Source organism: Paralichthys olivaceus, chromosome 4 (genome assembly GCF_024713975.1).
Source record: "Paralichthys olivaceus isolate ysfri-2021 chromosome 4, ASM2471397v2, whole genome shotgun sequence".
NCBI lineage: Eukaryota > Metazoa > Chordata > Actinopteri > Pleuronectiformes > Paralichthyidae > Paralichthys > Paralichthys olivaceus.
In genome coordinates, this window is record NC_091096.1 from 4,997,307 (window position 1) to 5,111,074 (window position 113,768).

The following is a 113,768-nucleotide window of genomic DNA, read 5'->3' on the forward strand; positions in this document are numbered from 1 at the left end:
ACGACTGCTTTTATTCTTAAAGCTGCCAAAATCAGTGTTAGTAAAATTAGTCAAATAAATTAAAAATGAGAAACCCAACACTCAAAGACATGAATTCATCATTTTGACACAAGAGACGTTTCTCATCAGTCAGAGCTGGTTATGTTTTCCATGTTGGTGCTGATGACCACACTCAACCGGCTCATTAAAAGGTCAGAGGTCAGAGGTCGATGTCTGACCGCCCCTGACCGGTGCAGGGTGTGTGTGTTCAGATTCACAATGGGAACACAATAGTCCTGGCTCGCTCCCAGAACTCACACATCCACTCTTCATGCAGCACTTCCTGGATGTCTGCTGTTACGAGAAGATGGGATTCCACAGTTTGTTTCTTTCCCAAAAAGTTTCCAACCGCAACAAACTGTGGAAATAAATCAGCGACGACAAACACGCAGCGTCAGAGCCGACATTCCTCCGCCTGAGTTATTATCGGTGGTGGCTGGAAACAGAGGAGGAGAATGAAGAGTGTGAATACTTAACATTAATCTGAGTCCAGGTTTAACTGGGCAAAAACTAAATTTAGGCCCATTCAACTTGATTGTTTGGAATTTATGATTTTACTTCTGCTCTGAGAAAAGAAATTCTTTCAGAGAATAAAGAAAATCCTCTAATTTTAATCTTAATTTTTGGGGGCCGATGCCAACATGAGTGAGTCAAATATTTGTGATATAAGAACGTTAGGGATCCAGATGTCATTATTAAACCCTTATTACAAATAAATGTTCCTGAGGTTTAATATTTTATAGTTTAACCATAAAGTTTATGATAAATAACTATAAATAAAAAGAAAACACAAAAATAACTTAAAGAGGATACAGAAAACATTCATAATTATTTTCACATGAAATATAAAATGCACATTTCTTTTCTGATTTCGAATGTTCAGGTAAGTGTGTGTTCTGTGTTTCACCTGAATGACAAACGTCCTCCTGCCTGAGAACACAAGGAAGCTGAAATTGAAAAATTTGATTCAGTGGCAGTTGTTTGCAGGAATCATCTTAAATGAAATTTAAAAAAACAATGGAGGATTATTCTACAAAGGTTTCCTGACTTTGGAAACTCTCTATAAGCATCTTTTCTCTGAGGAATGAAAAAGCTACGGTCCTTGTTGAACCTCAGTTAAAGATTAAATGGATTACATTTCTCAGCAGATCATAAAAACAAGCTTCATCTCAGCCAGAGTCTTACATTTCTAAACATGTTACAGAGGGAGTCACCTTCATGAAGGTGTTCTTCTGTTTGGACGGGGTCGGTCACGGCCGGCTGCAGTCGTTCACTCAGCTCTGAGCTGCCGTGCCTCAGGTCTGTAACGTGTGCCTGCTGTCTGTTGGCTGGAGATGCTATCATTGTGTGATTAGTGTTCAGCACATCTGTCGACACATGCTCCCTCTCTCTCTGTCTAACAGCAGTTACAGCTGTGAGTCGCCCCGAGGAGAAAACTCCTGCACCTGCCTCTCCGTCTCCGCCCGATGCAAACAGGTAAAGGAAATAATCTGCGTGTGCGAGCAGGAGGGAAATGTGGGATGTAAATGAAGGCATCTGCACGGGTGAGATCAAGTTGTCGGGACATGTTGAGGCCTCGATACCTGAGGAGAAACACTGAGTCAGTGGGGTCACGGGGATGGAGCCCAGAGGATGAGTCATGTGAGACGAGGCAGGAGAGCGGTGGGATCACATCCAGCATGTTGGAGCAGAACATGAGTGAAGACATGCTGATGTTTATCACACACTTCCAACAGAACGTGGCTCCAGCCATCACACACGATTTTACATATCAGTCACAACACGGTATTTACATACATCCAAATCTTTACCCTGGAGCAAGCAGGGTAATATGTGTGTGTGTGTGTGAACAAAATATGATGCCAAAAACAGTTTTTAGTTTAATAGATGATCTAAAGTTTATACTGATCAGAAAATGATTCCTTATCGCTAGATGTCGTAAGATGATTGTCGTCATGGATATAGTTAACTAATGCAGACATACCCTGAAACATTTTGTCCAGGTATGTCTGCATTAGTGGAAGACAATAGACACAAGCTTATGGCATGGTGGTATAGTGGTTAGCCTCACAACAATAAAGTTCCTGGATTATATCCAGGCTTTATAGCAATATAAAACAGACTGTGCTGAACTATCTGTCAAAACCTGTATATTTTGAGATATTCACCAACAGAGCCACACAAACGTGGGAAAAACCAGGCCTCGCTCGTTTATTTCAGATTCACCAAACTTCTTTTTATAGAACTGCAAAAGAACTCGTATCTATTTTCCAACTTCGAAAATGAATTTCCCATCTTCACAACAAGAGAATGCCATCGGTGCATCAGTGGAGAAATCGTTTAGATTTTTTTCTGTGATTTTCCGAGTCTCCACAGGTTGAGATCAGGGAGGGAGAAAATGGAAACCTGCCAAACGAATGCGAGCTGTGATTTTGGAGAATCCCGCCTCGGGTTAAAAGACGATGACCCGAAGCAGACTTTGATCTGTGTTCATATCCAGGCTGAATAATCTCGGCTCCTTTGACCGCAGCTAATGATGTCTGTGGTGTGTAAGCACAGACTGCAGAGGGGGATTTGTAGCCACACAGGCACCTTTAATGAGTTTTATTTGTTGTGTTTTATCCTCCTCCACCTCCTGCTCACCTCAGTGCAGAGTAACGAAGAATCAGGCGTCTGTACACCTTCGTGGGGCTAATTATCCGACCCTCGTGAGGATCATCTCTCAGCTTCACCTAAAGGAAAAGAGATTCCTCCTCCTCTCTCGCCACATAATTCTGTAATAACCTCCTTTGTTAGTCGACATTAGAGAGTGTCTGTCTGCTGCTGTTTCTGATTTACTCACGAATAATGAGGAACACGAAGAGGACATTTCACACACTCTGTGAAACCAGTCCCCCAAATATGCTCGTTTTTATTTTTTTATTTTATCAAGGTCTCTGTGCTATTTCTTTAGAATTGTATTATCTATTAACGTTTAACATTTTATCTATGGGGACTTGTTGAAAGCCACCAAACATGTTAAATTCAAATCATTTAAATCCGACCTACTGAGGATGTAACTTTGACCACTGGGCTGTTGTGGAGAACATTTCTTTATCAGTTCATTATGTTTTCTAAATGAAACAATTAATTAAATCTAATCAATCAACTATTGCTAATTAATAACAATCGAATAAAGTATCGCACTCACAGCGTTTAATACTTTTTACGTCTGAAACTTTGTGTGTATTTTTGTGATACAGGCTCTTACTGAAGTAAAGGAACTGAATAATTCTTCACTTACTGGTGATGCCAACGTTATATATTATGTTGAAAAGGAAGAGAAGCAGGTTCATAACAACGAGTTTACATTGTGGCTCATCAAGGATATACTGTACGTAACCACGAATACTTTTTAACTTGAGTAAAACTTCACCAACTTTTGTGTTAATGCTGCACTAAACCGAACCGCGGCCTCAGAGCGTCTCCAGGGGTCAGTGTTAAACTTTAATCCATGTGTCCCACTTCAGAGTAATTTTCTCTCTCTCAGAAGTCATAATCACTGACGCGGACATTTGCCTGGAAAGCGTGTCCTTTAGCGGTATCGGTCACGGCACTTCCTCTTTCACAATGCACTCCCTATCTCTCCGTCGGACGGCAACTCCCAGGTCCCAGTCCATCTCCTCCTCATTAAGCATATGTCTCACTTTCCATTTCAGACCGGAGATAGCGAAGAAGCTGCACACAAAAGCACTATTTTCAGGCCTTTCTGCTCATCTCGTCTGAAAGTCTAATGAGGGCAGATCAAATATAACTGACACCGAGGGGAGACAAAGGGAGACGTAGCCCTCGGTGAGAGATGAGGCGAGGCAGAACAATGGGCCTGGATGTGCCGTCACTGCGGCGGTACGGAGCAGGACCAGTGAATGTAGATGATTCTGTAATGAGGGATTAAGTGGTGGATTATGGGTCTTTATTAAGATGTTTCTGATCCTCATTAGGCTGAATCTCATATCAGGGCATCGATTCCCCTCTCGCTCGCTGGATTGGCTGCTCTCTGGAGGAAGAGGAGAGAGGAAAGAGTGAGAGAGAGAGAAAGAGGGAAAGAAAGAAAGAAAGAAAGAAAGAGGCATGTGCCTTTAATGTGCTCCTCCGAGACATTTAACAAAAACTGTATGTATAGGGATTTATCTTGTTGGAGTATATAAGTGAAAGATACACTGTGTTAGCAGTTTATTAGGTACAGCTAAAATCATATATAAAGATGGACGACATGACAGATCCACCAAAGTGAAGCCGAAAGCGTGTAGATCGCCATCTGGTGGCTGACTGAAGTATTGCTCATAAACTCTGCCCCCTCCATGTTAATGGCTGGGAGAAGCATGATAATATTATTGAATCTGACTCGTGGTGCGAGTCATCTACCTGTGACAACACTGTCAAACACACAGTGGAGCAGAAACAAACTCAGACGCTCTGAACAAATGATTCACATCTCGTTCTCCGTCAGCGGCCAAACTGCAGCAGCGTTAATAGAACCAGTGCATCACAACTATTCCAGTATTTATACGACACCGTCCAAGTTTGCTATGTGAGGCTGTAGACACAATGGTTTAGAGTTCACTCAGATTCAGACTAAACTTCCTCCGGCTCAGTGCAACAGTTTCAGTATTTATAAGAAGCAGTTTGAGTCTGTGTGTATCACACATGGAAATCTACCGACTTCTGACACTTGCTCTGCATGTAAACTTCTGTTTTTATTTGAATGTCTGCTCTTCCCATAAACAACCAGCTGGTGTTTCAAACCAAAGTGTTTGTGTGTAATTGTTATATTCAAACAGTTATATTTAAGTTAGCCTGGAGCTTTTCACCCAAGTTAAAACACTATGGAACAATGTGTTTTTTTTTGTTATTGCAGTATTTTGCTTTCCTAATCCCCCCCCCCCCCCCCCCCAAAATAGCTTGTATTCATCGATGATATTTTCACGAAAGCCATACACACCTGGAAGATTCAGTGCGTAGGATTTAGTGGCATCTAGTGGTGAAGTCGTATCATAACCAACTGAATGCCCATGGCTTTGCCCTGGTGTAACGCCCCGCCCTCTACTCTCATGAAAACACAGTCAGCTCTGTTTCTGTGTAAAGAGGCCACCAACCTCACTGACCTGGACCAGCAGAAGACAAAATGCTAAACTTAATATTTAAACTTAACACACACATTACACTGCTAATGCTTTAGATTGTGCAGGTTTTTGGATTAAAAATATGTATGATATATATATTATATAGGATGGAGAGAATCAGACATGCTCTTGAAAAGATGGTTAATGTTGGATTGAGGTTATTATATCATTACAACCGTCTTTTAAATACCGTCTTTTATTGCTATATACATTTTCTCTTTTCTTACGTGATTTGTTTAATAAGAAGACAGACACTCGTCTGTTCTTCTATCTGGTAAGTTAGGTTTTCTATTTTGCATGTTATACTTGTTTTTTTTCATTTTTTGTATCAATGAATTATTTATTTTATTGGTCCTTGTGCATATTGTACTTTGATTTGTCTGTTTGATTTATGTTCAGACAAACAACTCGAGTGACTGAAAATGATCTGGCTCATCTGCCAGGAGATTGTAGACGCAGATCTGAGATGGTTGATTACTGAGAAAGTGTGGGAGGGAAATGAAGAAGTAAACTGTGTGAACGTGTGGAAGCACCAGGGCAACTCAGAGTAAACAGCAAGAAGCAGTAGTTTAGGTGTTGACAGTTTTATTCAGTGCAAAGAGTTTAATAGCAGGAGTCAGTGATGCGCTTCATGCTCATGAGCCTCATTCCGCTCATGCCGATGCTCATGAAGTTCCTGTACTCTCCGGGCTTCATGTACATCATCCTGCCTCTGTAGTTGGGCTGCTCGTACATCAGCCAGTGGCCCTCCATCACGTTGCAGGACATGCAGTTGGACATGCGGAACCTTTCCATGATGTTCTCACAGTCGTCCATCAGCTCGTGCATCTGGCCGCCGAAGTTCTCCCTCTCGTAGATCTTCATCCTGTAGGAACCTCTGTGCTGTGGTGCAGAAGAGGAGCTTTATCTTCAAGCTTTTGTACGACTTATTATCAATTGGATTTCAAGCGAATTAGAGATATTAGCTACAGGGAATCGAGCCAGGTGTGACATCTTACCATGGGGATCATGCGGCAGGACTTAATGCAGTCGCCACTGGTGCCCATCATGCTCATGTAGTCGGAGTAGTCGCCCCTCCTCAGGAAGTGCTGGTTGCCCATGTAGTTGGTGCGGTCGTACACCATGAAACAGCCTCTCTCCACCCTGCAGGACTGACACCTGCTCAGGAAGGAGGACATGTCAGGGCAGTCGCTCATGCACTCGTAGGTGCGACCCTGGAAGTTCCTGTCCTCGTAGAAGATGATCTGAAGGGATAGAGGGAAAGGATTTGGTTTGGAGAAAATAAATCTTAAAAGATCTTTACCTGAACCGATAGATCCAATAACTGACATGTTAGCAAACCTGTTAGCAAACCTGTTAGCAAACAGTTGCCTATTTAAAAACCCAGTAAATATGGAGTGACATGAGTTGTGCTTCAGGCCCCATAAGTCAATCCTTCACTTTGCTTTTTGCCCCGTTTTGTTCTCCACCACCAACTTTTAAATTAAATGTCTTTTTCTTTTTTTTTTTTGCATTAAATGCTCCCATGTGTTTGTTGGCTAAATTATAACTTTGTCAACTGTTTGTAGCTCGGCAGTTGAAATACACTCTAAAACTGAAAGTAACAGCACAGAACATTACAAGTCAAAAGACTGTGTTAGTGAATATTAAAAAAAACAAACGTACCCTGCTCATCATGTTCATTCCGGTGGAGGTCATTTTGCTGGTCAGTGGGCTTCTGCTGTGGCTGGAGCTGCTGCTGTTCTTGCTCTTGCACTGAACTGTACCCTGCCTGGTTTAACCCTTTTCTTTTATACCTCCCGCCGTAGACTGGCCCTTTGTGTAAACCCCCTGAGCCAGCAACGACGCCATAGAAATGCACAGAATATGGAGGGATTGTCCCCCATTCCCAGGGGGCATTTCTCGTACAACACATGGGGGGGTCACAGAATGGGATGAAGGGTTAACAATCGGAGGTCTCACCTTGACATTGCTCTGTCATTGTCACATAAAGAGTTTTGTCAGCAGCAACATTTTTTCCAGCTGTATGTTTTTTTTTTCCCCTGTTGATTCATTTGTGATGATACATTTCTGAATGTTAAACATCCTAAAAGGAGTTTTATATAATAAACAGCAAAAAACCTCCGTTGAGGTATATAGTTATTAGTGCACAGAGAAATATTGGGTGTGTGATTATAGGGTGGATCTTATTAAACACAAAACACAATGATACAACATAAACTGAATTCAGTAACAAGGTGATATTCACATAAGCGAAAATAAATATGTTCACCATGAAGGGCAGATGTTAGTAACATGAAATAAAGTTTTATTATGCTGCTTATATCCCTTCATATAACTTATCTTTAGAAATAATTGTATTTATTAATTGCAGAATTATCATCTTATGATACCACATATGGATTTTTTAAACACTTGAATCAATTTGGTTGTCTTTTATTTTGAAATACATTTAAATTAAATACAGTAATCCCCTTATCAGTGCATTGAGGTCAGAGTTAGAAGATTTCCCAGCCAGGTTTTTATATCTGAGCCAAACATCTCTACAACAGCTGAACACGTCAGGTTTTCACTTCTATCATCCAAGATCAGAAATCCGAGTCTGCAGTGGACACAGGCTCAACGACCCTGGACAAATACAGCCTGGTCTGAGGAATCATGATTTCTGCCGAGGCTGCAGATGGTAAGATTAGACTTTAGCATCATAACCTAACGTGTCTGTGTCACCTCTTCAAGCTGCTGCTGCTGCTGCTGTAACATGTGGAGGATGTTTTCTTGCACATTTTGGGCCCCAGTCATCTTTTTTTAAATGCCACAGGATAGTTCACAGAAAAATGAAAACTCATGATCTCCTGCCCACTACGCCGATGGAGGGGTGTGTGACGTGTTTGAGTTTAAGTTAAAAACATGGTGTAAATGATGAATTTGAATGTCGGGGCTTGGATGACACCACAGGAGCAGAGTGGAGGCTTGTTAACAATAATAATTAATAGTCGTTACACCGTTGTTTACATTTTAACTAGTAAGATCTGATACCTGATGGCGCTCAAGTGTTCCCTGTCTTTCTCGCCCCTCTCTCCCCACTATCCCTCTCTCTTCTCTCCCCTCTTTTCCACCCATCTCTCCTCTTCTCCCCCCGTTTTCTTTGCTCACCCCAACCGGTCGAGGCACATGACCGTCCACACTGAACCGGGTTCTCCTGGAGGTTTCTCTCAGTTAATGAGGGAGTTTTTCCTCCACAGTCGCCAAAGTGTTGGTCCTTGTGGGAACTGTTGGGTTTCTCTATATTTAATACGATTTTAAGGTCTTGACCTTCTGTGTAAAGTGCCTTGAGATGATGTATATTATGATTTGGCGCTATACAAATAAAATTGAATTGAACTGAATTGTTATTTCTTTCTGTTTTTTCTTATGTATGAAGAAGTTGTCACCATTTACTTCAATTATATTTGATTTGGCTACAACGCTGTTTAAACCTGAAACTCCAGAAGTTCACCCTCCCTTCCATCGGCATATTGGTGAGCAGATAATGCATGAATTTTAATGTTTTGGTGAACTATCCCTTTAAAGGTACAGCTTGTAGAAATTAGTGATATCTAGGACCTTTAACCCTCCTGTGGTCCCCCTGGGTCAAACTGATTCTGTTTTGACTGGTCCTTTCCTCCTTTTCTTCTCTCCCTCCATCCACCCTCCTTTCCTTCCTTTCGTTCTCCCTTCTTCCCCTCCTTTCCTTTCTTTGACCCTCTATTTCTCCATCCTTCATTCCTTTCTCCCTCCGTTCTTACAACCATCCTTTTCACTTCCTCCACCTTTCTTTCCCTCGATCCTTCCTTCTTCCTTCCCCGCACCAATCTGTTCTCCTTATCCAATCTTCTTTCCCTCCGTCCTGTCTCCCCCTCTTCTTTCCACCATCCCTTTTCCGATCCTTTCTTTCTTTATTTCTTCCCCCATCATTCCTTCTTCTTTCCCTTGACCCAGAAGAAGAAGAAGAGCAGTTGCCTGCAGTTTCCTTTTCACCGCACACGGTGGCGCTGTGACACCGGACGCAGCCTCGGCTGTGTGACCGTCTCCTCTTGGTTACTGAATCTTTGTTGTCAAACGTTGCTAAGGAAGTCAGCGCCGCTTCTGCTAAACTCGCCTCGTCGACACCAGACAGCGGGAACACGAGGCAGCTTCTCTTCGGTGCGTGAACAACAACACGACCCGGAGACCGCGACGTCGACCGTGGATCAACACAACCGTACAAACCTCCGTTAGCTCAGCTAGCTAGCTAGCTAGCTGCTGCACCGCTGCTGCTCTGCTAACGCTTCTTATAGCTTTGCCAAGTGGTCGCGTTGCGGCTCGCCGAATCAAAGCGGATTAAATGAAGCTGGTGTCTGAATGTGACTCGTTGGATGAACGACGGCGAGTTCAGCACGAATCACTGCGTCTCTGTGTAGTTGGACGAGGGTTAGCGTTAGCTAGCTGCCACTGCTATCGATCAATCACTGCTAACTAACTAATGCTAGTGGTTGGAGGTCAGTGCAGTGTCTCTATAATGCTCCATGCTGATGAATAAAATGAAGAATAGCGTCAAGAATGAACTTCAGATTTGTTGCATCTGAATTCAGGGGAACTTGACTAAAGAATCTTTTATTTGAAACTGGGGTTTTAAAAGCTTGTAACATTTCCCCTCTTCATTTATTTATTTATTCTGCTTCTGTGGATGTCTCAAAATCTGATTCTTATTTTATTGTGTTTTAAACAGTGTTAAGCTTCTCTGAGTGAATTTAGTCCACATTAGACACGTGGAGGTGTGGTGTCCTGGATGAGGGACAACAAAGCAGTGACATTGAATTTTGGTTCTTTCTTTTCTTTTTGTTTGTTTTTAATAGATTTCCCACAAATCTGAAGCCGTGATTTTAACTGTCTGTACGTTCTCCCTGTTAATCTAGTCCAGATCTGAAGTCTCACTACAGTGGTTGTGCTTCAATCTGCACTGAAACTTGCATAATGTAAATTACTGTACAACTAATGAATCACTTGCTAGTCTTTGATTTGACACATTTTTATTTTAAGTTAAGATTCTCCTGAGCTGTGTGTGAAATGAAAATGTCTTCTACTGTGTTTAAATTCAGCTAACATCAAACCAGCTGATGAATATTTGGCTTAATACGTTTATTACAACATTTTTCTGAATCCCTTTCTGCTTTATATCTGCAGGTGTGTGTCACTCAAGCAATGAGAGAGGTTTCACCATCTGACCACAGCGGGTCTGCGACATGACGAGAGGATGACTGAGAATGGCGAGGACGGCGGCGTCCATCAGCAAAGTGAAGCTCCCGACAAAAAGGATTCAGTTGTCAATGACAGCAGGCCACTCAAAGGCCCCTTAGTGGATGTCAAGCAACAAAATGATGCCCTTAAACTCACTGCTAGAAACAAAGAGGGAGAGCTCATTCCATACCAGCCTCGGCCGCCCTTACTACCCAAGCAGACAAAGTCAAAGAGGAGCGGCTCCGTCGAGGAGACAGTGAGAAACAGGAGGCTGAGAAACAGCCAGGAGAGCCTGAGTGACCCGGCTGAGACTGGCTCCTCCACAGACTCCCTTAAAGAGGACCAAGCAGGACCAAATCCAGGTGGGTTCATCGTCAGTAACGCTGCAGCCGTCAGGAACCAGGACTCCAGTGCGAGACCCCTGTCTGCCACTTCTACAGGATCCCCAGTCTTCCGAGAGCGAGGGAGTAGTCTCTCAGATTATGAGAGGAGGCCTCACAGCCAGCAGAGCGACCCCACGGACCAGCAGGCGCGGTCCACCAAGGTGCGCCTGTCCCCGGTGCAACCCACGGGGCGGCTGCCCGCTCTGGAGAAGAGCTTTGTGTCAGCCACTTTAAGGGCCGCTAATAGGATTGACAGGGATTGTTTGGATTATGCCGTGCTGGCCAGAGAGAAGCTTGGGGAGAGACTCCACAGGAACCTGAGCGACAGCCGGCTTCTGGAGAACATGGGGTCGGATAGTGCCTCTGTCAACTCCATGAGGTCCACGTACAGCGTGCTCAGCCCCATCAGACCTCAGGATGTCAGGAACAGGTACAGTAGCAGAACGCAGAGAGGATTTTGTTGGAGTCCTCTTCAGGCCGGATGTGCCAGGTTTTTTTTTACAGCTTATTCTTTCTGATGTCAGAGCATTTTTAGAAACCGGTTTCTGCCGAGGTTCCTAAGCTTCTAATTTAGACGTAGGGTAGTGACGCCATGAGCTTTGTATAATCAATGCAGATTTGCACACTTCAGTTAACTTTGTCTGTCTCAGTTTGTCAGTGAGCTCTGACTTTAATATCATTCTCATCAAAGGAGAGTTACGATGCACATATACTTGTTTACAATTAAGACACAGTCTCTTATATCCGCTGGGAGATTTTATAGATTCAGGAGTCCCCTCTGCTTGGACGGTTTGACTAAGCACAGCGCATCTTTCCTGATGGTGAGCTCTAGGACCGGGTGCTGTAGCGACACCAACAGACTGTTAATTTCTTTCCGCGTGTGTGCAGTGCTCACATCTTTTAGAGAAAAGGGGAACGTGAACGTGAGGAGGGAGATTAACACGGGATCAGAAGAGATGCTTGTTCAGCACAGTTTTTGACAGGAGGAGGAGTCTTGGTTCATTGTCTTGCTACACATTCAGAGCCCAGAGGGGAAAAGTTTGTTTTTATACCATTGATATAAAATCAGAAACCACAGTCTTCACTTCTCTTATCTTGTATATTAAGAGTTACTTGTTATCAGTTAAACCCAAACGTGCTGCAGTTTTGCTTCTCATAAAAGTGCTAACTGTCCTTTCCAACTTGTATTTTCTAGAAGTTTCCTGGAGGGCAGCGTGCTGGGAAGCGGTGCATTGCTCGGGGCTGAGGAGCTGGACCGCTACTTCCCTGAAAGGAGAGTGGGCGTTTACGTCGCCACGTGGAACATGCAGGGAGAGAGGGTGCGAGGAGACCGTGGCTCTGCAGCGTCTCACAGACCAAGAAACATGCAAAGTGTTCGCGCTTCCTGCACCAACTGAGATGTAACTGAGTTTCTGTCACTTCCAGGGGCTTCCAGTCAACTTAGATGATCTCCTCCTTCCAACAGACTCTGAATTTGCACAAGACTTTTATATTATCGGGGTTCAGGAGGGCTGTCCCGACAGGTATGATACGCTTTGTTGGTGCATTATGTCATGATTGATTATTCTATCAGGGATGTAAACATAGCTCAACACTTGGTGTGTGTGTGTGTGACTGTGTGTGCAGGAGGGAGTGGGAGACTCGACTTCAGGAGACCCTGGGACCTTACTACGTCATGCTGTATGCAGCGTCACATGGCGTTTTGTATCTCACTGTATTCGTCAGAAGAGACCTCATCTGGTTCTGCTCTGGTCAGTGCTCCTTCACGTAAAACAGGAAATAAACGTCAGCTTCGGGTGATTCATCTCAGCTAGAGCTGAAACAGTTTATCAATAAGTTGATCTACAGAAATATTTGGCAACTATTATGGTAGTAATTAATTTAAAAGAATATTTATTTTGGGTATTCGCTGATTTTGTTTCATATGTGATTGTAAACAGAATATTTTAAGATTTGTCAGGACATAACGAGACATTTGAGAACATCACATCCATGGGAAATGGTAAAGAAAGTCTGATTAATTGAAAAATGAATTGTCTTTTTCCAAACTCCATATTGATCCATGCTTTCATAAGTTTTGCGTAGATCAGACTTTGGTAAGATGATATTATTTTTAATTTGATGGTTTCACATTAAATCCACAGATAAATTCAGATGTCAGATCATCATCATCATTGTTATTGGGTGGAAAAGGATTTTAATGTATGACATATTCCTTCTCAGGTTTTTGTGTTTGAATCCATCTGGTTTGTCACTAACCTTCATTCTGTTGACTGACGCAGAAGTGGAACACGCCACAGTCACAACCAGGATCATCTCTCAGATCAAGACAAAAGGGGCTGTGGGGATTGCCTTTACTTTTTTTGGAACTTCCTTCCTCTTCATCACATCCCATTTTACCTGTGAGTAAAAACGTTCTCAGGTCAGTGAGGCTGTAGACTGAAGCAGAGCCTAGTGTCGGCGTGACTGTAGAGGGGACATTTCTACTGAAGTGGAGGAGGGGTGTGGCGGTTCCAGAGTGTTTCCAATGAATCCTTCTGTTCCTCTTTCAGCTGGAGACGCCAAAGTTTACGAGAGAATCCTCGATTACAACAAGATCATCGAGGCTCTAGCTCTTCCAAAAGGCCTTCCAGACACAAACCCTTACCGCTCCACGCCGTGTAAGACTCATTTAAGTTCCCCCCGTCATGAAGGATGTGAAGAATCAAAGTGTAACATGATGACTTCTACAGCTGCTGTAGTAAACTTAAACAATATTATAAGACTACGATTGGTTGTAACTGTTGAACATATTGAGATGCAGTATTTTTGCAGTGTTCAGGAGAACTCACCTTCTGTAATGGGTGTCATTTTTAATTGTAGCTGACGTCACCACAAGATTCGACCAGGTCTTCTGGTTTGGAGACTTTAACTTCCGGCTGTGTAAGGACCGTGGTGAAGTGGAGACCATCATGAACCGCACCACAGGAGGCGACATGGGCCCCCTGCTGGAGCACGATCAGCTCTCTAAGGAGATGAAGGAGGGTATGCATGAATCATGGAGGGTTGAATTTCTGTGAAAAGTTTTGTCCTAAATAGTTTTAGTTGTATTTGATCCTCACCCTGAGAGTATGATTCTGTTTCTCCAGGTTCTATCTTTAAAGGCTTTCAAGAGGCACAAATACACTTTCCCCCAACGTACAAATTTGACGTCGGCTGCGACGTCTACGACACAACTTCTAAACAGAGAACGCCTTCATTCACAGTAAGAATAAAAAAGAAAATCTCTCTGCTCCTTTGATTTAGTCACAAAATCTCCAGAATGAGTCAAACCGTCACTGGAGAGTAATTTTTATCACTCAGTGTTCAGCAGCTGAATCTGGAATCTAAGCAGGGTTTAAGTTTTCTGTTGTTTGTGTTCACAGGACAGGATCCTGTTCAGGAACAGACAGGCCGACGACATTAAGGTGGTCAAGTACAGCAACTGCTCCAGCATCAAGACCTCAGACCATCGACCCGTCATCGGTGTCTTCCAGGTCAAACTAAGACCAGGCAGAGACAAGTGAGTCACAAACTGTGTTAGTGGCTTCACTGCCTTCGCCTTTTTTACAGGATCACCTTCTGCCCCTCAAACCTGGTTCATGAAAACATTGTATTTCCTTCATTCTGACCTCATAATATCTGCTTACCTCTATTTACCTCTGTTTGTCAGTATTCCCCTGGGAGCGGGACAGTTCGACCGAGGCTTGTACTTGGAGGGCATTCGGAGGAGGATCAACAGAGAGCTGAAGAGGAGGGAAGCCATGAAGAACCAAGGTAGCAGCACCATCTGCGCCATCTCTTAGACCTTTAAAGTGGATTCTCTGGACCAGACCAGATCCAACTGTTCCATAAACAGGTGGTAAAGGACCAAAAAGAAACCAGAGTTGTCTTGAAGTCCTGCTCCGGTGAAAATCATGTTTTCATGTCCCCTTTGTGCCTTTTTATTGGACAGAAGACAAATGAACCTCTGTAACACCACAGTGAACAAATGCAAGTCTGAAAACAACGGATCATCAAATCAAAACATATTTTAATTGTATAGCCCAAATTCACAAAACACATCTTGCCTCAGAGGGCCGTACATCTGTACAGGCAGTGACACCCTCATGGAGGTTTTGACACGTCACAAACCTAAGAAACCCTTCCTGTCAACTTGTAGCTGGAGAGGACTCAACTACAGGTGAGCTGAGGAGGTGAGGAGACGGGGAGCAGGAGGCCACGTTATCGTCACCTTCACAGATCCTACTCACGAAACAAGAGAGGAAGGTGTAGAGTTGTATTCGACTCATTTTAAGGCATTTCTCACATTAAACCTTTTGAATATTTCATTTTGGGGAACAGAGTTGATTTGATTTGGGAGGGAATAAGCTCCCGGAGTGGGACTTTAACTACATAGAACCAAGTGGCGGTTGTGGTAACTGAGCAGACTGCGCCCTCTGTTGGGCATTCAGGAGAACTTCTTGTGAGTGAGTGTGTGCTGCTGGTCTAAGGGAATGTCTGGCTGTCCTTGAGGGCAGGGACCGTGAGGTCAGTCAGGCAGGCAGATGTTTGCGGACACAGCAGCAGTCTGGCTTTTATTTATCCGTCGCTTTACTCTTCAGTCTTCAGTCACACGCTGCAGTGTGAGCTGACGTAACTGCATTTCATTTTCTAATTATTTTTATATGTATTTAAAAAGCATCATGAAACGCAGTGTTAACGTTTTTGTCTGAATTTGACATTGTTGTTGAAATGCCTCGCGACTTAGGGAATCACACAAAAGTACAGTGAACATTTAGGTGCACCTCGAATCACACCGGTGGACTTTCTCTTTTAAAGTTGAGATACAGTCTGATTGAAGAAGGGAGCTGTTCCATTATTTCCCTCATCAAGTCAAATGGCACAAAATCAGCGAGCACTCAAGTGATGACGTCGTTACATGGTACTGTTGAATTTCAGGACGATAAAGTGTATTTGATGTTTTATTTTTAAGGAACTCACTTCCTGTCAAATAGACGGAGGATTTTATTTAATTAACGTTATTGCCGGGAACACATTTTTCTCTTATCAGGCCAAGTGATCCTTTACAGCAGATTCTAACTCATTGCCTTAACCTCTCATCAGCCTGCTGTGTAACCTCATATCTACTGTAACCTCTCCATGTACTGTATGTTACATTAATGAACTTGTTTCCATCATTCAGAGCAGTCTGCTCCACGAAAAGTGCCTGTAGGTCTTGTTTTCATTTCCTCAGGACCTCTGTCTTTTTCTATGTTCACCTGTGATGTCACAGCGTTAATAAACATTTTAAAACAGATTTGTTTGTCGGCTTAATCGTCGTAAATCACACTGCAACGCTGGAGCTTAGAAAATATATTATTTTTCATAGAGAAAATAATATATTTGGTTTACAGAGGTCACATCTAACATATCAGCTTTGGTGAGAAGCCACTGAAATAAAAGTGACATACATGTCGGTGTATTCGGATACAAACCAAAACAATAAAACATTTTAAATGTTGAAGCAGTGGAGACGTCTCAGAAAGTAAACCACCCACTCCTGTCCAAAATAATTTACCGTCAAACGATGCCTTTGTTTTATGCCCGTTAAGTTTATTGAAATCTACACGGACACTAACAAACAAGAAACATAAAAAACAGAAGGTTTCACTGTAGATTTCAGTCTCTCTACAGAGCGTCTGAGACAAACGTGACAGAAACCATGACCTCAGTCCACAGATGTACAGTTGGCCAGCAATGTCTTTATCACAAGTATCTTGATTAACCATTGCATTGCGTCTCCTGAGCCTGTAAAGAGAGATTGTGAAGTGCTTTTGTATAAATAGTGAGTTTTTTCAGTTTCTTTAATACCTGCTCGAAAAATAAAAAGGTCTGAAAAGAATTTTAAGAGCAGAACGTCCGAAAACTGAAAAATCCAATGGCTCAATAAAAAGTAACAGCATAGACAGTTTTGCGGATGTTACCCACCCTCCTTTCTCTCGTCTCGCTGCTGATTTCTCTGTAAAAACTAAACATCTATACTGAGGGGTTTTTTTTAAACAGGAAATGAATACTCAACTTTGCCCGTGGGGGGCGGGGCATTGTCCCTTTAAAACCCAACTCCTGCAAACCCTCAGTAAATATTGACGCGTGGCTTCATGCCCACCAAACAATAAATACATACACTCCAACCGTATGTAGACTACATCTGAGTAAAATGTACCTTCTCTTTAAAATCCAGTCAAAGGTTCACTTGAGAGCCCCGAGGATTAGCCCCCCCCTCCCTGGGTGAGCTGTGCAGAGCTCTGTGTTAGGAGGGAACACTTGCTTGATCTTCCAGTTCAGTTTATTTACAGGGATGTTTGCCAGTTCACACGGGCTGCGTGGTGGTGGTGGTGGTGGTGGGAGGTGAGTCTATCGGAAGAGACGATACATGCGGGGCAGACGTCCGTCTTTGCTGGACAGGGCGGCCTGGATGTGTTCATACGAGGGCAGCTCCGTCAGGTCTCCCAGAGCTGCTACTGCGGGTTTACTACGCAGCATCTTAGTGGTCACTCTCTTAATGTCGCTGGCTGTCACGTTGCCTGGAAATTAATAAGACAAATGAAATAAGAATGAATGAGAATAATTCAGAGCCACTTTCCCAGTCAATAGACTTTTCTCAGGACTCACTTATTAGGTCACACAGTTCATGTGGCAGTTTTCTCTTTCCCGTGGAAAGAACCTGGCGTCCAACGTCCTCAAAAATAACCGGCCGTGACTCCAGGTTCATCATCAACATGGACTTGAGCTGAGTCTTGGCTCTTCCTAGCTCCATCTGGACAGACAAAATGTTTAATTACTTTTTGATCAAGTGACCAAAGTTATATCACAAACTCTGTACTTGAGTTTCCCTGTGATGAAAGTTACCTCTCCTGCGTTTCCAGCCATTTGAATGAACTCTCTGGTTATTATTTCCACCATTTCCCGCACCTGACAAACAAATTAACATATGAGCCACATTTCCACTAATCCAACACATTCAATACCAGTATTAATGTGTATGTGTATGTGTGTGTGTGTGTGTGTGTGTACATTATATGCTAGGCTAGTAGCATTAAGGACTGGAAGACACTCTGCTGGTGTCTGGGGTCAGTACCAACCTGTCTGGGGTCTGAACTAGCATGGATACACAGCAGGCCGCTGTCCTCATAGCTGTGATGGTAGGATGTGGCGTTGTACATCCAATGATGCCTTCAACAGATAAGTCAAATGAGTGACAACGAATAAAACCTGTTGTCTGGAGTTGTTTTTGTGAAGCAAAGGCTGAGACACAAATGCACAGAGATGTTCACCTGTTGAGCACGTTCAGGTAGAGGCGGGTGAACATGCCTTTACCGGGTCCTCCTGCAGAAAAGGAGCCTCCTCCTCCCATCATCATGTTGAGCACTGCGAACGGGATGAAGTCTTCCTCCTGTGAAGGGAAAAACAAGAAGCGTTTTTTGAGAACTTGTAGCTAACAGACATCACACAACTGACTGAAGGCAAGCAACACAAACACCCACCAGGAAGGAGCAGCTCTCCAGGCCGATCATGATGTGGGTGAGTTCTGGGATCGGGGTGGGGCCGAGGCTCACGTCTGACATATCCTTCTCCATCTAACAGGTTAGAAAGAGATGTGATTCAACTGTATCACTAAATACAGTTAAATCTAATTCCATCCATCGTCTTTTCAGATTTAAAGCCTTAGAACCAGGATTTTTCTTATGGCTGTTGTTCTTCTGTTATTGTGAATCTGTAACAGATGTTTTTTTTTGCCTTTTCCACTTTTTAAAAGATGCAAACTTTTCACCTGAAGAGACGTTTGGGCCCAAATCTGGTACAAACGTGTTAATAATAAAACCGATGAATCACCTTGACGATGCCCCCCGTGTACTGTGCTACGGACAGGTCTACGTTGGACACGCTGCTCGTTCCCCACACTGGCCTCACATCCAGCAGGTACTTCCTGGCACATTCAACCAGCTGCTCGTGCTCGATGCCGACTCCAGCCAACACCATCCGCTCGGGGCAGTAGTAGTTACTCAGGTAACTGTGAAGCATTTTCCTGTCGATCTTCTCCACGTTATCTGCAGGACAGAAGCGTGGCAGTCCGACCGTGTTGCCTCGATATGCGGCCTGGAAACAAACGGCAAAGAGTCAGGTCAAGTGACAAGTTTGGGGTTTTACTTTTTAACTATTTTTACTATTTTAACAGAGAGGTAGTGTCGTAGGGTCAGAACTAGTCATGTGTGACTCACAGCGTGGATCATCTCGGTGAGTAAAGGTTCAGGGTCCGGCCTCATGTTTAGGTCTTCTAACTCAAAGCGTACCACCATTCTGGTCATCTCAATCTCATCGTCTGCATGGAACCAACACATTTCACTTTCAACAAAACACTGGTTTAGACACGTCGCACATTCTCGATGGCCAGTCTCTCAAGAAGAGCATTGGAGGGGTGATGCAGACCCTGCACAGCCTGTATAAACCCCAATCAGGCAACGCTGACTTTTTTAAACTGTAATTAGGGATGTCATGATACTGAAAATGTAGTAGTTGATACTGATACCATGAAAACTTTCACTTCTCAATACAAAATTTAATACAATATTTTTCTTTCTTTTTCTTGTCAACCTCGATGTTGACCTTTGACCTATCAGCTCCAATAGAATAACATTTGGAGATACTATCCCAAGTAATAATTCCACCAAGTTTGGTATAAATCCATCCATGTGTTGTTGAGTTATTTAGCTTGCACTTCTTCAATCACACACACACACACACGGGAGTTACTTGACTTACCCAGTAGGCGAGGCTGTAGTACAGCATCAGAGAGAAGACTAACCACTGTATCCAGACCCTTCACTTCAGCAGACACTGCATACATGGTTGTATCTCTGCACAGGAAAATGAAAGGAAGAGCTGCGTTACTAATAACGGAGGAAATAACAAGCTTCTACTAAATAAATATACAAATGTTAGATTTTACAACACTGATGTAAGATTTCATACCTTGATGTTTGGCAGTCACATATCCCTCCGTGCTTTTCCAGCGTCAGCAGGATTTCATCTTTGCTCCCATACTGAGCTGTAGACTTTAAGGATAAAACAAACCGTGGATGATGTAAGATGAACACCTTTTATTTTCTTTGCCAAAGGAAAAAAATATTTTGAGTGAGGCTGGGCCATGTGACTTCAAATCAATATCCCAATTATTATTTCAAACTTTTACCTCGATTATGATTATCAACGATTATTTTATGCCACCCCCAACCAATCTTTAACTTTAACTTTGACAATCAGCATAAAAATTTAATGGAATTAACATTTGATAAAAAACAAGCTGAATCGAAAAAGTGGAAATACTTACAGAAAAGGCTAGTTTCTCTAAGAAATGTGCTATTCCACTTGGGTATTTTGCTTCATACCTGGATCCCGAGTTTACTAAAACTAAGAGAGAAAAATAATCCACAATTAATTCACTTCAGCCAGATCCTGAACAAACAATTAAAATTATCATATGAATCCTGCAACTTACTTCCAACTGTGCAAAATTGACCAAACTTGTTTTGTGAAGCAACTTTGAGGCCATTTTCTAGAGTAGTGATCTTGGTCTCGTATTTCTCCTGACCATCCACGGACGCAAACACCGGCTTGGGGATCCCAGGCAGCGGCGTGGAGAGGGAAATATTCGAGTATCTGCCGCCACTGCTGTACTCTCTGTAAGCCGCGATCCCAAACCTTCAAGTACAACAAAGAAATCATCTTCAAATCCTCTCTACAACCTCAGGATGTAGTGGAAACAGTACAAAGCTATAACGATTAATTGATAAATGTTAAAATAATTAACAGCTGCTCTATAGATAATCAATAAACTGAATTGAATGGGGTGGACAATTTGGAGAAAAACATAGCAAAAAAAAAAAAGGTTCCTAAAAAAGTTAATTATCACAATGAATGTCACGTCGTGAATTTCTATGGAATTTAAAGACTGATGTTTGCTCTTGAGTAAAGGTTGTGTTTGTTTTAGAATGACTCACAATCCTCTGCACATCTGTTTTCCTGCCTGTTTTGGAAAAAAACGTGAAACAACTGATATACATACGGAGCAATAACTATAAACACACACTCCATACAGTTAAAGTCGTTACTTCATTTGCAACTAAAGTCACACTTCACCCCTGAAAGAGTTTTAGTTTTGTATTTGACTTTATTTATAGTAAGCTCTAATTGAACTATTGCACTGCTGAGCTGAGTGGTTTCTTCTTTTCCAACACTTTCCAGCCCTGAGTTTATTTTAAAGAAAAGAGGTACAAAAAATTCTAGATTCTGCTTCTCAAATATGAATACTTTATTTTTTGTCGACTTCTCTGATATTTTCCACATTACTTTCGACCAAAGGATGAGTTGATTAATTGAGAAGAATAAAAGTAGTGCGTTCCAACAGTGTCAGCCATAAAACAGTATTTAACTTCTGCCATAGTTCACACAGGAAATGACTCCTGATCTCACAGATATATTACCTGCTGGTAAATTTGAGTCAAACCAGTTTGTCCTGTCTAGCTTTTTTAAAATCAAATGAATGGAACATTTAAAAAGAAGAAACTGTACAGCAGCTACACACAGTTGTCAGTTTATCAACACACCAAGGTAATGCTCCCATCACGAAGGTTGTAAAGTTCAGTTGTTGTTTTGTGTCCACACAGGGTGCTGTTTTGATCTTCAGCTCACAATAATAGATATGAATGAGGTGAACTGATTTTAAAGCAGCTCGTATTCAAGTTAAATCAGTATCATCTCTCTCAATAAGGTTTTAAAGAGACGAACCTTTTTAACCTTCACAGCTGTTGGTGACATTTAGAAGAGTGGAGGGAAACGACACCGGGCAACTGAAGGTATTCGACTTCTTCACAAATGTGATTTCACATAAAGCAGCAATAACAGTGTTGAGTTCGATGACTTTGCTTTTAATTGGCTGTTTATAAAGTTGTTAAATCTTTTCACCGTCATCACCAGAGAGCAGCTGAACGACAGAGAACAACAATAAACGAACAACCAGATCTCGGAAACGTCCATCTGTCTTCTACACTGTCATTCAGCACAGCGACGGACGGTTTCCTCCCGTTGTCAGACTCCATCAACTCCTGATGCAACGTTAGCTCAGCCTGTTAGCATCGTGCTAACCGAGCGAGCTAAACTAAAGCGATCGGCCCGTGGAGTCGTGACACTGAACACACACACACCGTCGTTTTCACCGTGTTGAAAAGAGTCCGGTGACACTTCGCAGAGATGAGTTTAAACACGCTCTTACCTCTGGACACGACTCCAGGATCTACACCTCGACATGTGAGTCGCCATCTTCGATCTCCTGTGACCGGAAGTCAACCCGGATGATAATGTTGACGTCTGCCCGAGCACTTCCGCTTTGAACAAAAAAAAAAAAAAAAAAACGAAATAAAAAAAACTATTTTATTTAATTTATTCCATCCATTTTATCACGATTAAAATGTCACTTCAACTAAATATTATTTTAATTCATCATTTCATAATTTGTATTTATTTAAAAGGTAAGCGGTTATTAGGGTCATATTCAATTTGTACTGTGTACATTTATATTGTATACATTTTATTTTATTACTTATTATTTTTCACTGTTAATGTTCAGTTTGCACAGCTCAGTTTTGCACAATCCTCACCTTATTCACCTTATTTGCCTTGTTTTTGCCTTACTTTTAAATATGTTCATATCCTATTTGTATTTTATGTAAATATTGTATTTTAATGTAAGTTTTGGTCAGCTGGTATTCCAGAAAGGACAGCACAATAATTTAAATTCACAGGGAAACGTGTGTTCTCGTGTGTATTTGACAATAAAATCTTTGAATCTTGAATCTTGAATATTCAATTAAGTTCTATTTTATGTGTCAAATCAAAACATATAAAGGTTGAGTCCTTAAATATAACCGAGAAAATGTTATGGTAAGATTTCCTTTCTGACTGTGGAGCAAAGTAACTCCAACAATTCTCTGTGTTTCTCTTAATGTGGGCTCTGGCAATACCAAACAGAACAATTGATTCTTTAGAGTGGTCAGCGGGCTCCCATTTATCTACTGATCCCCGAATCAATTCTGACACACAAACAGAAATAGCTTCTGAATAACATTGTCCCACCTGAGTGTGAAACATTGTGGAGTTACAGAAAGATTTAACTGGACTGTGACCTGCAGCAGCAGCAGCAGCAGCAAAGGTTTTAATGAACTCTTGTGCAGGTACCACTACAATGGTCTCCAACTCGCAGGTCACTGTGGTGTTCTGGTTGATTTCTGTGTTGTCACACTGCAGCTCAGCGTTTGAGCTCCACGACACCATTCACACTCTGAAAGAAGAAAACATCCACCTGCAGCATCGACTGGACAACCTCACCCACGCTCTCAGAGATTTAAAACACCTTCTGATGGAGCACTCCAAAGGTAAGAGCAGAGTTTTTCGTTAATCGTTTCCTGCTTTCAATTTTCTTCTTCTTTGATCATTTTAATAAGTTTAATAATTTTAAATGAGCTAATTTTAAATGGGATTTGATGAATGACATTTTGTATGCAAGTTGAAATCTGAGGGGAAAAACTTTTTCATATAAAGATATTAGATGGTTCCTAAAGGTACATTTTGATCCATTCAAACATTTGAGCATTTTGTGAATCCTGGACACACTGTTGTCATGATAAATAGTGCTCACACCCATAAAGTCCTTTGGCAGAAAAAGCATCAAACTATAGCACAATAACTTGGTGGAAGGAAGTGAAAAAAAGAACCATTGGAGTTTTGGCAAGGTTGAGAACAAGATCAACAACAGATCCAGGTTCCAGTTTTTACAGATTTCCCCAAAAATAATTAATGGATCTTGATAAAGAAGAAGAATCAGGCATATTTACAACAGACTGTAAGATTGTAAAATTAGGTGCAGCCTGATTTGATTTAATTGGACTGTTGGACCTTGACGGAGGTTTGTGCTCTACTGATTGACGTTGAAGTTGCCACTGTTAAATTTCTGAATTTCATTCATAATTTCTCACAGTGTCTGAGCTGGAACACAACACAGAATACCTGCACGTCTGGAGACACTGGTCACAACACAGTAAGGTCTCAAAACAAAGCTTTGACATGATGAAACGTAAACTCTGTCTCTGTCTTCACTACAGTGTTTTGTTTTCCAGGCATCAGTGCTGAGACTCATCGAATGTTGGAGCAGACGCTGTGTTTGACTGAGCTGCACGCTGCTGCCCCCCCTGTCTCCATCAACCCGGGCTTCCTCCTCTTCCTCTCGCCTCATGTGATCCTCCCTCTCTTGTCATGACTCACCTCCGAGAGACCTTCATCTTTTTAAAAACATCACCTGGATAATAAGTCCCTGTGACTGCAGAGGTATAATACTCTATACCTCAATTCAGAAGGAGAGGCATGAACATTTTAGAAAACTGATTAAAACTCTTGACAGTTGCAAGAGCAGATAAAAAAATATATATGATAATTTCACATTTCTTAAGATGGAATGTGATTTTATGTTTAAGAAGGTTTGTGGGAGCCATCTGAATGATAGAAGAACTGTATAAGAACATGGATCAGTGATGATGAGATAATACAACATGGCCCAGAATCCACCTTTGTGACAAAATCTTTCCACAAGACTTGAGCTGAAGCCTCAGGTTCAATCTAGTATCTTCATTCAGAAAAGTGGTGAATGTGTCTTGTTGACATCAGTCTGGTTGAAGGACTCAACAATGTCCCTTTGGAGATTTGCTTTCATGATAAACAAGTGTCTGTTCAGTTCAGATTGAAGAATAATATCAACTTGGCCTGTTTTATTGCAGCAGAAGCAGAAATCTCTCTCGTATCACACACAAAAAAAAGCCCCAGATAGAATTGATTAACATGGTTGCAAATACAAAATCCTTCACAGTGGGTGTTCATTAAATATCAGACTTCTTCATTGTCTTCTTGATCCAGCTGAGTTGTTTCACTGAGAGATACGTGAACACTCCAGGCTTTTTAATCAGGCCACAAATCTTGTGTCCGAAAGAAGTGACTCCGGCTAGTACCCCGTTGCACATCAGTGGACCTCCTGAATCCCCCTACAGAGAAAATCACAATCACTTAAAGGCTGTCCAGACACTGATAGGAGGGACGGCAGTTAAATCCCTGCAAACAAACATTCACTGTTACGTACCCCACAGGTGTCAGTGTTCTTTTTCCCATCTGAACCAGCACATATCATGCCACTGGTGATCACAGGTTTGCTGTTGTAATATTCAGCAGAGTTGCACTTCTCTCTGGCGACCACCGTCACATTGGTGGACATCAAGACGTCTGACATTTTCTTAACTTTGTTGTTTGTGTAGCCCCATCCTGCCACAATACAGCTGGTGCCAGCTGGCGGGTCTTTGATGGCATTACCCAACTTAAGACACTTCACCGTCTTGGTTTCCTTCACAGATCTTTTGCCAAGCTGAAATAAAAAAAGAAGAATATGTAATAATGCTGACTATCTTCACATATATTGGCTGATTGTTCCATCTATGCTTCATCATTGATGCTGTAATGTTATCTTACCTTGAGCAACATGATGTCATTGACCTTTTCATCTGGGTCATAGCAGGGATGAGCAAAATGCTTCTCAACCTTTACGAGCTGCCTGGAATTCTTTTCACCTGCCTTGATGGAGTGCACCCCCAGCAACACCGTCTTAATACTGCAAGAGCAAAAACACAGTATTATAGTATTACAGTGTTACATAATTGCTTTGTACACGGATATTTAAGGTTTTTTAAGATACAATAAGATAATCCTTTCTTAGTCCCACAACAAGGACAGCAGCAAAGTGGACAGTCAAAAATAGACATCAGTAAAGTGATAATAAGTAAACATGTGATACTTATAAGTGCAAGGAAATACAAATAAACTAATATATACAAGGTAAACAGAATATATGTATACATTTTTAATAATATATTATATTACATATATATCCACAGTGAAAGTTGGACGATGAAATATTTCCTTTGGTTTGGTCTTTCTAAAAGAAGGAGGCTGTATCTATGCCTCATTACATTGATCGTATTACAGTGATCATGTGCGTACAGTATGATAAAGTAACTGTGATTAAGTCATTATTAGTTTATGCATTCAGAGCAAAATGTGTTCACCAATATTTTTCTTTTTTTTTCACAAAATGTCTTAGATTTTAAACAGTACATAATGTTTTTTTACACTGTCCATTGAAAACAAAGATTATTGTTTGTGCATGTTCTGAAAAGTAATAGTTATGGTAACACACCCTTTACAGTGGGCAGCAGTCAGGACCCATGATGGATCGATCAGTATCCCTCCACAGACTGGTTTGGTTGTCTGAAGCAGAGCCATGTACGGCAGCGAGTGGGGCGTCACTTCTGTCCCACCGATAATCTCAGAGCCATGACCTACAACCAAAATTCAGACGATACATTTAACAGAAAATAGAAAAAGTAGATCAACAACTCACTAGTAGCTGAAATATTTAAATCAAAATACTGTACTCACTTGAGTGGACAATGAGGAGGACCATGCAGGAGAAGAAACCAGTGAAGTCCCTCAGGCAGAACATTTCTTCTTTCTCTCTTGGATGTGATGGTAAGATGCACTGAAGCCCACCTCAGTTCTCACACTCGTCTTTATGTGTTTAAGTCAAAGGATGTGGTCTGACCATGGAAACTCATGAGTCAGAATATTGGACGCAATCGTGACATGAAAACTGATGTGCACTATCCCCGAGCAGAAGTCTGTGGTAACCGTTGTTATCATTTACCGCTCATCAGGCCCATTTTTTTACAGGCTGCTGGCTGGAGACTTTAAGTGATGCAGGTCATAATCAGGGTGCAGAGGTGTCAGTGAGGGAGCTTCACTTCACTTATGAGTGACTTTAATGACGATTCAGAGGAAAACTAGACTGCTGGAGAAAAGTGAATGTGAAACCAAGCAGGAGTTACCTCAATGAAATGTAGGAAAATGTGAGTTTTGTTTAATCAGTACAACAATGTAAGTGTAAAACAGGAACATAGCACTTTGTGAAACAACTAATAAACTGTGGGATAACAATGAAATATGAGAAACTAACCAGTGAGCATTAGACATGTTCCTATAGTCTTTATACTGGAATAGATAATTAGCGGCTGACTGCAGCTTCACATTAATTGTTCAGGTATGAGAGTGGAAGAAAATAAGCATCAAGTTCTTTAATATTCTTCAAATGAACAGAAAACATCAATCAAGTCATCAATCTGACAGCTTTAGTTTATTCTTACTGACACAGTTTTCCACCACAGACACAAACAAATACACACACAACAACAGTAGTTTACAGCTCAGTGAAGAAGTGCATCATTACTTTTAATTGAGGGTCACGGTGGGGGGGGCACACTCACAGAAGAGATGTTGCCATGGAGACTGTTCCTACATGACAGAAGATGGGCTGATTTATGTTTGAGTTTATAGTTGTTGGTTTGATTCCACCACAGTGGCGTCTCCATGGCAATGTCTCTTCTGTGATTGTGCCCCCCCCACCGTGACCCTCAATGAGGATATGGAACATTTGTAGTCATAGAAGGTGCCACTCATTAAAAGTAATGATGCACTTCTTCACTGAGCTGTAAACTACTGTTGTTGTGTCTGTGGTGGAAAACTGTGTCAGTAAGAATAAACTAAAGCTGTCAGATTGATGACTTGATTGATGTTTTCTGTTCATTTGAAGAATATTAAAGAACCTGATGCTTATTTTCTTCCACTCTCATACCTGAACAATAAATGTGAAGCTGCAGTCAGCCGCTAATTATCTATTCCAGTATAAAGACTATAGGAACATGTCTAATGCTCACTGATTAGTTTCTCATATTTGATGAGAGGGTTATATCTTTTGTGCATTTGTCCCACCTGCTTGGTTTAACATTCACTTTTCTCCAGCAGTCTAGTTTTCCTCTGAATCATTAATAAAGTCACTCATAAGTGAAGTGAAGCTCCCTCACTGACACCTCTGCACCCTGATTATGACCTGCATCACTTAAAGTCTCCACCCAGCAGCCTGTGAATAAAATGGGCCTGATGAGCGGTAAGTTATAACAACGGTTACCACAGACTTCTGCTCGGGGATAGTGCACATCAGTTTTCATGTCACGATTGCGTCCAATATTCTGACTTATGAGTTTCCATGGTCAGACCACATCCTTTGACTTAAACACATAAAGACGAGTGTGAGAACTGAGGTGGGCTTCAGTGCATCTTACCATCACATCCAAGAGAGAAAGAAGAAATGTTCTGCCTGAGGGACTTCACTGGTTTCTTCTCCTGCATGGTCCTCCTCATTGTCCACTCACCTGCAGAGGAGAAAGTGAGGGAGCTTCACTTCACTTATGAGTGACTTTAATGACGATTCAGCAGAAAACTAGACCGCTGGAGAAAAGTGAATGTGAAAGCAAGCAGGTGGGACAAATGCACAAAAGATAAAACCCTCAGAATGGTTTATTTCTGGAGAACAGGAGGCTATAATTTATTGTTACCTTAATGAAATGTAGGAACATGTGAGTTTTGTTTAATCAGTACAACAATGTAAGTGTAAAACAGGAACATAGCACTTTGTGAAACAATTAATAAACAGTGGGATAACAATCAAATATGAGAAACTAACCAGTGAGCATTAGACATGTTGAGGGTCACCGTGGGGGGGGGGGCACAGTCACAGAAGAGATGTTGACATGGAAACTTTTCCTACATGACAGAAGATGGGCTGATTTATGATTGATTTATCTTTTGAGTTTATTGTTTTTTGTTTGATTCTGCCGAAGTGGCACTCAACATGGGGCCCAACACGGGGAAAGACCGGGGACACTTGAGCGCCATTAGGTATCAGATCTGACTAGTTAAAATGTGAACAACGGTGTAGAGACTATTAATTATCAATGATAACAGGCACAATTCATATTATAATTAATTACTGAGATATTGTTATTACTCATAGCAATAATGGTAAAACTTGTTGTCCTGAGAGATATCTGAAATGAGAGAGAAAAAGAGAGAGAGAGACTTTCAGAGTACAAAGTGAAATAGTCATTGACATGTATTATAATAAATAAATGAATGAATGTGGGGGGGGCAGAGAGACAGAGAGAAGTGGAGAGGCGCTCAGTGCATGATGGGAGTTCCCCCAGCAGTCTAGACCTATAGCAGAATAACTAAGTGGTGGTTCAGGACTCACCTGATCCAGAACTAACTGTAGGCTTTATCAAAAAGGAACGTTTTAAGTTTAATATTGCACAGGTGGAAGAAAGCTGTCCTAGAGACTTGTTTTATGTGTTGGTCAAATGACATGTCCTGGTCAAACATAACTCCAAGGTTCCTCGCAGGTGAGCTGGAGGCCAAGCTGACACCATCCAAGGTGACTATCTGTTCAGACAGTGATTCTCTAAGATGTTTAGGGCCAATTACAATCACCTCAGTTCTGTCTGAATTTAGAAGTAAGAAGTTTTGGGTCATCCAGGCCTTGATGTTCTGAGACATTCCTGAAGTTGAACTAATTGATTTGATTCATCATGCTTCATAGAAATGTACAGCTGGGTGTCATCTGCGTAACAATGGTAGTGGGGAGGGGAGCATATATAGGGAGAAGAATATCAGTCCAAGGACAGAACCTTGTGGAGCTCCATGACTAACTTGAATGTGCATGGAGGGGTCATTGTTGACGTTAACAAATTGAAATCTATCTTATAAATATGATTTGAACCAGTCTAGTGCAGTTCCTCTGATCCCTATATGTTGTTCGAGTCTCTGTAACAGGATCTTATGATCTATGGTGACATAGATGAAACTAATGAAACTAATAAGGTCAGTTCAGGAAGATCAATAGAAGAAAATTGGTTCAAAAATAAATCTGGTTCTATGGTTTCAGGACCAGACAATGTATGTATGTATGTGCTATTCATTGGGAGGAGGTGGTGGATTTTATCCCAGATGGTTATAATTTTATTTGTAAAGAAGCTCATGAAATCATTGCTTCTCAGGGTTAGAGGAATAGATGTGTCAGTAGAGGTCTGACTGTCTGTCAGTCTGGCTACAGAGCTGAAGAGGACCTGGGGTTGTTCTTATTTTCTTCTATTAATAATGAATAATAAGAGGTTCTGGCATTTCTAAGTGCTTTCTTGTAATGTATCAAGCTATCCTTCCAGGCTAGGTGAAAGACATGTTTATTGGTGGAACGCCACTTCCTCCCTAGTTTCCTTGATATCTGTTTTAGAACACGTGTCTGAGATTTATACCACGGAGCTGATCTCCTCTGATTTGCCTTCTTCTTTTTTAGAGTGGCGACAGCATCAAGGATTGTTTTTAATGAAGCTGCTGTACTATTAGCTAAGTTATCAACTAGTGTGGGGGTAAAGTTTAGATAACTTTCCTGTATTGTACTGACACATGGCTGAGAGGTAAGTGTACAAGGAAGCAGTTCTTTAAATTTATTCACAGTTTTATCAGATAAACACCAACTATAATAGAATTTCTGTCCAGAATCGGTGTAATTAGTGATTGTAAATTCAAATGTAATTGAAAAATGGTCGGACAGAAGAGGGTTCTGTTGAAATATTATTACATTTTCAATGTCTACGCCATATGTCAGAACAAGATCGAGAGTGTGATTCAGACAGTGAGTGGGTTTATTCACATGTTGAATGAAACCGATTACGTCTATTATTGATTTGAAAGCTGAACTAAGGCTGACCTTGGCCACATCTACATGAAGGTTGAGTTGACTTCCTTGTTTGCCAGGATTACCACGCCACTCACTCACATTGCAAAGTCTATTTTGCCACCTACTGGGGACAACGGGTATCGCCCTACAGTCCCTTAAGGTGGAGGAGGTGAGTTTCCCCTGTTTCTAAAAGTGACACAAGGCATTTTTAAATATATTAATGAGAAAATAATGGTGGGGGGACGACGTTAATTACAACAGCTAATAAATGAAAGGTTCTGGACATAATATGACCTAATAAAATGTCCAGACCCCCCCACCCACACCCCCCCAAGTCTCCATCAACCCGGGCTTCCTCCTCTTCCTCTTGCCTCATGTGATCCTCCCTCTCTTGTCATGACTCACCTCTGAGAGACCTTCATCTTTTTAAAAACATCACCTGGATAATAAGTCCCTGTGACTGCTGAGGTATAATACTCTATACCTCAATTCAGAAGGAGAGGCATGAACATTTTAGAAAACTGATTAAAACTCTTGACAGTTGCAAGAGCAGATAAAAAAGTTTACATGATATTTTCATATTTCTTAAGATGGAATGTGCTTTTATGTTTAAGAAGGTTTGTGGGAGCCATCTGAAGAAGAGGAAGAAAGAAAACACAGCACAGAAAATGTTTTTATTTGAACACTGATCTTACGACCGTGAAACCAGAAAATACACGATGCTGGGAATGAGCTGAAATGTTACAAGAGTCAGCTGAGAGAAAGAAAAGCTGAGCTGAGACAAACAATGTTCCTTCTTTATTTCTGCCTCTGCCTTTATGACGAGAGAACATGTTGGCGTGATAGAAGAACTGTATAAGAACATGGATCAGTGATGATGAGATAATACAACATGGCCCAGAATCCACCTTTGTGACAAAATCTTTCCACAAGACTTGAGCTGAAGCCTCAGGTTCAATCTAGTATCTTCATTCAGAAAAGTGGTGAATGTGTCTTGTTGACATCAGTCTGGTTGAAGGACTCAACAATGTCCCTTTGGAGATTTGCTTTCATGATAAACAAGTGTCTGTTCAGTTCAGATTGAAGAATAATATCAACTTGGCCTGTTTTATTGCAGCAGAAGCAGAAATCTCTCTCGTATCACACACAAAAAAAAGCCCCAGATAGAATTGATTAACATGGTTGCAAATATAAAATCCTTCACAGTGGGTGTTCATTAAATATCAGACTTCTTCATTGTCTTTTTGATCCAGCTGAGTTGTTTCTCTGAGAGATACGTGAACACTGGAGGGTTTTTATTCTGGCCACAAATCTTAGGTCCGAAAGAAGTGACTCCGGCTAGTACCCCGTTGCACATCAGTGGACCTCCTGAATCCCCCTACAGAGAAAATCACAATCACTTAAAGGCTGTCCAGACACTGATAGGAGGGACGGCAGTTAAATCCCTGCAAACAAAAATTCACTGTTACTTACCGCACAGGTGGCAGTGTTCTTTTTCCCATCCGAACCAGCACATATCATGCCACTGGTGATCACAGGTTTGCTGTTGTAATATTGACGGGAGTTACACGTCCCTCTGTCGACCACCGTCACTTTGGCGGACATCAAGACGTCTGACATTTTCTGAACTGTGTTGTTTGTGTAGCCCCATCCTGCCACCATACAGCTGGTGCCAGCTGGCGGGTCTTTGATGACATTACCCAACTTAAGACACTTCACCGTCTTGGTTTCCTTCACAGATCTTTTGCCAAGCTGAAATAAAAAAAGAAAAATATGTAATAATGCTGACTATCTTCACATATATTGGCTGATTGTTCCATCTATGCTTCATCATTGATGCTGTAATGTTATCTTACCTTGAGCAACATGATGTCATTGACCATTTCATCTGGGTCATAGCAGGGATGAGCAAAATGCTTCTTAACCTTTATGAGCTGCCTGGAATTCTTTTCATCTGCCTTGATGGAGTGCACCCCCAGCAACACAGTCTTAATACTGCAAGAGCAAAAACACAGTATTATAGTATTACAGTGTTACATAATTGCTTTGCACACGGATATTTAAAGTTTTTAAAATACAATAAGATAATCCTTTCTTAGTCCCACAACAAGGACAGCAGCAAAGTGGACAGTCAAAAATAGACATCAGTAAAGTGATAATAAGTAAACATGTGATACTTATAAGTGCAAGGAAATACAAATAAAGTAATATATACAAGGTAAACAGAATATATATGTATACATATATAATAATATATTATATTACATATATATATATATATATATATATATATATATATATATATATATCCACAGTGAAAGTTGGACGATGAAATATTTCCTTTGGTTTGGTCTTTCTAAAAGAAGGAGGCTGTATCTATGCCTCATTACATTGATCGTATTACAGTGATCATGTGCGTACAGTATGATAAAGTAACTGTGATTAAGTCATTATTAGTCTATGCATTCAGAGCAAAATGTGTTCACCAATATTTTTCTTTTTTTTTCACAAAATGTCTTAGATTTTAAACAGTACATAATGTTTTTTTACACTGTCCATTGAAAATAAAGATTATTGTTTGTGCATGTTCTGAAAAGTAATAGTTATGGTAACACACCCTCCACAGTGGGCAGCAGTCAGGACCCATGATGGATCGATCAGTATCCCTCCACAGACTGGTTCGGTTGTCTGAAGCAGAGCCATATACGGCAGCGAGTGGGGCGTCACTTCTGTCCCATCGATAATCTCAGAGCCATGACCTAAAACCAAAATTCAGATGATGCAATTAACAAAAAATAGAAAAAGTAGATCAACAACTCACTAGTAGCTGAAATATTTAAATCAAAATACTGTACTCACTTGAGTGGACAATGAGGAGGACCATGCAGGAGAAGAAACCAGTGAAGTCCCTCAGGCAGAACATTTCTTCTTTCTCTCTTGGATGTGATGGTAAGATGCACTGAAGCCCACCTCAGTTCTCACACTCGTCTTTATGTGTTTAAGTCAAAGGATGTGGTCTGACCATGGAAACTCATGAGTCAGAATATTGGACGCAATCGTGACATGAAAACTGATGTGCACTATCCCCGAGCAGAAGTCTGTGGTAACCGTTGTTATAACTTACCGCTCATCAGGCCCATTTTATTCACAGGCTGCTGGGTGGAGACTTTAAGTGATGCAGGTCATAATCAGGGTGCAGAGGTGTCAGTGAGGGAGCTTCACTTCACTTATGAGTGACTTCAATAATGATTCAGAGGAAAACTAGACTGCTGGAGAAAAGTGAATGTTAAACCAAGCAGGTGGGACAAATGCACAAAAGATAAAACCCTCAGAATGGTTTATTTCTGGAGAACAGGAAGCTTAAATTTATTGTTACCTTAATGAAATGTAGGAAAATGTGAGTTTTGTTTAATCAGTACAACAATGTAAGTGTAAAACAGGAACATAGCACTTTGTGAAACAACTAATAAACTGTGGGATAACAATGAAATATGAGAAACTAATCAGTGAGCATTAGACATGTTCCTATAGTCTTTATACTGGAATAGATAATTAGCGGCTGACTGCAGCTTCACATTTATTGTTCAGGTATGAGAGTGGAAGAAAATAAGCATCAGGTTCTTTAATATTCTTCAAATGAACAGAAAACATCAATCAAGTCATCAATCTGACAGCTTTAGTTTATTCTTACTGACACAGTTTTCCACCACAGACACAACAACAGTAGTTTACAGCTCAGTGAAGAAGTGCATCATTACTTTTAATGAGTGGCACCTTCTATGACTACAAATGTTCCATATCCTCATTGAGGGTCACGGTGGGGGGGGACACAATCACAGAAGAGATGTTGCCATGGAGACTGTTCCTACATGACAGAAGATGGGCTGATTTGTGATTGATTTATGTTTGAGTTTAAAGTTGTTGGTTTGACTCCACCACAGTGGTGCCCAACATGGGGCCCAACATGGGGCCCATCACATCGCAGCAGAACCAGTCAGTGGCTGCACTGGATCAACTGTCTGAACACGTGTTTCCAGGTTGGAAAGCTTATCTCTTGATGCAGCCTGATTTGATTTAATTGGACTGTTGGACCTTGACGGAGGTTTGTGCTTTACTGATTGACGTTGAAGTTGCCACTGTTAAATTTCTGAATTTCTGTCACAATTTCTCACAGTGTCTGAGCTGGAACACGACACAGAATACCTGCACGTCTGGAGACACTGGTCCCAACACAGTAAGGTCTCAAAACAAAGCTTTGACATGATGAAACGTAGACTCTGTCTCTGTCTTCACTACAGTGTTTTGTTTTCCAGGCATCAGTGCTGAGACTCATCGAATGTTGGAGCAGACGCTGTGTTTGACTGAGCTGCACGCTGCTGCCCCGCCCCCACCAAGTCTCCATCAACCCGGGCTTCCTCCTCTTCCTCTTGCCTCATGTGATCCTCCCTCTCTTGTCATGACTCACCTCCGAGAGGCCTTCATCTTTTTAAAAACATCACCTGGATAATAAGTCCCTGTGACTGCAGAGGTATAATACTCTATACCTCAATTCAGAAGGAGAGGCATGAACATTTTAGAAAACTGATTAAAACTCTTGACAGTTGCAAGAGCAGATAAAAAAAAATATATGATAATTTCACATTTCTTAAGATGGAATGTGATTTTATGTTTAAGAAGGTTTGTGGGAGCCATCTGAAGAAGAGGAAGAAAGAAAACACAGCACAGAAAATGTTTTTATTTGAACACTGATCTTCCGACCGTGAAACCAGAGAATACACGATGCTGGGAATGAGCTGAAATGTTACAAGAGTCAGCTGAGAGAAAGAAAAGCTGAGCTGAGACAAACAATGTTCCTTCTTTATTTCTGCCTCTGCCTTTATGACGAGAGAACATGTTGGCGTGATAGAAGAACTGTATAAGAACATGGATCAGTGATGATGAGATAATACAACATGGCCCAGAATCCACCTTTGTGACAAAATCTTTCCACAAGACTTGAGCTGAAGCCTCAGGTTCAATCTAGTATCTTCATTCAGAAAAGTGGTGAATGTGTCTTGTTGACATCAGTCTGGTTGAAGGACTCAACAATGTCCCTTTGGAGATTTGCTTTCATGATAAACAAGTGTCTGTTCAGTTCAGATTGAAGAATAATATCAACTTGGCCTGTTTTATTGCAGCAGAAGCAGAAATCTCTCTCGTATCACACATAAAAAAAAGCCCCAGATAGAATTGATTAACATGGTTGCAAATATAAAATCCTTCACAGTGGGTGTTCATTAAATATCAGACTTCTTCATTGTCTCTTTGATCCAGCTGAGTTGTTTCTCTGAGAGATACGTGAACACTGGAGGGTTTTTATTCTGGCCACAAATCTTAGGTCCGAAAGAAGTGACTCCGACTAGTACCCCGTTGCACATCAGTGGACCTCCTGAATCCCCCTACAGAGAAAATCACAATCACTTAAAGGCTGTCCAGACACTGATAGGAGGGACGGAAGTTAAATCCCTGCAAACAAAAATTCACTGTTACTTACCTTACAGGTGGCAGTGTTCTTTTCACCATCCGAACCAGCACATATCATGCCACTGGTGATCACAGGGTTTCTGTTGTAATATTGAGGAGAGTTGCACTTCTCTCTGTCGACCACCGTCACATTGGCGGACATCAAGACGTCTGACATTTTCTTAACCTCGTAGTTTGTGATGCCCCATCCTGCCACCATACAGCTGGTGCCAGCTGGCGGGTCTTTGATGGCATTACCCAACTTAAGACACTTCACCGTCTTGGTTTCCTTCACAGATCTTTTGCCAAGCTGAAATAAAAAAAGAATAATATCTAATAATGCTGACTATCTTCACATATATTGGCTGATTGTTCCATCTATGCTTCATCATTGATGCTGTAATGTTATCTTACCTTGAGCAACATGATGTCATTGACATGTTTAGTTGGATCATAGTCGGGATGAGGAAAATGCTTCTCAACCTTTATGAGCTGCCTGGAATTCTTTTCATTTGCCTTGATGGAGTGCACCCCCAGCAACACAGTCTTAATACTGCAAGAGCAAAAACACAGTATTATAGTATTACAGTATTACATAATTGCTTTGCACACAGATATTTAAGGTTTTTTAAGATACAATAAGATAATCCTTTCTTAGTCCCACAACAAGGACAGCAGCAAAGTGGACAATCTAAAATAGACATCAGTAAAGTGATAATAAGTAAACATGTGATACTTATAAGTGCAAGGAAATACAAATAAAGTAATATATACAAGGTAACCAGAATATATATGTATATATAATATAATACAATATAAAATAATATTAAATAATATTTTATTATATTATATTATATTATATTATATTATATTATATTATATTATATTATATTATATTATATTATATTATATTATATTATATTATATTATATTATATTATATTATATTATATTATATTATAAGGTCAGGACCTTAAAATCATATTAATTATAGAGAAACCCAACAGTTCCCACAATGAGCAGCACTTCAGTGACTGTGGAGGAAAAACTCCCTCATTAACAGGGAGAAACCTCCAGCAGAACCAGGTTCATGTGCCTCGATCGGTTGTGGGTGAGCAAAGAAAACAGGGTAAGGAGAGGAGAGATGGGTGGAAAAGAGGGGAGAGAAGAGAGAGGGATAGTGGGGAGGGGGAAGTAGAGGAGAGGGGTGGCGAGAAAGACCGGGGACACTTGAGCGCCATAAGGTATCAGATCTGACTAGTTAAAATGTAAACAACAGTGTAAACATTATTAATTATCAATGATAACAGGCACAATTCATATGATAATTAATTACTGAGATATTGTATTTGGTAATAGTAATAATGGTAAAAGTTGTTGTCTTGAGGTTCCGGGGTCAGATTTACCTGAAATGAGAGAAAAAAGAGAGAGAGAGAGACTATGGGAGTACAAAGTGAAATAATCATTGACATGTATTAAAATGAATGAATGTGGGGGGGCAGAGAGACAGAGAGAAGTGGAAGTTATGGTAACACACCCTTTACAGTGGGCAGCAGTCAGGACCCATGATGGATCGATCAGTATCCCTCCACAGACTGGTTCGGTTGTCTGAAGCAGAGCCATGTACGGCAGCGAGTGGGGCGTCACTTCTGTCCCATCGATAATCTCAGAGCCATGACCTAAAACCAAAATTCAGATGATGCAATTAACAAAAAATAGAAAAAGTAGATCAACAACTCACTAGTAGCTGAAATATTTAAATCAAAATACTGTACTCACTTGAGTGGACAATGAGGAGGACCATGCAGGAGAAGAAACCAGTGAAATCCCTCAGGCAGAACATTTCTTCTTTCTCTCTTGGATGTGATGGTAAGATGCACTGAAGCCTGCCTCAATTCTCACACTCGTTTTTATGTGTTTAAGTCAAAGGATGTGGTCTGACTGAGGAAACTCTTGAGTCAGAATATTGGACGCAATCGTGACATGAAAACTGATGTGCACTATCCCCGAGCAGAAGTCTGTGGTAACCGTTGTTATCATTTATCGCTAATCAGGCCCATGAGTGCAGCTTCACATTAATTGTTCAGGTATGAGAGTGGAAGAAAATAAGCATCAGGTTCTTTAATATTCTTCAAATGAATAGAAAAAATCAATCAAGTCATCAATCTGACAGCTTTAGTTTATTTTTACTGACACAGTGCAAGGTAATACAAATGAACTAATATACACAAGGTAAACAGAATATATATGTATACATATATAATAATATATTATATTACATATATATATATATATATGGGATTCCCTTAGATGGGCTGAATTATAATTGATTTATGTTTGAGTTTATAGTTCATGGTTTAAATCTGGGGGGAATTAAAACTGTGGTGACTTTGCCACAGTGGTACCCAACATGGGGCCCAACATGGGGCCCAACACGGGGCCCAACACACATCCAAACCTGGAACACAAAAGACATGAGGGATGCATGTTTGACCTGCTGGTTTGTTATGAGAATTATTGGATATTCATTTTCTTACACAACAAAGGAGACTTGCCTTTTTTCCAGACACGATAAAGAATCCACAGTGGAAGAACCAGAGACACGAGCTTGAGCAGCTTCAAAAGGACAGAGATCACGTTGTGCTGCTCAGAAGAATCTACTAAGGAGAAGAGAATGTAAATATGTATGACACGGAGATACAGGAGTTTACAAGCTGTTTTTTTTATTTTATGTTTTCATTGTTGACCAGTCACTGTGACTAAACAAATCGTATTAAAGTCCACACAAAATTCATATCACATGGTTTACATTAAGCCCTTCCTACCTATTTTGACGTGTAAAGTTGTCGGATCACTTTGAAGGATCCTTTCACCACCAGTCACAGTGTCGGGCCGAACAACAAAAGCCGTGACCTTGATGAAGGTCTCTGGGGCTAAAGTCAAGCTGGAGATGTTGACGCTCATGGAGTTAGAGCCATTGGTGTAAGAGAACAGGAGTGAGTCACATGTGCTGGTACATATCGTCACGTTGTAACTGTGTGGTGTCATCTGCATGAAGGCAGAGATGTTCCAGCTAAGATTCAACTGGTCATTGACCACTGATGCTGCCTTCACTGACTGTGGAGAAACTGGACCTGTGAACGAGAATAAACAAGCCAGTCAGGTCGGTTTCACACCTGTTGTCCAGTTCACGTGAGCTTAGAAGTTTCCTTCCCCTTACGCGCCAAGATTGTTGCTGTTATACGTCACACATGTAACTAATGAGGGTTTGGGTATGGCTGTTTTAAAGTCTATGCTTGGTTCTTGGCAGGTAGGGTAGATGTATTACATCAGGAATGGCTCAGTTCCATTCAAGTATCCCTGCAATTCATGACAGTGTGACAGTAGCTGTGTCTCAATTCAGGGGACGCATCCTTTAGAGGCTGCATTTGAAGCACAACTACATCACAGCAGTGCGACTAGCCTGTACCATTTCTCAGGGGCTTTCAAACACAGTCGACAAATGGGCCCTTTCATCCCAGAGTGACAAACAGGTGGATCCTTCTCAGGCCAACCTATCCCAGCATTCATTGCACTTCAGTGATGAACTGTTTTTCAAAGAGGTAATGGCGTCTGCCAAGTGTCCAAACTGGCACAGCGTCTTCTGTAATTCCTCCTGTACCAGTGTGTGTACTTCAGCTCTTCCCCGTTCACCCAGGTCCAGTCACTGAAGCTGCTCTGACGCCGCAGACCGAGCCAGAAGCTGACTTTGCTTGTAAGGGTGCCATTGAGGAGAGTGAAGTATTGCTCCTCTGTGTTTAGCACGGCGAGGTCCACATAGTACTGCTGACAGAACTCCCGCGCTTTGGACCGGGATCTGACCCATCGCTATGGCAAGGTACATCACTGAGGGGACAAAACAGAAAAGAAGTATGGTTGAGCTTTTCACAGTGTTTCTGACCTGATTCCCTGACTTGGCATGAATGGATTACTGAATTTTAATCTTCTAACTAAATCCAGTGTTTGTTTAACTTGATGTTTTTGTTTCATAGCACAAACTAATCTTTTAGATATAGTGCTATAGTGTTTAGCATGCACCTGCAAACTTCTGAAGAAATACAAAACTGACAACGCGAAAGTAACACAGAATTACCATAAACAGATAACATCAGCTGCTAACAACCACAAAAACATGCAGAATGACTGAGAAGATGTGATGAGATACCAAGACAACGATACCAAGAATGTGGCTGCAAACATTCTCAAAATGTCTTGTTTCTCTTTCAAACTCACTAAATCATTACAACCTGAAATAAATGTTTTGTCAAAGAATGTTTGTTTACCCAGAACAGCCAGTGGCAGAAGAATCTGTGTCTCACACCCAAACATCAGATCTATTTTTTTTTTAAAATCCTTCTCCCTCCAGCAGTATTTTCCAAATCCTTTGAGTCTGACTATGGAAGAGATTGTCTTCACTGCTTAACCCATCCTCTGTCCCCTCTCGTCTAAACGTCCTGCTTCTCTGGAAGTTTTATTTTATCAACTCGTCAAATTAAAGAGGTGGAAAAGGTGGGATTGGCCGTGTTGTCTGCTCACCTGCATTCCAGAAATACTCCCGTTCTTCACCTAACAATGATTCAGAGATTCTTAGGTGTTTATTAAAGGGCCTATATACTTCCTTATCACTGTGGTGAAACAACAGACTGTGTACTTTGCAAACCAAGTTCCTGAACAGGCTGAACAGTGCAACTCAAACTGAACACTGGGAAAAATGGGTTGAGCTTTTATAGGAGCTGCTAAAAATACTGTTCTGTAGCCCCTCCTTGCACTGATTTAAGTGCTATAAAGCAGCATGGATATTATTAATTCAAGCACAGTTTATACATAACAATCAGACAGTCAGTTGCTAGAACAATCCACAGCTTGAGAAAATGCATGATATGTCCACAAAGAAGGTAGATCTACCGTCCTGGGTTTTAATGGTGACTTTATTGCAAAGACAACATGTACTGTAAGTGATATCCAAGGACGCACCCTAGTTCAGGAGTTCTCGTTTTGCCAGTTTATACTTGAACTCATGCACAGTGTTTCTGAATATATGATGAGGAGTTATTCTCTCTCTCTATTTTGAAGAATGAACAAAGCATCAGAACCAAAACATACAAATGCAGTAAATTCTACTCATCAGCTTTTTCAGCAAGTGAAGTTGTTGGATAAGCCACAAATCTTATGATGATGCTGGAGGGATTCAGCCTCTTGAGGCCCTGATGGTCATGATAAAACTTGCTGGCACAGGTCGTTGGTTTCTAAAATTAGGGGTCTGGGTCTGCGAGAGAATTTTCCAGGAATCCAAAAATGTTTTAAATACAAATACATTAATTATTTTATTATATATTTTATTTATTTATCATTTTTTATTTATTTTATGTGTTAGCCATCATTGTTACACAAGATAGACAAAAACAAACAATGCAATAAAAAAACGGAATCATCTTCATCTGGTTTTCTTTATTCTCACATCACGTGATAATGACAGATGAGCGACAGCATCAGTTGCAGACCCACAGGAGACTTTGTGACATGCGCACATACAGTATAGGTATGTTTTTTCAAATCAATGTCAGTTTTATACTTCAAACACCTAAGGGATGAGTTGGGGTCACAAGTCTCTGGCAGCGTTATTTTCATGTTTGGGGGCTGAAGGATTGAGAACCCCTGGAAGACATTAACAACGAACACCAAACATCCTGAGTGGCAGTGCAGTTGAGTCATTTGCAGCAAGAAAACTCGTTTCAGTTTCCGAATTCACAATTCTGTTTTCTGAAGGTTTGCATTGCACAGTGACTGTGTGAACATAAAATAAACATCTTGAATCTTGAATCTTGTCTGTGTGTGTATTGATGAAGAGTGGTTTGGTGCAGTCGGAGAAACAGATGTCTGAGGTGACAGAATCTAAACCTCACGTTGCTCTATGTCCTTCACACTTCAGTTTAAAGACATATCACTCAGGGTCTTCAGAGGAAGTCTTCACCACTTTGTCAACAACAGGCACAAAGTGTTCACTCAAGTCAGACATGACACGTTTCGAGTGAGACATCTTTCAACACAATGAACCACGATGCAAGGAAAGGAAGAAAACAAAAGCAGACTGGCTCACTGGATACCAGTGTCACTTTTATGGTGTTTATTCAGCATGTAAAACCCACGCCTGTGCATAAGATTCCAGTGCAAAGAACATAGGTGACTCTGAACACTCCACTCGCAGATACTGTTCTGACCATACAAAATGTATTGTACCTTTAATAAGATTGTGGTTTTCTCTGGGTTTTAACATTGTTGGAAGCATTTTGAATAATGTAAATACACAAGTCAGCATAATATAAAACACGTGTCCAGTCTTTTTTTTTGACATTTTAATGAAGAATTGTATAAATGCAACTTTCCTTTTTATGCTGTTTTAATATGTTATTGTTTCATGCTCTCTCAACAGCGTAAAGTAAATAGCTACACAAAAACTTTTTTTACAACTGAAAGAGCCACAGAACCCCTCCCGTCTTATCTTAGCTTAACAACACATTTGACTTGAAAGAAAACTGGTTCGGCAATGTGGTTATTTCAGAGCAGGGGGACAGGAAGTGTGCAGTCTCCAGACAGTGGTACTACCTAGAAATCATGTGTGTATGTGAACACAAGTTTTAAAACAGCTCTGACCTAACAACAGTCACCATCCGTGTTGAGTGATGATTGAAGGTCCCAGATGTGGAAGCACTGGTCCGCTGCAGCAGAGAAAATCTGAGTGCTGTTGGGGTTTGAGGCCAAGTGCAGGACTCGATGAGAATGACCTACAAAAAACAATAACACCAAGATTTAAGGGTTAATATTAAAATACAATTAGGTTTCCCTGTAAATAAAAAGGTATTAATGTGCCACAATTATGTCCTGTGTTCTTGAGCTTTGATTAATCTGTAATCTGCACATTTCGAGGACTGATATCTATGAGTGTGTGTGTGTGTGTGTGTGTGTGTGTGTGTGTGTGTGTGTGTGTGTGTGTGTTTGTGATTTGATGCCGCTTGATTGGATTCAAGACAACTGAGCTCTACTTTAGTTCATCATATTTCAGGTTCTCTAACCTGTGAGCCGATACACCGGGTTGAGGGAAGTGAACCCCCAGCTCCAGCAGGTGACTTGGTGATGAGGAAGGCCGTGACCTGTGACGAGACACTTCTTCTTTTCAGCCCATTGTAGAGAACAGATCTGCAACTGGACACATTAGGACTTGTCCATCCAACATGTGCACACGGTAAAATACTTCTGCAATAATTTAAGCACCTGCGAGTTGGTGTTGGCAGAATTCACGCAAGTCCCTGATTGTGTGTCCCAGATTCTCAGCTTTCCGTCTTTCCATCCTCCACCTGTGGCGATTATCTTTTCTCGCCATGGACACCATCCCATCGCCTAATCACACAAACACAGTGAAAATAAAACAGAAGACACCCAACACCCAGTGAAGAGTTGCAGGATTAAATAACAGTGTTTCACCAACCAGGTTCAAACAGGTTTACACACACAAAAGTGTTAAAACACAGCTTATAAAGTTTTATATATAGTTGTACTTTATATATATAACTATAGTTTGTTGAATTTATAAAATTATAGAACGACATTAGTTGACGAAATATTAGATAGTGATCATGGTATCAAGGTTCTGCCGATACTCAATCAGTCATGAGTCAGCCTCAGCTGTCAATCATGACGCCTCAGCCCATTTTTATAGCATCAAATAAAACCAGTAAAACCAAACTAATTGATTTAAACAAATGTTAAAAGATCTGAGTTTTTCCAGACTGGAAACACAAGTAAACAGAAAAATCACACAAGTAGTTTCTCATGTCCCAGTTTCTAGTCCACTGACCTTAACAGCACTGGGCTGTTTCATGGTCGTCACCGGCTGTTTTGTCCTTGTGAGTCCTGCAATGTCCCCGTCCCATATATGGAGGAGGCCGTCTGCGGAGCCGCTGGCCAGCCAGTCGTCTCCTGGTGACCACTGAAGGCTGCAGATCCCCTCGTCCTGCAGAGCTGCACCAACCAGAGGCACAGGAGCCCGGGGGTCAAGGTGATGGATATGTCCGAGAACTGAGCCGCTGTTAGATGGTGGACACTGTTATTTCCCTGCAGTTGATAAATAATGTTCTGCTTTGTCATGCTCAGGACATAGTCACCTACATTTATTTTGCTGAGGAATTAAACCGTTTTCTGTGTAATATGGTACACTGAACACACACACACACTGTATGGAGGACCAGAAATGACCTAAGCATAAATAAATAAATGTGGAAATAAATAAATAAATGTCTTAAATTCATTTACACATTTATTTATTTCTGTGTTCCAGTTCCACTACTTCTGCCTGTCAATGCTGACTGCTTTGCAGTAGTTGCTGTTTGCACTGCTGTGTCAGTTGACACTTTAAGAGACACACAGGTGTGTCAGTTCACACTTAGTGTCTCCTGGTGACCACTGAAAGCTGCAGAACAAGTGTGAACTGACACACTCATTTTTTATTGGGATGATTCAGTAAGAAACTAACGATCATGTGTTTAGTTATCTATCGATGGCTTCAGATCATGTCTGCGTGTCGCTCTAGTGATTTTATCACTGACTGCGAGCGTCTCCTCTCATGTTGAACTGAGCACAACATGTTGACGACTCATTTTTCATAATGTTTAAATGATAAACTCTGGAATCAAACAAACACTGAGTTACTTCATGTACTGATCAGGTCCTGATAACTAGTGATGGTGTTAGTTAAAGTGAGAGCAGAGTGGAGGAGGAAACAGAAACTCCAGCTCGATACAAACCAACTGCAGCTTCAGCTCTGATCATGAAGCAGCTGATCACTGAGCAGCTGTTACCAGAGAAACTCTGTGTTTCACTGTTTCTACTGCTCTTAAACTAAGTCTCTGATCTGCTGCTTCACGTGAACGTTCACTCAGTTTGCTAACTACACTACAGGGTTTCGATCATGTGTCAGATCATGTCTGCGTGTAGCACTTTTAAAGTGTGAACAGACACACCTGTGTGTCTTTTAAAGTGTGAACTGACACAACACTGCAAACAGCAACTATTGCACAACAGTCAGCACTGACGGGAAGAAGTAGTCAATAAATAAATGTGGAAATAAATAAATGTGGAATTAAATTTAAAGGTACAGCTTGTTTTCTGATGTCTAGTGTTGAAGTTGCATGTTGCAGCTGAACACCCCTCACCTCCCCCTCTCCTTCCAAACATGAAAGAGAACCTGTGGAAGCCTTTAATTGTCATAAAAATTCAGAAGGTGTTTAGTTTGTCCAGTCTGGACTGATGTAAAAAACATGGCGGCCTCCGTAGAGAGGGTCCCCTCCATGTTAATATAAAGTATTTTAATATAAAGGGCCTTTTCTGAGGTAAAGAAAACTACAAATCATAAAATTTAGATGAAACGAACTATTGAAAACATCATGAGGATTATTCTACATTTAATTTCTCCCAATAGTTCCCTTTCACCTAAATCTTACACACTGGACCTTTATTTATTTATACTTAAGTCAGTTCTGGTCCTCCAAACACCAGTACCTGCTCAGTAACTGCTGTTTCCAGGAAAGCGCTCTGACCACAGACAGGTGTGATGTCATACGTCTCATAATCTGCTTCGTTTCAACATCCCACAGCTGAGGAGTCAAAGAAAGACAAAGAAACCACAAACCGTCAGCCTGCTGATGCAACAGGTCCTTTGCACAGACCCCTTTAACTACACTCTGTATGAATAAGAGTTCACCCCTCTACCAGTTCATTTACTTGAAGTGCTTACCTGCACATCACCTCGTCTGGTCCCAATGCACAGAGCTCTGCCGTCTCTGCTCCAGCACAGAGACGAGACGGACTGATGGTGTCCAGTTGGTAGACTCTGCTCCAGATTTCCCACCAGAACTCGGGTTTCTGAATTCCAGAGGTAAACAGAACAGCCCAGGGCTAATGCAACCACGCCATTACAACTGCAGTCGAGAACGTTCGTGTCTGAGGGGGAAGAGATGGAGGAGAGTGTGCTTATTTGACCTTACGATGGTCAGACAAATAGGAGCTTTTCACTGGTGCTTTACAGCTTATTGGCAATAACAACGTGTACAAATTAAAATTATAATAATACTAAAGGCCAGTAAACACAAACCCCACCATGCACTGATGAAAAAAAAAAATTCAGGAATTGAACAAGGTCTCTTAAATTGTAAAAGAGAATTAAATTCCTACATTTGTTTATTCTAACTGTTCAGTTATACTTTGTGTTGTTATCTCCTGAATCCTATTTTAAAGGCTTCTCCGCAGTACTCAGTACTTTTTACAACGTCCAGATGTGTTAGGCAATTACTTACAGTTTTTTTTTTTAAATATGAAAGCATTTATTTGTGACACACAGACAGCATAGGAGGCATTAACTAACTTTTAATCTTTTCATGGGTCGTTGAGGCTCAGTGTTCTTCCTCGTGCATTTGAGAGTAAAGCAGAATTTGTGTCTTCTCTTACAATAGTCGTTCAGAAGCGACGGAGCTGCCAACTTCATCACTGGTGTTCCCTGCCGACCGTCTGGAGCTTTGTCCAGAACTGTGAAGGGCTGCAAACTACATCTTCTCACATCAGCGCCTGTCAAACAAAAAGAACATGCAAGACGTTTCACATCAGCAGTACATCTTTGGTTTACTGGTGATAGTCTCAAACACATGTATTCTCTTAGTTATTCTGTCGTCAGGTTTGAAACAAGAAACATTAAACTCTTTAAATATTGGATTAATGACCCCTGACCATATTTACACTGAGGCTTATAGACGCAATCTGTTCAACAACTGTAAAACAACTTCCGTGTGTGTGTGTGTGTGTGTGTGTGTGTGTGTCTTCAGCACATATCATGTTCGACCATCATGACTCCATTAACTTAACTCATATTTAACATTTCACACAATCATATCAGAAAAGACAAACAAAGACCTACAGCATTTCTCAAGTTCTTTCTTTTTTGTTTTAGCCTCTTGTTTCCTGGAGCGACATAAGGCAGTATCGCTCATCGTGTGTGTGTGTGTGTGTGTGTGTAGAAGAAATGTACGAGTGAAGAAAGAGTCTGCATGCTTTACCAGTCTGTTGTGTGCTGACAGGTTCTTCCACTGCTGCTCTCCACATCCATCCCTGTGAAAAAATGTTTTTATTGTCATTAGATTAGATATTTTACATGATTTTATATAAACATGTTCTTTTTCAAACGTATTTATCTATATGAATGATCTTGCAGATATAGACAACATTTTCTGTATTTTGAAAGCCAGCACGGCAGGAGGAAATCCAGCACCCTGTCAAAGATTTTCATCTCTTAACACACACACCCACACACACACACACACAGAAACCAAACTGCAGAGGCGCAGTCTCACATTTCTGAAACAGACCTGTTGTGGGACATTTTGTGTTGCAGGTCGTCCCCTGGCACAGATGGTGTGTGAAGTGTTCAGCGGTATAACAGACAAACGTCCCTCCAGTGTTGTCTCTGATGAGGACAAATGATAAGACAGAAACTAACATCAATTATGATTAAATCTACCGTGTCTGTGTAGATCGATTCAATTTAAATGTGGTTTATTTATTTGGCCTTGGCCGAGGCATCTGCTCTACTGAGTGAAAAAGTTTTGGCAAAACCAACACTGTGTCCGTTCATCCATCCCCCAACTTCGTGAAAACGAGAGAGAGAAAGAGAGAGAGGAGTCAGGATGGACTGACTGAATGAATATATATGATTTAATATAATGTATAAGTATAAGTGCCAGTTGGTGGGTTCATTTATACAGCTCTCAAGGAGGCAGACCATTACATCGGCAAAATTTAAAAAACAAATGTCAATAGACTCAGCTAATCATCGTTAGACAATAAATTCGTCCAATCGCCCGACCCTGGCTGGTAGTCGGCACAAGTGTTGCTGGGAAATCAGAGGCGTAGCCAGTGAAGTATATGCTGATGTAATGTGAGGCTCCAGCACATGAAAAAACCAACCAGCACTAGCACTCGGCTCCCTCTGGTGGAAACGGGGGAAACAAAGTGAAAGTAACAGTGGGTCGTGGCTGGTGTTGGGATAAATCTTCAGAAAAAGGATGTAAGACAATGAAATGTCCCCAAAAGTGGCCTGTGGTGTTGGAGAGGTCAGTGTCACAGTATCTCAGGGCCAGGCTGGTTGTGGAGATACTAACCTTGCAGCGCCCCCTGCAGGCCTCTGCGTGCTGCTTCATGGTGTGTGGGTGGAGAGTCCAGCTCCAGCCTCTGACACACCGTGTCCAACTCAAAGCATCGCTGCCTCTGCTGCCGCCCAGTGGTCAGAGGTGTACTCACAGCCGGAGCCTCGGTGCTGCTCCTGTGGAAGTGGATCCACGTCTTGAAACGTTTGTATGAAACGTTACAAGCGTCGTTTTGTCCCTGAGAAGACACATGATAATAATAAATTCTATTATAACTTACTGAAAAATAATTTAAACAAAACTACAGCAGGTCTGAATATGAAAAAAAAAAAAAACTTCACTGCAGCGTCATTCCAATTTAGATCAATGCTTCTGGTTTACACTTTCAAAGTAAAAGACCTTTACATTAACCCCTGACCCTTGTTTTCCTCTTAAGAGACCAGTCATCATATGAATGTATGTTAGACTATTAATCCTGCTCTAGGGATACACACATATTTTTTAATTAATCAACTATGATTTAATGATTAAATTTATTTTCATTCTACAATTTCCACATCTTTTGTGTAATATTGTGACTTTTGAAATACTTTAGATGACATTTCTCATTAAATTACACCTTAATCCTCATTATAGAACTTTATTCTCATACGCTCAATATCATTACTTTTTAATTGTTAAATAATTAAATTTTTCATGTAATATTATGACTTTTTTTCATTGAATTTGGATTTGATTCTGTGTTACTATGGTTTTCCCTAATTAAATTAGGACTTTATTTTGTAATATTATGATTCTCAATTTCAATTTCATTTATTTCGCAATATTACATTACATAAATCTCTAAATTTCAGAATTCTTTCCTTCAATCCGTTCCCGATACTCTGTCAAAGTTCAAATAGGTGAAATGTACTTTTTATTTTGCTGGTGAGACTGGTTTTATTTTGACAGAATCATCCCCTTGCTTCCTGTTCCATCCTGGTGTACTTCAGGGACTTTTACGCAGAGTCTTCCTCCGTCCGCCCCGACACGTCTGGAGCCCCTGACACCGACATACGGTCTGTTCTTCCCCCTCCAACATGGAGGCCTTAGGGGGCTACCCCACCAAGTCCTCCGGCCCCAGAGCGAAGAGGCTGAAGGTGCTGCTGAGCATGACGGTGGGTGTGGGCTGTTTGTTCCTCCTGCAGACGCAGCTGGTGAAGCCGAGGAAACCCCAAGACTTTTATTCTTTCGAGGTGAAGGACGCGAAGGGGAGGTCTGTCTCTCTGGAGAAGTACCGAGGAAAAGTAAGTCCACATCATCATGTCACTTCTGAGAGTTAATCTGAGCAGACTTTGTCCTGGTTATCCACCGGGAGATGAGTTTTAGAATAAGTCTTTTCTTAAAGCATCTAATAACCAAACGTTTACGCGCGGTTCCCTCCATGGTCAGGCGTCTTTGGTTGTAAACGTGGCGAGTCTCAGCGAGCAGACCGAGGTGAACTACATGTCTCTGCAGGAGCTGCACCGGGAGCTGGGCACCTCTCACTTCAACGTGCTGGCCTTCCCCTGCGGACAGTTCGGGGACACCGAGCCCGGGAGCAGCCGGGACATCGAGGCCTTCGCCAAGTCCACGTACGGAATCACCTTCCCCTTCTTCAGCAAGATCAAAATAATGGGCTCAGAGGCGGACCCTGCCTTCAGGTTCCTCACAGGTCAGAGAGACACACCACACATCTGTCCAATTACACATGTGCACACAAGCTCAACTATTTGGGAGCAGAAGTCCCTATGTGTACAGTACCTGTAATAATGATCTGGTACTGATTTATACTCACTGGATGTTTGTATTGACCCGTGCAGACAGTAAATATACATGTGACTTCTCTGAAACCCAACTACTGGAGGTGAAGTTTGCTATAAGCTGATCTGGAGCCCCTCCTCATATACAAACCTGTGGTACCTCACACATGTTCTCAAAGTTAGTACACAAAGGAAGTTTATGTTAGGGGTGGCTGTGTGTCACTTTTGATTAATTGGACTTCTACAAAGATATTTATGGTAATTACTTAGTTTTACTACTTATTCAAGCGATAACTAACATTAGCCTAATCATAATCGTTACCACGGCTCGAGCTGATGTGGCTCTGGAGCACCATGGTTCTCCACCGCAGTAAAGCCCATTTCAGGGGCAGAGGTGCCTCGCAATTCTGTGTCAATCTCCTTTTTTCTCCTACACACTGCACCTTGTGACATCTCACATTAGACACAGCTCTGCTAAAATAACAATCCAACTCGATTCATGGCTAAACTCAAACTTTTAGATGCATCTTTAATGACTCTATGAAAACGTGTCGTTTTCCAGATTCTGTGAAGAAAATTCCAAAGTGGAACTTCTGGAAGTTTCTGGTGAATCCCGAGGGGAAAGTCATCCGCTTCTGGCGAACTGACGAGCCCATGGAAAGCGTTCGAGAGGAGGCCACGGCGCTGGTGCGAGAAATCATCTTAAAGAAACGCGTGGAGCTATGATGGAGCGTATTGACACACAGCTGTTTTCATGTCAGTGTTTCCTGTGCTGGAGTCACGAGCGGTGGACTGTGAACTGTTCCAGTGAGTTTGGTTTGGGTGACGTCTCCAGAAATGATCCACTAGCTTCAGACACAAATGCTATCAGTGTCAGAGCAAAGCACATCAGAATATGTGTGTATCTGTGTGTAATGGGGACCATCCTGTGGTTGCTAATGACAACGATGAAGAACTTTGATGACCACTGCTGCGGCTGAAGAATTGTTTAGCGTTGGATTTTTACACATTTACTTTGGCTTAGTCGCGTCTCTACTTTCCTAATGTTTACGTCAAAATCTATTTGTTAAGGTGAAGCATTCCAATTAAGGCAATTTTGACTGATCTGAGCCCAGCAAATTGTGAAACATCCATCCAACAATAAAAGGATTTCATCATTTTTTTGATTTAGCTAATAGGCCTGGAATCTTTTATGTTTTTGCTATTTAGAAAAATGTTTTTACATCTGCATGTTTTCACATGCAGATGTAAATACTAACTATTGACTACTGGAAGAGTTCTCACAAATATCAGTTTGGTAAGAACTACCTACAATGACAGAAACAATCTCTGAGAAAAAATGATCGAACGTATACTTTAAATTTTTATTTTAGTCCATCTACTAACACAGAGAAGGTGGAGACCTATACTGTAGCCAGCCACCAGGGGGCATCAGTCTATGATACCAACTTGCTTGCAAAGCAACACAAATGCATACTGATACTGATATATTTGTTTTTTTTATTAGTAGAAGTTCACGGTAATTGCAGAAGCTGCTGGTGAGGATTTAAATGTGGACAGTTGGAGGGCAGCAGCAGGTAAGCTGGCACTCACACATTCAACCAGCTAACAAGACACTGCCTTCCAGCCACCCACGACAAGACAGCGTAACAACCACACATCTCAAAATAATCCTTACTCTCTCCTATTTGCAAACAGTCTTCGGTGAATCAGGATGAACGTGTCCTCGACCCCGCACAGCATAAACGGTGAAATGTAAACTGTTAAGGTAGCAGAGCAGAGTGAGCTGACACAGGAAAACGTCAGCTAACATTACACTGCCTCCCAACCAGTCACACAGCTCGTGAGGCCACGTGAACGGAGATGAATGTTAATCATGGTGTTAACTGTTAAATGTGAGGTTTGCTTGTATGAAAGCAACAATTCTCAGAGGTCGGTTGAAAGCAGCAGTGAGGAGTGCAGCTGGCAGCTGTCAGTCGTACAGTAACACAGCCAGCAGCGGTCACTGCCACACTGTCACCATCAGTCAATCCATCAGTCTGCTAATCTATTTATCTATACAATGAGAAAAACAAAGTCATTTTTTACAGACGATAAAATGGAGTAGAAACACACCAATAATAGATATTAGTGTGCGAACAGATTAAGTTTAATGAAATTTAACGACAGGGTTTTATTTTTTTTCCCCACTTTCTTTAAAGCAACACGATGTAACTTTTACTGAGCAACAGCGCCCCCTTCAGTCCCACTCACTGAACAGAAACACAAGTGAGCAGTGGATATTACCCATGATCCCCGGCTTCCTGAACCAGAAGAGCTGCCGCTGATACAAATCCACCAAACTCTGTTTAGAATTCTTCATATTTTAAAGTTTCCTGCTGAACATTGGAGATAAACTGTGGTTTTGAATGACTTCTCGGTCTTTTTAACTGAGCCACAGTTCAGCTTTACTCTTCAACTTGCTGGACCTGATTCTGACGTTTTAAGGAGATCGTACCCACTCACTGAAGTTACATAGAGCTAGAACATTCAGGACTGTTCAGGGTGAGGAGGAGGAATGAATGAGGAAAGATTCTCTCTATTCCAACTCTGTGAACCATCAAACTCAATTTTGAATCTGCTGTTTCAATGTAAAAAAAAGTTGCAGTGTATCTTTGACAATATGTTCTATTATACTATAAAATCATTTAGGTCATGAAACCACTTCCTTTTTTCTTTTTAAATTAGAAATAAATCTAAATGATAAATTTTACTCATATAGCACCTTTCAAAACACAGCGACAAGGTGCTTTACAAGCTTAAAATGAAAAGGTAGACTATGAGAATTATAAGAACTAATCCTGGGTGGAGGTTGTTGGGCCATGGCGGGAGAGAATTCCAATTTTACAGATTATTATTCCCTCTTACCTTGAAGGGGTAGTTCCTCCTCTTCCCCACAAAGTCTCTGAACATTTCCCTCATATCGTCCTGGTCATGAACAAACAAAGAAAAGAATAAGTTGCTCATCATCATCATCATCATCAGAAAACCATTCTCCACATGCAAAACTTCAACAAAAGTGGATTCCATATACCTCCAAATATAATTATTCAGTAAATTGAGGATTATTAAAACATAAAGTGTTGTTCGCTCCATGCTGAACATGTTAATGCAAGGAGGAACAGTCGTGTGTTTAGAGTTTGAAGTGGTTGCCTGGTAGCAGCAGCAGCAGCAGCAACAGGCCACAGAGTGAAAGGAAGGACATATAGTTCATAAGATAAGATAAGATAATTCTTTATTAGTCCCACAATGGGGGAATTTGCAGTATTACAGCAGGGGAAATCAAAATAGACATGAGTAAGTATATAATATGCAATACTTAAGTGTAAGAAAAAATGAATTGATTAAAGTAATACAGTGTAAAAAGAGGCAACGTATGTGTAGTGAGTGGATTGCACATGAACCATTGGTATTCCACAGACAGATGAATATATAGCACACTGCATATTGCTCAGTTAAGAGATAATTAAAACTCAAAGCTCACCCATTCATCTCGAGGTTTCCAGACGAATCTCCAGCGATCATGGCTGAGTTTCCTTCCCTGTGTGCGGGCAGTGGGAGCACTGGGAGCCGGTCATGCCTGGTGCACCTGTCGCCTCCTCTCCTGCTCCTCTCCGGGCTCCGGCCTCTAAATACTCCCCCCGGGGCGGACGGTGGCGCGGGAAGCTCCGTCCTCCGAGCTGCTATTGGCGGTTACACGTGGACCCGAGTCGCTCTTGAGTATCTGTTGGTGATGATCAGTTCAGGGACTTGTTGTCTCCGTGTCCTGTTGGTTTCCACTGGAAACTAAAGAGACAGAAAACAAAAGAGCAACGCGGTGATGTTGTAAATCTGGAGCGTGTTCACATCAGTTAATAACACAAGGACAGACGCTTATTTCTCTTGTTTGTCAGGTAAATACCCAAACACACTCAGAGCTTTATCAGTGTTTGACATTGTGATGATTTATTATAACAATAAGAATCATAATAAGAATAAAACAATTATGTCATCATCATTATTATAAAATGAAATAAGAAGGTATGATTAATATTAATAGGCCTATAATTAATAACGTTTTATTTCCACAATAACAGTTGGCAGAATAGCAATATAATAATAACAGTAACTATTAAATGAATATATTATTTTTATTTTGCAACTCACAATAAAATACATTCTTTGATTCATTAAAAGTTAAGAAGATTTATTTTTAGTCAAATAAATGTTTGTACTTAATTGCCCAAATTAAAGAGACAATGTGAAAAATATTTAATTCTCAGTTTATTCTAAGTAAAGTATTATATTTTAAACTGGGGATTCAACAAAAAATAGTTTAGTCTATTTAAGTAATTTTTCTCTTATTCTAGTAGTTAAACAAAACAATTTTCCATAGCCCAATTTAAAAAATACAATAATAATAAAAAAACACCAACACCATGAAATTAAAGCAAAATACATTATATTTAATATATATTTTTGATTAATAGCTTATATCTATATATATATATATATAGATGCATCTATATATCTATATATCTGTGGACCCTCAGGTCCCAGTGTAATGACGAGCTGCTGTGGCGCTAAGTTCACTGAACGGCGCGAGCGGACTCATGTCGTCACCACCTGTCACTTCCATATGTGCTCACACCGCGGGCTCGCGCCTGTGCACCAGGTGCGCGCTCTGCACAGAACAGAACAGCTCCATCATCAGAGCAGCAGAAAAAACACGAGACACTAGAATCAATCGATTATCAACAGCCAGCAATAGACTGAACACGTGACTGCTGCAATGAAACAAAGCACCTGTGATAATAATCATATATCAACCATCAGGTGCTGGTTTTCTCCAACTCATTCAATTTATCTTTCTTTTATCATGCTGTGATTTTTTTATAGTTTCTTCATGTGTTCTATTGCTCAAAATAAGCAGAGGCCGAATTAAACTACAGGCTTTTAGTTAAAAATGTTGATAATATTAAATAAATAACAGCCTGTAATTGTCTAATTAAGTATTATGTGGGCCCATTTGTTTTATTCTTCTATCTTGTTTTCTTTTTGTTGCTTTAAATTAATTATTTTATAGTGTTTTAAATCTATGATCTGCATTGATAATACATTCAATGCACCTCTGCATGTCCACCCTCCAGCCTCAGCATCCCTCCACAGGTTCAGTGAATGAAGGGATTTTCTCCGCCTCGTTTCCCGCGGGACTCGGTCTGCTCTGCAGGCTGCACGAGGTTTGGCTTCGGTCACCTTAGAGACTCATTGTGTCTGTGTTTTCCTTCACCCCTCCCGCACCGTCCCCCCGCAGTTTCGCGGTAGCTTAACCGGTCAAATGTGTCACAGGCAGCTTATGAAACAAAGCTGCGGTGTGAGGCTGCATGTGTGCGGCGCTGCAGGCCAGAGACAAACCGTGTGTTTGCAGTTCAAGAGGCTGGAGCAGCGACCTGCTGGTGTTGAGCTGAGCTGACGTGAGGGTCTGACAACAACAGCCTCCCGATTGTTGCACGTTGGCAGCAGGAACGTGCATTGTTGGCATTGAATGTTTTAGGTCAATCACTGGGGTCAGGGTTAGTCAGGTATCTGGATATATGGAGCATAGTGCAAGAGGTGTTTCAATTCTGCAGCTCTGCAGATTGGGATAGTCTCAAACAGCAACAGGCCCATGTAGTTAGTTATTCGTCTGTAATTTTGCATTTGGTTTGTGCCTCTTTGGTCATTTTTACATCAGGTGTGACCCGTTTTGTTTCTAGATGGTCGTTAAACATCCCTTAAGTCCATCACTAATTCAGCATCTTTGACTTGTATTCATTACGTCTTTCTTTCCCGGGCTCCTTGTCCTCTATAGTTTGCAGGATTGTGATGGTGGATGGTGGATCGCAGATTGGGATCATGTGATCATATCTTGTTGACAGTTAAGATCAGAGGATGTGATTTGTGAATATGGGCTGTACAAATAAGCGTTGATTGACTGATCAATTGCTTTGTTTTCATTTTATTAACTTTCTAACTGTAGTTTACAGTCACTTATGGCTGGGCTCCACACATCTGCAGGGATCTATGTGCTTAATGTTTAATCCATATTCACAAATCACAGTATATCTCATTGGGCTCATGGGGCCTGAGCTGAGTGAGGTTTGGTTAAAGACTATAATGTGAAAATGTGAGTGTATGATGTGCCATAGGGTGTCTGCACTTTTTAGTATTTGTTGACTTTCATTTATGATATATTTTTGATAATAAAAGTATAATTTGAAGAGGGGAATGATGTAGTTTGGTATTATGTGTGTCCCTGGGTGGGACTTGGTTTGGTCCCTGTTGCATGGGGTCCCCCAAATGCCCCTGGACATTTTGGCTGAACTGAATTTATTAGTTGATCACACATCCTGTCCTGTGATGTAGCCGTCAATGATTCAACCTCGCTTTTAATTTCTCCTTATCTTCATTTGTGTTGTCAAATCCCGGTGTTCACGACAGAAGCATCCTGCAGCAGTTCTGTGAGGGGTCTCAGCGATGCCTTCACTGCTCTAAAGTAAACACGGCTCAGGGGGAGTTGGGGGAGTTTAAACAGGTGTCTGAGCAGAGGTGTAACATTGTCCTCTGCCACGCTGCCTCACAACAATCCTGCGTTTTACAGCTGAAGCCCTCAACAGTGAGGCTGGAGAAAGATCCCATCACTGATACCTACAGGTCAGAAGGTCACATCCTCTCTAGATAAGTTCGTCATTTCTTCATGTTTGGATTTCCTCTGTTTTTTCCTCACCCATGATTGAAAGATGTAACATGAGACTGGAGAATACTGTTTATATATGAGAACAAAAATCTTTTAAAAAAAGAGAAGGATACAAACACGGATGTTGCTGCAATACATCATGAGTCAGGCCTCAGACCACACAGTCACTCAGACAGAGACAAAAGGAAAGGAAGTCCCTGTTTTTTAAAGAGGTCACAGGTTCACATTTGTTTCACAAGGTTAAACAAGGAAAACGGTTTCTCTCCATTTGTTTAACTATCACCTGAGTGTCCCCTATAACGTCACCTTTTCCATACTTCAAAAAAATCCCAAGTGGGTTTTTATAAATCACTTTTATTCCCAAACTTTCCATTTTTGAAGACAAAAACATCCTGTGAGGTGCAAAACTAAACATGACATTGGGGCTTGTAAACAGAAACGCAATGTAAACAACAGCCTGGGCAGTATTATTTCCTTTGTTAAGCACCAGCAATTAGCTTAGGAGCTACCTGAGGAAGACATAATTTAATCATTTACAGATGTCACCATAGATTACTGGTTAAGCATTAACAGTTGCTGCCCACCCACACTTCCCTCCCGTCTTTCACAGCAGCTTCACAGCAGCTTCACATCGTTTATTTGAAGCATATATTGGATCTGATTTTTGCATTTGTCAACCATAGTTTCAGCTGTGGTTGGGAACCCAGCGAAATCTGTATCCACCCTGCTGAGTCCTCGAGGTGAAGGCTCGTCCATGAGGAAACACCTGAGTCCTTATGGTGCAGTGCTCTCTGATAGAAGTTCTGAAGGATGAGACACTCTCCTCAGCCTCTGCTCCGTCACTCCTCACGCTCATGTCTTTGGATATAGAAGTCTGTAGGCCCGAGAACGCACCGAACATTCGCACGGTCTCCGATTCCTGCTGTGTTCTTGTTGCAGTGGCAGTGCTGTGCAGGACGGCATTGCAGCGTGTGCTGATGTCTCTGAGCATGTCCTCCACTGAGTCGGACGACTCTGTCTCATATCCTTCATCCAGCCGCTGCCGCTTACAGGGACTCAGAGAAGTTCTATCACCACTACACAGAACTGGCTCTCTTTCGTTTGGGTCTCTGACTGTCATCAGTTTCTGGGGAAAAAGATGGAATATATAAATATAAATATACATCAGATGTAATCAATTAAGATAACAATTTCAATTTATGTAGTATCCAGGATGAAGCTGTGTTCGTCACTCACTTCCAGCACTGAGGCCAGGTGCTTTGCTCGACTGGCCAGTTGCCTGAGGTGAAGATTTCTCTCCTGCAGAGAGTCAAACTCTGCCTGTTGTCGGTGAAGAGTCTCCTGGAGCTACAGATGCAATACACGAAATCAGGTTTGAGAATCATTTATATTTACCAACATAATCATTAAAAAAAAATCTAAACAGGCCTTTCAATATACTGTAGGAATATACAGTTATTTCAAATGTAACCTGGGTTAATACAGTTTTCACACATGACTGTTTGTGAATGATTCAATTCTGGAGTGGTCATCAGCAGGGCTTTGACATTTCTTGAAAAGCTCTAACATATCAAAATATTCTAAATGCATAATCTGGATCCACTACAACACAAATCACATACAAGCATTGCTTCATCGTGTGCGCCACTGTCATCAACCCCAGATTTCCACACTGCTCACATTTACCTGATTGTTGATTTCCACAGACTGTCCCAAAGCCCTGCCGTGACACTGGGCGATGCCCCGCCACTGAGCTCCATCCTGGGCAGGTGGGTTAGCAGCTTTTTTGAATGGGTTGATGAGACTTTCCTCTGGAGAGAACTCTGGTTGAGGGGTGAGGGGAGGAATGACACATCCCTGAAATGGGACCAGTTCACCTGGAGACAGACTGCTCTCCAGCGTGGTGGGAGAATCTGACAGAGGAAACAAACATCCAGAGATTCAGCCAAACCATCTCCTCAGATGAAGATCATAACCATGATTATATAGTTGTAACAGTGACACACACATTCAATCTCTGTGTAGAAGAAATTCTCATTTGCTCACCTGCCATGAAATCCAGCGCATAATCTCCAAAATCTTGGTCATCTGCATCAGATTCATTCACCTGTGCACAAATAAAACTGAAGATTAACACAAATGATCGATATTAGGACACAGCTGATAAATGAAAACGATCATAAGACTTCTACCTGGAAATCCCACCAAGCAGTAAAACAGGGATTTATGGCAGAACATGTCCTGGTGGTCATTTCAGTGAGTGCTGTGCAGATGCGTAATGCGTATTGAGCGCACGGTGATCTGTGCCGAAGAGGCAGTTTGTGGACAAAACTTGTGAGGTCCAGCCAATTAGCGGTAGCCTGCGTGTCATGAGTAAACTACGACGGCCATTCGTGCAGGATTCCAGCACACCGTGTCAAACATTAACAGCCTGGGAGTGATGCAGAACTGAAGATCTGCCAATTCTCTCTGATACATGCGAAGTGGTTGGAAATGTACGGATTTAAACGAGATGTGCAAAAACAATAGATGCATGAAATGAAAAAGAAGGTGCAGAGGAGTTTGTTCTCTCACCTGAGAACCCAGGGAATTGCTCTCCCTCCTCACTGCAGATGCGCACTCCTCCAAATCATCCCATGCAATTGTTGAAAAAGCTGTAATGCAAAAAAAAAAAAGTTCAACAAACCACAGTTTATTTGTTCACATATTATTTTCACTTATGCACAATAAGAAATATGGTGTCAGAGATTCACGCACCTTGTTCAATGATGCCGGGGAGCTCCACGTACACAGTGACCGGACTGCTGCTCCTTGGCACACGCGCTTTATCCTGCAGGTGTAGGGAGCATTTTATTTATCTTGTCATCATTACAGGTCAACATGTGAAGTGTGCATCATTACAAATATTTCATACCTTTCTGTTCACTGCAGCTCTCCTCCGGTGCTGGGTCATTTGGCTGTGGCAGGACGCCCCGAACACGTTACTGTCTCTTGGCATCTCCATCATCGGGCTGCAGAAGTGAAGGGGACATGATTCCATCCAGAGCTGATATATACACCACATTCTCCCGGTTTGTATCTCTGCGTGCCGCGGTTTCATACTTTTGGCCCAATCAAATGCACCTATTCGGTCTCCAGGGAGCGACAGCGTCCTCAGAGATTAAATTGGTGCAGGCTAACGGTTTTCAAGGTCTGAAGTGTAAAGTGGTACCGCGCAAAACGGCGCCGTTGCAGCAGGTGTTTCTCTGCACCAGATTTGCCCTCCCTCCGCCTGGGGCCAAATATCCTCATGCAGTGCCCAACCAGAAGCGCATGTAGCCTGTTATGGCCTCTTCCTTCCATGTCCATGTTATATTTAACATACTTTAAACTTGTATTGTCATGTTTATAGTGTAAATAACAAGGAGAACAGCCGATAAAATCTCGGATAAACACCCAAAAGTGACTTTATTGCTTTCAGAAGGACAAATAGCATTTTATCATTCTATTTAATATCAGATGCTTCATTTATTCAGTGGTTTTAATAGTGCGTGGCCACGGCATTACGCGCGTAATTTCTATCCAACCGTGCGTAAAATACCTGCCTGAATGAGGTCAGCGCCTGTTGCCACATTTAAAGAGAAGTGGAAAAGGAAAAGGGGGTAATCGCAGCAGACAGCTCAGTAAACACTCGTGACAAATGACTCTTTTAGTAAACAAACACGAGCAGGGCTCCTCGGCCCTTAACGCTGAATGCACCTGTGTGGTCGACACTGTGTCAGCAGGTCGAGATGCCACGCGTAATGGATTATCAGATAAAGCCCAGGCTCAATTGACCGGGCTGTGTTGGCACAGTTCAGTTCAGAATAACACTGATGCAACGTTGAATAAAAACGTGTTTAAACTGACCTCCTGGCAAACAAGCACAATAGACTGAAAGACACAAGAATCAGTTACACTTGGTGAAAAGCATTTATTCCTTCTTTTGTCCTTTAAGGGGTCGTGTAACCTGTGTAACCCATTACAGGAATGTGATATGTAATTATGGGATTTACAGTAATTAAACTATTCTTAAAGAGAGGCTACCTGAATGTATAAGCCACTGATCCACCATGTGCAATCATGTCGAATCCAGTTTATGTTGAATATATCATGTTTGCATTGTAAATGTCATTGCTATTTGTATAGATCTCTTAAATGTTCATATTTCCTTATGTTTATCGTGCATGTTTATTATCCATACTGATGTTTCCTATATCTTTGGCATCCCCTTCGCTGATGCATATACTTCTTATACAGTATATTATCTTATCTCATCTCATCTAATCTTATCCATAGTTTACTTTTCACCAAAGTAATAGAACAGCCAAGTCAGTAAAGTCAAAATGTTGCAGTTTAGAGACGACATGAAACTTCTGCTACGTCCAATTATTCCAATAAAGTTGCCAACATTTGTATTTTGTCCAATCTCACATCTTGTTTATGTCATCAAGACTTCCTGACACCTGTCACTGTAATGTGAAAGGTCACGTGATCATCAAACATCAGTTGATATTCATTCCATTTTTCACCATTAGACACCAACACAAATTGATTTACTGATCATTTATTTCACAACATCAATCAGTTCAGTACAGCACAGTTTTCAGCTCCTTCATTTAGAGGTTGCAACAGTAACATAACATATAAACCTGCAGCAAGTCAGTGCATAAAAAGACTTAAAATACTTCATTGATAAATAATGACCTAGGTTGTAAAACATTCGGTGACTGGTATCAAGTATGGCTGAGGTCCACAAAACTATGGATGAACTACCTTCATCCCAAACATCCTTCATCCTCACTTCTGTGTTTTGTTGAAATAATATCTAAAATATTTGAGTAGAATTTGGCATATTGCAAACATCTGACTGGCTCACTACATGTTGGCCATCCCGTCCAGCTTCTCCTGGTTTAGAGACACCAGCAGCTTCAGGTTGTCTTTGCATTCCCGAGCCAGATTGTGGTTGCAGCCCTCCTGACCTACAGCTCTCTCGGATGAGGCTGGTTGGACGCATGGCTCATCCACAAAACTGTCCCACTGGTCTTCCTGAGACTGGACTGTAAACCCCTGCTCAGTTTTCAGCAGCTCACTGGCGAGCCTCAGTGCACAGCTGGCAGTCACAGAGGCTGGGTATTGGTTGAAAGCATAGTCCGCTAAACTCAGCTCGCACACCTTCCGTGCGAGGTTGCTGCACCGGCTGGGTCTTTTTGTGTCAGGATTCCTTCTTGCAAAACTGCCACCACCTTTGCTCTGGGCGGCCTCCATGCAGTTGGTGTAGTAATCCAGGAAGAAGGCCAGGGTGGGCGCAGCGAGGCGGAAGTTGAGTCGAAGGAGGATGAGACACTCCAGGTTGCAGAGCTGCTCCTTGGTGAAGGCATCGCAGCACAGTGACAAGAGATGGCTGATCTGTGGCGAGCAAACCTCCACCTTGGTGACACAGAGAAAGGAAAGGTGTTATATTGAATGAAATCCAAACATGCAATCTATCTGTCTAAGCATTTTGTAAATGCATGTAAACTCACCTGTTTAGTGGCTAAAAGAAGTGCAGTGACACCCAGTAGCTGGAAGCAGTCAGCAGCCACCGCCGTGGACGCCAGGAACCTGTCCATGATGTTCACCGCCAGGCAGCAGCACTCGAAGGACAGACGGAAATGTTTGTGCACGGGGATGAGCCAGCTGACGAGCTTACAGCGCGCCTCTGCCGTCAGCTGCAGGTAAACAGAATCCATTAGAACCAGCATGTGACACATTTGATAGAATAAAATAACAAATAAACATAATAATCATTTTTGTATTCGAATTAAAAAGTGGAAAATGTCGAAGATTGAACTTGACATGAGTGCTTATGTTTGCTGATATAAATACTTTAAGTTTCCAAGTTCTATATATTAGAATGATATTCTAAGAGCTTGATAACAGAATCATTGCCATTTTTTTTTTTGGCTTTATGTACTACTTTTTGTACAACTAATACTGTAAAAGCTATGGGCTAACATTTTGTGCAGCCTGCTGAATTTCTATTGTTGATATTATAATTGTTTTTTAACACATTTTAAATTCATTTTTAACATATGTTTTGTCAATCACCTGCAATTGTATTTGAAAAGAAGCTTGAAAGGTGCCTTAATAAAGTTTGAGTAATTAGTGTAAAGTGGGAAAGCTATAAAGTCTAAGTTAAAACTATACAGACAAGTAGCATCATTTATACAAATGTAAAATAAATAACATTTCATATATTGTGATTTGCACCAATAGTCCAGATTTCTGGATCATCATAACTCTAATGTCTCGTGTGTCCTACCTGTGGCTGTCGTGCTAAGCTCCTGCAGGGATGGAAGTGCTCCTCTCTCTCCCTCTGGACGCTGAAGCCGATGTCTCCGTACTGGAGGAACCAGCTGCTGGACAGCTGCTGCCCGGCTGCGGGCTCGTGCACTCGGAGCGGGGACACTGAGTGTGTGTGGGCCGGGGAAGACACCGGAGAGGCTCCCAGGTCCTCCTGGAAGCCGGAGTCACTCAGCCTGGACATGAGTTTCTGTTTCCTGTGTCTGGCCTCGGACCTGCGCTGTCGAGCCGGAGTGAGCGCGTCTGACGAAGGGGACGAGCCGCTCATGCGTCTCCGCTTGTGAACGGCCTCTGATCCGCAGTCACCGTGCACAACCGACACCATGTTCTCGGTGTGCGGTCACACGGTCCCCGGCTGTGTCACTGAGGACAGTGCACCGAGCTGCGGGACGCTCAGGGGGGGGTTCCGCCTACTGACGTCACTTTCCCGGGGTCTTCCCCGCTCGTGCAGCTCACCTTTCTCCAGTCGCCCCGGGCAACCGAGGCCACACAATTAAACCCCCCCCCCATGTTTTAATGACCCTGGACCATATGTTACACCTTAAGAGCTGCATGTGTCGTGAGATTAAATAAATAAATATGTTTCACACCACACATTTTCTATGAATGTGGATTTCCTACAAGTTTATTTAAAACATGTTAGAAGAAATGCACAACAAACAAACAAAGTATACAAATGTCCTGTCTGAAGAAGAAGTTTATACTTATAGAGTTCCACTCCTCGTTTTAAACAAGTGACGAATTGAAGGTTCAGTGTGTAAGATTTAGGTGAAAGGGATCTATTAGCAGAAATGTAATATAAAATAATCCCAGTGATGTTTTCACGAGTGTGTTTCATCTAAATGGTAGAAATCGAGTTTTCTTCGCCCTAGAATGGGACTTTTATATTTAAATACTGTATAATCACATCAGGAGCAGGTCATGAAGGTAGCCATGTTTTTCACAGGAGCCGATGGGGTTTTCAGCTGCATGCACCTTCACCACTAGATCTCACTAGATACTACACAGTGAACCTTTATCTTTTAAATCTCTCTAAAATGTTGAATTCAAATCTCTCTTGATGATGCATTTTCAGATATATAGAAATAGAAGGGTGTACTTTATTGATCCCATACTGGGAAATTGAGGGAGATGTTTATTTTCTTATATGCTGTGTGATCCTCAGATTTTATTGTTTGCCTTCACTGTTAAATGTTTGACTTGTAAAGCCCCCCTGTGACTGTGTTTTGAAATGTGCTACACCAATAAAGTGTATTATTATTACTGTTACTGTCCTTATCATTTAACGACTTTAATTATTATAACATTTTAGGCAGGAAATGAATGTGGAAAGGACCAATTACAATTATACAGTTAATCCTGAATGACAGAGACGTGTTATTCTCTGAGTTAGTCGAAGGTCACAGACATACAGAGTCTGACCGTGGTTACGTCATTGTTTATCCCAAACAGCTGGAATTCCAGCTCCAAACCTTCCCTCCGTTGTCTCGGGTTCGCGTCGCTGCGGTTTATGATGATGGTTGGTATTTTTTTAAATAACTTTGTCTCGGGTTAAAAGCAGCCTGAGCTGTTTTCGCAGGGGGCGGAACTGTAAAGCTGACGGCTACAAAACAGATCCGTCCGGACTTCACCTCTCAAACTCCAGTTCACCACAAGCGGTCACCAGCTAAACAAGGCTCCAAGTATGAGGTCTGCTCCCCCGACAAGAGGTATTTAATGGCTCCCCTTCCACCGATGGTCATCCAGGAGCTTGAACCGTGGCTGTCTCCTGCCTCAGCTGCACGTTACACCGGCGGAAAACTCAAATAAACAGCAACGCTAGCTATTGCTAGCTCGGGGAGTGGGGGTGCTAGGTGTTTTTGGTGTCGTCACTTTAGCTAACGAGCTAAACTGGGGGGGGGGGGTAGCTAGCTAGGGTACGTGGGGACAAGCTAGCTAACGTAACACGTGGTGACTAACCGTGGTTTGTTGACATCGACTTAGCTTCATACGTGACAAGGGTGAGTGCATTTAAACCGAGGGAGAAGAAGCGCCGGAGGCAACACAGAGGCTAGTGAGCTAGCTAATGCTAACGGAGCGTGCCTCAACAACGTCGGTAAATGCTAGGATAGGTGGCTAATGTTACAGTCAGCCGAGGGACTGGAACCGTTGTTTAACTCGACAGTTTATTATTGCAGTATTTAAACAGTCATCGTGATTAACCCGGAGTTCATGTTATATCAGAGGTAACCGTGGGAACACGAGAAACAGCGATGTTGGCTTCGGTTTTTCCCACGGTGGTCAGATTTCTGCTCGCAGCGTTCTTTGCTAATTAACGTCGGTTTTAATTGATTTTGTTTGTGTTTTTTTTCTGACAACCTGATAATACGTGAAGCTGAAATGATTCAGATCATCGCCAGTGATCTCCTGGAGTAACTTGCACAAGTTACTGAGGTAAACTTGTGTGTTTGTGCTGCATTCAGCTGCCACAGCCTGGTCTGAATTAATGACAGGATGAGAAAGTTGTGAGCTGTCACAGCCAATGAAAGTTTCTGCCCAAAAGTAATATAATGTCAGCTCCAGTAGCATGCTTCTGTTTCATAGACGATGAGTCTGAATAAGTCAATGTTTTGTCAGGCGATGCTGTTTACATTCAGGTTTTAGTCAAATGAAAACCATAATAAGAGAACATGACATCCTGCTGTTTTTGCATCTGACCATGTCCTCCTTCAGTTTTAGCATAAGTGAACAATGGAAAACTCGGGCAGGCCTTACCGGACCAGGCCAAGCGGCTGGGAGAGGGGAGGAGCAGCAGACAAGGAAGAAATCTGGAGGATCCCAGACCAGGGTCGAGGACAGAACTACAGACCAGAGGGAGGTCAGCAAGGCAAGAAGAATCAGGGTGTGCCCTTTCGGGCCAGCCCCAGGAAAGGAGCGCAGGGACCTCTGAGCTACTCCCCTGGTGGATTTAGAGGCGGCCATAGTCCCTCTCAGAAGGATGACACACGTTGGTTCCAAGGTGCCGAGAACAGTGGTGGGCTCAGAGAAGATAGCTGGAAAGAGCGTTCACAGCAGCAGCACTGGAGGAGGAGTGTCCAGGCAGACGGTCCGAAGGAAGACAGGGAGCAGGGGAGGAGAGAGGACACCGATGGCAGCGCTCATAAATTAGGTAAAGATTTGGACATCTGACTTTGGGGAAAGAGTGGAACACTAAGTTTGTCACAAACCCAGGTGGAAACTTTTTAAACTGGGATACACATCCAACATCCATCATTACTGATTAACATCCCCACAAAAACACACTATTGTATGTTTAACACATGTTTGTCTTCCATCCAAAGGGAAAAGACGGAGGAACAGAAACAGGAAGAAAGCTTTTGGTGAAGAGAACAGGACCATTGTGAATGAAGACTCTACACTATCAGCCAAAGAGCTGCAGAGCCTGCGGCAGGCAGAGAATCGACTCAACAAAGACGGGATCTACTGCTTGAAGAAGGTACCAACATCCACTGTGGTATTAAAGTCTGGTGTAAATTTGCTTTGTCTAATGTCTGTTTTTTTCCCCTTTTTAAACTGTCTCAGAAGCCCCACAGTAACCCAGGTGCAGTTTACACCTGCACTCTGTGTGATGTTCTCTTGGAATCTGTGTCTGACGCTTACAGGCACATCAGAGACAAACGGCACAAAAAAAGAGTGAGGGTAAGAAATGGATTTATTTTGTATAATCATTTATGGGATTGGGATGGGAATAAACATTTAGTTTATGCTATCCAACTGTATTGTCAGTAATGGATGTTGTGTGTGTTTGTGTTTTCAGGAGAGGCAAGAACAGGTGATGCTGACTGAGATTCTGCCTCCAGGTCCGGAGCAGATCAGTGCAGTGACTGCTGCTCTAGAGGCTGTTGTCCTGGAACATGGGATGAACGACCAGGATGTTGAGAGGAGACAGTGTGTCGTCTCCGTCATGCAAGACCTCCTTCTGTCCGTCCTGCCTGGTATGTCACGCGAGGACAAAGTATTTATTTTGTGACAGAGATGTGATCTAAATTAAATATGAACGCAAATAACATTATGCCCTCTCTTATTTCTCTCCCTTGTAGAGATCAGACTCAGGCTTTATGGATCATCTTGCACCAAGTTTGGATTTAAGGATTCTGATGTCAACATTGACATTCAGTATCCACCTCACGTGAGTAGCCCAGAATGAGTTTGATTGTGTGAATACTGTTTGATATATGACTTTTACAATAAAGACAGCTCTCATCAAACAAGATTTGATTTTGACAAGGTCACAGACACAAAATGTACAAGACGATACATAAAATAAGAGAATAAATATATAACACCAACATCCTACTTTGAAATGAATATGTAGCAGACACAGTTATTACAGTGGAGATGATTCATATATTTCCATGAACTTTTTAAGGATGTTCTTTGTAAGACACATCACATTCACATGTTCTTTTTTATATTGTGTTCATGTTGTATAAGGGTTTTGAAATTGGATGTATTCACAGATGCATCAGCCAGACGTCTTGTTGTTGGTCAAGGAATGTCTCTCTGTGAGCCGTGAGTCACCTCTTACTCATTTAACTGCAAGATTTTTTTCCCTCATGAACATATTCCACCATAGGAAACTCATGTCAGATGCCGGACTGTTATAGAAGATGAAAACTGAACATGTTTTGTTGTGTCCTCAGCTGCCTTTGTTGACATGGAAGCAGATTTTCATGCCCGGGTGCCTGTTGTCATTTGCAAAGAGAGAAAGAGGTGGGTGTCTCCAGCAGCTACTCAGTTAGTAGATTATTTTAAAGACAAATTGATGAGTCAAACTCTGATCTAGAGAAATGCTGTAATCTTTCAGATATATCAGGGTTACCTTACCAGGTGAAAAATGGCAGTAAACAACACTGAATGCTGTTTTTCTTCTCAACAGTGGCTTGACCTGCAAAGTGAGCGCAGGGAATGAAAACGCATTTCAAACCACCTCCTATCTTTCTGCTCTCGCCAATCGGGAGCATCTTCTCCTCCCACTGGTTCTGGGCCTCAGACGCTGGGCACAGGTATGTTTCCCACTGAGACCCTGACCTGTTGCTCTCATCGGCCAGGCAAATTGAGAAAGGAGCGGAGCATACCTCTGTTCTTAACGCTTTTTCCTCATTTCTGTTTTAGATCTCTGAAATCGACCGTGCAGAGGAAGGTGGGCTGCCACCATATGTCTTCGCCCTCATGGTTATTTTCTTTTTACAGCAGCGCAAAGACTCCCTCTTGCCAACCTACCTGACCAATGAGGTGGGTGTTTCTTTGCATCGTGCCCTTCAAGATATTTAGTATTGTTCATGGTAGTTGTTTTCAGTGGAAACTAATCTAATCATTATTTTCAGATCAAGGTGTTTTCACTCAGCAGGTTGTCAGACTTCAATCTCATCCATGTAGAGGATGGATATTTACATTGGACTTACGCTCCTGCCTCCAGAGACTCATCACAGCCAGCAGAGGGCACCTGTATCAATGGAAAGGTAACCATGAACATATTATAGGCTATACTTTTTTTGGTTGTTTCATATGCTCTTGTATTTTTTTTTATTTTTCAAATGTACTGTGTTAAATCTCATAACCTGAAGGACAAATGTGTGTTATCTGTCCATGTTCTTCTGGTCTGAATTTGAAGTGCTGTCCGGTGTTTTTCGTGCAGGTTCCGTTGGTGTTTCAGAGCCCTCATCCGCCTGTGGAAGTCGGGCTTCTGTGGGTTGAAATGCTTCGCTTCTTCTCGCTGGAGTTCATCATGGCTGACAATGTAATCAGTGTGCGGACCAATGCCGTCCTCTCCAGAGAGATTAAAGACTGGCCAAAGAAACGCATCGCAGTGGAGGGTCAGTCTACTTAAATGTATTTATGATTTAGTAAGTGGAAAATTATGTCAGGGGAAAGTCCAATATTCTGAGGTTAATTCTGTCCCAGCTATTAATGAACATTTTAATACAATTGATTGTGTCTCTGTGGCTTTGAGATATTGGGGCAAATGTGGCTCAGGAGATGGAGCAGGGAGGCTAGAGGTTCCATCCCTGGCTTCTCCAGCCCATGTTTTAATGTATCCTTAGGCAAGATACTCAACTATGATGATTTACCATTGGTGTGTGAGTGTTTATGTGGGTCTGTGATAGAAAAGTGTTGAATGTGTGTGAATGTGATCTTTCCCATTAAGGGCTTTGAGTGGTCTTTAGCATTTGGTTCATGGTGGTCTAGCATTTTAAAGGATTAATGCAATTCAAATATGATTTCTGTTGAATATATACAGTTTTATTACTCTTACCTGCACATAGTTAATCTAATACTGTTTGTTTCTGTATTCAGACCCATTTGCTGTGAAGAGAAATGTGGCCCGCACTGTGAACAGCCAGCAAATGTTTGAGTACATCATCCACTGCCTCAAAACCACGTACAAGTACTTTGCACTTCCACTCAACACACCAGCTGCTAATTGTAAGACAGCAGCGCGGCGCGGACCTATTCAAGGGGTCGATGCGAAGGCTTTGAATAAAGCGATCTTAGATCCCTCAGATTTCAGTCAGCTCACCCTTCAGTCACAACATGCAAGTCAACCTAAAGCTGTAGAAAATGGTCCTGAAGACTCCGATTGCATTATTGAGGAGGAGGAAGAAGTGGAAGAATACAGCGACTCGGACGAAGAGAGAGAGAAGGAGAAGGTGGATCTGGGCAAAAGCAGCCTCTCCGAGGATGAAGACGAGCAGGACGAGGATGTAGATGTTGACGTGGATGCTCACACCAGGCACCACTTGGACAGCTTCACCACAGAGGACGAGGAGATTTTCCTAGTGGATGAGATTTCAGGGGAGGAGCTTTTGTCTGATGAGGAGGGTCCAGATTTGGACACACCTGGTTCAATAGATGAGGAAGAGGAGGAAGATGAGTCCAACCTGTCACTTCAAGCTTCAGAGGATGCAGTTAAAGACGAGAGGCCAGAAAATAAAAACCAGAAACAAAGAAGGTCGTATGAGTTCACCAGACAAGCTTTCACCAGAGGAAAGGTAGGTTTAGCTCTTAAATTTAATGCGTTAGAGAACAAATCAAAATTTTAAGTGATGATCTTTAAAGCTTTGAGGTGATATTTTGCCTTGTAGATGGCTGGAAACATCGACTACACAAAGCATTGGTGCATCGTCTCAGTTAAATTCTTTTCCATGTCTCTTAGCCGCACATGGTCGTGTGCAGCTTGTGCAAGCGTGATGGACATCTGAAAAAAGACTGCCCGGAAGATTTCAAGAAAGTGCAGCTGGAGCCTTTGCCCCCAATAACATCAGAGTTTCTAAGTGTCCTTAACAAAGTCTGTGAGCAGTGCTACAGTGAGTATTATGTGAATCCACAAGGAATTCAGGTAGAGGTGATAACATTATTGGTAATGAACAACCTACCTGTTTAAGTGAATGACCACTCCTCGTTCATTACAAAGTGTGGCATGAGCATTTAATGAACAATAGAGCTTCTGCAAAAACAGGTTTGGTAATCTCTGAAGAGGCCAGTTTCACAGCAGACATCTGTCATAGTAGGAAAAGTACAGGTGCTGCTGAAAACATCAATGTCTCAGTGAGACGTGACTCTTGACTGTCAGTGAGCCAGCATTCAAAATACCAGGACCCTGAGACTGAAGCAGCTCTGTGGATTCAAGCCTTAATCTAAATTATTCTTTACACCTATGCTTTTCGTACTGTTACATGTCAAATGTCTCCTGTGAAAAATGCCTGTTGTCCATCACCGCATGTTCCAACTTGATCAATGTCTCCTGTTTATAAGTAACTAAATATCTGATGGAACTCAGCTTCTTGTTGAAGATCGTTCAGGACAAAAAGAAAATGCAAACATCTACGAAATTAAATGTACCTTACTAAAGGTCTGTTTCCTTTTTAGCTGACTTTGCCCCAGATGAACTGGAAGTGGGAGTGAGGGAGCACATCCTTCAAGACTTGGAGAACTTTGTCAGACGACAGTTTGCTGGTGACGTAAACCAACATATTGACCGTTAAGCTGCGTCACTTCTTCAGACCCAAACAATTGTTCATTTAATTGACATTATCGCTCTTTTTTTGATGTATAGGAGCTCGGTTGCAGCTGTTTGGATCGTCTAAAAATGGCTTCGGCTTCAGACAGAGTGACCTAGACATCTGCATGGTGTTGGAGGGACAGGAGAGCATACCTGTAGGTTTTATGTCACTGCTCATTTTCACATGCAGTCACATTATGCAGATATACATCTACTGTTGTGGTCAGGCTCAGAGGGAAAAACTGATGATAAATGGGATATTTGTGTTTTCTACAAGTTCTGGGACATTTGTAGGAATGAATATAGTGACTTCCTTTTATGATATGCTTAAAGTACAGCTGTCTTCTTCCTTTTGTCCCTCAGGATGTTGAGTGCATCACTATCATTGAAAGTCTGGCCAGACTGCTAAGGAAACACCCAGGTAAGGACAAGCAGAGCATGACTAGATTTTCTTTTTCTGTCTTTGGTAATTTATGTTTTTTTGAGCTTGCAGTCGATGTTAGATATAGTTTGAGGGAATCACAAGTGGTCATAGGTAAATGTAATGGTCACCATGATGTCCCATGGATTAAAATGTATTCTAACGAAATTGTTAGCATATGCTAATCAGTCACCTCATCGGCACCCTGTGACCAGGTTTGAAGAACATCCTGCCCATCACTACGGCCAAAGTACCCATTGTAAAGTTCTACCATGTTCGCACCGGCCTGGAGGGAGACATCAGCCTCTACAACACACTGGTGGGGCTCTTTGTCTCACGCTGCTGCTGTGTTTTCTCATTAAAATCAAACTGATGGGGTTGCAGAAAATCACACATTTCAAATTGACCTTTGAATGAAACCTTTCTGTTCAGGCGCTGCACAACACACACCTGCTCGCTTCATATGCTGCCATTGACAGAAGAGTGAAGATCCTCTGCTACGTTATGAAGGTTTTTGCCAAGGTGAATATATGAACACTTGTGTTTTTGTTTCTGTAATATTATGTTTCGTAATATTGTACTGAAGTACATCTGTAATTGTCCCATTACAGATGTGTGACATTGGAGATGCCTCTCGTGGCAGCCTTTCGTCTTACGCTTACACTCTCATGGTGCTCTACTTCCTTCAGCAGAGAAACCCGCCCGTTATCCCTGTGCTGCAAGAGGTACCAATAACATGTTTGTCAAAAGTTTCAAACTCAGTTTTTTAGCCTTCTGACTAGATGCCTCAGTGTCATTGCCCTGAGAATAACTTTTAGTTTGGTATTTTAAAATACCAGAAATTCTATTCTCTCCACTGCAGGCCTTTTTACAGTCAATGGACTTCTTTTTGCAGAAGCTTTTTCACTTGTGATGCCAAGTAATCTAAGAAAATCTCTATATACTATATCTCTTTATATTGTATTACAAAGTGAACTAATAAAGAGGTCTCTTAATTGTTATATGTTCATGATAAAAGATGTTCAACAAATTCCGTTGCAGATCTACGATGGAAAGAAAAAGCCGGAGGTGACAGTTGATGACTGGAACGTGTACTTCTTTGATGACTTAAAAACATTAGTGAGTTTACTGTATTTTTACAATTCCACTGTGTTGTGTCCTTATAAACATTGTATTGATATGGTTTGCCAAACTGTGTTATGTTTTTTTTTTGCTTGCAGCCGAGTCGCTGGTCACAGTACGGGAGGAACACAGAGTCGGTGGGAGATCTGTGGCTCGGCCTGCTCCGCTTTTACACGGAGGACTTTGACTTCAGAGAGCATGTGATCTGTATCCGTCAGCACGGCCGCCTCACCACCTTCAACAAGCAGTGGACGTCCAAATACATTGTCATTGAAGGTCAGTGTGTGAGAAAATGTAAAGTACACATAATACAATTGTTATTGCACAAGATTAAAACTTATCACCCATCAAACATGCTGCTGTACATGCAGTTAATTAAATGCAATATGCTTATTACTGACTGAATTAAAAAGATGTATTGCTGTGCAGAAAGATTTGTCATTTTTAAACTGCGTCTCTTTCTCTTATGTCTCTTTCTCTTATGTTTATATTACAGATCCTTTTGACCTGAATCATAATTTGGGGGCTGGTCTGTCCAGGAAAAGTATGATTTTAATTTTTTTTTTTTCTGTCTGGTTTTAAATCTGTCCTCTTGCTGCTGCTTTCTTTCTCTTTATTGTCTTTTTTTCAAATATTTTTTTGGTTTGTCGTTTTGAAACAGTGACTAACTTCATCATGAAGGCTTTCATCAACGGCAGAACAGTATTTGGCACACCTGTCAAATCCTTCCCTCCCGTGTACCCCAGTCAGATGGTTAGTGTTTGCTCTGTAAACATCATATTAGCATTTTGTGGCAACATTATCTAAGCATTGACATTGTCTTACTTGTCCTCATCCATTCCAGGAGTATTTCTTTGACCCGGAGGTTCTCACCGAGGGAGAAGTGGCGCCCAATGACCGCTGCTGCCGTATCTGCGGCAAGATTGGTCACTTCATGAAAGACTGTCCCTTGCGTAAGAAGTGAGTACAAACACAATGCATGTCTGAATTTGTCACAAAAAGATAACTTGAAGATAAATGTCTATCTCGCCATGTGTCAAGCTATTTGTTTGTACTATATTGTGGATGATTTCTGCCCAGGTCCAAGCACAGATGGGACTCAGAGAAAAGGCAAGAGCACCTGAGAGACAGAATGGATTCAGCTGACGACACCAGGGATCATGTCAGACACAAGAATGAGAACTGGAGGAAAAGAGATGCACTGGAAATGCGCTGCTGCTTCCTATGTGGATCAAATACCCACATTAAGAAGGACTGTCAGCTGTACAGAAATCCTGCAGGTTCTCATCTCAGTTTTTTCTTATTTAATTTTACTTTGTTGTCATTTGTATTATCAAGTACTTCCAAAATATAGAATTCTTCACTCCACAGAACAGAACTGGAAGTTTTGTTAGTTCATTCCCTCTGATTAAAAAAAACAGTGGGAAAGGTCATTGTTGTTTAATTTTACTCTTTTATTTATCATTTGTCAGGTAATGTGAAGATGGAGAACTATAACTACCCTGCTTCAGCCCACATGAGGAATCTGAGAGAAAAGGAAAAACAGGTATGATCTGAACTTTGTAATAGTCAATAAAGAATGTTCACTTCATATTTGTAGGCAGCTCTGTGCACTCCTACACCTGGGCCCTGATGACTTTCTCCTCTTTCAGGGTTCATCTTTACAAGAAGAGAAGAAGCGAAAGCAGCAAAATGTCATGTTAAGTCCACAAGCAGGTACGAAGAGTTTCTACTTCGGTTGAAATCATTACGTACTGTCACATTAAGATTTGTTTAAACTGTTGACAAGGTACTTTATATTCGGGGTCATCTGTCTTGTTTTAGGGCTGGTGATGAGAGGGAATGAAAGAGAGACGTTTTTGCAGCCGGCTGATGTTGTTAACTCTTTTTTGGGAAACACTGAACACTGGCTAATGTTTTGGTTAACCTTTAGCATTCTGCTCCTGTTTTTATCTTTTGTTTTCAACTCAAACTGAGGACATGTTCTGAGACATATTTCCCCTGTAACCTGACAGGATGCTCTGCAAATAAAACTGCAAATAAATCAAATACGGCTGTCAGTTTATTAGTTTGATCAGCTTAAAGTATCTAGGACAGATGAATTTTTACATGAACAGAAGTGACTGGTGCAGGTTAAAAGTGTTTGTAACGGAATAATCTTGACTGTTGCATTCTGGTTTGTTTCAGGTAGTCTAGCCTGCCGAAATGTGGGTCGCTCTGGTCACAGGAAGAGCCCAGTGGAATGAGCAGCAGCAGTGGCTACATACACCATGAGGTTCTCCTCTTGTCCCGGCAGACGGAAAATCCAGAAACCCTTAAATCTGTGGGACTGTTGGGCCAATGTGAGCCCATTAAAAGCCAAAGCCAGGACGCCTAGACTTGAAGCCAAATAGGGCCTTTTTAAGTGTTGATTCTTTTTTTCCCTACAGTGCTTCTCCTAAGAGGAGCTTTTTAAAGCTTTCATTTTAACAAGACAAGCCATTACCCATGCCCCTCATGTCCTTGTTTACCCACACTGCCAGTCAAGTTTTTATACTCGCTACCTTTCGAGCAATGTCATTGCAGATTCAGTGTAAAACTGCTTAAATTAGAAAATGTATGTAATTGAGATTAACTATGTGACTCAGATCTTGATCATCATCATGAGAAGGTATCGTTTGCAGACAACATACTGCAGATTTGTGTTGTAATCAATGACAAAGCTTCTCTGCGCTTTATAGGCTCAACTGTCTTCACAGGTAAGACCTGGCGTCTGTAAACGGTACATCAGCATTCGGACAAAGGGACAACAGCATTAATAATGTGTGATGCCTACTGCTTAAAGTGGCCTGAGGTCTGCGTCATCAAGATCAGGGTGATTTCAAATTTAACCAGAAAGTCATTCATCAGTTCAATTATTCATTATTTTCTCATCACTATGTTTTTATGATTGAGTATCTGGTTATTTATCTTGAGATTTAACACAAAAAAAAAGGACTGAATAGGTTAAAAACTTTTGAATGGCAGTGTAACTTTTGTGATGGCCAGGATATTTTTTAACGGAATTTCTTTTAAAGCCTGTTTAATTTGTCACGTGCACTGACGTCCATCAGTCTCTCATACAGAATTGAAAGCAGCTCTTTGTGAATCTTCTCTCTGTGCGTTTATAAAAAACGTCTTGTTGATATTTTTCAGGTTCATGATGGATTTTTTTTTTTTCTTTGACATAACTGATACACCCTGACTTCATAAATGCATACTTTCCCCTCGACTGTGAGCAACAAGTGCAAATTGAAGATATTATGACAGTAAAACTGTTTGTCCTGTGATAAATCTGGCCTGTATTTGTTCCACACATTAGGAAGTGTTGTGACTTTAGTGCAAGAACAGGTATTTAAGAAAGATTCATGCTTACACTCAGTGGTAATGATCGACTGTTCCAGCTGATGACATACACTGCTTCAAACGCTATGTTCATTTTCTGCTGGCAATTTCATTTAATTCAGTGGAGATATAAATGTATTTATTTGCCACAAAGGCTTCATTTTGTAGTAATGGTGCCACAGATTGGTAGCTGCACTGTGAGGGTCACACCTTCCTATTCTGTTGCTGCTAGTTAATGTTTCAGAGAGCTGCTTATCATTCAGCCTGGAATATGGACTGTTTGGCTTTAATGTTGCCCTAATATGGATAAATTTTACTAAAAAAAATGTGGTGTTGATGGTATTGTAATGAAATTCCTCATTTTAAAAGTAGCTTTGTTTTAATGCCGGCCTTGTTGTGCTTCTTTTGTTGTACTTAAATGGGAGATTTAGTTTAAGGAACACCAGTCCTGCCAGGAAAAGGTTGGCTCGCAAACCATTCTGTGCCCCAGAACAAACATTAAACTGAAATTTGTCCTCGAAAAAAACATTTTCTTTTTGTTCGTTTTTTTTTTTTTTTTTTCCAAGACTGCGGATATCAAACTGTGTGTCCATAAACAACTCTATTCTTCACTATCAGTAATCATACAACCTATACTCCGATAACTGTCGGTGCTGACAATGTAAGACATGTTTGTGAGCTGTCATTTTGAAAAAGCTAATACTATGGATAAATTAAATCACTTTTTTTCTCTGTCGAATTGCTTTAACACATTTGTAACTACAGTAAATACAATAGTGTTGGTATTAATAGTATGTAAGTATTTAAGATGGGTCATAGTATTTTATTTCAGGTTGCCTGGTACAACATGAAAATGAGCTTGTCAGGCTGATTCACAGCATTTGATTGTTTAATCATCACTTTCCCCATCAATTAAGTAATCTAATAGATATTTAACAAAATGTGAAACTCTTATCTGAACAAAATAATTAACGGAAATAGGAATAAGTGTTGTCAGAGTTTATTTAAATTAAAAAAACAATAATATAATAATATCACTGAGAGATTAGGTTTACGCAACAGAAACTCATGAGAGTTTATCCGTAATCCTATTTGTCCAGTCGCCCGTCCGTCAAAACCAACAGCCAATCATTGAACGGGTGTCGTATTTGGGGCGGAACCGGAGCAGTACGCGCCTGCGCAGTGCAGTGTTTTGATCGTTAGCATTAGCAACATGTCTGCCTCCATGGTGAGGGCGACCGTCCGAGCGGTCAGCAAGAGAAAGATCCTGGCGACCAGAGCCGCGCTCACGCTGGTGAGTTTCAGATGCTTCGTGCTATTATCGTGTGAATCACTTTTATTACGTGGTCAGTGTGAATCCACGACGTGTCGCGTCACCACCAGCGGCTGTTAGCTAACGTTACCTGATCCGGGAGTTAGCTAAGCTAGCTACCTAGCTAGCCAGCGCTGACTTTACACACCGAATGTCTTTCTTAAAACTTTTGTTCAGCATCAACGAGCTTGTATTGGCCGATGTACGCACGGTACACACTAGTGTGGTAATACAAGTACAACACAGGGTTGTAAAAGTACATTTACTTTGCTTTCTAGATGCTAACCTCACTAACAGACGATGCAGCGATGGGATGCTAAGCTAAGCTATAGCTTCACGGTGTGCCACAGACTTCTGTTCGTTAATAGTGACTGTTATGTATAAATATATATATATATATAGTTATAGCTAAATTAGTAACTCAACACGACACAGAATAGTCAAGCCAAGCCGCACAACGCTGCTTTGTTGAGGGGCTCAGGACACAATGTGTTAGTGAGAATCTTCCAGAGGTCAAGATTTCCTGTTTAAGTTAGCAGCTTCATGTTGTGCCCACTATTAATGATCCAGTGGGAACAAGCGCGGACTAAATATCTGCTTCGTAAAGACACGACCGGTTTGAAGACAACACTAAGATGCGTTTCTAGCTTTTAAAGTTGAATTTCTCAAGTGTGATAGAAACACAGTGCTTCCGTCGCCTGAGCCTGTTTCCCTTCAGCCAGTGATCCCAGACAATCCTGCGTCTCTGTGCAAGAGCGACAGGAATTTACTGTGTGACATTCCGGTCAGGTCAGGTTCAAACTATAATTGCTGAATTACCTTCATGCTATGCCACAAATATGTTGGCTGTGTGCATCTGAGTTATTAAAACCAAATATCTTCTCAAAATGAAACTAACTAATATCATTTAGGACTTCAGGCACTCTGTATGCTGATGATTGCACAAGTTAGTAGAGTATGAAACTAATCTATAAACTGTGAACTAATACTGTAAATGTTTGATTAGTTGAAAATGTAGTGAGCTGCGGGTGTAGATTAATTGATGGTTGTTATCGTTGGGATGATGGTGAACGTCTCCCTCGCAGTGTTGTGAGGAGATTATGTGCGTGCACTGTGGCCGGAGGTGATAAAGCATGTGAGCTGAAGTAAACACCAAATATTGGCAGAAGCAACTGCAGATGATGACAGAGCTGCACTGTAGCTGTGAGGGACAAAGACAAACAGAGAAGCAGTAAATGAGATTTAACATATCGAACTAGTCATACTTGTTCACTCTACCAGGAGCCACTTGTGGAGTTTTGGACATTGCCGTTACATTGGGTTTACAGAATAGTTATGAAACCACTCTGGATGAACACTGAGGCTTTAAGGGATTTGCACCATGCAGTTCACCTCAGTTTCCAAAATGCCTTCACAGGAGAGAGAGAACACAAACACAGAGATTCTCCTCCTTCCCTGCACTTCCATCCACTCCCTCACAGTAGGAGCTACAGGGGTGCAGGTTCTTTTATTATACTGTAGGTGTTAGAGCCTTTCAGGCAAGTTGAAATGTCAGCAACTGTAACTGAAATAAGTTGTAGAAACTTAAACTATAGCAACATATTAGATTTCTCTGTTGTCATTATACTGCTCAGTGTGTGTGAAGCCAAAACTCAGTTTTCTAGAAGTGAAGAAAAAATAATGAGTAGAAGCCTTTTATCGTCTGTTTTCTCCTCCTCAGACACCAGCAGCTGTGAACAAGATCAGAGTGTTGTTACAGGACAAGCCGGAATATGTGAGTAATTCATTCAGCCAACCTCCACTGAAAAAGTACATCAGTGAAAATGTAGAAGGTGCTGGGATTTTTGTGTGTGTGTGTGTGTGTGTTTTTGACACTTGAGTTGTAAACAAATTGGTTTGTCCTCATCAAAGGAAATTAACCTCCTCTGCACTGGGTTGTTGAACTGTTATCAATGTTTATGGAGCTTTTTATCAATTCATTCCATTCTTAGATAGTTAAAGAAGTATATGAGTTCATATAAGGCCACTGAATCTAAAGGTTCTATAGGGAAGTCTATAGAAGTAAGGAGAATCAGGAGACTACAGAAACATAAAGTTTTTAGTTTGTAGCTTTATCTTTGTAAACTGTCAAACACCAGCAAACAGCTAGCCCACATTTCACTTAACCTAACAGACACAACCACCTCATGCCATGTTTGTCCAGCAGGGCTGAGATGCAAGGTTGAGCTGGGTTTGAACCTCATTCTCTTTCATTGGTTACACAACTATTTGTGGCGCTTCTCATGTGTGCAGCTGAGTCGTGCCTTCCAAGAGAAACTGCATTTGAACAACTATCTTTCTTTCTCTCTCCAATAACTCTTTTTTTTTTCTTAGATTGGTTTGAAGGTTGGAGTGAGAACCCGTGGTTGTAATGGACTGACCTACACACTGGACTACACCAAGGAGAAAGACAAGTCTGATGAGGAAGTGCTGCAGGATGGTAAATAATGATTTAGTGTTGTGTTGTTTCCCACATGCTAAGTGATTTTAGATTAATCGGGTTATTGGGACCAGATTAGGCTTCAGATTCACAGTTAAAATGACTAATGTGCACATATATCACATGCACATGAATGATCTATATATTTAATACATTTTGCACATGTACAATATAAATCTCGATTTAAGGGACATATTTAACAAATAAACATCTGTATTTCAATTTTGCACCTTTCATATAAGATAATACATTTTCTGTTAATATAAAAATGTTTAATTTATATCTTGTTGTTGGTCATAATAATAATACTACCACTTGATGATCAAATTCTTCACATGATTTGATAATAAAACACTTTTTATTTAATTTTCATTGTCTGCAGGAGTGAGAGTGTTCATAGAGAAGAAGGCTCAGCTGACTCTCCTGGGAACTGAGATGGACTTTGTGCATTCAAAGCTGTCCAGTGAATTTGTCTTCAACAACCCCAACATCAAGGGCACGTGTGGCTGTGGAGAGAGCTTCAACATGTGAGCATCATCACGGAGCCTCCGTCCTCCCGCACCACCCCTGCTCCAAAGCTTTCCCCATCCGTAAAGACTGAGAGACTGAATGTTGACAAGGAAGTTAGACACGAGGAAATCTTTTGAGATGTGGACGTGCCTCCTTTTCCGCTTCTCCCCCTGCAGCCCACACACTGGTTTGAAGCCCATGTATGCATCTCCATGATCAGAGGAAGGTTTCAACACAATATGTGTTGTTAAAAAACATCTCAGCATAACTGATTTTAGTTTCAGGAACCTTTTGATGTCAGTGTTTTAGTTCTTGGATCTACATTTAAAAAAAGAAGTGTTTTTTTATTTAGCAACTGTCTGCCATTTCACACTTATACGCACATTATTTTTAATAAGTAAATCTCAGCGGGACTTGTATGCAGGAGGAAATGCTCACTGAGGTGAAGAGTTGATCAGGTTTAACTTGGTAGATATAAAAGGATTGACCATGATACTATTAAAGGAGACGTGTTATGCTTTTTAGGTTTATTTTTCCTTCAGCGTGTTCATGCAGGAGTTTTGTAAAAGATCTGCACCGTTAAAAAGCCCTAAGTCTGCGATGAACACTGAAAACACCCGAAACTCCCGAAATGCCTCATCAGTAGTCCTGTGATGTCGTGTCACAGTCACCTGCATTCGCATAATGCTCCTAGCAGCTAGTTTTGCTCTGCCCTGCTAACACAACCAAGTAAAAGGAGACAGTTCTTACCTCCTGGAGGTTGTTGACCAATCAGAGCTGACCTGGCTTTATCCAGAGGGGGGGCTTAAAGTGACAGAGGCTGAAGAGAGGAGCTGCTTTAATGAACAGCAGGAGAACAGTGAAGTGTTTCATGAACATTAGAGAATATAAACCATGTCAAGAAATGACACATTCAATTATAAACCTAAACCAGAGCGTCATATGTCTCCATTAGGCTGAAATCTAACCATCAATATCTACATCAGCTGACAAACAGCTTGCTAAACATGGGTGTAAGAGGGGGTGCCACTCTTCAGTGTCACATACCGGCAGAATACAAACTTGGAGTTTGAGTGTCTTGAAACTGCTTTATCAGTTTGTATATTCTTTGAAATGTTTAAGTGTATATTTATCTCTATGTAAAGAATGTAAATCTCCCTTGAACCACACAAACACGCACACACAAGAAAAAGTAACGCACAAAACATGTATCCCTCACGTATGAGGTTCCTTTTTGCTTGAATAAAGCCTGGAACTTGTGTAAGTGTAGACTGTGCAATAGGTCTGTAAATATGAAATAATAAAAGGCTGTTCTATGCAACTGTGTTTCCATCATCTCTTGTCGCCATGGCGATGAGTCATCGGTAGAACTTTAAGGTTGTGAGACTACGAAACATCCAGCTGTGCTTTCTCTTTCTAACATCTGTATTTGAGCTCATTGAATGAATAAATATTTTTATGACTCCAGCTGCAAACATCGAACAGATCACCCAGTCCTGGATAATTACAGCTGATGATGGAGTTGTGTTTAAAAAGCGTCTGATTCGTCAGCGTCTCACACTTTCTCTCACGTCAACACTCACAAAGCAAAATGACTCTGCTTTTGTGCATGGACCCCACCACCCTCCACCCCCCTGCTATGATGGTCCCTGCTTTCATCTCAGACCTGCAGAGAACACAGAACAGCACTTTCAGCTCCATTGCTGAACAGAGCGGAGAGGAGGACCCCGCAGACACAGGAACAACACAGGTAGAATGAAATTATTATAACAAATACAAGCTTGTTAAATATTTAATTTGGCTTTATTTTATCACACAAATTAAAATTGGCAGATGTTCTTTTCCAAAAGAAAAATTATGCACACATTCAAGTTTACCAATTTTTGTTGTAGCTCCAGTTTCAGTTCTACAGACAATGTTCTGTGTTCTCTATGTTCAGGATTAATCCTGGATCTGACTTGTGAGGATGACAGAGCAACCAGCAGCCAATCATGGCCCAGACTGTGAGTTTTTGTGCAACGAGTCTGCAGCTGTGGAGGAACAGGGGCCGCCGGTGTTGGTTGACGCCTGGCTGGTCCCCACCTTCTTTGGCCTCATCATGCTGGTTGGCCTGGTGGGGAACTCGCTGGTCATCCACGTGGTCACCAGACACCAGCAGATGAAGACCGTCACCAACTTCTACATAGGTAAGGTTTCTGGATACACAAGGAAGAGGAAGGTAAAGAGGAAACAAGTAAAAGGAGGAAATATAGATCTTCTTTCCAGTGAATTTTAAAAGGCAGAGACCTCAGCACATGTTAGTGTCATTAGTACTTTTTCTCTTATTTATGGATCTTTCACCCCCTTAAATTTTTCTCAGGCTGACACACGACTGTTATTTTCCTTTCTCAGTAAACCTGGCCACGACTGACATCTTGTTTCTGGTGTGCTGTGTGCCCTTCACTGCCACACTGTACCCGCTGCCCAGCTGGATCTTTGGAGAGTTCATGTGTCGACTGGTGAACTACCTGCAGCAGGTGAGAGACACACAACACACAGTGTAAACAAGAAAATAAGCAGGCAGGCGTTGCAATAGTAATCTGATTGTAACCATCAGAGCCACAACTAAGATAAGTAATGTTTACTGTGATTTATATAGTTTCATAAAATTACAGTCAAACATTTAATTCTACGTATTTTTCATAAAAGCCTGTGGACTTTGATGATGTAATGGTTGTTTATGATTTCACAACTGCAGCTAATATGTTGTGTGTCCCTGAACACAAGGGATCTGTTACAGTCTTCTGCCCCCGTGTGACAGTGTTGAGTAATAACCAACAAAACATGATGATTACACAGTGAAATTATATATTTGAAAATGTGTCATAATTATGCTCAGTTATAAATCACTACCTTGTGCATGTGTGAGTCCTTCCTGTAGCACATAGACTTAAAATGTACCTATCCGTTAACAATCTACAATGCACTTATATAACAATCTAATAAAGAACTTGTTTAATTTAGGTCAATGTGTGTTTTTTCTTTGTGTGTGTGTGTGTGTGTGTTTCAGGTGACTGCTCAGGCCACTTGCATCACTCTGTCTGCGATGAGCGTGGACCGCTGCTATGTGACTGTCTATCCTCTGCAGTCACTGCAACAGCGCACCCCCCGCATGGCTGTGACCATCTCCGTCTCCATCTGGATAGGTAACACAAAAAACAAACACCCACACACACATGCTTCACACACTTGCTTCATTTCTTTGTGTTTATAACCATGGAACCATTGAGGAAGAAAACATGAAGCGGCTGATTTGGCTGAATACGATGAAAACAAACCTGACGTTCTTTCTATAACTTAAACGTTTGTTGCTCTTAATCAATAATCTAATAGAACACCATGTAGCATTAGAAATAAGACAATTGATAAGGAATAAGAACAATTTTTAGAGTTTATAACTCTCATATGTCCTGAGAAACTCAAACAGCAACAACAGCTCAGTGTAATAGACTGAGGCACCTTAAATACCTTAAACCACAGAAACACGCCCAAACTAAAAGTTATAGTATCTTCTTAATGGAACGATGCTATCAGAAAAACATACATCAATGTGAGGCCGACTACTTCAAATGACAGAATCCATCATTGGGAAGTTATTTATCGCGTCCTCTAAGTTTTCACTTTGGTCCATGTCCCATCTGTTAACATGGAGAGGCCAGCCACCAGGGGGCAGTCCAGATGATTCGGCTTCATGTCTTTATTTACAGTCTATGGTTTGGAGCTATAAGTGAAATTCACGATGAGCTTCCTTCTCTGAGTCCCAGTCTCGTCCTGTGTCCTCTCCAGGCTCCCTGCTGCTGTGCACCCCTGTAGCCCTGTACCAGCGTCTGGAGGCGGGTTACTGGTTCGGTCCCCAGACGTACTGCAGCGAGGTCTTCCCCTCGGCCCGCCTCCAGAAAGCCTTCATCCTTTACAGCTTCCTGGCCGTCTACCTGCTGCCCCTGCTCACCATCACCGCCTGCTACGCCTTCATGCTCAAGCGCATGAGTCAGACCAGCGTGAATCCCATCGACGGCGGCTACCAAGTAAAGAAACACGTCTTATTTTTCACAGAGAACAGAATGTTTGTCTGATCCTTACAAAGACATCACAAAGTGTCCTCCACTCCAGCTCCAGGCTCAAGCCGAGCGAGCTGCAGCAGTTCGGGCCCGAGTCTCCCGCATGGTGGTGGTGATGGTGGCCCTGTTCCTCATCTGCTGGGGCCCCATCCAGGTCTGCATCCTCCTGCAAGCTTTTGGCTTCCGCAGCTACGTTCTGTACAAGGTGACGTACTCTCCATGGCAACTGATTGATGGATTAATCGATTTAAAATTAAAATGCAATTGGAAATTGTGTGTTTCTATTTTTCGTCCTCAGCTGAAGATCTGGGGTCACTGCATGTCTTACTCCAACTCGTCTATCAACCCGATGGTTTACGCCTTCATGGGTAACAACTTCAGAAAGGCCTTCAAACACGCCTTCCCGGCTGCGTTCCTGTGGCGGTCCAGGGGCAGAGTCAGGGTGGGAGATGTGGACGCTGCAGAGGAAGGGTGAGACATCGATCGCTGGGCCCCCAAAGGAGAGGCAGAGATGCACTTTCTTTCATCTGGGACCTAAAGGCCACTCTGGGGTTCTCGACACTGTGCACTTGTTGTTTATTTATAGTTTGTTCTGAAGATGAGAGGAGTCTGGTCCACTGTATGTGCTGCATAGACGTACACACACAAACATACACACTAAACCAACACAAACTAAAATAGCCCTTAAACATGGCAGATTTCTTCCATCAGATCCATTATTACAGAATTATTACCTTAGAAATGAATGAAAATGTTGAAATACGCCCTGTATTGAAATTCCTGGATTGGCCCCCTGACCCAAATCAGCTCCAAAATATAAATTGTTCTTTCCTGACGCAAACCACAGCCTTCCACCGAGTTTCGCTGATCGGTTGTTTTAGGGTAATCTGACAGACAAGTGCAAAGAACACCAGTTAGTGACATGTTTCAACACACACACATAGACACACACCATGTGATCTCTTAAAGGGGACAAACTGACAAAAGTCTGATTCCTCTCGTGACCTCCTCAAGCTGCTGAATTATCTCAGTCACATTTTTCTGACTGAGCTGAACTGAAACTGTGTCGGCTTTGCTGGACGTCACAATGTTTGTGTGTGTGAGAGAAAACTAAATCGTGGATGACAGAGGGAAACTCTCCATTTACTTCAAAAGCCTAAAACATGTCTGAGTTAGGTGCTGTACTTGAGGATTTCTTGATGTTAATGTGTGACGCACTAGACTTTACATGGAATTAATTATTTTCTGTTTAAATAAATAAATAAATTGTGTTTTACTCCAGTCATTTAGTTTTATTCACTGTTGGGGTGGAGGCTCGTCACAGTTTACCTCCAGTTCATTTCCTGCTGAAATGATTGAGACACAGTGACAGATATGAGAACAACATGTTAGAGATGTGAGATGTGCCCCAAATATCTGCAGAACAAATTTGGGCCACCTTTGGTCCACATGGCTTACTTGTGGCCCAGATCTGGCAGACAGGAGCAGACCCCAGAGTTTGGGCCCAAATCTGGGCAGAAACAATTCTTCTATGTGGCCCAGAAATCTTTTGTCTCCTCCGAAACCTAAAGACAACCTTCGTTTACAATGAACTGATCTTTGTCCAAACTGCTGCAGGAGCCAATTGATTTATTGGTGGAATTGTAAAAGCACAGACACAGGTTACTGCCTCTATATGCAACCTGAATTACCAGTAAAAAAAAACACTCTATAGGTTCTATTCTATAGTAGACAGCACAGACATAGGTTACTGCCTCTATATGCAACCTGAATTACCAGTAAAAAAGAACCCTACAGATTCTATTCTATAATATACAGTGGGGAACAGATGAAGCCTGAAGCCTAAAAATCAGATATGTGACACCAGCCAATGGGAAGGCTCTGGTTGCTGGTGTCGTTGTGTTGCCTTCAGATGATAGTCAGAAAATGTGTGTTATATCTGTCATTTAGGCAGGTGAATATGAGTAAAGGTGCATTTGTAGATTTGTACCCATAATTATGTGTGAATGTGTAGCACACGATAATGAAATGATAAATTGAATATCAAAACAGCTGCTGATCGTTATTCTAAATAACCACTAGATCAATTGACTTCTTGCAAATTACACAATTGGGAATCATTTCACAGCAGTATTCAGTATATATATACTCACAGCAGTATACAATATGATATGAATATATAATGGTAAATACATACAGTATGTATAAATCCTTTACAATAATTATACATTTAATACAGAATATATAAATAGATATAATTGAGCCACAAGAATTGGCATCACATTGAAACAGCTGCTGATTGGTCGTTTCTTTTTCTTCAAACAACTACCAGATTGATCGATTAATCGACTTGGACGCACTGAGCACAAGATGTACCACGTTTTGTCAGTGGAAGTCTACAGGTTTACGAGCAGCCCCTGAACGCCTCATCCAACACAGCAGGATAAGTAGAGTCGCAGCAGCAGAGGAGCTGCACACTTCACACAGACGCATCTTCACCCTCCTCTTCCTCAGCCTCCAGCAGCAGCAGCACAGCACAGTCACGCGTCTCTCTTCGACATGGAGCAGAATCCAACCATCAACTTCGGCGCTGGACCCGCAAAACTCCCGCAATCTGTAAGTTTGTGCAGCGGCGGCTCGCTCGAGTCACGTCACCGACCTGCGCGAGAGGAGAGTCTGTGAAAACAGCAGCTGAGCTTCTTTCTGTCGCGTCTGGTGATTTGTGCACATGCGTCCTCGCCCTCGGACTCTCTCTCTCTCGTCGAGCCTGATTGAAGCGACGTTTAAAAGACAAGCTGACACATTGACGGTGAACGCGTCGTGCAGATGTGTGAGGGAACACCTGGCTCGCGTGCTGCTGCTGCTGCGCCGCGTCATGTGGCAGCAGCACAGACTGAAAACACTGGGATGAGTTGCATCAGCCGCGTTTCATTCATGTGGAAACTTGTTTTCTTTGTGCCACATACACACACGCACCTGCAGATGGCAGCAGAACACAAGTGACCAACTTTCCATCAGAGATTTATTGTTCTAGTGTCAATTTAGCAGAAGTTAATTAATTAATACTCGTCCACATTGAGTTGATCTACAGTCTATGTCACGTTTATGTGTGTTTGCAAAAGTTTCTCTGCTGAAAAATGATCTTCAACCATTAACAAGATCTGTTAATTGTTCAAATCGAGAAGAAATATTGAACGATTTCAATCTTTATCGTTACAACTTCATTACCTGAGGATGTGAGGACATATTTCTGCTTTGTTAGTTTTAGGATGGATATTCACGTAGAGAAAAAAGGAATTCAGTTTCGATAGGAGATTCCTGAATTGAATTTGAATTGACTCCAAATCATATCAGATATTATCGCTACCCTAAACAGGACACACCTTTTAACTGGAATTTCCCGTGTCCTCTATTCTATGTGAATATTAACATTTTTATTTCTTCCATGTCGTGTGACCTTCTGCCTCCAAACCATGATGTCGTATTTGTTTTGTATAATTGTGAAAAACAGAAAAACGTCTCCAGTCTTTACTGTTTTCAACTTTTCAAATGGGAGAGTAAACTGAATATTTGGCGGAGAAAGTCCCTTTTGTCTCATACTTGATGTGACCTGTTGCAGGTTCTGCTGCAAGCACAGAAGGAGCTCATCAGCTACAGTGGCAGCGGCATCAGTGTTCTTGGTGAGTATAGAAGTACGACATGAGTTACATGTAAATGATAATGAAATGTGACTAATGTACTTTTCATGATCAGTACATACAGTTGCTAATCTTATTGGGGACAACAAAGCAAATGCAACAACAGACGTGCAGTAAAACCTCCTTCATGACTGTTGGTGTGTTCGGTTTGTCTTGAAATGGCTTTTAACTCTGGCTGGATGAAATCTGTGATGCTGTTGAGCTGCACGTCATGTAGCCAAACCTCATTGATATTAACGGGGTGGACATAATGTAAAGATGAAACCTAAATGTGTTTGATTTCTGTTCGAACCAGAGATGAGTCACCGATCGTCAGACTTCTCAAAAATTCTCAACAAAACAGAAAGTCTCCTGCGTGAGTTGTTGTAAGTGACTTTTATATTTATATGATCCTCTGTTTTCTATTCTCTCCTCATGGACTGATTTTTATGAGTGTGTGCAAATAAGAATGTGGATCTAGTGGATTTAAACTGCAGATATGCGGCTCTGCCTATTTGAACTGTATCTCAGCACAGAATCTAAGTGAGTTTACTGCTGCTGCTTAGCAAACGCCTTTTTTAACACGGTGACCTTTCGCCCTCAAAGAAACATCCCCGCCAACTACAAGGTGATGTTCCTGCAGGGCGGCGGCTCCGGACAGTTCAGTGCTGTTCCGCTCAACCTGATTGGCCTCAAGGAGGACAGGTGTGCCGACTACCTGGTGACCGGCACCTGGTCGGCAAAGGCGGCGAAAGAAGCGGAGAAATACGGCAAAGTCAACATCGTCCACCCGAAGCTGGACAGTTACACGAGTAAGTCTGAGTGTGCGGATAAATGTCTGAATGCTACTTGTGTTAATAACAAAGAAGTTATTCTACAAAAAAAAATAACAATAACAGCAACCAGCGTAACCTTTTGAGAGGTTTTGGAACTCAAGCCATTTCCTTGTTTTAAAAATTCATCTTAAAGGCTCAGTATGTAGGATTTAGTGTCATCTAGTGATGAAGCTGCAGCTGAATACCTCTCACCTCGTTTGTCCAGTTTAGGCTCCTGTAAAAAACTAATGATGTAAATATAAAGTATTTAAATATAAAGGGCCCATTAAAAGAAAATAACAATTCACACAATTTAGATGAAACACACTGGTGAAAACATCTATAGGATTATTTGATATTACATTTCTGCCAAAAGATCCTTTCACCTAAATCTTACACTGGACTATCCTCATGTCGTACAGTAGTTTCAGCCGGTATGAATTAGTCATTGTCATTCATGCTGCATTAAGGCAGCTCCCTGGCTGCGTATCCAGGCTGTTATGTAACTAACCAATAGAAGCCGAGGACCAATGAAAGGCTCTGGAATGCGAGCAGCCTCTTCCACATTGTTCGGGTGTGTTTGCGTTTCAGTGGGGTTCCTGTTAAACCTAATGTGTAGAGGCACTTTTGTGTTGTGTTGGAATCACATTCATTCGCAAAGAACATTCATCTATTGCCTGTTCTTCTGCTCTGTGTCCCCTGATGGGCTGGTTGATATTAAAGAACTTCATACTTTGCAGCTTCTGAAGTAATCTCTAAACTGAAACTCTGAAAATAAGGTTTTCTATACAAAATGATGAATTGTGAAAACAATCTGTAGATGAATCAATCATGATACTAATTGTTATTTGCAGCCGTACAAATAAAATCTGGATGTATCTCTAAATTGGAGAGATTCCAGATAAAAAATAAAAGCCATTAATAAGACACTGGCTACTGACACACACTTTGGTTTACCACTTCATTAACTCTTTTTCCAAACACTCCGCCCTGACGGCTGAAAATCAAATTGTTGCTGTAGTGTTGATTATATCACGGGTTATAAAAGCTACTGGATAAACTGGTTTGTTGCAGGAGGGTGTGAGAGGTGTGTGTTTGTAGATTCAGGTTGGAATGGATATTGTGACCAAAGTAATGTAAAATAATGTACTTCACATTTTATTTAGCAACGTAGCTCTAGCGATGGCTGAATCTGATTGAAATATATCAATAATGACATTTCTGGTTCCCACCGCAGCATATGGACCAAACTGATTAGACAAATTAAGTTTTTCTTAAAGATGGTTTCTCTCCCATCACACTGATGCCGTAAGTTTGGTTTTAATTTGTTATTTGATTCTATTTAAAACGGGGATAAACAACATGATTGACAGCTGAGACAGATTTCCGATACTGTGGTTCCATCCACTGATCGCTACCGTGCCGACTCTGGCTCGACGTCACTGCCACGGGAGGAAGTGGATTCATGTCGTCCATCTTTGTTTACAATCTATTGTTCCTACAGAACATTCTTTTGGGTTTCGGTCCTCTGACTTAACCTCTAGCGCCACCAGCAGGTTGACATTTGTGTTTTTTACAGAAATGGCTCAGCAGATATTTGTTAGTCAGTCTTGTTTTACTTGCTCTCTCTTGGCAGAAATCCCAGACCCCAGCAGCTGGACTCTGAACCCCTCGGCCTCATATGTGTACTACTGCTGCAACGAGACCATCCACGGCGTGGAGTACAACTTCATTCCTGAAACAAACGGGGTGGTCCTCGTCAGCGACATGTCCTCCAACTTCCTGTCCCGACCTGTGGACGTGTCGAAGGTGAGGACAAGAATGACGCTGAATCAAATATTCAGCTCTTTTGATTTTGGGTCCCATTTTCCACACATTTTCTGATACTGATTATAAGAATTAGGTAAAAGAAGACCTGTTATTAAAAATGATAAGATGCTTAACATGTTAGCATCAAATATCTGTTATGTTTTCACAATAATGGCATTGTTAGACATGTTAGAATAGGTTACAGGTTTGATTATGTACAACTGTGTGTGTGTTAAACGTTTCCTCTTGTGTTGTGCAGTTTGGGCTGATTTATGCCGGAGCTCAGAAGAATGTGGGCTCTGCCGGTGTGACCGTGGTCATCGTGCGTGAGGACTTGATAGGCCACACTCTGAAGGAGTGTCCCATTGTCCTGGACTACAAGGTGCAGGCTGAAAATAACTCCCTCTACAACACACCGCCGAGCTTCAGGTACAAACGCACCTCGGTTTGTTGCATCAGAAGCTCCTCTGTCTCAAACAGATTCAGCATATTTGTAAAATATACATAAAATGAACAGTTCACCATCATTTTGTGCGTTCAGTATCTACATCATGGGTCTGGTGCTGGACTGGATCAAAAACAACGGTGGCAATGCTGGCATGGAAACGCTCAACAAGCTGAAGTCCTCCATAATTTATGACATCATCAACGCCTCTAACGGTTTCTATGTGTGAGTATAAATTTTTTTTTTATCTAACTTACTGAGGACTTTTCAAAACCTTTATTTAACATTGTTTTTTTTAATTTACCTCTACACTGTCAATGTCCTCACACACGCTAAAGTCAACACTGACCGGAACAGTGAAGAAACTGATTCAAGGTCAAATTAGAACTACTGTCTTATCCGCATGTCCAGGTGTCCTATAGACATGGCCTGTCGCAGCCGCATGAACATTCCGTTTCGTTTGGGGAAGAAAGATGGAGATGAAGCTTTGGAAAAGCAGTTTCTGGACGGAGCAGCCAAACGTGGAATGATTTCACTGAAAGGTCACAGGTCAGTTTGTCGAACACAGGCATGAGTTATTAGAGAGGATACTGAGTCCTGAATGTTTTTTACATGTTTTACATGATGCATTTTATTTATTTGCATTCATGATTTATTTCCTCACTGCAGAGCTTCTTCTGCATTTCAAGCCCTCAAACTTGACAATTTGTCTCCCCCTGCAGGTCAGTTGGAGGAATTCGTGTGTCCCTGTACAACGCTGTGACAGTGGAGGAGACTCAGGCCCTGGCTACCTACATGAAGGAGTTCCTCAAGGAGCACCAATAAAACAGGCCTAACCTCACACAGTGGCTTCTTATGACCTCAATATCTGAAAAAGTTAAGACCTGTGTTGGATCAGTAAAATGATTCTTGCCACGTAACACACATTCATTCTTCCTGAAAAGATTGAACCCCTACGGTTACCAGAAATGTCTTAATCACATCTGTGTTTCTTAGAATTACCACTTTTAACAAATGTACGAACTGAAAGTGCTTTGATACTTTAAAGGTCCAGTGTGTAAGATTTAGGTGAACGGGAACTATTGGCAGAAATTGTGTAGAATAATTCTCATGATGTTTTCACTTGTTCGTTTTATCTAAATTGTGTGAATTGTAGTTTTCTTGGCCTCAGAAAAGACCCTTTATATTTAAATGCTTTATATTTACATTGAGGGGATCCTCTCTACGGAGGCCGCCATGTTTTTTACACTAGTCCAGACTGGACAAACTAAACACCTTTTGAGTTTTTATGAAAACTGAAGCTACCACATTTCTTTTTCATGTTTGGAAGGAGAGGGGGAGGTGCAACATGCAACTTCAACACTAGATAGCACAAAATTCTACACACTGCACCTTTAATTCTTGTTACTTGTTGAAAACATGTTTACATTCCAGTAAATCTAACTCAGTGATACTTTCATTTTGCACTGTGTTTTCTTAAGCTCTGTTTTCTAGCTGATCATTTGAAATTTAAAACTCTGAACAAAAGAAATCAGTGATAAACGACCAAACTCTCCAAACTATCCACTCAGCGTTTGATATGACATTAATCGTCCCTCCATGTGACATGGATCAAACTCAAGAGTACACATTCAAATAAATAATGGTTTCTGTCGTTTTAGGTTGTTCCTTGACACACTGATTTCTGTTCAAGTGTTAATTTCTCCACTGAGTTTTATTTGAATTAGTCATTGGATGTTATACAAACGGGGGAAAATGTCGATTGACAGCAGAGACTGTCTCGTAATTGGTCGTCCATCTCTATTGTCAGTCTATGGATCAAACTGTCAGCAGCATTATAACTCAAAGTGAAGAACATATATTTTTTTAAATCACTGTCAGATTTATGTCAAAATGTCATTTATAAGGACACATGTCAATCACTTGTCCAGAAGAAAAGATGACTTCAAAAGAGATGCAATGACAACAAGAACAACACTTTATATCTGCGAGTCTTCAACTGTTTAACGACGGTTAATCAGAATTTAAATTTTCACATTGATTCACTTTTTGATTATTTTGGTCGTTATACATTTTGGTCCATCTTTCCAGCACGGTCCGATCCACCTTTCTTATCGGTTATTTTGATTCAGACTAAACTGAAAAGTCTGAAGGTTCAGATCAAACAAGGCAGATGTGAAAGTGCCAAAGCAAATAAAACCAAATCTTTGCAAAATTATTCAAGTTCAAGCTTATTCAATCCTCCAACAGTGAAATAGCACCGTGGCCAAGAAAGTGGATAAAGCATCTTATCTGACTGAGGCCTGTGCTGCTGCTGCTGCAGCCACAAGATGAGCATTACAGCATCAGACATGTAAGTTGGACCTTGTTAAGAATATTTCTGTCAACCTGCTGTTTATAAAGTCAAGAAAACATTTGTAACCTAAGTATCAAAAAACATTTTCTCACAGCAGTGTCGAGCCGTGCACACAATTTGAATGTGAATTGAGCCTTTAACCAGCATCAATAACATTATTATTTGTATTAGCCAAAAATAAAAGGTGACAATTTGCAGCCAGTCTCAAGTGGCTTTCGTTCAGGAGGTGAAGAGGGTTGTCCCTTAACTACAAGGCCGGTGATTCGATCCCCAGCTCCAGTGTCTATCCCAAAGTTCCCTTGATGGCTGTGAAGAATAGAGAAAGTACTGTAGATGGAGGATTGCATGATCTTGTGGGTGATTGCATTTACATTAATAAAGTTGTGTACAAAGTTTTGTGAATGTGGACGTGTCGGAGCATCAGTGGTAGGTGTGGTTATATGTGTAGCAGATGAAGAGTGTGATGCAACACACTTGAAACTAAGAGAGCAGCTGAAATTTAAAAATTAACCTGGTGTCGAGTTTATTATGCAGCTTCTTTACAACTACTTCACAAGCACAGTTAGTCTCTTGCCTGTGAATTTAAGAAACCACCTCCTGCTATTTTGCTGACAGCATGAACGGCTCCATGTGCAGCAGAGTGAGCAGGTCTGCAGACACCAGCAGGGGGGGGTGGGACGGCCCCGTGGTGAGGGAGACGCTCCTCCATCTGGACGTCCAGAGGCCAGTCCCCCTGCTGCATCAGCCCCGCTGAGGCTGCTCCTCAGCACGACGCTGCAGCCGCACCAGCTCCAGGAGCACGGTGTGTATCTGACTCTGACCTTTGACCTCCCTGGAGAGTAAGCCCACTGTTAGTTTTTTTTTAGAGAAAAACTGAAAATCACAGAAAGACATCACAAGTCCATGTTTTCCGACTTCAAGACATAAAGGTTTTAAATTCAGACTTGTACATTGTAAGTAAGAATTGTATCTTCTATTTCCACTGGTCTGTCTCTACGCAGAACGTAAGTTGACATGTCAAGAGAAAGTTCTGATGAAATTCAAAATGGTCTCAAAAAAGAATTCAGAATGCAGGTTACACAGTGTTTCAATCAACAAGGCAGAAATCAGAAAATCTAATTTACAAACAAGTCAATGATCCTGAAGTATAGAAAAAGAAGAAGAATGACACAATTATGGTAAAAAAAAGAAAGAAATCTCATCAATAAAAAAGTGTTTTTAAATTTGGTAACTCAAAGGATGCAAGAAGGCAAAATGAAACTAGGTGTTTTTGCTGCAGATGACCTCTAGGTGGAGGTGTTCAACAAGAATCTTATGTTTACAAACTGTACAAATGGACGCCTGACACTCCAAAAGTGTCCTCGCTCAGATATTTAATATGAACAAGTTGTGAGTGTCATAAAGAAAAATTTGCCAAATGTGGCTTTAATTTTCTCAAATATTCACCAGTAAAATCTTCTGTCCATGGGAGTCACCATGAACAAGACAAGAATGAGGTGAAATATCTGTCACCTCTTAAGAATTCCATTCCCATACATATTTAATATTTTATTTCATTAAACCTCTTTATATTTTGTGTGGAAATCAAATCAATCGTCCATAATTAGACCACGAATAGAAGAGCATCCACTTTCAAAAGCAGCTAGCATGACCGGGCTTTCAGGAACGATAGAACATATGACCACAGTTTACAAGGTCAGTGTATAAACTGGAAAAGGTGCTCAAGAGATACACACACACACACGTACTCACCACCACAGGTTAAGGCCACTCCAAAAAAATGCATAAATGAAAAATATAAATACATGTAAAATACAAACATTGCATTTTACTTTCTACGAATGTTTTACACGTAACCAAAATCTAATCAATGAACATATAAATCATAATATCCCACTTGTAGAAGACAGTGTTGTAACTGCCTCCATATCTTTAATCTCCTGTTTCTCACTAACTGCTGATATGATTTCTGCTCTGCTCGATGGCTGCTCCAGCAGCTACCAGGATTTACTGTGAACTTGGCAGAGCAGCTCTTTTTTTACTTTGTGCCCTGATCGGACTGCGTCTACTGGGAGACTTCAAAGCTCTGATTAAAAAAGAAATGTGTAACTGAAGAGGGCATTTGCTGCTTCTGAGCTTTTCTCTCATGTATCTGGTGTCTCTCATTTCCCTTCATTATTCCTCATTTTTCTGGCTCTAATCCTACAGTTTTGTAAGATCTGAATCTCCTGGTTAGAATCAAGGTTGAATCAAATAAATAAAACATCCATATTAGATACAGAAAATCCGGTTGTTTACAGTTGTTGCAGGCACTTGATATCTGGGAGCTGGATGTTTTAGGTAAGTGCTCTCCAGATGGCTGTCATACTGATGCACACTGTTATAAAAACGCTATTAGTGAGCAGTGACGTTAATAGAACATGAAATGCACCATTTCCAGAGCTTTTTATGTTTCCTGCTTTACAACTCTACCGGTGCGTGACTGGGTGGAATGAGTGGGAATTGAACTATTAACCTGGCATCTGTATTATGTTACAGCCCACTTTCATTGAAGCAAAGCATTCATCCTATTTTCTTCTTAATGTTATATCCTATATTTGAAATATATCAAGGTTGTAAGTAATCATGAAGAGTAACATCTGAAACTGAGGAGGGGGGGGCGGGGGCATCAAGCAATTTTTTTTAACTTTCATTTTGAAATGTAATGAAACACAAGGCAAAGTTGATCCTGGAGTTATTATTTTATATAACATCCATGATGATTCTTTCCAAAAAAGTAATTTTGGCTGTTAGCAAATATCAATACCAAGAGCAGGGGAGGAACTCTGAATGCCGGTGTTGACTGTGGATCCCCAGAGCGGGAGATGTTGGACCTGCTGCAGAGCTTTGTGTGCTGAAAGGTAGAAAATGTTCTGCTAGAGTGAGGTACTGCTTTAAGCGAGATGAGTTTTTTTCCATCAGAACGATAAGACACTGCCTCATCACTTTCTTTATATCTGCAGCTTTTCCGAGGCTCGAGTCTCTCAGCAGCGGTTTCACGGTCATCTCCGACTGTGGCCTCGAAAAAGCCTCCATGCTCCCATCAGCTGCAGGAACTTTAGCATCATGCTCGTTTTAGTCCAGCTGTCGGTTTCTTTGCAACTTTCTATTAAAGCCACGGGGGCATAAGCACATATCTGAAATCCTTTACTTCCAGCTCCACTGTAGTTTGATTTGGTTCTTCAGTGTACCGAGACTTCAAGGCTCTCAGCAAATTCAGCAGCTGCAGCTGGCTCTGCTGTTTTAGCTTATTTGTTGTGTGTTTTTTGGCTCAGTTCCTAGTTTTACTCACAATACATCGTGTGACTCAATTCACAGACACTGTGCTTGGAAACATGGGAAGAAAACGCCTGCTGTCTGGGGCTGTCACTTTTATTCTAAATTCTAACAATGATTCAGACGTGGAGAGAAAGTTCATATTCAAATGACAGGTTTGAACTCAATCTACAGTTTAGATGCACATCCAGCAGAGGGCGCATCACTGAACCTATGTTGACTGATCAGTAAAATAAGACTGTACAGTTACAAAATGATTTAAACAAATGCGTTTTAAATTCAACACAGACTCTGGCTCCAAGTCACATCAAAATCTCAAAATGGCGACGCCTGCGTCATTTTTGTTCAGTGAGAGGAAGTGGAGAGCCGTCGTCTATGGGTGAAATGCTACGATCAGCATGCTAACAAGTATATTGTCTGCAATGCTAACCGTGTTAGCTTCGTGTACATGCCGTGTTGTACTCTAAACACAAACAAGCACAACTAATTGTTGTGGATGTGTTTCGCTCACAGACAAACAGATACCAGCCTCATGGTGGCGCTGAAGGAAAATGTCATCTCACCATCACTCTGTTAAAATTCACAAAAATCCATTGAACATTTTGAAATTTCAATCAAGACCAAAGTCAAATCGATAATTTCCATATAGAGCCATGTCACTAGTGGAGCTAAAATGTCCTCAGGTGAGAACTGGATCTAAAACAGTGTAAGAAAACTAAGCTGCAAGTATATAACACTAATAGTAACCATCTTGACTGAAGTATAAGATAAGAATGAGACATGTTGCTGATCTAGGTTAGGAAAGGAAATCTGGGATTATTAATAAAACTGAAAGTCGGTGTGTTTGGATGGGAACCTGCAGTTAGAGCTGAAATAGAATCAGATCATTTGAGACGAGGGAGGTTCATGATGCAAAAGATGTGAGGCATTTCTTCTCTGTCTCTCCATGTGACACATTTCTGGAATAAAATTAACTCCTGCTGTGAGTTACAGCAGCCACTAGAGGGTGCAAGCTTCAACGGAAGTCATACATTGACTGGAACGAGCCAATTTGTGGATGTTTGCAAAGTGTGATTGTGTTAAACAAACTTTTTTACTTGAGCTATGAAATAATAAATCAGAAACACAAATTTAACACATGCTTCCTTGAGTTAAGTTAAGGCAGCTGCTGAATCAAGGGAATTTCAATAAGTTGAACAGATGAAAATGTTGTATTTCTTCATAAATTGTATTTTAAAAGATTTTGCTCTTCTGCTTCTATCAAGTAAAAAGAAACGAGTTCTTTATACTCTACTCTCTGCTTAAATGCAATTTGGATTCCGACAAAATGCCAAACCTCTCGGTAATTTCCCAAAAAGCATTGTCCATGACCCTGCCGCAGATCCACATCAGAGCAGGGGGGGGAAAAAGCAAGTGAAAGATAAGAAGCGGCAGAGGAGCTTTGAAATGCGAGTGGGGTTACGGCGGAGATGGGAGGCTGTGGCAGGATCGTGTGGTGATTCTCGGCCTGTCAAGCCCACTAATGTCGGGGTAATGCCACCGGTGGGCTGCAGTAAGGCGGTGATAATGAAAAACACCGGGGAAGACAATATCAAATGGCTCCTCTACATCCTACAGTGGAGATTAGTCGACACAAAAAGTAAGGTGGCGGAGGCAGAGGAGGCAGCAGCAGGCTTTAGTTCTGCTGATTGAGTCTCTTGTCAAGAGCTCCATGCTTGCTGCATGAAAAGTTACTGTGACTGACGCCTTTTTACACGCACACACACACGCACACACACACACACACACACACAGAGTCTGCATGTCCTCAAAGTCTATTTTCTATAGATTCTGTGTTGTGCGTGCTTAGGGGACATTGTTGTTCTGCCTTTATTCCAGCAGTAGGAGTCGTCACAGCCAGATCATGTCCGTGTAGGGCGAGCTAGCATGATGGAATAATAATAATAATAATAATAATAATAATAGAGTTTACAAATCGCTTTGACAGCAAAGCAAGAAAAGTAATTATAAGAGAAATAACAATCAGCAGGAGGCCAGACGACCATGTTTAGGTGGTGTTCAAATAAATGAGGAAATATAGATCTGTCTCATGAAAACTTCTGTAATACGACAATTCAAAGTAAAAGAAAAATTAAAAGAAAACGATAAAAGCAAGGTAAAAAAGCGTCTCCAAATACATCCTTTCATCCATGAACAATCCATTTTTTTAATGAATAACGACACTGGCGAGCGCTAAGAAGCATCAACTTGCTTAAACGTGTATTAAGATTCAACTCAACTAAGCTTATGACGCACATGTAAAAAAAACAAAAGACACGGGGCATTGAAACTTGTCCAACTGTAGCTCTGTTGCTAGGCGACAGCGGTGAGAATGGGACAAATCACAGAAATCCTCCGTAGACCAGATCGTTTGGTTTCGTACGTTGCTCGAGAAGGAGGAGGTGGCCTCCGTCGGCCGTGTCGACCAGGCCCTCAGAAAACACACCCTCAATTAGGACTCAGCTTAAACGTAAAAATGGGCGTCAACTGCCAAATATGTACATCTATATATATGTATATGTATGTCTGTATATATCTTAGCTTCAACTCACTCGCTAATTTACCTTTTTCAATTTATTTAGTAAAGATGTCACTTGAATCCTGACCAGCCTGCTTTTTCTAGCAGCCATTGGGCTCATGTAGGCGTGATCTAGTTCCATGTTCCGGTGGTTTTACATACATGAAGTAAACTGGTGCCTGATTAATCATAACTGACACACTGCCTTTTTTTTTGCAGGCTGGTTTTATTTATCACTTCTATAATTTCTCTCACACAGGCTCCCATATTTGCAGGGAGACATCATTGTCACAATCATTGGTGCAAAGTCTCTTCCCAGTCTCTGTTATTATTCACTGAGCTCATGAAGCTGAATGTCCTTTATGCAACAGCTCATTTAAAGGCCACTCCGGTGATTCATGCAGGAAAATGGAAGAAAAAAAAAAGGTTCTGTTTAAAAAGGCAGATGATTTTTCTCTTTCTTCTGCTCTCCTGTCTTCTGACTCTCTCTCTCCTTCTCCATTTACTTGCCTTCTTTCCTCCTCTTGTCACGTTTTAGTTTCATTTCTCTTAATACGTTTTTCATTTACTTATTTCGACTCCATCTCCTCTCCAAAACCTTCTATTATCTCTCTCTCAAATTAATCTCCTTCCTGTCTCTACCTGTTTCTCTCTGTGTGTGTGTGTGTGTGTGTGTGTGTGTCTGTCTCTCTCATAAACTCATTGCTCTATGAGGCTAATCTTGTTAGCACCAAATACACCATGTTCCGCTAGCTCCTCTTAATTGCTGTTGTGTTATTAATGAGCGGGGAGCGGGGAAATCACTCTTAATTAGCTTGTCTCATTCGCCAGGCATCTCGAGTGAAGCGGCGGCGACGGCGCTCAGGCACAAACACGCTGGGGATAATTAAAGCACTTCAATTGTCGGAGTATTTATCTAAACCAAAGAGCAGCAAACCGTTCCCACAATTAGCCTTGTCATTCATTAGCAGAGGAGTGCCATTGATTCGAGAGTTACGTTGTCATTTCACCACACGTTCACTCAGCGCCGCCGAGCTACAAGCATGCTTCACTTACTCATGTGGCAAAGTTAGGGCCAGGCATCACTGCACATTTGTTTATCATGGTCTTTTTGCAGAGTCACTGACTGCGTTAAAAAATAACTGTGATAAATCAGGTTTCAGTAATGCAAGAAAGGTTATGCATAATGTTTTTGGATTTATCTATTTATGATTATCTATTCATGCAAATGCAAACCTGCTTGGCGTCCATGGCCAAATGATCAAGTTCAGGGTTTCCAAGACCAAAGTGAAAGAAATGTAAGAACTTAGTCAAACTCAACAGATATAAAGAGTCCAGAGTCCCACAATTACTTTCACTTCCTCATAGTTGAATATAAGGTAAAGTAGTCGAGTAGAGTGGAACTGTGGATACGCTACATTATCCAGAAGGTGTCATCGTCTTTCTCAGAGCGTACAGAGATTCATTTAGTAAAAAGTTCTGCATTGGTCTGGTTTGTAGTTTTATTACAGCGTGCCATCTTTGACCTTTTGTAATTTGCACAATATGACATTCAAATGTATTTCCTTAAAACACAAACTGGGTTGAAACACGACTAAAAAACATTAAGTCCTGAGAAGTTTATTCAGGGAACTCCAGATTCCTGCAGATCCGCTGGTTTCTGCTCTGGTCCTCGTCTCCAAGATGTGCATTGATAACATTTCATGAAACAGATTTTCTACATTAACTTTGTGTCTGAGCCAAAGAGAAAAAACCAAACCAGACCAAGATATTATGTGTTTTGTGATGAAAAAAGTAGATAGCCCAGTCAACACATCTCAGCTGTGTGATTAATCAGACACTTTTAACAGCTGCAACCACAAACTAACACTCTGCAGCATCTTGAGATTCTGCCTTTTACAGCAGGAATAGAAAAAAACCTCTAATTATGTGTTTTCAGTGTGTTCAATGTGAATGAGAGCGAGTGCACATGTCTTTTTCCTCTGTGTGGCCCTGATGATCAGACCAGTGACAGTGCATTGAGACAAATTTAATTTTCACCTACAGCAGAGATGAGGGAAGGACTAATTGATGCCTGGGGATCTGTCTTTGTGTGTGTGTGTGTGTGTGTGTGTGTGTGTGTGTGTGTGTGTGTGTGTGTGTGCTTCCCCCTCCGTCAACATAAGCTGGTGAATATTTAATGTACATGTTTATCTGCATGTGTCTGTCAGTGTGTGATAACAGAATGTCAGCAAAGACAGAGGAGTTAATGAGGCCTTGTTTGCAACCAGGTGTGGATTGAACAGGATGCACCCAGCTCTGTTGGCACGATGTAATCACGACTGTCATGTGTGTAATCTGTGCACCCATCGTGCAGCGTATCAGGACAGATACTCAAATTCATTATCACTTCAGTAAATAAACATTCCACTTGCCAAGTATTGATTCTGGACGGTTCTGCAACCCTCACACCTCGAAGACCCACCAGAAAACCCTAGAATGTGTTCAGTCCCTCTTATCATGATTTCAGGTCTTTGTTTCTTATGTGTGCAGGGGAAGAAAATAAGAAGTAATCTGCTTTACTAGTGATGAAAAAGGCTTTGTAACGTTGTAAATTAAATGCTTATTAACTGTGGTCTTCTTCTGAACAGCTCAAAACAAGGTAATGTGTAGGGAGAAGGAGATATTTTAGGTAATTGCAATTACAACAGGCAGAAATTGTTTAAATCCCACATTAAGTAACATTAAAATCGAATGTTTCCACCTGATTAAATCAATGTCTTAAGAAATAGTTTTGGTACATTGGAGTGTGTTCATTTCCAAGTTAATAATAACGTTTGAGTTGCCTCTCACTTTATTCAGAGGTTAAATATGGGGTTCCTCAGGGTTCAGTAATGGATCCCTTTTTGTTTTTATGTTAACATGTAGAAATGTTTAGTTAACCTTAAAAAAATGTAAGTGTGTTAATTTCCTCCACTTCTGAGTGGGTTTTAATCCTGGTACTCCAGCTTCCTCCCATAATTCAAAGACGTGCAGCCGAGGTAGATTAAATGTTCCCTGCATCTCGCCCAATGTCAGCTGGGATCGGCTACAGCCTCATCACTACGCTCAAAAGATCAGCCCTATTACTGATGGATGGACACTTTCGCCATCTGATTGTTTAAGTTAAATTCTGAATAATCTGTGATTTATGGAGACATTAATGGTCGGAAAATCAAATGTGACCCTATTTAACTTTTAAAAGTCATATATCTCGTTTTTCACCATCAGAGAACTCTATCCAACAAAGAGTTCCGTGACTTTGACACGCTAATGTTGTTTTATGTTATGACTTTATTATAAAAACATATTAAGAGGATTTTTATTAGAGCTTGATTTTCCGTGTGCTGTGTATTTTAGTAAGCGAGCTGAGAGAATTCCTTCACTTCCTGTAAGAACAATCTAACACAATGTTATGTGTTTGCATATCTGAATAAAGCGAGAGAGAAAGTACTGTCAGGGGTAAAACTTTTTTGTTCTGTGTAATCTCATCTGATGTAGTGCTGCAGTGTTTCCTCTCTCTCTACATGCACATGTCCTCAGCAGGCAGGCTCATAAATTGGACAGCTAAGCCTTTCATAAAGTTTAATAAAGCGCTGTTTCGTGGCTCAGGGGAGCTGGTATTAGTGACGAGAGCTACTGCTGCCATTCCGGCAAATCACATCATCATAATGAGGCTGTACTATGGGAGTAAGACACCTCCCTTACCACCCACACATCCACCCACCTCCCACCTACCCTCTTTGTTTTCTTTATCATTCCTCTGGCACAATAAGTTGTCTTCACTTCACAGCGTTTTCCCCAAAGGGAATTTGGGTATAGCGTTGTTTAAACGTCGCGGCCAGCTTGGACAGGCCAGGGTTATTTCTCATTTAGTAAAGATCACAGCCGCTGTAAATGCTCCAGCGGCATGCCTTGAATGCCAACGCCGGCGTGATTGGCAGCTCGACGGCAGCAGCAGCATTTGCATGGCATTTAACTGGGCGGGCAATGGCCACCCCTAACACCAAGGTGGGTAAATAAGATGATTTCTCTGTTCACACAATGTACACACGCACAAACACGCTCACATGCTTTTGCGCTCACACATATAATCTCACTCCTCAATAACCCCACAACCATCTTGGTCTGCCAAACCGAGAGTTGTTCATAATTGTGTGGCATTTAGGCAGAGGAGAGGGACGTCTGGTCGTGTGGGCGAGTAGAGGACGGAAAAGTCTGAGCCTTCCATTCCTGCATGTTGGGCTGTTATTTAAGGATTATTAAACACAGTTGCAATTCTCCTGAGCCTGAAGAGGTGAATTACAAATCTTGATACAAATTTAATGAGAGCTCTGATTAAATTTTTTTCAAAATCGAAAGTGAATACTAATTTAAGCAAAAAAACCAGAAAGGGCTCTGTAATTATTAATAATGTTGAAGTCCATCACAGTAATTGGCCACAAGACCCCTGGTGTCATGGTGCACAATAGACTGTAGATGGACGACACGACTGCTGCCCAAAAGTGAAGCCAAGTCATCTTGATCGCCCCCTAGTGTTTGGGTGCAGTATAGTTCATTAATAATTAGAAATTGGTAACAAAAAAATCTATAGCTAAACTTAAATGTATAGCACAAAAGTCTCTCCTACCTGTGGTGGAAGCAGTTATGTCTGTAGACTGTATATATAAAGGTTATTTCTATTTTGGCTTTTACCCTTTTTTCATGTTACTGTGCTCAGATTATAAAAAAGTGCTATGATGTGGTGATACAAGTGTTGTTTAGACAGTTGCTTTCCCTGGACACGATGAGCAAAGCAGACAAACAGCCGGTTGCAAAAGCACAAAGCAGAGTGAGGGCAGAGTGCAGGGAGCCTCAGAAAAGACAGGTACCACAGGAAGGTATATGAGTGACCTCACACGCAGCAGTACTGCAGTTTTTATCATGTTACGCTCAAACTAGATTTTCAAAATATTTTTTTTAATTAAAATTCTTTTTAAAGATCTGGCTAATAATAGATATTTACCATAAAGAATGGTGCATACTGGAACATGATGTGGTTATGTAGATCGGTACCTTTTGTGGACAAAACACAATTTTATAAAGATAAACAGCAAATTTAAAATGATCTTAGCATATCATTATTGTAATGTGAATACAATCTGTCGTTTCGATAACAATTTTTTAACAGCATCTCATCACAGAACAACTGGTTCCTATTTTAACCTTCAAAACTGCATCTTGACCACCTGGGGGCAGCAAAAACACATAATTTCTCTTTGAATTACATTTGATGATATCGTTAGCAAATAGTTGTGCAACCATCAAATAATATACAACATGTCTGATGGATACAAGTCTGGCATTCACTCTCCTTTTTGCTCCGTTTGGGTTTACACCGACTCCTGTTAAAAATATCTGGCACTTGTTGCTGATTTCCCAAGCTAGTCATTAACTTCTATGTCTATGTGTTGTGCTGGGAGTGCACATGAGAAACAAAGACCTGAAATCATGATTAGAGGAGGCTGAACACATTCTAGGGTTTTCTGGTGGGTCTTCAGGATGCGTCCAGAATCAATACTTGGCAAGTGGAAGGTTTATTTACTGAAGTGATAATGAATGTGAGTATCTGTCCTGATATGCTGCACGATGGGTGCACAGATTAGTACCAGTAAAATATCACCTTTTGAAATGAGCTAATGTTAGCTGCTGCTTCTTCTGGATACTGGGTGGATGAATCACGAAAAATGATCCTTTTGTTTGGGAACTGAGCTGAAATTCTGCAGATGAGAGCTGAACACATTACAGCAGTGAGGGCAATTATGTTATGTTTATGCAGTGAGCACCTGAAAACTAATGAACTCCCGTAGAATTTCGTCAAATTTCCCTCCAGGGATTAATAAAGTATTTCTGATTCTGATTCTGATTCTGATAGTCCTGTTCAGTGCCAAATCAACATGTAGAAGACACAACTCTTTAGGAGCAACTGCCTCACAACACTATTTTATCTTTTACGGTTCAATTAATAAGCTTTTATGATGCATGAGGAAAGATTTTCGATGTTGACAACGAACAGTCACCTTTGATTTAAGGATCTCCTGCCAGTGTGTCCTGCTTTGGTTTGGTTTGAATTAAAGAGGAATGAAACCTGCATCTGGGCCAAAAACAATTGTAACATTTACATTTGTAGCATAACAGGAATTAAATCATAAAAGTGAGCGACAAATCAGTTTCTCATTTCCAGCTTTTGTGTGACAGCAGTTTTATGTTATGATTTGTTACGCCTGTGCTGTGTCCGCTGGTAGAAGCATCGCTAGCGGTGGTTTTACAGATGGAAATAATCGTCCAACTAACTAACTAAGTTCTTATTTCAACCACTTTAATTTCTCACATATATGATCACACTTTGTCCTATTTCCAGAGCAGGAGGTGTGTTTATGTGTCAGAACTCATTTGGACCGCTCCGACTCATCTTACTTTCTAATATCTCATCGAGCAATCACGGGCCTCACATTTACACGTTGTCCCTCAACTTTCATTCACCTGAAATGATGGTGAAATGACATTACCAGTGACAGCCGCGCAATAACAAAAGCACCAAAGCTTCCTTGAAAAACAATAAATCAATAAGCCCCGCCAACACATCCTGTTGCATTCCCGACTCCTTGACACCTGAAGCTCATTAAACACAGCCTAACGTCAACTTAGAGGAAGGAGAGTACACAGACGCTCGCCTTTTCACAGCCTATCACAATAACAGCTACTGAGCAACCTTGATATATTGTATATACTAGAAATAAATATGATTGTCCTTTAATCTGATTTTATTATACTGGGGAGTCCCGCTGGCAAATCTACTGAGGGCTGATGGCCTGTAATCTTATTGCAGGGAGCGCTGTGTGTTTCATATCCCCTTCTTGATGGTGTTTTATCATGTCAGGAGTATTATTGTTCCTATTGGTATATGTGTTTCTGCATTTATACGTGTTGGTGTATATATCCTAATAAATCAAGTTATTGCACATTCTTGAGTGTCAGTCTCTGTTTGCATATGTATAGTCTGCATGTTTGCATGCACCCAGAAGTCCCTCCAGCTCGGGCGTGGGTGCTAATTTTGCCCCGCAGCGTTGCCGGGCTGCTCAGAGAGTTCTGCTCTGTTTATGAACCGGGCATATTGACCCAATTTGTGGCTTTGGTGCTTTCTCTCACTCTCTTGTCATTTTTTTCTCCCTCCTTCCTCTCCTCCTCTCTTTGTCCACCTCCCGGGGCAGATTGGGAGCCTGCACGGCTGGAGGAATTGGCGCACTCAGACTGAACTAAACGCCCTACGCATCATTGAGCAGCATTACCAACCTCTCCCCACTCATCACTCTCAGTGGATGCTGCAGGTGTGTGTGTGTGTGTGTGTGTGTGTGTGTGTGTGTGTGTGTGTGTGTGTGTGTGTGTGTGCGCCCGTGTAGAGGGCTCTGTTAACTAGAAAGGTCTAATAAATCAACCTGTCTGTCTACAACGAAGGGAGGGGCCCTTCCTTCGTTCATACCTACTCCCATTACTCCTCCCTGCCTCCTCTTTCCTTCCATCGTTTTTCCTCTCTTTCTTCCTCCATCATTCTCTCCATCTCTCTCCTTTATGTCCTGTAATTCTTCTTTTAAAGCTCAGGGGGTGGTGTTGGAGGCATTACGTGCCTCCTGATAAATCACTGTCTGGGAGCAGAGCAGAGTAACATGGCCATCTGAAGATCAACTTACTGGCTTGTGTGTGTGTGTGTGTGTGTGTGTGTGTGTGTGTGTGTGTGTGTGTGTTTGTGTGTGTATGTGTGTGTGGCTGGGTCTTATAGCCATAGCATAGTGTTGCCCCAGAGATTGTCCACTTTTATAGCAGTTTGGGTGAATGCATGTATCTCAGGTATTTATATGTGCTCTGTGTGTGTGTGTGTGTGTGTGTGTGTGCGTGCGTGTGCTTGCATGTGTGCGTGCGTGTGCTTGCGTGTGCATGTGAATGCAGTTTCTGGCCAGTACTGATCTCCCTGTCCTGCTGAATGGTGGCTGATTGAGACACATGGACTGCCTTTGTGCCCTGATCTAGTTGCCATTGATTACCTATCAGGGTTTTTGATTGCATCCTGGAAGTAATTCTTTTAAATAGGCCCTAATGGCCTCCAATCTGGGCTGATGACGACCTCAGAGAGTCCAATCGCAGATCCATTTAGGCCCTTTCAGACCCCTCCATGTACACTCTGAAACTCGGGCTCATTGCTCATATACCCTCCCTCTGCCGCTGCCTCTTTGCTTTGTGTCAAGTCAGCGCCGCGTCCATACGCTGTGTTACTGCACATGCAAAAAAAACCACACTGACAGTAAAACTCTGCATCCAGCTTAGATGCAGAGATCTTACACATCCACAGTTCACGGTGTTAGACGGGGCGTTAGCAAAGATCAGAGAGGCTGATGATGGCAGGAGGTAACTGAGAAAGACAGCGAGGCAGACAGAGCAAAGAGAGACACGAACAGAGTGTAATCCTGCTTTTAACTGAAAAAGACAAAGTGAGAGCGAGGAAGTCCGGGTTTCAAATCTGCAAAAAGAAGAGGAGGAAAATGAAGCGGGGAAGAAAGAAGAGGTATGACAGATCTATTAGGGATAAGGATGAGAGAGGGAGGGGGGGTGCTGGTCGTCAGTATGTCAGGGTGTGTTATTATAGTCTGAGGGTTGGATGGAGGCATGAGAAGCAGGAGGGAGAGGAGGAGGGGGGGCGATTGCAGCAGACAGGAAGAGGGCTCGCCGTCTAATCCTCCAATTTTCTTACATTACTGCTCCCCCTCCTTCTCTCCACCTCCGTCCTTCTCTCCCCTCCTCCCTCTCCCTCTCTCCCTCGCTGCCAGGCCTGTCGACAAATGAAACTGGAGGTAGCGGCAGCTTCACAGAGATTGACTTGAATGAGTAAAACACACACACACACACACACACAAAGAAAAAGAGAAAGCAAGACAGACAGAGACCTCCTGCACCTCTAACAATATAAATGTACCCAGAAAAACCCCAGTGGCTCGGTCATCTATTGTTCTGTGCTGGAGAATAAAACAACACAGTGTGAGTTCCTCCATGTGCTTTATGCTTTCTGCAAAACTTTCTTCCGGCTTCAATCACATAGAATAAATCACAGCAATAAGAACGGGGACATGTACACGCACCTACTGGTTTGTGAGACACGGACAAAACGCAGCTCTCCTCTTGTGAAAGCGGCTCCGAATATGATCAATAACTTCCTGCTGATGAGGAGGAAAAAACCTGATGACAGAATATTAAATTAAAGAGATTGTTTTACGCTGGGAACGTATTAACGGCTCACTTAGCAGAATTATGAAGCAATGATGACAAACAAGGTTCCTTTGCCAGGCAATGCTGCTTGTTAATATGCTGAACCTTATTTATTGACAGTTTTTTTCCTCCGTGCAGGATTCTATTTAATAAGTTGGAGTCTTACTGAACCTGGTCGTCCTGGCACTGATTTGATGTACGGCTGCTGTTGATTAAATCTGGGCTTTGGTATTGAAGCTGAGCTTTTAGGGGAATTAAACGCACAAATCCAGAGTAATGTTCCTACAATTTACAGCTGACTAACAATCACACGAAATTCAATACATATTTTATAGACCATACGTCTGCTAGAAACAAAACCAACTGCAATTTGGCTGAATCTTGACCTTTCCTACTCTTGTCTCGGATTTCCATCAATCACCCTGACTTTTTTTTTTACCCATCTCTTCCAAAATGCACAATATCCTCGCAATGTTCAAGCCTTCCTTCTTCACCGCAATTTAGCGATTTCCATTTCCCCGCCCTCCTGAGTGATTTACATTCCACTCATTTCTCATTGGGCGAGGCAGAACCCTGACTGAGTGGGACTAATTTGCCATGCTAATGAGATGGCTCCTACAAACAGAGCCAGCTGGAGACCAGAGTAAATGATCCTGTCATCAGTCAAGAACACAAACATGGCTAACAGCTAATTAGCTCGCGGCAGTTTGTAGAGGTGACATTCTATCTGATCTGTGCCACAGCGGAACAGAGGAATAAAAAAAAGAGAAGGGGAGAACAATGAAGGAGAAAGGATGTGGAGGAGGGAGGTTTGGCTTGGTGATTAACGTGGGGTTTTTTGTTTTGTTTCTCGCAAACACACTCATGTGGCATATATACAGTAAAACACTTTCAAGTACGCAGGCACAACTCCCTCATTTCCTTTGCATCGCGCCGTGCAATGAGGATAAGAGCGAGCATGTGGCATCAGAATAGGGGGCAGAGAATATGCTAAGCAGACAATCAGAGGTGTACCCCCTGGTGCTAAACAGCCAATCATAGCTGTCCCAGTGTGTGTCACCAGCCAGCAGGAGGCAGAATTAGTCCTGGTTAGCAGCCAGAGCCCTGCCGAGTGGCTGATTAGTCTTTTAGACTGAAGAGGAGACCGAATGTTAGAAGTCCAACTGCATGTCTGAGAGTCTTTTGCACACCAGACAAAGGCAAGGGCTTTTGTATATGGAAAAATACGTTAGTAGCGTCATTGCTGCCTTGTGAATGTGCGACACTGAAATGAATTGGGATCACTAGAAAAAACGTTATTGCATTTATTGTCTGACTGTGTTTTAGACTATTTTCAATATACATTTTTGTTGTTGTTTTCTGTCAAGTGGAGGCAATCGACCTTTCCTGTAGGATTTTCAACAATTGATTCAGGGCAGGCTTTCCACTGAAGCAACGTGCACACAGAGCTGCTTAATGGTTCGGCCAAAAAGAATGCCTTGCTGAACTGGCCTGTGATTGGTCAAAGTCTCCCATCACGGGCCAGATTTCCCCAAGGCTGGAAACAAGAGAACAGTAGAAGTGCAGTAGTAAGTCTAGATTTCTCTCAGATCACTTGATCGACATTCTGCCCAAAGCCTATAATGGGATAATTGCTCAATAACGGCAAAAGTATGGTAGTTACCTGACCCAGCATCGATAAGAGGTATATACACTTTAAATGAAGAGTTTGTAAGATATTGCACTGTAGTTTGTAAGCAGATGCTCAATAATGTATTGTTAACAACTTCAACTCTTCCTCTCTGCACCCAAAGGTGAAAATGGTCTGTAAACACAGAAAAGTAAAATTAGTTTGTAATAATATTAATTAGCCTTTATAGTCGAGCTACATTTATACATAAAGCACATTAAGAACAACCTCTGTAAAACTGATCCAAGAGGGTGCATGTAAAGGGAAAATAAAAGTGAGCCTAAAATCAAACCCTGAGGGACTCCACAGTTGATTGGAGCAGATGATGAGGAGCAGTTTTCTATCTTAACTAAGAAAAATCTTTCCTAAGATGTAGTGCTGGATCCTGCAAACCAACTTTGACCACAAATAGGATAACTTATAATTGCTGACTAATAGTATTATGCTGCTGCCTGTTGGCGACCGAAAGTAAACTGTTACCCATGATGCCTTCTTCGGCAATGCCTGCTATAAACTCTGATTAACTGGTAATGGATTTTTTTTCATCCATTCTTCTTGATGTCACCACTTGCCTGGTTATTAATTAATCGCTCTCCGTCTCTGTGTGTCCCCCTCTCTCTGCTTTCAGCGTCTGGTCCTGTTTGTCATCTGGACGCTCTGCGCTATTCTGTTTTCTTTTCTCAGAACAAATGCTTGCATTCATCCATTTGTAATCTAATAAAGAAATGGCAGCAATCTGTATGTTCCTTTCAGGGGACTGGATGACTTTGAGCACCAGATGCTGATGTTCCCCCAGAGTCGTTACCGTGATGGAGCCGATCCTTAACTGTCTCCTATAAAGACACATACTTCCACACACACACACACACACACGTACATGCCGCCTCCCTTCACTCACGCGCTCAGTGTGGTGGCAGGATTAACCTGCTGGTAGCAGAGTAAATCCAGCACAGCACTGCCTCCGCCTCTCTGTCTGTGTCTGTGGAGGCCTGGTTATCCCTTCACATGAGCTACCCGTTCAAAGGGCCAGCCGCCGGGTATTAATGATGTGTTAAAGGGGCGACCATGGGGGATTTGGACGCCGCTTTCTGTAAGGACAGGAGATCTAGGAGCACAGACCAGTGGTTAGTGCTCACTGAAGTATGATTAGTTAGACACTGAATCCCCCAACACACACACTCACACAATGACGGACAGGTTCTATATTATTATTCTATATACCCAGAAGACCACATGTAGGCGATGAAAGGACAACACCACTGTGCTTGTCTTATAGTAAATATACCTCTGTACCTCTGCTGACCTATAGGACAACAGCAGTTAAGTCTCCAGGGTTGTCACAGCAGAAGAAGTGTCTGCAACATGATTTATTTATTGCTATGACCTATACTGCAGCCAGCCACCAGGGGGTGATCAAGGGGAGCCGTCGTCCATATTTATCGTGTTTGTTTTGGGCATCTTTTGCGGGGGACAGCTGAAAACCACATAGTGTTTACCCACCACAAGAAATACATTGTCTGAATGGTTTTCTGGATATTGTGTTTAAATCAGTGAAGCAGTGCCACCCCCCCCCCCCCCCTTCACTGCATAAAAAAAGGAGAGAGGGATAGAAAGAGAGAGCTGCTGTGAGATTAGGAGGCATATGTACAGGTGGTGATAGTTCGTAGGGATCAGTGCGCTGAGCAAGATGTTAAAGCCGGGTTTTCTCGTCACCCACTCCCAAACACAACCCACGACAAGCCTACCGCGACCCCCTTAATCCCCCCTCCCTCAATAAGCCACTCAGCCCCCTACACACACACACACACACACACGTCCAGTCTGCTACCCATCTACCCTCAAAATATGCTCCCGTGCAATCTCCTGCGCATCAGCTGCCAAATGAAGTTCCTCTTTAGAGTAAAAAAACGTGGCTGGCGAATCATCTGAGGCATCGTGGCAGGCGGCGAAGGCAGCCCTTGTACTGAAGCCAATAATCCAGCATCAGGGCTTCAGGCGCACAGAGGGTCGAGATTGACAGGGCTCGATATGAGGCTCTCGCCTCACTTGACATTTGGGTTTCATAAGGTCTGGAACAAAAGGCAGGGGCAAAATAATCAGAGAGGGGCGCAGGCAAATAAATCTGTTTATTCCTCTTCACCTGCCCCCCTCCCTCACCTCTGCACCTCCTCTGCTCAGCCCTTGGAGGGGAAAGAGGGAGGGCACGATATTACCTTTTCGGAGCCTTGGTGGATTCACGCGCCACGGCAGCAGGTCACTTTAGGCCCTGTGCTTACTTGAGATATTAGTTTGTATGTGCGGTAGATAGAGATGTGTATTTGAATGGCTGGGGTGCTGTGTCTGTGTGCACAATCCTGTGTTTGTATGAGCGAGAGGCAGAGACAACAGGGAAGACATCGAGACAGAGGCAGATGGACGGACGAGGATTGATGTGGTGTCATATAGTGGATAACAGTTTGTAAGCCCGTGTGTGTTTGAGCATGAAATAAAGAAAAAAGGTATAACATGTAAGAATGATAGATGCCGTGCTTTATCATGTCATAGTAGCGCAGCGGCTTTGATATACAATTAGCCACACGTATTATAACAAATCTAATTCTAAATGTGGCTATAAGAGGTGATAAATTCAGAGAAAGAGAAGAAATATGAAGTGTAATGCAGCTTGAGATGATTAAGATTTCATTACTCGGTGAGTTAGTGCAGCTAAATGACTTAACGCAGCGGTTTGGTGAGCTGCTGACCCAGCAACAGTGTGTTTCATCCACCCCCTGAACGTCTACTCATAGTGGTAAATAGCTGACATAGTGCATACACTGATTCGCTCAATGAAAGGATGTGTGTATACATGCGATGGACTGAGTTCCACTTTCAGTGCACAACCTTTAACTGAGTGCAAGTTTTTTAATTGGATCAGTTACGAAGGAGTTGACGAAATACTGCAAAAACAGACACATGCGTTTATGTTCGTCTTTGATTGGTCTGGTTGATCTGTTACGTAACATGACCGAACTCAATGCACTTATAATTTTTGGTGCCTAAATTTTTCTCATTGTGTTACATGAGACAGTTTGAGTACTTCTACAATGAGTTGCAGTGATTTGGTTAAAATACCGGAGCAGCTATCGGCTTTCGGACACGAACACAGAAAACTTCCAGACCTTCTGCACTGGGACAATATGTGAGTGAGAGGCTCCAAACGTTCTCTGGCCACGTGAGAAAACTGCAGGAGAT

The 113,768-nt window shown here is 41.6% G+C and overlaps 14 protein-coding genes and 3 long non-coding RNA genes across 24 annotated transcripts; 8 read left to right on the forward strand and 9 right to left on the reverse strand.

Moving 5' to 3' along the window:
• Nucleotides 1-5,769: 5,769 nt before the first annotated feature.
• Nucleotides 5,770-7,711, reverse strand: LOC109637075 (gamma-crystallin M2-like). Its single transcript, XM_069523401.1, has 3 exons — nt 6,867-7,711; nt 6,200-6,445; nt 5,770-6,083 (listed from the first exon to the last, which is right to left on the reverse strand). Exons 1-3 carry the CDS (start codon nt 6,897-6,899, stop codon nt 5,805-5,807), a joined length of 558 nt encoding a protein of 185 aa, XP_069379502.1. The 5' UTR covers nt 6,900-7,711; the 3' UTR covers nt 5,770-5,804.
• Nucleotides 7,712-9,247: 1,536 nt separating this feature from the next.
• Nucleotides 9,248-16,157, forward strand: inpp5e (inositol polyphosphate-5-phosphatase E). Of its 4 annotated transcripts, none has more exons than XM_069523396.1 (11): nt 9,248-9,383; nt 10,404-11,270; nt 12,036-12,159; nt 12,266-12,363; nt 12,467-12,591; nt 13,123-13,242; nt 13,393-13,500; nt 13,703-13,864; nt 13,969-14,084; nt 14,245-14,381; nt 14,532-16,157. In XM_069523396.1, the coding sequence occupies exons 2-11, from the start codon at nt 10,474-10,476 to the stop codon at nt 14,662-14,664; spliced, it is 1,920 nt and encodes a 639-aa protein (XP_069379497.1). In that variant the 5' UTR covers nt 9,248-9,383; nt 10,404-10,473; the 3' UTR covers nt 14,665-16,157. The 4 variants fall into 4 exon arrangements, with proteins under 4 accessions (XP_069379497.1, XP_019954760.2, XP_019954759.2 ...); XM_020099201.2 differs by having other exon boundaries at nt 9,304-9,441; XM_020099200.2 differs by having other exon boundaries at nt 9,320-9,605.
• Nucleotides 16,158-16,432: 275 nt separating this feature from the next.
• On the reverse strand, nt 16,433-22,292 carry pmpca (peptidase, mitochondrial processing subunit alpha). Its single transcript, XM_020099202.2, has 13 exons — nt 22,170-22,292; nt 20,397-20,599; nt 20,229-20,308; nt 19,871-19,953; nt 19,661-19,755; nt 19,120-19,220; nt 18,734-18,997; nt 18,385-18,477; nt 18,175-18,293; nt 17,983-18,073; nt 17,750-17,812; nt 17,513-17,657; nt 16,433-17,424 (listed from the first exon to the last, which is right to left on the reverse strand). Exons 1-13 carry the CDS (start codon nt 22,214-22,216, stop codon nt 17,255-17,257), a joined length of 1,554 nt encoding a protein of 517 aa, XP_019954761.1. The 5' UTR covers nt 22,217-22,292; the 3' UTR covers nt 16,433-17,254.
• Nucleotides 21,640-22,749, forward strand: LOC138407445 (uncharacterized). Its single transcript, XR_011240851.1, has 2 exons — nt 21,640-21,753; nt 21,875-22,749. It is a non-coding gene; the product is annotated as an uncharacterized lncRNA (long non-coding RNA).
• A 1,937-nt stretch (nt 22,750-24,686) lies between these two features.
• LOC138407442 (granzyme A-like) lies at nt 24,687-26,774 on the reverse strand. Its single transcript, XM_069523399.1, has 5 exons — nt 26,429-26,774; nt 26,187-26,328; nt 25,463-25,601; nt 25,080-25,358; nt 24,687-24,984 (listed from the first exon to the last, which is right to left on the reverse strand). The coding sequence occupies exons 1-5, from the start codon at nt 26,490-26,492 to the stop codon at nt 24,823-24,825; spliced, it is 786 nt and encodes a 261-aa protein (XP_069379500.1). The 5' UTR covers nt 26,493-26,774; the 3' UTR covers nt 24,687-24,822.
• Nucleotides 26,775-31,274: 4,500 nt separating this feature from the next.
• LOC138407441 (granzyme A-like) lies at nt 31,275-33,845 on the reverse strand. 2 transcript variants are annotated; one of them, XM_069523398.1, is made up of 6 exons: nt 33,739-33,845; nt 33,474-33,631; nt 33,232-33,373; nt 32,471-32,609; nt 32,088-32,366; nt 31,275-31,992 (listed from the first exon to the last, which is right to left on the reverse strand). In XM_069523398.1, exons 2-6 carry the CDS (start codon nt 33,535-33,537, stop codon nt 31,831-31,833), a joined length of 786 nt encoding a protein of 261 aa, XP_069379499.1. In that variant the 5' UTR covers nt 33,538-33,631; nt 33,739-33,845; the 3' UTR covers nt 31,275-31,830. The 2 variants fall into 2 exon arrangements, with proteins under 2 accessions (XP_069379499.1, XP_069379498.1); XM_069523397.1 differs by lacking the exon at nt 33,739-33,845 and having other exon boundaries at nt 33,474-33,731.
• A 666-nt stretch (nt 33,846-34,511) lies between these two features.
• On the forward strand, nt 34,512-35,067 carry LOC138407443 (uncharacterized). The gene is made up of 3 exons (XR_011240849.1): nt 34,512-34,651; nt 34,789-34,848; nt 34,928-35,067. It is a non-coding gene; the product is annotated as an uncharacterized lncRNA (long non-coding RNA).
• Nucleotides 35,068-35,337: 270 nt separating this feature from the next.
• LOC109637074 (granzyme A) lies at nt 35,338-38,058 on the reverse strand. The gene is made up of 5 exons (XM_069523400.1): nt 37,895-38,058; nt 37,653-37,794; nt 36,531-36,669; nt 36,148-36,426; nt 35,338-36,052 (listed from the first exon to the last, which is right to left on the reverse strand). Exons 1-5 carry the CDS (start codon nt 37,956-37,958, stop codon nt 35,891-35,893), a joined length of 786 nt encoding a protein of 261 aa, XP_069379501.1. The 5' UTR covers nt 37,959-38,058; the 3' UTR covers nt 35,338-35,890.
• Nucleotides 38,059-38,276: 218 nt separating this feature from the next.
• LOC138407444 (uncharacterized) lies at nt 38,277-40,595 on the reverse strand. Its single transcript, XR_011240850.1, has 5 exons — nt 40,438-40,595; nt 39,585-40,000; nt 38,941-39,249; nt 38,671-38,772; nt 38,277-38,573 (listed from the first exon to the last, which is right to left on the reverse strand). It is a non-coding gene; the product is annotated as an uncharacterized lncRNA (long non-coding RNA).
• Nucleotides 40,596-42,258: 1,663 nt separating this feature from the next.
• On the reverse strand, nt 42,259-54,318 carry LOC109637174 (cell division cycle protein 20 homolog B). Of its 2 annotated transcripts, none has more exons than XM_020099377.2 (12): nt 53,644-54,318; nt 53,028-53,087; nt 48,355-48,577; nt 47,563-47,660; nt 47,254-47,305; nt 46,652-46,768; nt 45,942-46,147; nt 45,707-45,801; nt 44,007-44,235; nt 43,424-43,549; nt 43,225-43,302; nt 42,259-42,936 (listed from the first exon to the last, which is right to left on the reverse strand). In XM_020099377.2, the coding sequence occupies exons 2-12, from the start codon at nt 53,079-53,081 to the stop codon at nt 42,790-42,792; spliced, it is 1,425 nt and encodes a 474-aa protein (XP_019954936.2). In that variant the 5' UTR covers nt 53,082-53,087; nt 53,644-54,318; the 3' UTR covers nt 42,259-42,789. The 2 variants fall into 2 exon arrangements, with proteins under 2 accessions (XP_019954936.2, XP_019954935.2); XM_020099376.2 differs by having other exon boundaries at nt 43,225-43,348; nt 53,644-54,317.
• gpx8 (glutathione peroxidase 8 (putative)) lies at nt 49,325-51,290 on the forward strand. The gene is made up of 3 exons (XM_020099378.2): nt 49,325-49,625; nt 49,771-50,032; nt 50,683-51,290. The coding sequence occupies exons 1-3, from the start codon at nt 49,419-49,421 to the stop codon at nt 50,844-50,846; spliced, it is 633 nt and encodes a 210-aa protein (XP_019954937.1). The 5' UTR covers nt 49,325-49,418; the 3' UTR covers nt 50,847-51,290.
• Nucleotides 54,319-57,212: 2,894 nt separating the features above from the next.
• mcidas (multiciliate differentiation and DNA synthesis associated cell cycle protein) lies at nt 57,213-59,878 on the reverse strand. The gene is made up of 7 exons (XM_020099160.2): nt 59,789-59,878; nt 59,632-59,704; nt 59,449-59,528; nt 58,921-58,981; nt 58,561-58,787; nt 58,111-58,221; nt 57,213-58,000 (listed from the first exon to the last, which is right to left on the reverse strand). Exons 1-7 carry the CDS (start codon nt 59,876-59,878, stop codon nt 57,560-57,562), a joined length of 1,083 nt encoding a protein of 360 aa, XP_019954719.2. The 3' UTR covers nt 57,213-57,559.
• Nucleotides 59,879-61,443: 1,565 nt separating this feature from the next.
• On the reverse strand, nt 61,444-63,702 carry LOC109637043 (cyclin-O). The gene is made up of 3 exons (XM_020099152.2): nt 63,197-63,702; nt 62,418-62,603; nt 61,444-62,322 (listed from the first exon to the last, which is right to left on the reverse strand). The coding sequence occupies exons 1-3, from the start codon at nt 63,560-63,562 to the stop codon at nt 61,771-61,773; spliced, it is 1,104 nt and encodes a 367-aa protein (XP_019954711.1). The 5' UTR covers nt 63,563-63,702; the 3' UTR covers nt 61,444-61,770.
• A 1,012-nt stretch (nt 63,703-64,714) lies between these two features.
• On the forward strand, nt 64,715-76,710 carry tut7 (terminal uridylyl transferase 7). Of its 2 annotated transcripts, XM_020099171.2 has the most exons (30): nt 64,823-64,946; nt 65,612-65,670; nt 65,950-66,385; nt 66,558-66,712; nt 66,799-66,915; nt 67,034-67,211; nt 67,317-67,405; nt 67,737-67,788; nt 67,920-67,989; nt 68,156-68,282; nt 68,392-68,511; nt 68,604-68,738; nt 68,915-69,092; nt 69,574-70,268; nt 70,433-70,583; nt 71,146-71,232; nt 71,333-71,433; nt 71,642-71,699; nt 71,915-72,018; nt 72,132-72,221; nt 72,311-72,424; nt 72,741-72,818; nt 72,920-73,097; nt 73,318-73,365; nt 73,483-73,574; nt 73,666-73,781; nt 73,902-74,101; nt 74,294-74,367; nt 74,474-74,537; nt 75,009-76,710. In XM_020099171.2, exons 3-30 carry the CDS (start codon nt 65,968-65,970, stop codon nt 75,065-75,067), a joined length of 3,948 nt encoding a protein of 1,315 aa, XP_019954730.2. In that variant the 5' UTR covers nt 64,823-64,946; nt 65,612-65,670; nt 65,950-65,967; the 3' UTR covers nt 75,068-76,710. The 2 variants fall into 2 exon arrangements, with proteins under 2 accessions (XP_019954729.2, XP_019954730.2); XM_020099170.2 differs by lacking the exon at nt 65,612-65,670 and having other exon boundaries at nt 64,715-64,946.
• A 613-nt stretch (nt 76,711-77,323) lies between these two features.
• On the forward strand, nt 77,324-81,806 carry isca1 (iron-sulfur cluster assembly 1). The gene is made up of 4 exons (XM_020099173.2): nt 77,324-77,478; nt 79,217-79,270; nt 79,870-79,975; nt 80,358-81,806. The coding sequence occupies exons 1-4, from the start codon at nt 77,398-77,400 to the stop codon at nt 80,504-80,506; spliced, it is 390 nt and encodes a 129-aa protein (XP_019954732.1). The 5' UTR covers nt 77,324-77,397; the 3' UTR covers nt 80,507-81,806.
• A 122-nt stretch (nt 81,807-81,928) lies between these two features.
• kiss1rb (KISS1 receptor b) lies at nt 81,929-85,863 on the forward strand. 2 transcript variants are annotated; one of them, XM_020099172.2, is made up of 7 exons: nt 81,929-82,235; nt 82,425-82,671; nt 82,877-83,001; nt 83,535-83,670; nt 84,311-84,549; nt 84,635-84,787; nt 84,881-85,863. In XM_020099172.2, exons 2-7 carry the CDS (start codon nt 82,452-82,454, stop codon nt 85,055-85,057), a joined length of 1,050 nt encoding a protein of 349 aa, XP_019954731.2. In that variant the 5' UTR covers nt 81,929-82,235; nt 82,425-82,451; the 3' UTR covers nt 85,058-85,863. The 2 variants fall into 2 exon arrangements, with proteins under 2 accessions (XP_019954731.2, XP_069379503.1); XM_069523402.1 differs by having other exon boundaries at nt 84,635-85,863.
• Nucleotides 85,864-86,914: 1,051 nt separating this feature from the next.
• On the forward strand, nt 86,915-92,781 carry psat1 (phosphoserine aminotransferase 1). The gene is made up of 9 exons (XM_020099364.2): nt 86,915-87,198; nt 88,202-88,262; nt 88,576-88,645; nt 88,866-89,071; nt 90,711-90,883; nt 91,143-91,312; nt 91,425-91,553; nt 91,740-91,877; nt 92,051-92,781. The coding sequence occupies exons 1-9, from the start codon at nt 87,142-87,144 to the stop codon at nt 92,151-92,153; spliced, it is 1,107 nt and encodes a 368-aa protein (XP_019954923.2). The 5' UTR covers nt 86,915-87,141; the 3' UTR covers nt 92,154-92,781.
• The last annotated feature ends 20,987 nt before the right edge of the window (nt 92,782-113,768 follow it).

Bases quoted from the DNA above. Each gene is read 5' to 3' on its own strand.
- LOC109637075 (XM_069523401.1), bottom strand. From the start codon at position 6,899: ATGACCTCCACCGGAATGAACATGATGAGCAGG. The intron at 6,446-6,866 runs GTACGTTTGTTT...CTATCCCTTCAG, and splicing joins GAATGAACATGATGAGCAGG to ATCATCTTCTACGAGGACAG. The intron at 6,084-6,199 runs GTAAGATGTCAC...TCTGCACCACAG, and splicing joins CCTGCCGCATGATCCCCATG to CACAGAGGTTCCTACAGGAT.
- inpp5e (XM_069523396.1), top strand. From the start codon at position 10,474: ATGACTGAGAATGGCGAGGACGGCGGCGTCCATCAGCAAAGTGAAGCT. The intron at 11,271-12,035 runs GTACAGTAGCAG...TGTATTTTCTAG, and splicing joins CCTCAGGATGTCAGGAACAG to AAGTTTCCTGGAGGGCAGCG. The intron at 12,160-12,265 runs GTGCGAGGAGAC...TGTCACTTCCAG, and splicing joins GGAACATGCAGGGAGAGAGG to GGGCTTCCAGTCAACTTAGA.
- pmpca (XM_020099202.2), bottom strand. From the start codon at position 22,216: ATGGCGACTCACATGTCGAGGTGTAGATCCTGGAGTCGTGTCCAGAG. The intron at 18,478-18,733 runs GTGATTCATCGG...CTAACCTGTTAG, and splicing joins ACACGGGGGGCATCGTCAAG to ATGGAGAAGGATATGTCAGA. The intron at 17,813-17,982 runs GTTGGTACTGAC...TTTGTTTGTCAG, and splicing joins CTAGTTCAGACCCCAGACAG to GTGCGGGAAATGGTGGAAAT.
- LOC138407442 (XM_069523399.1), bottom strand. From the start codon at position 26,492: ATGTTCTGCCTGAGGGACTTCACTGGTTTCTTCTCCTGCATGGTCCTC. The intron at 26,329-26,428 runs GTGAGTACAGTA...TTTTGGTTGTAG, and splicing joins CCTCCTCATTGTCCACTCAA to GTCATGGCTCTGAGATTATC. The intron at 24,985-25,079 runs GTACGTAACAGT...TTTTCTCTGTAG, and splicing joins AGAACACTGACACCTGTGGG to GGGGATTCAGGAGGTCCACT.
- LOC138407441 (XM_069523398.1), bottom strand. From the start codon at position 33,537: ATGTTCTGCCTGAGGGACTTCACTGGTTTCTTCTCCTGCATGGTCCTC. The intron at 33,374-33,473 runs GTGAGTACAGTA...TTTTGGTTTTAG, and splicing joins CCTCCTCATTGTCCACTCAA to GTCATGGCTCTGAGATTATC. The intron at 31,993-32,087 runs GTAAGTAACAGT...TTTTCTCTGTAG, and splicing joins AGAACACTGCCACCTGTGCG to GGGGATTCAGGAGGTCCACT.
- LOC109637074 (XM_069523400.1), bottom strand. From the start codon at position 37,958: ATGTTCTGCCTGAGGGATTTCACTGGTTTCTTCTCCTGCATGGTCCTC. The intron at 37,795-37,894 runs GTGAGTACAGTA...TTTTGGTTTTAG, and splicing joins CCTCCTCATTGTCCACTCAA to GTCATGGCTCTGAGATTATC. The intron at 36,053-36,147 runs GTAAGTAACAGT...TTTTCTCTGTAG, and splicing joins AGAACACTGCCACCTGTAAG to GGGGATTCAGGAGGTCCACT.
- gpx8 (XM_020099378.2), top strand. From the start codon at position 49,419: ATGGAGGCCTTAGGGGGCTACCCCACCAAGTCCTCCGGCCCCAGAGCG. The intron at 49,626-49,770 runs GTAAGTCCACAT...CTCCATGGTCAG, and splicing joins TGGAGAAGTACCGAGGAAAA to GCGTCTTTGGTTGTAAACGT. The intron at 50,033-50,682 runs GTCAGAGAGACA...GTCGTTTTCCAG, and splicing joins TGCCTTCAGGTTCCTCACAG to ATTCTGTGAAGAAAATTCCA.
- LOC109637174 (XM_020099376.2), bottom strand. From the start codon at position 53,081: ATGAGGGAAATGTTCAGAGACTTTGTGGGGAAGAGGAGGAACTACCCC. The intron at 47,661-48,354 runs GTTAGTATCTCC...TGTCCTCATCAG, and splicing joins CCTGCAGGGGGCGCTGCAAG to AGACAACACTGGAGGGACGT. The intron at 44,236-45,706 runs GTACTGGTGTTT...ACCATCTAACAG, and splicing joins AAACAGCAGTTACTGAGCAG to CGGCTCAGTTCTCGGACATA.
- mcidas (XM_020099160.2), bottom strand. From the start codon at position 59,878: ATGGAGATGCCAAGAGACAGTAACGTGTTCGGGGCGTCCTGCCACAGC. The intron at 59,529-59,631 runs GTGCGTGAATCT...TTTGCATTACAG, and splicing joins CCCCGGCATCATTGAACAAG to CTTTTTCAACAATTGCATGG. The intron at 58,982-59,448 runs GTGAGAGAACAA...ATTTGTGCACAG, and splicing joins GCAATTCCCTGGGTTCTCAG to GTGAATGAATCTGATGCAGA.
- LOC109637043 (XM_020099152.2), bottom strand. From the start codon at position 63,562: ATGGTGTCGGTTGTGCACGGTGACTGCGGATCAGAGGCCGTTCACAAG. The intron at 62,604-63,196 runs GTAGGACACACG...GTTTACCTGCAG, and splicing joins GCTTAGCACGACAGCCACAG to CTGACGGCAGAGGCGCGCTG. The intron at 62,323-62,417 runs GTGAGTTTACAT...TGTGTCACCAAG, and splicing joins TTCTTTTAGCCACTAAACAG to GTGGAGGTTTGCTCGCCACA.
- tut7 (XM_020099170.2), top strand. From the start codon at position 65,968: ATGGAAAACTCGGGCAGGCCTTACCGGACCAGGCCAAGCGGCTGGGAG. The intron at 71,233-71,332 runs GTGACGTAAACC...TTTGATGTATAG, and splicing joins TGTCAGACGACAGTTTGCTG to GAGCTCGGTTGCAGCTGTTT. The intron at 72,019-72,131 runs GTGGGGCTCTTT...CTTTCTGTTCAG, and splicing joins TCAGCCTCTACAACACACTG to GCGCTGCACAACACACACCT.
- isca1 (XM_020099173.2), top strand. From the start codon at position 77,398: ATGTCTGCCTCCATGGTGAGGGCGACCGTCCGAGCGGTCAGCAAGAGA. The intron at 77,479-79,216 runs GTGAGTTTCAGA...TCTCCTCCTCAG, and splicing joins CCAGAGCCGCGCTCACGCTG to ACACCAGCAGCTGTGAACAA. The intron at 79,271-79,869 runs GTGAGTAATTCA...TTTTTTTCTTAG, and splicing joins TACAGGACAAGCCGGAATAT to ATTGGTTTGAAGGTTGGAGT.
- kiss1rb (XM_069523402.1), top strand. From the start codon at position 82,452: ATGACAGAGCAACCAGCAGCCAATCATGGCCCAGACTGTGAGTTTTTG. The intron at 82,672-82,876 runs GTAAGGTTTCTG...TTCCTTTCTCAG, and splicing joins CGTCACCAACTTCTACATAG to TAAACCTGGCCACGACTGAC. The intron at 84,550-84,634 runs GTAAAGAAACAC...CCTCCACTCCAG, and splicing joins CCATCGACGGCGGCTACCAA to CTCCAGGCTCAAGCCGAGCG.
- psat1 (XM_020099364.2), top strand. From the start codon at position 87,142: ATGGAGCAGAATCCAACCATCAACTTCGGCGCTGGACCCGCAAAACTC. The intron at 87,199-88,201 runs GTAAGTTTGTGC...GACCTGTTGCAG, and splicing joins CCGCAAAACTCCCGCAATCT to GTTCTGCTGCAAGCACAGAA. The intron at 91,878-92,050 runs GTCAGTTTGTCG...CTCCCCCTGCAG, and splicing joins ATTTCACTGAAAGGTCACAG to GTCAGTTGGAGGAATTCGTG.